The sequence below is a fragment of the Pezoporus flaviventris genome, unplaced genomic scaffold, assembly GCF_033815535.1.
Source record: "Pezoporus flaviventris isolate CSIRO_AGI_PZ_B2104156 unplaced genomic scaffold, CSIRO_AGI_Pfla_v1 ptg000002l, whole genome shotgun sequence".
NCBI lineage: Eukaryota > Metazoa > Chordata > Aves > Psittaciformes > Psittacidae > Pezoporus > Pezoporus flaviventris.
The window spans coordinates 35,480,000-35,624,178 of record NW_026892550.1 but is presented as its reverse complement, the minus strand read 5'-3'; the positions used below and the strand labels follow the sequence as shown (position 1 = coordinate 35,624,178).

General features: G+C 37.3%; 2 protein-coding genes and 2 long non-coding RNA genes across 13 annotated transcripts; 3 read left to right on the top strand and 1 right to left on the bottom strand.

Annotated features, from left to right (window-relative positions):
* Positions 1-44,635: 44,635 nt before the first annotated feature.
* LOC133280328 (uncharacterized) lies at positions 44,636-49,834 on the top strand. Of its 2 annotated transcripts, XR_009747124.1 has the most exons (3): positions 44,638-45,488; positions 46,681-46,889; positions 49,297-49,834. It is a non-coding gene; the product is annotated as an uncharacterized LOC133280328 (long non-coding RNA). The 2 variants fall into 2 exon arrangements; XR_009747123.1 differs by lacking the exon at positions 46,681-46,889 and having other exon boundaries at positions 44,636-45,488.
* A 7,197-nt stretch (positions 49,835-57,031) lies between these two features.
* Positions 57,032-77,745, bottom strand: FBXO8 (F-box protein 8). Of its 2 annotated transcripts, none has more exons than XM_061474943.1 (6): positions 77,478-77,745; positions 71,657-71,996; positions 69,294-69,420; positions 61,736-61,854; positions 59,997-60,193; positions 57,032-59,204 (listed from the first exon to the last, which is right to left on the bottom strand). In XM_061474943.1, exons 2-6 carry the CDS (start codon positions 71,983-71,985, stop codon positions 59,017-59,019), a joined length of 960 nt encoding a protein of 319 aa, XP_061330927.1. In that variant the 5' UTR covers positions 71,986-71,996; positions 77,478-77,745; the 3' UTR covers positions 57,032-59,016. The 2 variants fall into 2 exon arrangements, with proteins under 2 accessions (XP_061330927.1, XP_061330919.1); XM_061474935.1 differs by having other exon boundaries at positions 71,657-71,993.
* A 3,449-nt stretch (positions 77,746-81,194) lies between these two features.
* CEP44 (centrosomal protein 44) lies at positions 81,195-93,206 on the top strand. Of its 7 annotated transcripts, none has more exons than XR_009747116.1 (10): positions 81,195-81,329; positions 81,946-82,093; positions 83,068-83,214; positions 84,042-84,149; positions 85,566-85,697; positions 86,045-86,281; positions 89,703-89,772; positions 91,693-91,893; positions 92,171-92,208; positions 93,003-93,206. XR_009747116.1 is itself a non-coding variant. In XM_061474886.1 (10 exons), the coding sequence occupies exons 1-10, from the start codon at positions 81,241-81,243 to the stop codon at positions 93,058-93,060; spliced, it is 1,152 nt and encodes a 383-aa protein (XP_061330870.1). In that variant the 5' UTR covers positions 81,195-81,240; the 3' UTR covers positions 93,061-93,206. The 7 variants fall into 7 exon arrangements, 6 of the variants coding, with proteins under 6 accessions (XP_061330870.1, XP_061330876.1, XP_061330861.1 ...); XM_061474886.1 differs by having other exon boundaries at positions 85,569-85,697; positions 91,766-91,893; XM_061474892.1 differs by having other exon boundaries at positions 86,072-86,281; positions 91,766-91,893.
* A 15,459-nt stretch (positions 93,207-108,665) lies between these two features.
* On the top strand, positions 108,666-117,362 carry LOC133275346 (uncharacterized). Of its 2 annotated transcripts, none has more exons than XR_009745476.1 (3): positions 108,666-109,015; positions 116,204-116,377; positions 116,720-117,362. It is a non-coding gene; the product is annotated as an uncharacterized LOC133275346 (long non-coding RNA). The 2 variants fall into 2 exon arrangements; XR_009745474.1 differs by lacking the exon at positions 108,666-109,015 and adding an exon at positions 109,036-109,311.
* The last annotated feature ends 26,817 nt before the right edge of the window (positions 117,363-144,179 follow it).

The following is a 144,179-nucleotide window of genomic DNA, read 5'->3' as shown; positions in this document are numbered from 1 at the left end:
TATGTGTATAGGAAGACAAGTCTTGAAGTTAATACAGCTGGTTGAAAATTTCATATAAAATTTTTTTATGGAAAAATGGTTTATGATTCCAATTTTTCTTTCAAATGTCCCAAACAGAATGTTTTCAGCCAAAAACTTGTCTGGTTTGGGTATTCGGGAGGGAGGAGTTTGAGGAAGAATTAAAATTTTACAATATGGCTATATAAGCACTTTTCTACACTTGGTTATGTACATTTAAGACATATCTCCTTCCTAGCATGATTTGCCACACAATAATGGAGCAATGTTGAGAAATCCATGCTATTGCTCTCTACTTAAATTCCCAGAATTGTCAATCTGGCAGCTCTCACAGTACAACATTTACATAATTTTTAAATTACAGACAATTACACAAACCCCTTCTCCATCAAAGGATCAGATTCCTTCCCCACCCTCTCCCTGAAGTCAATAGCAAATCATCCTTTTTCAGCAGTGGAAATAAAAGTGTTTTGGTCATAGTTACAGAAGAGCACTGTATGCTTATAATCATATTTTTGCTTTTGCCAAATACTGTGGTATTTGAGAAAGTATGGTAGTAATGCAGATTCTATAAACAGTAGCTCTGAAGTCTTTGATGGCAAGCACTGTTCAGGGAGGGCATGCATGGTGACTATAGAATGCTAGAAATAAACAGGTAACGATGGATTTGGGGGTTTGTAAAACTGCAAACTCTGGTGACTTGAGATTAAAAGACGTTTACCAGGAAAATTATTGATTTTTTGTGTGTGTGTGTGAGGCAAAATCAGCATCTTCCTAAAATAATGTAAATTGTAGTTGTCAAACAAGGAAATGCAGTTTCCCTAGTGCCTCCTTTCTGTTGCCATCAACCCTTCAGCTATATGAGAATTACATTCTTTACAACTGTTAGTGTGAAACAACACAGAATTGTTCTTCTCTGTCACTGGTATTGTGGATTTTTTTAACTAAATCGTAGACAGATGGATAGACAGATGCAAATATGAATGACTTACCACTCATTTCATTTCAGACGGCTATGTAAGCAGATGTGTGTATGTGTATATAATACACAGTGTTTATGTGTAGGTCCACATACGCACACATGTATTGTGACTGGTGTTTGGCATATAGCTGTGAGACAAACAAGCAAGAGACACAACTTGATTGCTTTTTCTATGTTTTTATATAATGATTCACAAAAGTGTTTAGTTATAAAAGGCTAAACCCAAATACTTTTTCTTTTGTTAAAGCAGCTGTTCATACGAGAAATAAAAACAAACCCAGCAACTTTTCTTTGATTTTACTGCAGGATACATGCGCAGTTGCTCTTCTTGTGATGCCCACAGTGCCGTGTAGCAGTGGACCTTGCCCCTTTTTGTAGTTAACCAGAGAAAAAGGCTGTATCTGCTTATTCTCAGACATTAATACAGCTAAAGGAATAAGACATCACAGGCCTGCGAATGAGAAGGTCTTTTTAAATTTACAAAGCATTTGCTCCTGAATCCACCTCAGCCAGTTTGGGGAAAGGGCTTTTGGCACCAAGTCACCCTTCAGGGAAAGACTGATAATGATCACTAAAGACATACTATGAGCTCCTGCCTCACTCACTTCAAAGGCCTTCTCTCTTAATCAACATTAAATCATCATTTTGCCTTGGATAGGGACAGCTGTACACAATCTATTTGTTTTAAAACAGATTAGGTATGGGTTTTCTGCCAGAGTATAAGCTGCACGATAAATGTACTTTAAAGACGTAACTAGGAAAAACATTGCTCCCTTGTTAGCTAGATCCTGATACTAGCTGAGAACACACAACGTTGTCCCAGAACTGAATCCTTCTTCAGTCATCTGTTAATCCGCAAGAGCACTCAGGAACTCAGGAAATATGAAAGGTTAAGAAAATCAAATTAGTTGTGCATTCTGGTGAGCTGTCTGTAAACAGCAATAGTTATAGTAAACAGCATAAGGTCTTCTAGATCTTGCGCTTTCTTCTTCCCTTTTTTTTTTTTTTTTTTTTGAACCTTAGAGTTGCCCTATTTCATCTACTGACAGTCTCATAAGGTGACAACAAAGGCCTTTTATTACCCAATTAAAAGCTGATAGTTGAATAGTTGTTAAACAATTAAGTAAAGGCCTTAAATTATAGGGGGGAAAATCCCTCCCCTAGACCTATACAGGAGATATTTTTACACACTAAGAGTCTCTATAAGCTGGTTTTCTTACACAATATAAATATACTGACACACATAATTTAAAAGAAAAGTCTAGAAACACGGCATATTTCCAGAATACGACAGCAGGGATTGAAAAGCAGTGGTTCCAGAACAAGGTTTGGGAGTCAAATGAGTACCTAAATGAAATTAATTCCCAGTATAATTTTGTGATGAATGAGCTACTCAGTTTTTTGTATGTGTAGAGAGAACACTGAAAAGAGAAGCCTGTAATGACTTCTATTGTCCACTTTCTAAATAGAAATTGAAGACTTAAAATGGGCATATAAAAATATTACAAATAATATGTCTCACAATTAGAAACTTGGAATGTTCAATCTGTATTATTTAAAAAAAAAACTAAGAAAATATACAAGCAACTTGATTGTATGTTGTTTGTTGTCACTGCTTCCATGAAGAGAAAACAGTGTTGGTAATTCTTTACATACAAGAGAAATACAAAATCAGTTTAAGAGTCTGGAAGCCAAAGTGAGACAAATCCAAATAAAAGATGAGGTCTAGCTTTTAAGAGGGACCAGTAAAAAGATCATCTCTTATGGTCTTTAAGCCAAAACCAGCCAAACTTTTTGGGGTATATCTTAACCAAGACTAGCTGCTTTAATTCAAATTCCACTCCATTCAGAAGGAGCTTACTGAAGTGTATTGCTTTCAGTAAAAGTAATGTAACTAGATGGGGTGATCTAACAGCCCTCCTTGAGCTCAAGCATTCCTCTCATGTCCTTGGTTCAAGTACAGGTGCCACTGCACAGCCAGGGTTTTCATGTGGCTACCTTAATTGTGAACATAAACCACAGACCTGTGCATGTGAATTGATACGCCTATGGGCGTCATCAGTTACACTTATGGTATACATGCAAGAGATTAGGACTGTTGTGTCCACGCAGAATGACAATCATGCCCACCTGTTAAGAAGGTATTGTTCATCTCTAAAAATGAACTGTTATGAAGACCCTGCTCTAAATCCAAGAAAATAAATTACTAAAACAAAAAATTCAAATTTTTTCATGTTTTTATGATAAATCACATTTTTGCCTTAGGCACTTAATCTCTTAAATATTCACTTCAAAATTAAGAATGTCTGTTCTTGATGTTTTATGACAAAATTCAGACCATTCTGCTCTAAAAGAAGTCTGATTAATATTTATCTCTATTATATATATGACTGTGTTATTTTTTAAAAAGACAATAGGAGCCAGCTTGTCAAAAAAGTGGAGCCCATTGTAACAAGGCAGACACTACCACTGGCTTCAGTTCTCCTAGTGTGTTTATCACATTAAGGATAGGGAGTAAATCAGTAACACAGCTTAACTTCTTTTTGTAGGTGCTGTCATAAAGATAATTAGACTTTCAAGAAGTTACTGCCAGGCATGGGAATAACAGGGAGAAGAAAAGATGTCTAAATTATGTAGCAAGCACTACAAGGAAACACCTAAGAAGAGGGAGGTCAGAAGATAAATGGAGTAAAAACTGGGCAGTTTTTGAACAAAAAAAAATAGGAGTAAAGACTGACAGAAGAAAATCCTGGTACTATGGAACAGCAGAAACTGCATCACATGTGTAAAACTGCATCCTAGCTAGAAAAAGCCTTCACTTGCTAGTGCAGTGCAGAGGTATTATTTTGAGTGAAGGGAGGCCCATTCTTTGTCCTCCCAGAGAACTTATTTCTCAGTGGATGAGAATGCACCAGATGATCTAGCTAGCAAGCAGGATGAAAGGAAGGAAAAAGAATATAAAATGAATCGTATGCATTTGAAAAACAGCAGAATGCAAATCAAGGTAACATAAATTATAGAGAGAGGGAGTGAAAGTTACTCCAGGGGTTTTATCCCCCTCCCCCCACAGGATACAAGCTGTTTCCTTTGACTTTGCAATAGTAATTTCAAAATGCTACTTCTGGCTCTGTCTGAGCTGCATGTATTTTCAGCACTTGGCCAGAAGACATTTAGAAGATAGAGGTCGTTCCTTTACTTGGGAAAGGGAATTAGACTTCTTGCACTGTGACAATAAATAATGCATTTCTTCACTGAGGTCACCATTGCACAGACAACAGTAAATTTGGTATTTCCTAATTTTTAGCTCCTTGACTTTGCAACCTAAATATCTTTCTTCTCTTCACTGAGTAATTGTCCACATGGAGTCCATTTTTATTATACGCATGCTCATGGCTAGCTTCAGGCACAGGGAGCACGTACAGTCCAAGAATGGACTACATGTGGATAACACATTTCAAAGAAGTACAGTTCCTGAGAGGTAAATAACTCCTTGCTAATGTACAGTACTGAGAAAATTAAGATGGAGTTCCATTACCATTGACAATGCAAATTACTGATCTTTCACAATTTGCAGTCGATAGAGCCAGTTCTGATTTCTCAACAAATTTTCATTACTAAGTAATTCTACAAAGTAATTTGAGACAATTAATAATTTCATATGGATGAAGAATTGTGTCCTTTTTTGAAGTACATATAGCTGACTAAAGATTCAAAAATTAATTTCCAATAATGTACATCATCATATTATATTTCTAAGATAACTATATCCTGTGTTATATACGAATGTTGAACAGCATGACCAACAGTGATGGCAAGGGGAAAGGCTATGCCTTTAATTTATGAAAGCAGTTATAGGACATATGAATAGCCATACTGGATTAGATCAAAGCCCCAGTCCGTAACAGTGACCAGTAGCAGATGTTGTGGGAATATAAGATATGGCAGCCCCTCCTTTTCTGCGCAATCAGACACTAAGTTTATACCACCAGACTTTCCTACAGAGAGGCAGATATGCAGTAAGGTAACAACTGGCCTGTATCTTTACCTGTTTATTGACAGAATTCTCTGTTTTCCAAAATTCTGTTTCATGCTGTGACTGATTGCTCTGTCTTGACAGAAGACAAGAAGAGGTTTATATATTGCTGATATTCACTGAGCAAAGGATATCATCCACTTCAGAGGAGCTATGACATGCTGGATGCCAAGATCAAGAAAAAAACCCAAGTGTAAATCTGAGTTTATTCCTATTATATCTAATGAAACTGCTGAGATTGCTGGCTGCCTGCCATCTTTCAGTGTCAGTGTTTAAAATTCACAGACTCAGGTAGATAACTGACCCTTATTGAGCTAGCAAATTGTAACTTTGATTTTTAGCTTTATCTAGTATTAAAGGGAAAAAAGTAAAATGCAATTTAAGAAAAATAAAACACTTAAAATGTGTGCATTCTTTATCACTGAGTGTTCTTATTTCTTTTTTGTGGGAAGAGACACTTGTGATAGTTGTACTGGGACATAAGAAATATGATTTTAGCAGTTTGTGTATTTCAGGGCTTGCTATATCAGTAACTATTGTTTTGAAAAATTGGTAAACTTGAAAGAATTCAGACTGATAGTTCCATTTTCATGTGGTGGTCTATGGCTGCCAACATGCGTTTTCACAAAGCCTGGGAATTCAAATATGTACCTGTCAGATACAAAGAAGAAAAAGGGAGGAACTGAAATCATGCATAAACTGTACTTAGTTTGGATGTTGTTGGTCCTTTACAGATCTGATGAAGAGAGTCTGAATAGCAAGTTTGTCCATAGGAATCTATTCTGAAAATTATAATGGGAAGATCAGAGCTTTAAACCACAGTGGAGCTGGTTGAATTCGTCTGTGTATGTGGGAATATCAGGTATTGCATAAAAGTGAGTCAGTGTTCACGTCTCTCAATTTACATGCCTCCCTAGATGACAAAGGGTTAACCATGAGTTAGGGATGCATGTGAAAATATATGGGTAAAGTAGGAAAAAAAATTCTCTTCTAGCTTGAGCCACTCCATCTGTTCCCTTAATTCAGTGGCAGACCTTGACTGGACCCTGGGATCTGCTAGTCCCACACTTCATACAGCTTCTCTCTGTAAATTAAGCCTGTGTTGCTGAGGGTTTAGGAAGGTGAGTGATGACCTTGGTTTGAGTATGTTTGTATAGAAACATGTCACTGCAGGATGATGTCTTTCCTCCAGGGACATAGGGCCCAATACTAACCATTTGTTAAGAAAATACCAAAGCTAAACATATCCAGTGTATGAAAGGACCCAATGCTCTTGCCAAGTGTAACTTTCACTCATCTTTGAAACATCAATGTACACTATATTTTAAAGGTTATTTTTAGCACTTGTCTTTTAAACTGTTTCCAATATGATGTTAACATCTTGCAACTTTAAAACTAATATGAGTTATTTTTATTATTAAAATGGGAAATCTCTTTAATATACTGTAGTATGGCAATATGTTTAATATATGTTTTAAAACAAAGATCTAAAATAGTATTTATTCTGAAGAATGGGGACACATAATTCCAGAGAAGCCCCACAATGCTTTCAAGTTCTGTGTTTCTTTAAATAGCAGATATTAAAAGTAGAACTTTAAGGAGGATATAGTTCTCCTTTATTCCATCTTCCCGGCAGCGTTCTCCCAGCAGTCATTCACTTTCCTGACTTCTGGTGCATGTGTGTTGTTGTTTGGAGAATTGGTTGTGGTTGTTCAATTGTCTGAGAAAGTCTTATTGTTAAATGACAAAAATTCTCCTGCAGCATTAATTTTGAAACCAGATAAGGCATTCAGTCAGTTCAGTAGTTTTCCTTAGTTTGTGAAGTCCACAAGAAAACACGAAACAATAAATCTGGATTAGAACCATATTTTTCAAGCCAGGTAGTCTTAAAACTAAATTCTTAACTGTGGATTTAAATCTGAACTTAGGCATCTGAGTCTGAAAATTTTGCCCTTGTTTAATATCTCTATTCAGGATTGATTAATGTACAGTCAGGATGTTTTTCCATACAGCCAGCCTATAAATGTTACCTTTCAAAAGTTCAGCCCATACTTATTTGGTATATCTTTAAATAATTTATCTTCCTTCCCTAAACTTTTTAAATATCTCAGCCTATTTTAGGTTGTGAAACAGTTGTGAAATTGCTGATTCGGCGCTAGAGTTTCTCCCAAGTATGAGGGGTAGCTGCTGCAGGGGACAGCCTTTGTTTAAACAGGAAAGAATGAAATCTTAGCACCATCAGAGTCAACGGGGGCCTTGCCACCAGCTTCCATGTGGCCTGGATTTTACCCAGGGATCCACCTTTGGTCTTAAGTGATTTAAATCAAGCATGACTCACCAAAGACTGTAAGGATGCAAATTGCAAAACTCATATGTGAAGGGAAATCAGACCAAAACCAGTCCGCATGACCATGAAAAGCTGGTCAAAGGAAAGTATCTGTATTAGAGGAGGGTGTATTTTAATGATTTCTCTCCTGCAAAATTTTCTTTAAAAATGTGTTTCAGGAAAGACAGCCTACCATCATGTGGAACTATTCCTAATGGATATATTGCAGAAAGTAAACAAGAATGCTGTGTATGTGGTTTTTATTTCTCTCCCACAATGAATGACTAAAGAAATTACCTAAAATTGATCACAAAACATTTCTAAATGTCTTTTTTCCTTCACATGTAAAAAATCTTTTTGTCATACCTGAACTTTTATAAATTCTTAAGTCCTGCTCACTCCAGCTTATATAGAAAACCACCAACACATTTCACTTGTTACTGTCTTGCAACTGTGCCCTTCAATTTCATCTATTTAAAGAACTGTACTAGTTGGAAATGACTTAATGTGAGGAATGCACTCAAGATCTTTAGCTGGAAATAGTCTTTATTTACAACCAGTTTTGTATAATTTTTTGGAAGCTGTCATTACGTTGTTTTTCACATAAGTCAAAACAGAAAAGAAATGTATTTGAGTAGAAAAGAGGGAACTAAAGGTCATTTCATTCAAGAAAAAGCATAGCTTTATCTGGGCCAGCCCTGAATAACAGAATAAAAGATTGGACAAATATCTGGAGAAATGCTTCAAATGTTTTCTGGGTGAGAAAACACTTTTAATAAATTAAAAAACTGTTACATAAACAGAATAAAATGCCAACTGCATTGTTTTACACTGAGCATAAAGACAAGACTAACAAAGCCTTTTAACAGCAGCCAGGATGTTATTCCCAAAATAACTTCAAGAGATGCAAAGCCCTGCATGGTTAGAAGGCCACAGGTAGACATCCTTTAATGCAGGTAAAATGTTCAGTGGGAGCTGGGTGAGAATCCCCGTACCTGCCTTGTCCCAGAATACAACTGCACTTTGTGACAACTATCAGACCCTAATGGGAAGAAACCAAAACCTTTAAAAGCCTCTTAACGCCAGAGAGGTCTCAGAATTTGAGTTTTTCCTCCAGGAAAATAAGCACATATTAGGAGGTCATGTGAAATGCAGAGTGGTGCCAGCTAAGCTCTGGAGGTATGTATGTGCTGGGGCTGGTTTTCAGCTTGATTCTAGTCAATTAATGTGGTGGGCTGTGAGCTGCAGCAGCTGAAGAGCTGGACTATGCTCTAAGAAATGTTTCCTTCCAAGCAGAGAAGTGACTGGACGAGTGTGGTAGTCAACTCTGAAGCTGCCTCAGCTTGAGGAGTTAAAATTTTAGGAACTGGGGCTCTGCTTTTCTAACAGTCTTTCATTCTCTCTTGAGCTGATCAGAACTCAGTACCCCTCCCTACCCTACCTACTACTGTGGACTTCTCCTTTAGCAAAAGTTTTGGTTTTCTGCTTCAGATAGGAGACATACACAGAAACCTCCAAAAATTATAAAGCTCCTCACCCTTTGAGCTAGCATTGAATGCCATAACCTGACTAAAAATTGAAACCTGAAGATGCTGAAGACGTGCCAGATCTGCAAACACTTCAGACCTTTCCTGTGACAGAAACTCCTCATTTAGCAGGGATGAACTCTCCATGTACTTGATCACCATTCCTACCTACAGAGGAAAGATGGTTCACCATTTTAGATTACTCCAATTGCTACACAGGTGGAGCATCTTTCCATGGTAGCTGGGGAACAGGTGTTCCTTCTGCTTCTCTATTTCTTGCTCTGTTTTCTACCACTGCTTCTTGCTGCCTGGTCTGAGGAAGAATGAGGTATGAGACATGAATCATTACTTGAGCTTATTTCTCTTTATTCTTGTTTCTTCAAGAGCTCTGGTAAAGAAAAAAGTGGATGAAACAAATGGAATAAGAGGCTCCACAGAGAAGCATTTTGAAAAGAGGTGATGGTATAAAAGGCCAGCATTATCTTGCTCTTTTTCTTTCTGTGAGTTGTTTGACACAGGCATAATTCTATCAGATTTTTAGCAATGCATTATCTTACCTTAGTTTAAAACCAAAAAAAAAATCTTCCTTTCCTGAGGGCCTGTTACTGTGTGTTCCCAGACAGAGGAGAGGTGCATGGGCTAAAGAAAGCCTGTTTATATGTGACACTTTAAGTGAATTTACAAGCCTGCTTAAAGACTTAAATGAGCTCTTGTCTAAAAGAGCTCCCTGGGTGGCTTGTTGTCTACTTGTCAAATATGTGTACTTTTAAACTGCCTGATGTAAATCTGAGAACATATCAGTTTCATCTGCATCTTTGTACATCATAGGTTTTTGCTACTCTTGCTCCTGATAACCTAGCAGTAAAACAACACCTTTTAAATGTGATTTCTTTCTTATTACATTCATCACTCATATTGTAACCTTGCTGAATCATTTTTTTGCCTGGTTAGTACCAGTGCCCGTAAATGCTTTATAGTTCCATATCCACAAGGCCTGAACAACCAAGGAGACTAAACAAGAGAGCAGCAGCAGGAAGAATACCTTAAATATCTTCTTGCTGCATGTTTATAAATGTTGACTGTGGAGAAATTCTGGAAAAACAAATCACACCCTGAACACTTCAGATTTTATTTAAATGTTTGGGACCTGTGTTCATTGCAACCTTTTACCTTTTTTTTTTTTTTGCTGTTATTTAATTAGATTTATGCTACTATGTCACCTCCAAATCCTCACCATAATTAATTATGCTGCTAAAGAAGGAAAAGTGTGACTCTCTGCCACTTGCACTCAGAAAAATAATGTTTTCAAATTTTAAGCCAGATTTTTCCTAAGTGAATATTTAGCCACATTTTTGAAGGAACATCTGCAGATGTCAGTCAGTGTTTGCGTGCGTGCCTGTGACCATATTTCTATTTAATTAAGAGTTTTATATTGCTTTTCAATTTCAAAGCTGTAAGGAAAATGTACTCAAAGTATTTCAAAGCTGTAGGCAAAAATATTGCTGAAAAATATGTGTTCCTAAGGCAAGTACATAACATTGTAAACAGAAAATAGGCTGATGTTTCAAAATTCATATTTGGACTCTTTTTTTTTTTCAAAAGTTGATGACTTGCTCTGGTTTGCTGTCTTTTAGAGATGAAATTAATGTGTGAATTTTTGGCACAATGGTTGTTCAAATTTGTCACACCATTTTCCCAAAGTGGTGTGTTTGGATTTTTACTCTGATGGACTTGTTCTCTAACAAATTACAAGAATGTCTCCAGGCAGGCTGAGTTTTTCCACTGTACATTTATTTTTTTGTGATAATTTGCTCTATCTGTTAAGATCTATTTAAGAAAAGAAAGCAGTGGAGTACCTAAAGAACAGGTACTTCCTTGATCTTTTCCATTAAAAATTAATTCAGGTTCAGTTTTATTACATTTTCCCTTCCCTGTCTGGCAATCCCCTGGAGAAATGCTGTCATCTGGGAACATTAACATGGTAATGTAACCCCAAGTTCACATTGCTGTGAAGTAGAGGAAGGCAGGGCAGAGGGAATAAGTGAGACCTGAGGAAGAAGGTGTAGTGGAGGAGGAGAAAAGAGTAGGCTGGATTAGGCACACTGGTTGCCATTACCAAACTGAAAGCAGCCCTTGGTCCTGCCCATGCAGTCCTAGCACTCTGGGGTAAAAGTCTCATATGCTGAGTTGTTGGATAATGACAAGGAGGAGTTCAGTGCAGGAGGTTCTGGTGTCTGAATGAAAACAAACCACGGACATATTAATGTTAAAGTATTAAAATGATGCTGAAGTTGGACAAAACAGGATTCAAAAATAGAAGCACCAAATTTATGCACTTGTATCTTTATGCAATCTGAGCTCTACAATCTTAACTCTGTTATAATGTGGATGTGCTTTAGGCTGTGATTTTTACTTTTGCTAACACACAACCTACCTGTAAAAATGAGCAGTGTGAAATTTATAGCACAGTGGTGAGTTGCACAGATGAAAAGAACTTTCCAGCATAGAAACACTTGTGCTAAATTTGAAATGATGACCTCTTAATTTAATATATTTTTGGATATGTAACTTAAGATCTAATTTGAAGACTAATTTTCTTCTTAGGTCCTCTGCAAGAGTCACTGAGATTTTAGAACTTGAGAACCAAACGTCTAATGCAATCATGAACTATGACAGTAGTAGTTTGGTTTTAGTCTGTTAATATTTTCCAAACTCAGAAAAGTAATAATTTCAGCCATCTGACTTCTGTAGTGATGGCAAAATACTAAATTTATTAAGCACAACAGAAATTATCACAATACTTTTCTATAGTGCTGCAATAATAATTGAAAATACTTTCTCTACTATGGGGCACGTTAGATAATGATCTTGGGAGAAAATAAAAAGATAAGTAAGAGAAATTAATATAATGTTGCATCACTTGTTTCCTATTAATCTTAGAGAAAATTGCACTGAAAATTTAAGGGGTTTAATGATCAATAGGAAATTTTGTTTGCTTCCTTTCGATTCAACACTTTTAGTTGAAATTGATAGCTATTGAACAGCGTAGCGTGTGTTAACAGTAGTTTATTTAAGGGGTTTCTATTGCCACCTAGTGGCAACCCCCTATCTCCTTTCCTGTGCACTAGCTTGAGTTTCTCAAAAGATTTTCAAGTGTCTGGAACGAATGAGTTTCGTTACTGACTAGTGAAGGAGTGATGGAAATGATTTCATTTTTTAGACATAAAGAAGAAAGGCATGAAGTTAAGTTTCCTCATTATATGACTAAAATAAATTCTTTGAGTAACTAAGATTCCCCCCCAGCTGACATAAATTAAGACCCTTACAATACTTCAGTAGTGAATAGTACTTAGAAAAGGAGAAGTTGTACAAGTGTGCTTTTTTCTGTTTGTTTGTTTTGGTGGTGGTATTTGAAGGAGATTATATGGATTTGACATGATTCTTTCTTTCACGGATCTTAATCTGCATTTCTTCCTGATTTCCTCTGAATTGATCCGTTTTTGCCCCTGGTGCAAAATCTGCTTCTGCTCTTATAAATAGAGTGAGAAATTCATGTTGGTCATAGAATCATAGAATAGTTAGGGTTGGAAAGGACCTTAAGATCATCTAGTTCCAACCCCCCTGCCATTGGCAGGGATGCCTCACACTAAACCATATCTCGGCAAGGTACATTGAGATAAATTGTAAGAAATGTGAGGTCTTCAATTCTTGTGACTCTTGATTGATAATGGTAAATACAAAACAATTTTCTGAGCTTTTAACCTTGCACACTCACATCTGAGAGTTAAAAATAAGTGAGAGTCTTAATACCTCTTACTTATGCCAATGTCTAAGGGTTCACTGAAGCCAGTAGAAGTACTCATGTCTATGGAGGCTCTAAATAAAGTTAGAATCAAGCCCACAAACTTGAATAAAGTCCAGAAGTTTTTCTTTGTACCTGGTCTTCTGTGGATAATACAGTATTGTAATATAGATTATAATATGTAACACCCGCATGTGAGAGCTCCTTGTATCAGAGTTTCCTTTCTCCACAGAAGTGTTTAAAAATATACTTCCTTTTGAACTGAAAACTTTCCTCAATATAAAATTATGACTTCTTTTCTTTTCTTCAGAATAGGCTAAAATGAGATTTTATTTCTAGAAAGTTGTATTTTAATGACATGTAAAAACTGTAAACATTAATTTTGACTCCACTGCTTAAACAGAAATGGTGTGTTCTGAGTGATAACCACTCCTCCTTTTAAAATAAACCACACAGTTTTGTCTTGGCAGACATTCAGCTCTAGAAGACTTATCTGCTTGTGAAGTTTTCCTTTTCATACATGGTCTTTCAGTTTAAATACATTTTTAAAGTACAGAGCAAAATACAGAATGGAAAAAAGTGTGAAAGCTTTGATATATATTCTGTCTTTACTCTGTGTGTATGGAATTAACTCTTTCTTTTCTGGTAAGTCCCCTACACTTGGTACATCTTTTCAGAGTCACCAGAACTGCCTATCTGAAACTTAGGCTTCCTGCAATTGGAGGCTTTTCTGAGTATTTTAATGCACAATTTGAGTGGGAAAAGGTGAGCTTCTAAGAGCCTGACATGGGACTTTGAGACACGCATTAATTTTCCCATTCGGTCAGAGCCTTCCTGTGTAACCTTGGCCAGTTCAGTTAGGTTCAGATTTCAAATTTATTAAAATACTTTGATTGTTACTTTTTAAATACTCTTCTGCCTGTTTTCCGCCCATAAAATAACATGCTGCACAGTAGCACTTTTTTTTCTGTGTCCTGTACACATTTATGGAGAGTATTCAGGAAAAGCAAAACACTTACCTGGCTTTTGTCTGCAAATCCCTCTGAAAGAACTGCAAGTTCTTCAAGATTCAGTCTGTCTTCTCACAGGAGGATCTACCTCAGCTAGGATGAGGAGGCTCCATACTGGGTTTAGACTTTGTGTTGCTGCCATGTTTTTTCAAGCAGTAAAGTAAAACAGGAAACCAATGTGAATGGTCATTCTTCAAACTGAGTGTGGCTTATTCACACTGAAACTTCTAATTGCAGAATGAGCAATTACAATGATTGCACCCTGAAAAACGAACACAGCTGATGGAACAGACAATACACTACAGCGAGTGTATCAAGGCTATCTGCCAACTCTTCATCCATGCTGGCTTGACAACTCCAGGACAGGAGCTAAGTTGGTGTCCCAGGAAACAGCAGTATCTCAGTGATTCCTGATGGAAAGTAGATCCAGTAAGAACCAGCAGTGGCTTGCAATTCCAGTTTTTTTACTTAAATGCAAATTGATCTACCTACCAAAATATGTGTGCATATATGCACATATATATATATGCATAAATGAACACTTGAATCAGAAAAAGGCTGTCTGAATTCCTAGTTCTCTGTGCAAATTTTCAGTGTTGCCTTGCATTATTTCTTTAAGTGTTTCAAAGCTCATCATTCCTATAGGCTTTTGGAAGCAAAAAAATTTAAAACTAGATTTTTTTAACTACTTTTATTCTCTCTAGAGGCATTTTTCAACTGAATTCCCTGCCTATGCTAATGCAATAATCATCTCTGAATCACAATTTAAGTAGTTCATTTATACCATATTCCAGATTGCATATGGTGGTATTTTTTTCTGTGTGAATTAAAGTTTTTTTTTTTAAGTGCAAACACAGCTTCCAAATGCAAGGGTTGTTTCTCAAATAACACCAGAAAAAAACCCCACCCTATCAAGTTATATGTTTTAAACCTCTCTATTGAGTTTCAATATGATGAAAAGGACAAATGCCTTCATTTTAGGAGTGGTAGTAGCCATCTGCATAATTTACCTGGTTAAAGGCAGGAATTAATGAAAATTTCAAGTCATCTTTACAGATTAGTAATGTGTTAAGTTTCCCAAGTGCTCTGTGTTGCCAGGTTAAGCTGTGGTTTACAGGGTTAGGCACTTGTGCCAGGTACCTGGTATGCTGCTTCCACAGTGCAGTCGCACTCCAGCCAAATGTAAACTTTCCCATTTTGAGCAGTGGAATGGCCGTGTTTAAGCTCCATCAGCCTAAGAAAAAATTTCTGTAAGAACATAACATAGAAAAACTTGACAGCTAAATGATAGGGTGAGAAGGTCATAGGGAAATGCTGGTCACTTGGATGCCTGAGATTGTAAATATCTTTCTGAAATGTTATGGCGTTTGTATGGCTGCAGTGAGTGAGAGGGGGGAAAACAAAAGAGAATGAGGCATGTGGGAAAAGATTGAAATGGTCAAGGTACAGGGGAGTAAGTGCTTCTAGTTTCTCTCCAATGGGCTTAGTGATGAGTGATGGGGTTTTCTGAACCTTCAGGTTGCCAGGAATACAGATGCTCACCACAGCAGCCCTCTGCACAGCAAGACAAGTGGGTCCTGTTCAGATTCTCACCAGAACCCCCCTGATACTGTAACCAGTACCATACTTGGTGCTGCTAAGATTTTTCTTAATGTCTAAGATGTTTTGGAAAATGGGAAGTATTATTTTATTCAACAAAACCAGACATGATGCTGGAATTTTCCTTCTCTTGTATCATTCTGTTAGTGTAATAAAACTACAGCAGCTTCTAAGATTGTGTAACCAGCTGGCAGTATGCCATTTATCTTCTGGGTAACTCTGGGCAGCACAGTCTGACTGCGGCTCATTTGGTTTTGGCACATTTGTGAATACCTGGATAGATGGGTACCTCCTGGCCTGGGGGCATCTGCTCTGCATGGGATCTCCCCTGCTCTAACAATGTATCAAGAGGTAGATGAAGACGCGTTGCTTGCTCATCGTCCTTGCCATGACCTGGAGACACAACAAAGTGTGCTCAGGCTTCAGACTTCTACCTTCACATCTTCTCTCAGCACTAGAATAGTAGCACATAAACTCTTCCATTCAGCAAAAAGCGTAATTCAAGTGAATAGGCACATGAGTAATCCCTTTCCTCCTCAGTGAAGCAGTGTGCATTTAAATCCTATTAAAGCCTGTTGGACTTAAACACATAAAGTTTGGTGCAGTTGAAAGGCAGACATGGAAAATGAAATTGAAGAAACTCAATTCTGCCTGTTAGTTTAACAAAAGGTTGACTGCACACTCTCTTTAAGTGGATTCTAGCTGCAGTGTTTTACTTACTAAGATTTCCCAGTACAGACAGATAATATCTATTATGGAGGATTGCCATGCTTCCAGGTAGTTAGGATTTAACTAGGTCGTAATTATCTTCATTCCCCAGCAGATTTGCCAAAGTTAGATACTGAGCACTAGCATGTATTTTTTCCTCCCATAAATATTGGACCGAGTACAAATATTTGCGAGAGATATTTCAGTCCACTCTGGAGATAGTTTGCGTTTGGAACGGATATTTTCTGGAAACTCATTCTCCAGGTAAATGAACTTTCCATTAAAAAGCTCTTGTACACTAAGGAAAAAGGAAGTGCAATCCCAGGGTCAAGGAAAAAATGTTTTTTCTAAATAAATATTCTTAGTTTAAATTAAAAAAAAACCAAAAACCAAGAAACATGTACAAAAAAGCTCAGCATCCTCTCCCTCCCAACCGAAAAAAAACAAAACAAAACAAAGCACCCCCCCCAAAAAAAAACCAGAACAACAAATAAACTAAAGCAACAAATAAATAAATTAAAACAAAACACCAAAATGAAGAAAGGTACCAAAAAAGCCCCCCAAACCAACACCCATCACCACCTATTTTCCACTAGCTGATGATTCTGGAATCCCCTCTGGTAACAATTGCAAGACATGCTGCTGAGGTGAGGGAAGAAAAGCATCCATGCTATCAGGTGCTTGCGTACTGTACTGCTTTGCTCTCTGATGGCACACAGTTCATTCCTAACCTCTGGAGAGATGGCAGGGGAAAAAAAAAACCAACAACTCTTAATGCTAAGGAATGAATGTGAAGTTCAACTTGAAATATAGGGAAGACAGTCTTTCAGAAGTTGTAGCTGTATTTAGCATCAGAGTTCATGAGATCCACATGTCCCATCTTCTTTTTCTACAAATCCCAGAGGGGGGAAAAAATATTTATTATGATAGCCTGGAAGGAAAAAAAATGTCTGTTCATCAATTTCCCCTTTTTTAAGAGATAACCACTGACTCCAACCGTATGTTATCTTTATCCTGAGGCAGCAAATTTATCATAATTTATTCTGGTATATTCTAAATTTACCATGTTGATTACCACTGTATAAACAACGTCTGGCATTTGCCTCAGCCAAAGAATTGAGGCTGGCGCTGATTTGGAGTAGAGATCTGTGGAAGAGCTTCAATTTACTGAAGTGGCTGTAATATCAGTACAAACACCAGAGATAGATAGCTAAGGATACGGTGGTTTTAAAAGGAAAAAAAATAAGGATTCTTCTCCTATGTAATGCTAATGAGCCACTTACTGAAATGTATCTGTTTGGAAAGGGAAGTCCAAATGACATAAGGTTAAAAAACATTAGAAAGTGGTCTGCAAGTACAGCTGACTGGACTCTCTCATGGAAAAGCTGCTCTTAAGGCTTCTTAGGGATCAGTGGGTAAGGGTTAAGAAAATCTTTTTGTAATTACTGCATACAAATACAAGTAACATGAAAGCATTCTCATAAGGTTGGACTAAAACCAGTCCTAATCTTGGTGACTAAAAAGGGTTTAAAAGGAAGACCAAAAAAAAAGAGAGGGAGTGCCTTAACTGGAGATAAATTACAGGAAAAATGAGAATTGGCCAAGCTACCTATTTACTGAAAAATAACTGAGACCCCATACAAGCAAGCAGATGGAGAAATCTTGTATCTATTCCCTCATACAATTTCAAGGCGACTCCTTTCTTCACAGCTCTTCAACTGTAATTCTCATTCACAAAGCAAATTCTGAAATTAAAGTCTAAATCTATGAACAAAACTTTATAAATAACTTGATGAGTTCCTTTATAAAAGAGCATGTTCAGGATTTAACTTCTTTTCATCTTTCTTTATATCCTGTTTGTCTGTTGTCCTGTGCAGCATACTTATTACAGAACAGCATTTCTTCTGCATTAAGATTATGACCCATGCCTGACTTTGATGAGGCTGGAAAAGTCCGATTTACTTCCCTGGCCAGCATTTCCCTCTGGTCTTTTTTTTCTTTTGTGAGACATACCCAGACAAGGTACAATGTACTTATATTAATTTTGTCAATTAAATGTAAAAAATAGTAAGTAGAATATTCAATAGCTTATTCTGGCTTCAATTATGTTTTTTCTACTGAAAAGAAAAATAAATACAAATACATCATTTTGGTGCTCTAGCTTGTGCGTTAGCTGATTAAAATGAAAAATCAGCTTCTGCTGTGTGTGGGGTGTGCACTGTTTCAATCTATCTGATCATGAGCTTTTTTGGGCAAGAAGTGTGCACGTGTACAGCCTTAACAAATGCATCTTTGGAAGCACCTTGGAAGGTCTGTCTCTAATATTCCATGGTTTTGTTTGGATTTTTTGATCTTTGCTTAATAGTTAAGGTAATACAGACATGAACTACGTTTCTGATTGGTTTTGAGTTAAGCTGAATAGATAATTTCCATTTTTTCCCCTCCATCTTGACACTTTCAACTGACTATGCACTTCTACCCCTGCAGAGAATTCTTAAATTTAATATCAAAATATGATTAGCTATTAATCCTTCCTGTTAGTGAAGGGAACAGGGGAGGTTGTTTACATCAATAAATGTATTTTCCTGTTTTCAAAGACACAGGGTATCCTAAGGGGAGTGAGGATGTTAAATGCAGCTTCTCACAAGAGATGCAGTGTCAGAAAATTCTATTTGCCCTTAGAGTACAATTGCCCTGAAGCTCATGTATAACTTCAATTACTTGAATTACACCAGTCACTTCCTAAACTTATAATAATGGTTGCTTTGTGGATCAAACTGGACTGAACAAAATATTGCAGGACTAAGTATTAGTATTGTTCATGTCTTGGTACTTATTCAAATTGTTTTAGCCTCTGTTCAGCATCTTTGATTCATGCTGTGCACACAGATCAGCAATACAAGAACAATGCTGAATCACAATGCAAGAAGAATACTGTTCTTCTAAACAAGAACAGCAGGAAAACACAGGGAGCTATGTATAAATAAATAATTAAAAAAAAACCAAAAAAACAACCAAAATTCAGCACAAGTCCAAAACGCCTTTTGTGGGTGTCACTGTGTGATTAGCAAACTCACAGCTTGACCCAACTAAGTGTGGGAGCATGAACTGAACTTCATGTGTCACCTCACCTGCAACATTACAAGCTTGCAAATAAACACTGTTTTTCAACGTTTTACTTTGTTGGGGTGTATAAACTGTGGTAGCTTGCATATTTTAAATCCAAAGAAAGCAGTCAGTTTTGGTCTTTGCTCTTTACTGAGTTATATTTTGATAGAGCACTCTGCATTACACTGCAATTCTATGAAATCTGGCTTATTTTTTATTTTTCTAGTACCTGTCAACCAGTAAAGAAGATTATTATAAGAAAAGCTGAAATAGTATGATTTTTTGACTTTGATTTATTTTCTGGTGTGCTGAAAGAAAGCTATAAACCCCTATAATTGCAGGTCAAGTCAGCTTCCTGCCTCTATGCACACGCAAGGTAAGAAAGAAAGCAAGAATGTCAGGACTCTGCATTGGCATTGGGCAACTCCTTGGCCTCCCATAGCACAGATTTAAACATCTTTATGTGCTGCAGGACAGAAGACAGCCAAAGGCAGCCATGGGAGTTCAGTAATCAGTCTGTGCAACCTTCTGTGGCAGCTTTACCAAAGTCTCTGCAGCAACAGTACTGAAGGTAATCTTTAGCCTGTGTGTTTGAAGCACAGATTAAGATGAGGGTGCATCTCCACAAAAGGTATCTTCTCTATCAATCCAAATAAATATTTTTTGCTTAAAATGACAGTACCTTGGACTCAGCAGATGTTGCAATGTTTGATAACAATATACCGTGATTCTTTTGCCTTCCTTCTCCATTCCTGAATCTTAAACTCACTTTTCTGTAAAGTCAGCGGCCACTGTGAAGAATCCTCTGTAAGTTCTTTTCTGTGTTCTATTATGAGCGGTTTCTTTACACAGGCTCAAATATCCACTTCTTATAATGCTAAGAACATATTTATAGGAATTGATTTTGACGGAGCAATTTGAAATGTTACATTTCTCTTAATGTCATCAAAGTCATCTGGGACTTGAAGACAGAGACATTTGTTCCCACTCGATAGCTTCTGAATAATGCTGTCTTTGAATACTGTATTTTGGGTAACCAAGGAAAAATACAATACCCCCTTCTAAACAGTTTGGAGGACTTTTTTGGCTGGAAGACAGAGACTGAGCCTTTGCTAATGTGTTTTTTAAAGCCCAGTATTTTGAAATACAATATTTTATTGAAGAGTTCATAACAAACACACTCTGTCAGGAAAAAAAGCTGTGCTAATCCATTTGTGGTACAGCAGTTTCTCCTGTGGCTTTAGCAGCTAAGCCATGTTATTCATACATCAATTTGGAAAGCAGTTTCAGATCATTCAGAATGGTATGGTTAAAAATAATATGGTTAAAAAAATTTCAGGTATTTACATTCCATTTCATGTACTGCCATGTTTCTAGTAACGTCATTAAGAAAAGATTGAATTCTTTTCCAAAATACAATCTAACCTAAAAATATGTAACTTTGTCTTGTAATTTCTTAAGTATTATAAAAATGTGCTAGCCTTCATGCAAAAGAATATACTCTCTTGCCCAAAAGAAGTAGAGAAAATGGGTACACTATTAAATTCAAAACAGAAAATAGACCCACTGCTTTTGACAAGGCTATGTAATAACTTGTTAGAGACACAGAGACTACACAGGAGACTTGCTTGCCGCAGACCCACAAGGCATTGGGAGAGGTGCACTGCTGCAGGGTAGAGAGTGGCTTTTTGCAGTCTTGGTCATGCTGCTTTGTGTGCATTGGTTTTGGAGCTTGGAGGAGTTGCTTCGGCCCAGCTTCTCATGTGAGTTATGGTTACCTTTGAGGGATGGTACTGCCCATTCCCAGCAAGGCACCAGCCATCTGATAAGGGCTCAGGGAGAAGAATAATAAGACTGTGGAGTGATTGTGGGGGTTTTTGGTATTCCTTTAGGATTTATCCTAGAAAGGAGGGCAAGAATGAGGAGCTGGGTAAAACAGCAACTTGAGAATAAATAAAGCCACAGCTCAGTGAAAAGTACCAATGAATGTGTGCCAAACATGTTGAATGAAATGCACTGCAGAACATGACATTACATTAAGAACTCCTTAGCACACTGTTCAACCTGGGAGAAAAATAGATGTTCAAAGAATATGCTGCTTTCTGCATATAGAGTACAAGTCACCATGCTCTGATGCACTGTAGTGAAAATTGTGGCGATGGTAATATCAGCATTTGGGGGAAGGAATTGTTACTAGAAGTGGTGAACAACATCTTTGTTTGTAACTAGGCTTTTGAGATCAAGAGCTGAGAGAAATGTCACAGCTGTCTCCTAGGAGACTCCTTTACATTCTAAAAAGCTATGGAGTTGATTTGGGCATCCAAATACTACTCTGGGTACTTCTAGTAAAAATATGGAGGGGGCCTAAACCTGAGGATACTGTAAATAGAATTGGCAGTCAAACAGCCTATATTTCCTGTGAAAATTGCTCTTTATGCAAAAGCTGATGTTTCCCCACACCTGCTTTGCATTGCTGACTTCTTTTCTTGGAAGTTTTTCTTTAAATTTGGTTTCTGAAGTTTAAGCAGATGAACTTCTCAGCTGGCTTGCCAGGACATGGGCTCTTGAAGGTAAAAGTTAGGTTTCCCAGAATAATATCACTGTATCTGTTTAGTTTTACCCATATATTGCAAGCTGTTTCCACTACCATGAGTCTAAATATTAAAAAAATAAAAAATTGTCTCAGTCTGTTTATATTTTCAGCATTTAATTTAAACAAGATATTATGATGTCTTTGTATTTAGAGTAAACATTTGCTGCTTGACACTGCAAAATCAATGCTGTAAACTAACTGGATCTTTTCCAACTCTACCTTGTGTGCCTTGGTTGGCATAGAACCAGATTTTAACATTACTATTGGGACTACATTTTCAAAGTAATAAACAATTAAACAGTAGCAATATGGTGGTGAGGAAATTTTTTTGCTGTAAGACTTCAGCTGGCTCAGGTTTCTGTTTCCAGTGATTTTACAAGCAAACACTAAATTCCTTCTTTATTCTTTCCTCAGATGACTTACAATCAAAACAGGGCAGGAAAAGTTCACTATCATAATTTTATACAACAAATTAAATTTTATTAATGGTTAAAATTTGTGATTGTCAGTTACACAGAGCCAGACTTTTTGAATCAATGGTGGCTAAAGTGCTATTTTTGCTGTACTTTTTTGTTGAGGGAAATATAGGACCAAGGATACATACTATACAAAGTCTTGATAAACTTGCAAGTTGTTTTGGTTTGATTGCAGACAGCAGAGCCATGATCTGCAATGGTCATTGAGCAAATAATGTAGCAGTGAAGGAGGAGAAAGCTTCAAGAGACATTTTGTTAGGATTTCTGTTCAAGCGTGTTACAGCCTTTCAACTCAGATTTTGTCTCTCTTGGATCTCAAATGGAAAGCTATATGTTCTCCAATATATTAAAATGTCTATAGGAGGGTTCTGTGTTGGTGTCACATAGCATCAGTTCTCAAGAGGTAATATTTGGACTTCAGTCTTATGGTATGCTAAACTTAATGGTAACTTAATATACAGTCAGAATAATGGATGGACTTGTTAGTAAAGAGAATCTTCTAATTTACAACTCGTAGAGAACACACATAAGAACAAAAAGACAAAAAAAAACCCAAATGTCATTATATATGGAGGAAAAATGTTATCATTAAAAAGGTCTCATCCTATATTTTGGATGAGCTGCTTAGTTGCAGTGGAAATATTAGACAATATGGGACAGAATGCTGGAAATCCTGAGAAGTATTGGTTTTCCTTTGGACTGATAATTTCTCTGTGTTTCAGCAGCATGGGCCTGGAGAAGCGCATGGTGTACCAGCGATGCCCTCAAACCTGTGGTACAAAGACCACTGGCCTGAGCTGCAGAATGGGCTGAGACAGAGCGTCTGAAGGTGTCACAAACAGCTCCTTTAGGTGCCCTATCCTAGTTACAGCATTCATGTAAATATTACCCAAATTGCTTTATATCCTGCTCTAGCTCTTTCCTACACTTGATCCACGTGTGTTTTAGAATGTGTTTCAGAATGATCATTCTTGCACAGATGTGATAAAACAATGCATGTCCTTGTAAGCTAAGATCAAGACTGTCCCACAGGTAAAAATGGTTTGGGATAATCAAGGAGGCCACTTCCCTCCCCACTTCTAAGTAGGCTTTTTTTGTGCTCCTTTCCCAGACAATTTTCTGAAACATCGAGCTGTAGGGTCACAGTTTGAATCCTTGTGCAGTTGATGTTCTTTCCCCTGACTTTAAAGAGCTTTGGATCAGGCCTTAAGTAAATAATGGGAATTTCTTCCACCTCAATATATGTTTAATTTTCAAACTAAGCAATTACGTCTTTCATCTTTGTTTTTTTTTCATGACTCTGCTTGTTATTTTAAGGAAGCAGTAATATATGCAGCATCTATATACACAGAGCGCAATATATGTGTGTGTGTGTATATATATATATATATATGTGTATATATATATATATATATATATATGCTCCCTGAAGTCCAGTAGATTGTCTTGGTGAAGGGATGAACATGTGACTGCAAGCAACTATTCAGAGTTCATCCAGAATACATAGCTGCTCATCACATTGTATCCTTGGTTCAGTTAAAGGTGTATTTAATAGTAATTTAAGGTTTTCTTTTTTACCAAGGCAATAAATAGTTCAGAAAAGATGCACATTCAAGGAGAAAAAAAGCCCTCTGTTAATATCCAGCTTGCTGCTTAAGTCTGCAAAAATCAGGAAATGTTAATGCATGTTCAATAACAAATTCAAGAATAAAGCAAGTTATCTTGTCTACTGACCAAAGCAAAGTTGTTCCCAACTGTACATTTTCTTGTGTTCAGCCCCAAAACTAAGTGCGTTTAATTCCATTCCTGTGCATGTGTACATTTATGCAAGTGCCTTTCAGTACAAAATCATGTAACACTAGGGATATTGGCTTCTCCCTTCCAGTTTCCAAATTAATTGTTGTCTGTGAATGATATCATCACTGGCATGCTGTCTATAAGCTGTTTTTGCTATGACATGAAGGGCTTTGCATCATACTGTACCTTCTGTCACACACTAGCTTTCATTTTCATTTCTGAGTGGAAGGATGAATATTGCCTTTAGAAAGAGTGGCAGCAGAGGAAACAGCACACCATGCATCAGATTGCTGCAGCTGTCATGCCTTGACAAAGCACCCTGCAAGAAGCTGGCCTTGGTGCAACCCACCACCCTATAGGGATAGATTTGAAGTCCCTCATTTGAAGTAACCTTAGCTGAGATAATGTTAAATCACCCTAGTTATGTTAACTTTAAGCCTCAAAACCAAAAGGCATCTCCAGAGAGGAATCCGAATTCCAGGTGCTTCTCCACATTGATGGGAAAGAAGGTAACAGAGACCTCAGTGCCTGTGGTTAGGTGGTGTTTTGGCAAGTTGGGCTTAGCAGAATTTTATGATACTGACAGAGGAACAATAACAATTTCAGGGAAAGATTAATATCTAGCTATCATCTATGTAAATGTTTGTGGCCAATGCACACATAGGGGATAAATATGAGAAGAGGGATTGTTAAGGTGGTACATAAAATTTTAATTATACAGACCCATTGGCTGTAACTTATTGCTTTATTTCACTTCCGTACTAACCTTACTTTTGGAATAAATTAAGACAACTTTTCAGGCTTTCCCTTCTTTAAATGACAAGCTGAAGCGGTTTGTGATGCTGTGTTTCAGAATAAGGGTGGGGTTAAAATTGGGGGGGTTTAAAATGTATATTTTTATATGTATATAAATAACATTTTATTGAGAACCGCCACATGTGTTTTCCTAGCAAAACAAAGAAGGAGGACTGGTAAAGCTATAGGCCAGAAGACACATGGAGAAATGATGGTGGGAACATGCTCTTTAGATTTGGAATACGGGTCTTTGGGAAAGGAAGACCAGGGAATGCTGGCAGATGTACTGTCTCTCTAGGAAGTAGGAAGGACCAGAACACAAGAACATCTAATGCTGCAAATGTAATTGCAGCATTAATATTTATAAATATAAACCTTCAAATTGCTCCTGCAAATGTAAGAAACAGAGGGAAGGAGGCATGAGGGTTTATATTTCTCTTTACAATAGCTTTTAACAGAAGATCGGCAATGTCTGGTAGTATAATATCTTTTTCATACAGATCCTAAGAATTCAGATTTGGTGACTTGGGATTTTTTTTTTTAAGAAAGGAACAAAACAAGAAAAGCTCCTCCCAGGTTGTGAGGAAAGTGTTTAACTTTGAGCAAAGCCTAATGTGTTATTTGAAAAAAACAAACAGAGATACCCACCAGAACAAAAAACCTGCCTAGCTATCCTGAACAAACTGTATGCAGCAGCCTCTCCCATCACATGCCCCTGTGCAGAACCAGCCTGGGAACAAACTTCATTGTAATCTTTGGTCAGTTCCAGGTTGCAATCCAATTTCAAAATTAAACCAGATTAACAGACAACTCTGTTCAAGTGTCTGGTGTCTTAATGTTTCTGTTCAGATGTCACTGTGGTCTTTCTATGGATAGAATCATAGAACGGATTGGTTGGAAGGGACCTTAAAGATCATCCAGCTCAACCTCTCTGCCATGAGCCGGGACGCCTTCTACTAGACCAGGTTGCTCAAAACCCCATCTAACCTGGCCTTGAACACTGCCAGGGACAGGGCATCCACGTCTTCCCTGGGCAACCTAGAATCATAGAATCATAGAACAGTTAGGGTTAGAAAGGACCTTAAGATCACCTAGTTCCAACCCCCCTGCCATGAGCAGGGACACCTCCCACTAAACCATACAATGTCTCACAGCTTTTGTGTCCACTTAAAAATGGTAACAAGTTGATAGTTTCAGATAACTTCCCAGTTGACTGGGAAACACTGTGGCTTATATAGCAGCTACCTGTTCTCATGATCCTGTTGAAATACAGCCTTATTTATTCGCAACCCTTGTTGCAGGCCCAAAGCATGCTTTTGAAATAGTTCTCATTCTGTAGCTTAAATGAGTTGCAGTAGTTGTTCTTCTACTGAGAGGGCTCTACTTAAATATCTGGTAAAATCATCCAGTGAACATGCTGTCCACATCATGTTACGAAGTTCTGGCTTACTATAACTATACAAACAATTCTTTATGCAAAGTAATTGAAAATTAATATGGACAGTGACTTAGTGAGAATATCCAGGCATCAGGTTTGAACAGCAAAAGAATTTAGTTGATCTGTTTCAATGTAGAGTATTTATTAACCTACTTCTGTTGTTTCTGTTATAAGCCTAGAAGTTGCCACCTTCAGATTCAGTATGTGTATGTCCATTGCTGATTAGCAGGTGAAATTAACTACAGACACTGTAGAGTGATTATTTATTTAAGATCCTTCTATCTGAGAGCATAGCCTGTAACTTATTTGTTTAGACAATATAGACATAGATGTTTGAAATCATGCCCTACAATGTCCATTTCTTTTGCTAAGTATTAAAGATAACCTAGACAACAGATTTTGCTATGGATGTAGCTACGAGCATATGACAAGTATTTAAATCTGCTGTGACGATTTGCATGCTTTTAAGTCAAATTATGAAAATACAAGATACAAGCCACTTATGTGGTTGTAACAGAGAGTCTGGGGTTAGCAAAATAGCAAAGTCTAATTTGTCTTGCCCCAGGAAAAGACAACTTTGGATTTCTGGAAGATATGTCAGTAGTTGCACAAAATTAAGCTGGCCGATGGATGGGGCCACTACTTAAATGTTTCCTGTACTTTTATTTGAACTGCTGCTGAGCATGCAGGTAACTGCATGTAACTCAGGCATGGGCAAGTAAACAAGACCTGATAATTATTTTTTATTCTGTCTTGTGGAAAAATTCCTTTGCCCAAAATAATTTCTGAGATTGTATGTGAGAAGTTGAGCAACCAGAGAGAGCACGATGACGATGGCAAGGCCATTCTTACTCATGTACAGCCTCATAAAGCTGAGCGTTATGTACAGGTATACAGCTTTTCTGCACTTTGTACCAAAAATAAAATGTCATATGACTTCATTACTGTGAGAGACAATTTTTTAAGCTAAAACCCCATCCATGGGAATATCTTAACAAAAACCTGTAGATGTTTCCAAATTAGAACCTTGCTGCTCAGGTGCCTTTGCCCTAAAGCATGTCAGATTCTTCATATTAATTACAGTATCCCCAGTTTGACCAAGTCCAGAGACTGGACTTCGGCTTTACTTCTCTAAATATAAAATATTTATATTAGCACTTGGCTTTGATTCTCTAAATATAAAATATGTCTTAATTAGTTGTTGGTTTGGTGTTTTTTTTTAAGAAAGGATAAGGAGGATATGCTTCTTCACTTTTCTTTCAATGAAGTAAGAAAAGAAACCAGAGGAGGGTGATGAGAACTAAAGCCAAAGAGCTGGTTCAGTGATGCAGGGCAGTACTATGCTGTAGCCCTGCTCCAAGGTGGGCTAACCTGTTGTAGCTAAGGTGACTGTAGGAATTCTACAGTAGGGGGACCGGAAAAAATGGGCTCATAGTGAATGCTGACTTGAGATCTCCTTTTTTGGGTTTTTTACTCACACAGATGAAGGAAACAGTAAGTATGCAAAGTAAGAAAATAAGTAAGTGCTGGTGATCTCATTCAAATATTTGGTTTATATTCATATTACTTATGTTAACTAATTTGAAAGACCTGTGGCCAGTTTTTCAGGGGTACTAAGCCCTCATGACTACTGCTGAAATTGTTCAGTGCTGATCCTCAGTGTCTGTGCAGTGTAAGTCCAATTTTCACAGTCCTGTGTATGTTAAGATGGTCTCACAAGTTTACAGCTGTTCCAGATCTGAATTTTTGGTTTCTTTATAAGGATAAAAATACCAGTAATCTCATGGGTCTTCATACGAAGGTGGTGTGAAAATAAATCTGCAAAGCACTCCATTAAACTGAGTGTGAGGGAGAAAGGTGGAATTGGGTGTAAAAACATGCAGTTCATAGCTCTGTATTCAAAGCTGGACTTGGATAACATGCCTCTGTGTAATACTTAAACATACAATGAATGCAGAAGACATAAAAAAATCTTCTTTCAACAGGAGTCCTGTTGAAAATCTAATGCAGGATCATAGAATTAAAGCTGGACAAAAGTGCATTTCCACAAAGAAGCAACTGATGTGGGTAGATTGCATGAATTCAGGAAGTGTTATTCCGGCATTTCCAAACTTAATCCATCAGCCTTAATATTTGTTAAGTATCCTCTGGAATATACAAGTTGTAAAATGTTTCCCCATTTTGCTCGAAGTGTTGTGAAGAGCTAGTTTTCATTTTAAGTATAATAATTTGAATGTTTATATTCAGGAAATTTAGGGTACTTTCAAGCAGAAGCTGGTATACATGATAAGAACACCATCCTTGGCATCCTTTGGGTTAAAATGAGCCATTTTGAAGTTCTGTCACAGATTCTTTAACACATAAATGCACAAAATCCTTGTCAATGTTGAAATGTATGATAATATTATTAACAAATCTATAAACCTTTGAAATATTTGTAGTATGCCAGAAATTCAGAATATGTTGTTTGGATCCCTTCAATTCCACTTTTGGTAGATGCTGGATCTGGGAGATTTGATGTTAATAATAAATAAACAGCAAAATCTAAATCAGGAAAGTTTCTGAGTTTCTCTGGAAGTGAAATCCAACCACATCCTAACTTCATTTAGAAGAGGGATCCCCTCAGTCCCTCCTCCTTCTGTATCTATTTTCCTATGGACAGAAAACCTATACACAGAATCCAAATGAAAGCCACCTCATCTTCCTTCCAGTGTTCCATTTAGGATGAAGAGGGGTACCTTACCATCCTCATCTATGCACTAGTCTAGACAGCATAAATGTATCTATATCTGGTGTGGCTCTTGTGAATGGAAATTAAGGTATGTTTTGTTTGTTTTCTGTTCGCCAGAATGGACGACTGATATTCAGTGTGGACAGGGGAGGTGCATTGTTCTTTTTTTGTATTCCTGTAGTGCCCTAAAATTTTGAGTATCAGCCATGAGCTAAAGGTACTTGTTGGTCTACAGAGACTGTGAAAAAGAATACTGTGTAAAACTACAGCATTTGAGCAAGTCGGAAATTATCTGGGGTTGTTGAGGTTACATATTTGAGCGTGTTGTCTAAGCTCTCCACTACAGACTTTCTTTTGTCATTTTGTCATTTTAGAAGTACTATATCTGTATAGAGAAAAGATTGAAATACTCTGAAATGTGCATGGAGTGGTTTGGTGGCTGTGGTTTTGGCACATGATATGTGAAGTACAACACTATAGTTATCTTGATCCTGTGTCCTAGTGAAGTCAATATACAGCTTTTATAGATTGCAGTGCCTTGGGATGTGGATCAGAGTCCTCAAAATTTAGCTTCAGAAAATTAAACATAACTCTTACAAATGAGACTCAATAGTCTTACAAATAAAGCTTAAAGGACTGTGGATAGTAGCATCTGCATAAGTCCAGACTGTGTTTCATCTCTTTCAGTTTCATTTCCACATACAATGCACACAGCTTATACCTTGGTAGTCACACACGCAACGGCCTTTTAAATTTGCTGGTATCATTTGATTTTCTCATAAACACAAGTTTCCTTGTGAAAGCAAGTAATGAAAGTGAGATTACATTGCAGAATCCTAGCTGGTGAAGAGATAGGAAGAAAGCTGCAAGATAGATATATTAATATCATTCCCAGAGCAGAATGAAAATCTCAGCTTCAGCAATGTACACCAAAAAAAGTTTCTTTTCAGATTTAAAATGAGAAACTATGTTAAATTAAAACCTTCCAGTGCAGTGTCCTTCCATTTTTCGCATTTTTACTACCTAGAGATCAAACAGTTTGACACAGCAAAAATTCTGGTGAGTTAGGAAGAAATGCTGATTGGTTTGTTGGCTGGTGGCCGGGGGAATGTTATGACCAAGTAATTATGTGTTCTGGACAGATGTATTAACCAGGCTTCGAGCTGGAGCCACTGGATATTATTTTAGTCATAAGACTAGAGGAACTGAATCATTTACAAAGAGCTGGCTGGCGGACACTGCTTTAGTGATGCCTGTTCCAATGATTCTTTGGCAACAACTTCCAACGCTGCACTTATGACACAATAAACAAAAACTACATTAAAGGTTTGGTTTTTAATCATAAAGAAGTTGAACATTTCCACTGAGCTTTTTTGCTATTTATCAAGAAGCACTGAAGGCTATTGTAAAGCCTCTATCCTTGTTTCTCTTACCAAAGAAGGGGAGCTGTTTAGCAAAACTGTTTTAGATCTGGTGATAGCAAGACTACTTCAAAATTCAATGTTTTTGTCAACCCATTGACTTTTTAGCGGTAAACCTGCTGTGTCGTATTTGTTTATTCACTCACTTTGTGAGGTGAATAAGAATGGGGTTTTTTTTGGACTGACAAGTCCAAAGGGAGGTTTTCATTGTCAACGTCAAGTTAAAAGAGGGTGAGATTTCTCCTGTTCTGGTAAGTAATGACATTATTTTGCAAGATCCTGGAATATTATATTGATAGGTGCAGAAATAAATTGGAAGGGAAAAGAAATCTATATCAAGTGCAGTCTTCACTGAAAAAAATGAAAATTTTGCATATAAAAGGGTATAACGTGTGCATATATGTAATATTTAATCTGTTTTAAATGTGATACTTGAGATATTTCAGCAGGTTTTGTCACCTGATAACCAGGAATTAAAAAGGCCTTTGAGCTTTGAAGAAAAGTTGTTCTATTACTTTTTAAGTCATTTGATTCTTGCAATTAATTTGCAAATGCACATTGCCAAACTTGGGGTTTTTACTGGGGGGGAGTGGGGGTGGTGTTTTCTGTTTTTTGTAGTTCTAATCTAACTTCTTCACTGGTTCTTTCCTGAGGACACCATATAGAACAAGAGCAGCCCTTCAGAAAGAAGCAGGAAAGAGTCTGTTGTTTTGATTTCTTTCTGCAGTGATGGATTATGAATGTAAACTGTTATGTAAGGTCATTTTGAACATTGCCCTGGAGGCAGTATGTCAAGTGAAACATAGCAAACAAGTCAAAGTTTCTCTTTCTTGGATTCAAAATGGATTTAAATGGAGGAGGCTCTTTTCTGCCCTAAGATTCTAAGGGCACAGTATGTGACTGGAAAAATACAAATATGTACCTACAGCCTTGGCAGCTGGTTATAGGAGTCTTCAGAAGATGCTTTATTTTTAGGCCTCCTCCTTGCTTGTTTGACTATGATAAATGTCAGGCTCTCTGTGCTCCAGGTTCACCTTTTGTAAAACACAGGTGATAGTGTTGAGGCTGACAACAGCTACCACAGTGCTAAATGCCTGAGGCTAGATCTTTCTTTGGTTTGAGGATGGTACAGATAAATGAATAGAAAAATCCAATGGAAGAAAGAGCATGCTATGGCAAAATGCAAGAGTGATATCAAAATTCTTTCAGAATTGTGCAGGGGTAAATTCTCCTGCTCCTTGGTGATCCAATGTGTCTTCTGATGTTTCTGTGGATATTGGAGTGCCTTACAATTTGTAGACCCTGGCAAATTGCAAAGGAACAATTTGGGCTGTGTGTTTGTCTTTCACCCAGCTCCTGTTGGAAAAAGAAAGGTCTGCAAACTTCTGCCCCATCTAGCTGCCAAAACTTCAGAGTTAGCTAAGAAGAGAAAAGTGGGACCTTGATGCGTTCTCTTTCTTATCAGGGCAGGACAATGTTTCAGGAAAGCATGATGTTTCTCCCTGAAAGAGGAAAAGAAAGGGAATTGTTGAAGTGGAATAGTAATTAGGCACCTGTATAAATACTTATTTTATAATTGCTTTGCTTTCTTAATATTTTTTAAAAACTGTAACAATGCAACATTGAATATTGCAAATTTCTATGTGTTTCCTAGCTTCATGGAAAACTAACAAACAGCAGATAAATAGATGTTTCTCTAACAGGGAACCACTGAAGATACCTACATGCTTCTGTATCACTGTCAGTTCAGTAATGAACTTGGTCACTGCTCTGGTTTGAGTCTTTCAAAAATCTTGTCCAGAGAAGACTTGAAAGAAAGTAATTATTTCTTTCATTTTCAGAATCATGGAAGGGAATCAGAAAAGCATACATTTAATTTCCTAAGTAGGACTTCATGCTCTTCATCTTTGTCTGCATCCATGTATGTACATCTGTCTGTGTGTGCATAAATGATTCAGACTATAATCTGAGAGCCATTAGTGGAAGACTAATGGAAAAAAATTGAAGCCACAAGTGACACTTCTAAATTTCTTCCAAACTTTTCATTTGTCTAGGAGTCTGGCCAAGACAAGGTCTGAAAATGTCTGTAAGAGCTGCTTTCTTCACTGGGCCAAATCCAAAGTACCCCAAGTCGATAGGAGACTCTTCTTTTGCATTCTTCTGATTTGGAATGAGCCCGATGGAACCAACAGGTTGATGTGATGAGAAGTTAAGTGACTGCATATGCATAAAAGAAATCCTTCTGTCAAACATGTCTAAATTATGCTCATTTAAATCCCCAGAACACGTATGACTGCTCAACAGCCATTAATTCCTTATCCACCATAATGAGCTTAAATTGTGAGCTGAGAGCCCTGGAAGATTTAATGCAAGTTTATTCTTTCCCTTAATTGGGAAAATTTGGCTTCTTTTTTTTTTTTTTTTTTTGAGTAATAATAATAAAAATTAATCTTTTTAGTTTAGTTATGATTTCTTTTCTTGTACTTACATCCGATATGTTAACGCTGAAGCCCAGACACTGAAGTCTCACGAGGCAAATATGGTAATGGTTTACAGATTACAATAGCTATTATCCCATTTACTCTGGGAACAAGTTAAGAAATATAAAAAAATGAACAGTATAATGAATAAATCTACTGTAACCTAGACCAAAAGTTGTTTTCTGAAGATGAAAAGTGGAAGGTCATGCGACTTCAGGCTGGCACTGTTTTAATAGTGTGCTGACAATTGTATCAGGCAACTATAATCCTTAGACTGCAACTATACATTATCCTACAAATTGTTGTAAATGGAAATAAACAATGGTGCTCAGGGGGACTGGCTTAGTTTACAGAGAGCAAAATAACCCACTGAGAATATAAATGAAGACCATAACTTTTTCCCTTCAGTTAATTTCTTAAAAATGTGTATATACTACTAAATCTATGAAATCAAAATTGGAAATATATTCCACATTGGACATATGGGGGCACATACAGAAATGGGATGGATGATTTTTGTGAATTTGAATGATAAATAATAATTATGATTAATAATGATAATCCTACTAGCTGGGAACCAACAGCATATTTGAAGAGTGATCTCTGAGAACTGATATGTTGCTGTTTCTTTGGTGTTTGGAATTTAGCGGGAGGTAGGGACTGCTACCTTGAAAGAAATGAAATCCTGCTCATCCGCAGATTGGTTCCATCTTTCCCCCTTCAGTCAAAGCAGCTCTTGGATCCTGGCTGCCTTATAATCTTAGGGTATTTTTTAAAACAGATAAATACGGTATTCAATACTGTCCTTAAAAGCCAGAGCATTTTCATCTCATGAACAGTATGCAGATGAAGCAAAGTGCCACTTCTGCTTGCAATGCTGTGTGCGCTAGATGTAACACATAGGTTAGTTTGGAGCTTGGCTAGTGGGTTGCAATCAAGTGATTACATTAGGTGTGTGATTTAGAGGCTGATTTGCTTTGCTCTGCTGGTTTGGGATTGGGATCTTTTTATTTTATTTTTGTTCTGGATATAGATTTTGTTGTTTTTTGAGCACAAGAACAACCAGGAGGAGTCTGCTGCTTTTAAACACATAGCAGAGGCAGAGTCTGGTTTACAATTTTGGGAAGTATATACTAGAGCAAATCCATTATCAGTATGGTGCTGTGTGAGCACTACATTTATATTTAGAAAGCCACCTCTCAAGCACGTTTTTTTACAAACTAGATCACTTTTATACTGGCATGACTCCTGGTAGAAGTATGTTACAGATACAAAGGAAAGCAGATTATGAATGATGATATTTTGTTTTGTTTTCAAAATGAAGGAAAAAAAAGCAAATCCTGGTGCTAGTGGATTAGGGATGAGGAAGTTTACAGGATAATTTGAGTGGGGACTAAAACAAAAGGAATATTTTTGTCCTTTCTGATTAATAGATGTTTGTGCAGCACCATGAAGATGAGAAGCATGTTAAGTGTTATTAATTAATATTCTTTCAAGATATTCGTAAGTTATTTATAATATTTATGTATTTAGGACACCAAAAATGTTCCAATATAAAAGCAAATTATCCCAGAAAAAATGCCAGGCTTTTGATCTGCTTATGCATCACATCACTGCAAACCTTTTCCTTTCAACCTAGAGTTACATTCAAAAGCAGAAAGATATACAGCTGACGTTTCAAACTGAACGACACTACGATAAACTAGGGTTTCTCTAGAAGATAAAATACATCATAAATCGGTGTAACACTTACCTCATTTTAAATATTACTGTCTCCTTTTATCAGGTAACACTATATAACCTCCCTTTACCTCCTTTCTTCCCATATTTTATTTGGTATATTAATTCTGAACAATGATCACAACCAGAATTTTTTTTAATTAAAATCAAATATATGACTTTAGGGGCTGAGGTTATCTGATAAAAATATTTTAATTTAAAAATACCAACTCTTTCGATTCCCTGATGAATTGATAATAAATTGAAACATACAGTGTTAATTTTAATCTGCAGCTAGTTGTTTAAAGAAATAATTCTTACCCTTCTTCAAAGTCAAAAATAAATATATATAAAGAAATCCCTTAGGGGGAAGAGAAATCTGGCCCAATAGGCTTTTTTACTGCAGAATGTCAAAAAAATCACCAATTATTAAAAGAGCTTATTACATTTATTTAGAAAGTTATTAATTTTATTTTATTCTTTATTATTTTATTTTGGTTTTCTAAGGATAAAGAAATTCTTGTCTGACTATAGTAGCTGAGTTGCTTCTGCTTTCATGGCACTTTACCTTCACAGGAACTTAGTATCTCTTACAAAGGTACTTGCCTTACAAAATACTGTCGCTGTCTTGATCAACCAGGAAACAGATTTCACTATAGTGAGGTTTATGGCCCCCCACCAGCCCTCCAGGCCTTGCCCTAAGAAGTATGCATTTAATGGGAACAAATTTCAAACCAAGAAAACTATTTGTATGTCAGGAGCATGGCTGTTGTGAAGCAGTTCACCATTGCCCCCTTAGAGGAATGCTTTTAAGAAAAGGATAGAAATGCTTCAACATTTCTAACACTTCAATAACAAATCAAAGCATACAAAACTAGAAAAAAGAAAGTAAATGCTGATTTTTTAGTATTTTTAAAAATTTATTTATTAATACTGTAAACACATTATCAGAACAACTTCTTTTTCACGTATTCTAGTCAAATTTCTATTTGAAAATTGATTTCAGTACAACCTTTTAAAAATGGATCAGAAATTTATGAGTGGTTAATTATTTTTTTTAAAGAACACCCAGTGCAATATGAATTTGAAAATGGGGAGGGAAACAAAAGCATAGCTCCTGAGAGGCGGCTACTATATGACAGATTCTATATAAGAAAAGTTGGAAAACCAAGATATGTGTGCAAAAGTCACGAAGAAGTTGTTTTTTTTTTTCCTTTTGAGATTGTTGTACTTAATTAAATATTAATTCCAGGTGGGATGTCACCTGGAATCGTTTCATTTAGAATGATTGATTTTTAACATCTAATCTGTTTTTATAAATCACTGTATGAACATGACTGTTCAGAACAGTGATTTAATTCCATTGTGACTATTCTGACCTGAAATATTAAGCAAGCATGGATTACTCAATAAAAACTGTTATGGAATAACCAAAAAAATAGATCTACCCCCTTACAGAAATCTAAGATGTCTTTATTTTCCAAATTTTATGAGAATAAAAAAAAAAACCTCACTGCAAGCAAAATTAACTAAATTCTAATAATCTATCATGTTTTGCTTTAGGGGTTTTTACATGACAATTTAAGTTAATCTATGCATTCACTGTATCTAAGCTACTGGTAAAATTAAAAGCTTAGAAACAGAGAGGAGCTGTGTGTGCCATCAAGTACTTTGTAAGAGTGAAAACTGTTACTGTGCTACCCATGGGAAAAATAGCATTAACTATGTATGGTCACAGACCAAGTGCACTGTAAGCGTGTGTGCAGATGTCAGGATATGGATGGTTATTCCCTCCCTTTAAAATACCTTATGTCTAACCAAATATCTTATTTAGGCAGCTTAAGAAATATTGCAATTTTCAGAAGTGCAGGACACTTTCCACCAGTATTATTGGGAATTGTTGGTCAGACTTCATTAGCAAGCTAAATAAGATCCTGAGAGTCCAACTGTGGGCATATACTTATAATGTTTTTGTTCAACAGCCTTAACCTGTAAAATATCTTCATCTATGCGTAGTTGATTACTGTCACTCTTTCCAGATCTTGCAAATATTCCTGGAGTCAAGCTTATCCTTGTGAGTTCTGCAGATTGTACCTGAATATTTTCTCATGTACCAGTTTTCACTTTGTACATGTTGTTTTGCCTTGGTTGTGTACTAGGGGATGAGGTAGGATTTATTTATGCCTACTATTCATTATTTTATGTTATTTCTGTGAAAGTTTCATAAGTTCTGATAAGATTTGCCATTTTGAGTATTTCCTGAACATGTGTGTTTAAGGTTTGAGGGTGGTCAAAACTTGAACTGGTAAATCAATAAAATCAGAAAATAGAATTTTAGAAATAGGTAGGTAACAGTTTTTAATTCTTCGACATTAAATTAAAAAATGCTGGTGTGCTGGTGTCAGAAGTGGTGTCTTTTCTATTATTTTCTCATCGTTTAATGTTTGAACTTGACACATTTGACTCCCTTTTATCTACCTAATTACCATTAGGTAACTGTAATAACAGAATTAAAGAGGCATTCTGGACAGATGCTTTAAATCAATACTAATCTTTGGTGAGTAGTGTTCTCCCTTTAGGGTAAAATGAATTTGTTAACGACTCCTTAGGACATATTCAGTTGGTGCTTTTCAGTCTTACCCTGCAGTAGGAAAAAATAAGTGAATATCAGCATACAAAGCTTGCCTCCACCAGGTCAATAGAGTGTCTTAGGTTTCTGACAAACCAGGCATCTGATGGCTTTTGCTTGTCTTTCATCTCATGTCTATACTTTCTGCTCCATAAGATAACAGGAACAGCCAATATAAAGAAATTCAGGCTGCTTGAAAGTTGTATCAGCCTGTGCCTTTCTTGAGCATAGCTTAAAGCAGCATATTTCTTCTCTGTTCATGTCCCGTTCCCCGTCCCCCGTGTCCCCCCCCGCCTTTTAATGAATCAATCTTTTATTATCTCCCTTCACAGACGCGCAACATTTGTTTCTTTATTTTGTATATTATGTTACTACAATAGATAACAGGATATTGCAGTCTTTGTGATGATTTAGAACCAAGAAGGGGGTTCTTTCTTTTTCCTTTTCTTTTATGTGCTGTTTCTTTACCTCCTTTGCTTTTGGTTTTGCTCATGTTGGATTGACCTGCACATATGCTGTAGACAGTCTTCTGGCTTGCATGCATACACGCACATGTGGTACATATACCAACAGGATCCACCAAGAGAGTCTGCATGCATTCCTGCAAATAAAACTGCTCTCTTTAAAATGTGGCTTATTAGCATGTCTCACTACAAACAAACGAAAAACCCAGCCTCAAATTCAGCATATCCTGAGAAAGGAATGCTCAGAAGCCATGCTAGTATCTGGGAGAGAGGTCTGTGTTCGTGACTGCTTGTAGCTTCCCGTTTCTCTACAGGAGAAACCCTAGTACTGCGTGGGGTAGTCTTTCAGCTTTGAAAACACGCACACAGTGCAGTGACTGTGCCCTAAATACGTGCATAGTGCATATTTTGATGCTGAATCAATACGTGTTGTTAAGAGCATTTTTGGTTTTCTGATGATACAGGAACAGAAACAGGGAAAAAATATTTCTAAAAACTGACATATTCACCAGTTAAAATGTCAGTGGAACAGTCTGCTAAATGAGTACCTTAAATTGTTTATTCTTCATATTTTGTAAATCATTTTATTGTCTTGAAAAAAATATTCACAAATTTTCAGAAGAAAACCACATTAATTCCTTACATAACATTTATTATTATGGTTATATTTACAGCAAAACTGTGAACTCAGGAAGTTATGTCTGTTCAGAAATAAGTTGCATTAATGAAATAGTCCTTTTTTAAGGAGAAATAAAGGAAATAATTTTTAAACATCACAAGCATTGCCACAAAGCTTTGTATTTTGTAAGTCTCTATCATTCCTTAAATAACTTTATTCCCTCATCAGAGAAAAAAGATCCAATTTCTAACTGTGCTTTATACTAAAGCTATGAAAATTTGTTAAAAAGGAAGTGTAGGATCAATTTACTGTTAAATGTATCACAGAAGTGAAATGTTAAAACACTGCAATGGTATGTTGGAAGCATTTAATTTTGATAGGCATGATGTATAGCTAGGGAAGTAAGTGTACGCAAATAATTATGCTGTCTTTGAAAGACTAGGCAATTTAAAAGTAGATTATCCAATGAGACTGAAGTAGTAGTTGTCAAATTTTCAGGAAGTAATTAAACAAGCAGAGGGTCTCTCTTTTTTACTGGCCATTCCTGGGTTACATAGGGATTATGAAGAGAGACAAGAAAAATGACAGAGCAGGCTAAACAGCACATCAAACTCCCCTTGAAGAAAGCAAGCTTTTTTTTTTCTTCCCTTAGTGGCTTTCTGACTTACAAATAAGCCAGGTAATGTTTTGTGATATTTTTGGTATAGGTATCTGAGAAAATGTGCACTTTGGAAAAGCAACACACAGTATGGACATATTTTTGGGGTTTTTTTAAATGTTTCTCAGTAAAATCTGTGTTGACCCAAAAGACTCGTTCCCTTTCAGGGTTTGGGCTTTTTTTGGTTTGGTTTGGTTTTTTTTTCCTTTCTTTTTTTCCCCTTTTTTTTAGGGCTTTTGTTTAGACCTTGGCTCTTCTGGTCAGCTGCCATCTGGCACTCTGCCTTTTCTTTCCAAAAGTAGGGCCACGATTGATTCTCCAGCTGCTGTTGGTGCTGCCTGAGCCTTCACACAGCTCCACACCACTCAAAGGGTGCCTCAGTCCTCCTCCTGCGTACACAGCCCAGCTTCCTAACACTCTGTTTTTCTCAATTCAATATGTAACAGCTGCCTCTGGGTTTCTCGGCAAGATGGTCAGGTAATGAGCAGCTATTCACTTGCATCTTGGTTTGGCTATAGAATTTTGGTGCCTGCCCCTTGGAACAGAGAGCAACGGACCAGGGTGGGCATGCGGTTATATGACGAAAAAACACCCACTGGCCAGCAGGAACATGGAAGGCAGGGCTGTGTCCTTAACCCCACCTGTTTCCACTTGCCTTCCTTAGGGATGGACAAAATTGCTCCATTTTTAATGATCTGTAAGCCAAAATACTCCATGGAGCAGCAAGGTAACTCCATGTATCCTTTGACTTCTACTCCATTTCTTCAATTCCTTTTAAATACAGAATTGTGTATTCTCCTTGAAAAAGGAGAAATCACAAAAAAGAGAATCTTCCATTTCCTCAGTGTTTGACTAAGTTGAGCAACAATAGCAAAGCTGTGTGTTCTTTTTTTATAATTGCAGTTATATATATGTAATATATATAATTGCATTTGATAAGGAACTTGATTCAGCGATTACCAAGTAGTACTGTAAGATGTCTTTGAATAAGGCACCTCAGGGAACTTCTGTGGAGAAATGTATACTTTCTTGGTTCTAGGTGGGCTCAGGTTTCAGTTGTGGTTGTTCAGATTCAAATTCAAGGTACACAGGAAACTTTAGAATCAGAAAGTACACAATTATGGAATTTAAGTAATATGGACACAAACTGAAAGCAGAATTGAATCTATGAGTCCAAAAGTGTGATTCATAAATCTTAAAAATTTTATTGTGCTTAATCCATAATTGTGACTTTTAGGTTTTGTCGCCACAGGCAATTTTCAGTAATCATAAACAAATCACGCAAATTTAGTTGTTTTGTAAATTCTCATGTAACCACCTTAGCAATCAGCCCTTGAGAATTTGGGTTGAATGTGCTGTATCAAGTAAAGATGTTTTCTGGCTTCAGAAAGGTGAGAAAAATGTTAATTTATCACCTGTATGTGTTCTGGAGCATCTCTAATAACACAATGTACTCTGATATTGTTTTGCTGGAAAAGTTCAGTACTTTGTTCTTTCCTCACCTGCATGCCAATGTCCTCTGGTAGTCAGGGTAAAATGGCAAGGTCAAACTAACCCAGGAAAAAGAATAGCTGTCTTCAGGATAGCTGAAATATTTGAATACTGTGAACTATGGTTAAGTTTTCGATTCTTTAACAGACTAGAGAGCCATAAACAGTAAGTCTACTTCAAGGCAGGGCTTTGGCACATAGACTCTCATATCAATCTCGTATCAATCACTTTTAAGCAAAATAGAGTTGAAAAAAAACTGAGGCTTTTTAGAATATAGATTAACTTTTGCAGTGTTTATGAATTTGTAACAATGAAGTATCTAGTTTTTGGCAGTAGGGCTCTTTTCCTAAAAACAAACAAACAAACAAAAAGTCTACAACAGACACACAGAAAGAAACCCAGTTCTTTAAAGTTTAACTCTATTTCACCTGTGCCCTGTTTTGACCAAATGTCCTCTCATCATCAAAGATATATTCCTACATTTGTATACACTGAGCTGTTCCTCAGGGATGAAAATAAATAAAGTTCAGCATACAATTGTGCAATTTTGTATATGTGCTTCTCCTTTTCTTTCTATTCTTGACAGGCACATAGACTTTCTAAAAGCAGCTTAGCCGCAACTTGCAAGTTAGCCAAATAAGCCTTGCCTGAATACTACTTCCACCATAGGGCTCATGAGCTGTTTGTCAGGGTTGTTGGCTCGCACAAATGGAGACACACTGCTTCTGGATATCTGTGCTGACTGCAAAACCAACTAACATCACTCAGCACAATCTTCCCAGCTCTTCTTTGTTTAGTACCGGGACAGTTCTTCAGGAGCCCTGGCTCCTTACATGCTCCTTTGGGTAACACTCACCTTCCATCTCATGCCAACACCCAGAGAACATATTTCTGAAGTCTGTAAAAGCAAGAATGTAGGAATCTGATACAGGAATGTCCAGCCATGAAAATGGCTTTCATGCTTATTCAAAAATTTCCATCCCTATTTCTCTGTATATTCCAGTGGACCCAATGCAAGAGGAGAAATCATGGTTGTCCCATCCTAGAAAGTGAGGAAGCAGATCAGATCACTGCATCAGATTTCTCTGAGAAATGTCTCAGTAGAGGGTCACAGGCAGTAAACACCACTCCTGTCCTTGCATGAGCCTTTGGGAAACCTCCCAGAATGTCCTATTCAACATTGCACTGCACAAAGCAGTAAGCAACACCTGAGACCACTTGGGGGGACTCAAGGTCTGTCTGATTGGACTCTCAGAAAAATAGGAAGAGAACCAAAGTATTTTGAATAGCCAGACCAATACTATAATTGCCTACCAGTAGTCATTTCTCTCTTGACTTGTTCCTGAGGCATGACATTTCTCCTGTGAGCAAACTTCTGACCCTGCCACTTTCAGCTGCCTAAAGAGAGAATTCTCCCCCACACCAGCCAGAGCTCCATCCACACTCTCACCTGATGCTAGTACTATCGTGGAAAATTTCCATGCTGACAACAGAGCCAGAAAAGGCTCTTTTTGCCTTCTTTTCTACCCTTTCACACGATAGGCTAATGTAGGATTTCTCTCCAAGACATAAGGATTTATAGCTGTTTACCTTACTTGTTCACTGCTTTAAACTGCAGGACTCAGAATCCTGATTAATGCTGCTAACTACTGAGCAACTGCTGCTGCGCTCCATTAGGAGCACTGGAAGTCACCAATGGGATCTCTTGGAGCAAAATTTCCTTTTTAAAAGTCTGTAGTTGCCTGTGCAGCAAGTAATCCAAGAACATTTCCATAACTCAAGAACATTTCCATAACTAAACCTTAGAAGTGAACTTGTAAATGAAAAGTACACTTTCTTTTTAAAACTTAAGAAGATTTTAATTTTTTAGGCAATCAAAAGTTTTCACTTCTACACCTCATGAATGGCTACACCTTTTTAAGGAATAAATTAACCTTACTTCTTTTTCTGATCAGCTTTGTATTTCTACATAAAACTGCACTTTCAAAACACTGTTTCTGTTAGTTGGAAAATTGAGATAGTAGGAAATGAAAACAGTAAATGAAGATGATAGCTATTTTTTGTAAGTCTTTCTGCAGTCACATTTATGGTGCTGTGAATTAAGAGGCCATTGCTCTTCTGTAGTTGCACCATCTGATTAGGAGTGGATGCACAACACTAGATAGTGTTGATGATACTAAACAGGTCCCTTTCAACCTTTCTGTTCCTGGTAAACCCAGATATGCACCTGCATATCAAGAATATTATACACATATGGAATAACATTATATATGTTATTATATATATATGTCTGTCCTGGGTTCAGCAGTAGCAGTCATTTTTCTCCTTGGTAGCTGGTGCAGTGCAGTGTTTTGACTTTCAGCTCGGGAACAGAGCTGATAACAAGGATGTTTTGGTTTGGCCAAGGACTTTGTGAGCCTCATGCTCTGCCAGGGAGGAGGGGAAGCCGGGAGGAAGCAGAGACAGGACACCTGACCCAAGCTAGCCAAAGAGGTATTCCATACCACAGCACGTCACGCCCAGGATGTAACTGGGAGTTAGCCAGAAGGGCTGGGAGTCTGCAGGGTTGGAGGAGGTATCGGTCGGTGCTTGGTCAGGCTGGGGGGGGTGAGTTATCGGTCGGGTGGTGCTGAGGTGTTGTATTCTCTTCCCTTGTTATTTCCTTTATCATTATTATTATTGGTGGTAGCAGTAGTGATTTGTGTTATACCTTAGTTACTAAACTGCTCTTATCTCAATCCGTGGGAGTTGCATTCTTTTTGATTCTCCTCTCCGTCCCTCCGGTAGTAGGGGGAGGGAAAGAAGGGGGGGGAGTGAGCGAACGAGTTACCTGACTGGCTTTAAACCACGACAATGTCATATATAATAACATATTAGTTGCAAAGACACTGCTGACTGCATCCACAATATACAGGAGAGGTATCAGAAAAATTACTCGCATTGGTAGAAATATGCATATGTGCACATTAATTCAGTTTTAGGACAGGTCTGTTAACAGACTGATTTTCTTTTCTTAACTGAAACAGTTGAATGGAACTGGTTATATGGCCCTTGGAGTCACCAGCCTGCTGGTTTTAATGGAAAAGATTCTGGAATCAGTGTCGAAGGCAAGGCTGACTTGGGAAGGGGCAGAATTGTTGCAAACCGGTTCAAGACTGGTAGGGTAAGGCTCCCCTGGATACCCTGGAGAGAGACGCCTGGAATGTCACATTTGAGAAAGAAAACGTGTGAGAGTTGCTCTGCATATGGTAGTAACACTAAGATGTGCCAAGTGCAGATTATCAGTATATTTTCCTTTGGAGAACACCATGAGACACTAAACTGAAGCTGTTAATTGCAGTTGTTACTAATTACTGTGGGGCTTAGAGGAAGGAATAAGATTGATTTGCAGTCTGGAAGCGCGTGTTCAGAGTGTCCTTTGGTATTATGCATGCTTTCAAGCTGAAAAAGAAGAGACTGATTCTTCAAGCAAACATGGTGTGAATATCTTCACAGTGAAAGGGTTTGGTTGTGTGCGTCATCCCATACATTTGGGGATTTATTTGACATGATGATAAATGCAGAGAAAAAAACTTGTCAGTGTATAAGAGACACCAAAAAGCCTCCTCTAGAGATTCATTTACAGTCCTTTATCATATTAGCACAGAATTAGAAAGCTTTGGATTTTGCCCCAAATAATCAAGATATAACTGATTTTGGAGACTGTGTTTGATTCTTTGGCTTCTGTGCAGAGAAACATGAGTATATTTGCCAAAGCACTTAGTTAAAAAGAAAAGCAAAAAAAGCATTAAAAGCCTTTTTTTTACACAGATAAAAGGCCGTGTTGTTTCAGTAGTCCCACTGCACTCCTCGAGCAGCACAGGCGACTTACAGACAGATTAAAAGAAAATTAAAAAAAAAAAAAAAGTGGTATTTCCTTTCATTTGCTTTTATTTGCACCTTTTCAGCCTCACTTCAGGTTTCTCGATGGTGTTCCAGGCGCAGCCCACTCTCATGTCCAGCACTGTCACCGCAGCCCTTTCCAGCTTCTCAAGTAAATATCCCAGCTCCTCAGTGCCAGGTAAGCTTTCCGTGTGTGCCCCCCATCACTTCTTCCATGTTATTGGACTCCTCTTCCTCCCCCTCCTCGTATTATTGTTATTATTATCGTAACAAATTATTATTATTACTACTACTACTACTACTATTACTATTACTATTTCCTTGTTTCCTCCCTCGTGTGGGGGAAGCAGCGGGGCTGGATCTGAAGGCGGCGGCAGACCCCCGGCCGGCCCCAGCTCTCCCCCCGCGCCCCTGCTCTGGCTTTCCTCTCCCTGAAGCGCTGTGTACACAAAGGGCTAGCTTCTGCCTTTCAATTAAGTAACGGAAATTTATTTACTTTTGCTCTTTCTCCCGTCCCTACACGTATTTAGCGCCTGTAGCTCCTGTCAGCTTGGGGGTTTAATTTTTTTTCCCCTCCTCCAGAATAAGTTATTTATTTGTGCTTCTCCGGAGGCAGTTTTAAACCAAACGGCCGGACGAGGGAGGACTCCTGACAGCCTGACCCCGAGGATCGGCTTGCGAGTGGCGGAGCGGGGTTTAACGGGCCGTCGGGGCGGGAGAGGGCTCCGGCCGAGGGGCTGACCCCCGCCCCAGTGCCCGGGGAGGCCCCGATGAGTGGGCGGCTTTTTCCCAGCACGTCGGAGGGTCTGAACCTAAGAACATCCCCTCAGAAATAAAACCAAACCCACCGAAACCTCCAGGGTACTATTGTTGGAGAAGGAAGATTTCCTCGTGTAAGGCGGGGTGGGGTGGCCCGAAGCGGCGAGGACGATGCTCGGCACCGGCCGGTCCTCCAGGGCTTTCCCGGAGAGCCTTATATGGAGGGAGGGGTGGTGGTGTCTCCCCCCTCATGGGCACGGCTGTGAGGCGCCGTGCCCGGGCCTCGGGGCAGCTGCAGCGTGTTACCGCGCTGGTGTGTCATTCTAGGTGGCAGACGGAGCGGCTACCGGAGGGGACGGCGGACCTCTGAGGGGAGCCCGTCCAGACAGAAGGGAGAGTTATGGCATCCCTCGGGCCGCGAAAGGTAAACCTGATTTGGTCGCTGTAGGCTGGGCGGTTTTGTCGGTGGTGGTTTGAGGTTTGTTGGCTTGGTTCGGTTATTTCTTCCCCTCTTTCTCCTTTCCGCTCCTCTCGGCGTTTCCTCACGTTGGCTGCCCTGTTCCCGGCAGCTGCCTGCCCTACGCCGGGGGGCGGACACAGCCGGCTCCGCGCCGGCGGGCGTCGGGGGGGGACAGTCCGCAGCCCTAAAGCGTCTTGTCCAGTAGCCCCCTCGCCTCGCTTTACTCTCTCTCTTAGCGCCAGCCCCGCGGCCGCTGCGCGCCGGCGGAGATGCTGGCGTGAGAGGAGCGCTGTACAGCCAAGCGGACCCCTTGGTGCCGATGCCAGGGTAAAAGGCATTACGCCTCCGGCGCTCCTTGCGCTTCTTCCGCGAAGAAATGGAAGGGCTGGGGAGGTGGGAGTAAAGCCGAGGGTTTGCCTATTTTGCATTAAAGAGGAGAAAAATAAAAATTGCGCGGAGCGGCACCTGCTCCGCGCCCTGCCTCTCCCCTTCCCCTCATGCGGGAGCTTTTAGTGTCCATAAACTGCAAACCAGGTAATAAGATCAGGAAAGGGGGCATTAGAGAAAACCGCGCTCAGGCAGCGCCCGCGGAAAAGCAGGCTCTACAAAGACACTCTCAGAGCCCTTTTCGCGGCTGTAAAGACTTTATTGGTGATGGAGGAGCGGCTCGCGCCAGCGGGTTTGGTATTAATGACCCCTTCGGCGGGTAGAAATCACACTGCCTGGATTGTGGAGGAGACCCACGGGCAAGGGGCACTGCGCGGTAATGCCAAGTATTTATTAAAGGAATTACTGCCACATGAATGCCGGGATTTAGGCTTCGGTTTGCCGAATGAAGTTTTTAGTAACTATGAAAGCAGGGCAATAACTTTTATAGAGGAAAGAAAAATATTTAGAGTGAGAAACTCCTCTAGTAGCTGAAAATGAACTTCTGACGACAAACGGGATTTGTCCTCCTCGCTTCACCCTGAAGGATCTACTATTTTAAATAACAGAGATTTTTCAGCTTTAGAAGAAGCTTTTTAAGCCGACCAAGCCGAGGTGTGCCCGTGGGCAGCCGGCACGCCCAGAGACGCTGGGAGCCGAGCACCCACACCATTGCTGTCGGGGTTTTCGCATGTGCAGGGAGCACAGAAATGTTTTCTCCCCCCTGCAGATCCTGACGTTCTTCCTACGAGATTCTCTTTTTGATCTGCTTGTTGTCAAACGGAGTGATTAGTTTACGGAATTATCCGCTCTGGCGTTGTGCCTTCAGGTAGCAGAGGCATTACGGCTGTACACTTCGCATTTTCTGAATGTCTCCGGCTCATCTACCTCCTCCACTACCACCACTGGAGCTTTCGGGGGCGTAACCCTTGAGTTTAGGTCGGTGTCACTCAGTTGTGAAGCGGGGAGGGGAGGGCTGTGCTGCCGACTGTGCCCATTTCAGAGGTCAGAGACGGGTCTCGGTGACTCCGTGTCTGCGGGCAGCGGCAGAGCGGAGCCGGAGCGAAGCTGGAATGGGAGGCGGTGCCGGCGCGGTCGGTCCCACCGCCCCCAGCCCGCCCCGACAGCGGGGCGGGGACCCGGGAATGGGGGGCACCACTGGCGTGTGGTGGGGAGAATAATGGGCGCAGCTCCTGTAGTCTCTGGGGAGTCTTCATCCCTTTAAATCCACTGCGCGAATTTCTCCGGGTGGGCCCCTGTAGGTTCATACTCTCTTTAATGTTAACGTGACTTGGAAAGAAAAAGAAAGCGAAGGCGCTTGTGGCGTGGCTAATTAACGTTTAGAAATGTTACCTTTCCGTGGACAAGGTTCTAAGCTCTTTCGTTGGATCGGTGCAAACGAAAACAGCAAAAACTGAAATACGGGTTCATAAAGATATTTACGTGAACGCTTGGCTGTAGCGCGAGTGGGAGCGTATGGGTACAAGGGGGATTGCCGCTCGTTCAGAGCACTTTCCTTTGGAAAGGAAAAGAGACTGAAGAAAGGTTATCCCCATCATTAGATTAAAATCTGTCTGTTATTCTAAAATGTTTAAATCCTTTCGTCAGGATTATGGCTTTGTTCCAATGCTGAAATACAGGGATTTTGCTTGTCGTAGGAAAAAAAACAAACACAGCCCTCCCCCCTGCCAACCAAACAGCCCCCAAACCTTTTTCCCCACCTTTCCACTCCAGAACAACACAAACCCCACTCCAGAGCGTCTGAGAATTTTGGGATTTTGTTTTGCTTTCATTATTCAACGCTGAGACTTAACAAACGATTACAGGTTGGAAAATACTAGGGTCACGTTACGTACGACAGAGGTCTGGCCAGCATTAATATAGTGTTTGGAAAACAGTTGACAAGTGGCGAGGGTCCCCCCTCCCCTCCTTTCCTTCAAAAATAAACCCTTCTAAAAGGAGTCAGAAACCCTATCTCGGTTGCTCCAAGTAAAAGCCCGTCCCCCTTTCCGCTTGCAACCGTCATGAAAAGGTAAATGGAAAGATCATTTAATTGTTTTCTTTCTAATCGCTTTAATCCCCTTTATACTAGGAGCAAATGATGATAATGGGATCCACATGGAAAAGACCCCGGGAGCAGGGAGGTTTAAGGCAGGGGGATCCTCCCGGCCCTGGGCCCTGGCAGGTGGAGCAAAGCCCAGCCTGATGCTTTGAATTGGAGTAAACCTCGTAATCTGTGGACGGATTTATTTCTTTTCTATTTTTTTAAATTTTATTTTATATTCTATTATCTCCCAGTGGCGAGATCCGGTTGTCACCCTGTGATGACGGGGACGCCCCTGAAACAGACAGGAAACCCCAGGACCCCGCTGTCCCCAGAGCCGGGGCACAGACACGCTGATTAGTTTTCCCGGCTCGGCCCCTCAATCCCCGAGAGCCGTTTAGCTGTGCCGCGGCCGCGCAGATACCCTCGGCTGCGTGGGCTGCCCTAAAGATCAGGGAGGGGTGGGGGCGAAGGAAGAAGGGCAGCTCATTGGCAGTGTTAGTTATAAGCACCGCCAGAATAACGCTCCTATCTGAGGCTGCAGGAACGGAGCCAACAGGGAGCTCACCGGGTCCCTGCTTTTCTTCGGGCGTTCGCAGATCTGCAAAAATACGGGACTTGCAGGTTGTTATAAACATCTTTCGGGATGCAGTCAATCAATTATACTGGCAAGCAAGCAAACCAGGAGCCTAGGACATATACAAGGCATAAATACATACATATAAACCCTGTCAACTTTGTAGTATTGACACCTCTCCCCTACTTCCCTCTCCCTCCCCAAACCTTTCTAGGAGAAGCTGTATCTAGAAAGGTCCTGACGAAGTCATGAAATCACAGTGAAGAAGTAGGCAGTCTTGTTAGGAAGTTAGGTTATGTTGTATGTTTTAATACCAGCGAGGGAGATGTTAGAAGAGAGAAAGGAAAGAAAAAAGTGTCTAAGAAAGTTGAAGACTTTAAAAAAATTAAAAACCCTATTATACTAACAGTCAGGGACACAATTTCAAGAATATGTGGCTGAAAAACATGATGGTAATTTTAAAGTACAATGTAGTAGATATATCTGGAAAAGACATAAGTTTACCAGATTTTCTACTCGGCAAAGTATTCTTTATGCTGCAGCCATATCTAGTCTTTCTTTAATTTGAAACATATTTGTATCCAGGGATAGATCATGGCAAATGCACTGTATTTATTTATTTATTTATTTATTTATTTATTTAGTGCTCTTTTGATAATAAGAGCTCTACCCAGTGTGGAATTTGTGCCTTCTCTTTCTGACACTGAGTCTTTGGCTTGCAGGAGGAGATGTATGAACAAGCAATCCATACTGCAAGGAGCACAGCAGATCTGAAACATCCAAGTAATGCAGAGAAAATAGTTACATAGCAAGGTAGGAGAAAAGCAAGCTTCAGGACTTAAAAGAGAAGGGCATATTCTGAGCTGGTGTAAATTACGAGTTTCACTGAAACAGGGAAGTGGCTGGTGCTACAGAAATGGTGGGTTGTTGTTTTTACGTTGCTGTAATCTGAAACTGTGGCCCCTTCTTCTGGATAGTGAGTATGAAGTAAAGGCCTGGACTGCCTTGGCCTGGTGGGGGAATGATGCTGGGGAACAGCAGCTGTGCTTTGGGAGGGAGTACCAAAGGGAGCTTTTCCCAACTGGTGAAACCTGGCAAACAAGCTTGTAAAACTGGGGACTGGAGTGATGGTTTTGCTTTGGAAAGACCTTGTTGCTGCATTGCCTCTATGGAGCCATTATCATGCATGTTTTTCTTTTGCTGCAATTAACTGCATTTGTTCTGAAAGTTTTCCTATCACGAATAAACTCGGTATTAAACTCACTTTCCCTTCATGGTTGTCATCTGTTAAAACAAGTCATATAAGGAGCCTGAGACAAATACTACTCATATCAGGAGAGCAGCTTTTAGTGCTGCCCTTCCAAGATGGCTGGGTCTTACAGACATAAATAGTATGGGAAATCGGTTTCATTGGCTTCTCTGCAATTTAAAGGCACATATTCAAAGATGTGTAATCTCAGCAGAATAGGGATTGGGTTATTCATCTGTTTACATCTAAGACTTTCCCTGGGAGGACTTGTGTTTAAAATGGATTGGATCACTGGCTCACTTTTCATTTTCATACAACGATTTATATTTAACACCATTTAAGTGAGAGCTTCACTGGTCAAAGCTTTATTCTTGTGAACCTGATGTACTATTTTCCATACCAATGTATTATGGAAACCCTTCACAGAAACTTGGCTTGATCTGTAGTAGATAAGACTGACACAATGAGGGATAAAAGTATTAATTGACAGTTTCCAGTTAAAATTGTACATGAAATAAGTAACAATAAAAAAATAGATAAAAATTCTGTAAATATTTAATACCTTTGATGTGATATTTTTGTGAGCATGGTAACACTAGCTCCACATTTTAACTTTCTGATGTAGTAATTGTAATGCGACTCTTCCACTCTCAGGTATCAGTGGACCAGTTTGGGCTCACGTGAAGTTCACAATTTTTATTCACAAAGATTTTTGTTAACCACAGGAAGAATATTTTAATGTTACAGAAAAGCTCTGAAATTTCACGCCTTTTTTTTTTACCCCAAAGATTCACAGTCTTCCTTCCCTTCCCTGCCCCAACACTTCTCCTCCCCTCCAACCCCCCTCCACCCCTCCCTGATAAATGGTTGTTAAGAATTACATAAACAAGCCTTTTTGGAAATGAAGATAGTGAAGAAGGAGGAAAGGGGGTGAGAAGTACACAATACATACACCTGACTGATAGGATAAAAACTCCACCCAACCTGGCTTTCTTCAGCCTTTGAGCACACCTTCTAAATTGTGATATGGCAGGTGACACATCACTTCCTGGAAGATCTTTCTTCTACAAACACTGCTACTGACTCACCAAAGGCTATTTGTGAGAAGTGCCAGCCAGAGCAGACAGGTTACTATTCATCAGCCTATGAACACGCAAATTCTCCTTTGCTAGATTATGTGGTACACCCATAACCTGAGACCGGGCTACAAAGTAAGCAAAATCAAAAAGGCACTTTATTCTCTGCTTGAGAAAATTAGATCATAATTTACTGAAACTGACACACCTTTTCTTTTAGACCAATATTCTTCTATGCCTGTACAGGTGCAACTCTGTACTGTAAATAAAAATGTATTTTACAGATCTCCCATGCATCATGGACATATTTATTTACTTACTATTTCTTTTTTTTCTCTGAGGTTAAATGCTTTTTGACTTGTAGTAAGCATAAAGCCTCCAGAAATTCAACCTGCTTTTGTTTCTCTTCTGAGAACAGGTTATCAGAAAAGATTTGAGAATACTGCTATGTAGGAATTGATAACACAGTGCTACCAGCTTAAAGAGGGGGCTGTCACAGGGTGAGGCATTAAACGTACTCCTAATCTTTTGCTTGTTCCAAACCATGACATCCTGACCATTCTTCTTTGAATTACAGATTTGCTTTTGACAACAGTGGGGCCAGAATTTTACTAGGCTGTACCTTGTTAGGTGTGTTGTAAGGATAATGCAGACAAGTCTCTCCGAGTGTACTCTCTCTATGTAAAATTCTGCTTAGTTCAAGTATGTGGTGAACAGCTTCTAAAATAGACTAAAGATCATTAATCAACATTTGTGAAATTAATTTAAGGATAAGTTTGGAAAAATCATGAGATAGATTGAAGTTACTGACATAATGCTGTGTAATTTGCAACGTGGGCTTCCTTTTCTATTTCTTTTGTATAATAGAACCGACTGTACTTAAAAGATATCGGCACTCACTGAGAGTACATCCTAACTACTAATATATTTTGTTTCTGTTATTTAACCAGTGTTAAGAAATTACAGAGAACACTTTATATTTTAACAGTAACAAGATTACACACAGTCCATTTTCTAACTGGGGGGAAGAGAAGAGTAGGCATCAAAGGAAGACTGCTCAGCCTCACTGTGGACAGCTGTGTTGAGGAGCAGACTTGCTGGGCAGGGTAGGAAGGCTGTTACCGCTTTAGGAAAGAGGGAGGATAAGGTACAGATATGACTGGGACCAGGTATCTGCTTACAGAAACTGCTGATCTCACCTCTTCAAACCTTCTGTCTCAATCTGCATTGAAACTAAAAAAAATTTAGTTTTAATGAAAACTTTAATGAAAAGTCTTATCAAAGAAAATGTCTTCCTTTGGCTTTCTCCCTCTTTTACTAATTTGCGTCTTTATACCCAGACCATAAATTTTATTATTTTAATATTACCAAATTATTCAAAAGAATTCTCAAGACATTTCAGGGACTTTATGATTTTAAATAAATTCTACTTTATACAGGAATTCAGCACAATGTACCATTTAAATCTTTAAATTAGGCCTTCATGCTGTGATTTTCAGTATGTTATGCAGCACAATGTACATTGTGAACAATTAATATCAAGAAAAGGAAATGATATATGGATAGATTTACTTTCAATAAAGCTGAAAAAAGTTTTAACAAAAGCTGATTACTAATGTTACTTCTGTATTTTACTACATATCCAAACTTTATATACAGGGGAAAAAAGTTAAAGTATTTTTAAACCACATTTTTACTGTGCTAGCTGAACATTGTGTATCTACTGTAAATTTTGCTGTTATGCCAGGGGGAAAAAACCTCAAACCCAACAGACCAACAAGACTATCTTTTTCTAGTACAAATCAGAAAAGATACTGTCAGACTTTAGACAGAAAGGAACAGCAACAAATACATTTACTGATATAAATTTCTAAGTAGAAATAAGAAAAAAATGGAGGATCTTGATTGTCACCAAGCAGCACACTGAGAGATGCACTTCTCTGGCACTCCTAAAGCAGTTCTGTGATTTCTGCAGAAGGCAAGCAAGCTTAAGGTCTCCAGTTATAAAAATATTTCAATTCAATTGTGTTACATGTAATTATGGCAATTAGACTGAACTATGGAGTGAAGATGGGGAAACAGCAGTTGTGACAATACTTTTCACATATAAGAAATAGCTAAGATAACAGAAATCATGCAAAATCATACCTGTGGCATCATGCCCCATGAGGACTGGTTTGCATGGTGGAGCAAACCAGTACAAAGTCCTTTTCACCATGTATATCCCTGTGAAGCCTCACAGGATTCTCAGCCTGCTTAGTGGATAAAACTATGTGTAAACAGGTTTACAGGAGTGAAGGAAAGGTCAGTTTTTTGATACAGGGTTATGTGACTGCAGAAAGACCTGCACAGCCCAGGAAGATGTATGTTTCCCTGGAAGGGGAAGGCTGCTTTGGAAATGAAAGTCTTCATTTTTTGTATATTTCATGCGTCAGAAGAACACAATGCTCAAGCTGTAGCCCAACGGAACAAAATCCCACAAGGAAAGTGAAACAGACAAATCGTAAATAATTTTCAGTACCTACCGTACATTTCAAAAGAATTGCTCATTTTCTTGTTACTGTTACATATGAAAAGTATTGTGAACTTGTTGGGGATTGGCTATTAGCATATGTGTGCACACACGTGTTCACCTCGAGTCCAACAGAGCATTCCCTGCCACTTGGCAGCCTACCCATGGGTGTAGGGCTTGGATGATGAGATTCTCTTGATGGAATGCAGCCAAAAATGAGACAGGTTGCATAGGTGGTCTTTCTCCAGAAAAAGCTTACCTGGACAAGCTTTGCTATTCTTTTTCCTCTTAAAGAATTTCTCATCTGCATGTATGACAGCATTTTCCACAAGGCTAATAATAAAGGTTATGCCTGCTCTGAAAAGTTCATTTTATACTGGCATTCACTGTCAAAACCAGACTATTGAAATAATGAATGAGGTTCACTTCCTCAGAATGTGTAAATGTCTGAACTCAGAGTTAAACTTTCAACAGCTGAAAGACAATAGCATTGACATGTACCTGGCATTAGTTACTCAGGTTTATTTTTTCCTGGAAAGCTGTTTTGGGCGACAGAGTGGCGTCCGGGTTTCCCAGGTTGTTGTGCTGACAAACTGCAGTGGTGGTAAAGGCAGGGAGTCTGACAAAATCTCATTAATCATTTTAAATTAAATCCAACATTCCTCTCCAATGCTGCCAAGAAGAAAGCTAACTTTTACAAATTAGTATTCTCTCTGAAAAGAACTGGTATCCTGACCATGCTGCTTTCACATAAATATGCTTGATTTCTGTCATGTACACATATTCAATAAGTAGTATTTTTAAGCTTAAAAAATAATGCATTAGATTGCTAGGAATCTGAAAAGTGCTTTTTGCTTGTTTTCTGTACGAGGTGAACAACGTATGAAAATTAGAGCCTCTACTGTCTTTCAATGAACTGCATTTTTTTGCCTTTTAAAATTATAAAGCAAATACAGAAAGTTCATTTTTAACTCAAGAAAAAATCACGTAAGAAATGGAAGTATTCTGTGTAAGTATCTTCTAATCCATCTCTTTTCTAAGCTTGTTTATATGAGTAAGAAAGGAAAACTGCAAATTTACTAACATCATTGTCAGCAAAAGCACTGAACTGATGAAGGAGCAATGTGATCTCTCTGAAGCTTTTTACATACATGTTCATTTCTGTAACTAATCCTAGCTATCTGGTTATGATTTAATTACACACATTGTATGGTAAGTCTTAACTTTTAACATCTGATAAATAATATTAGAAGCTTACATAAAATTTTATCTTACTAAAATCACTATTATATGCAGATTATAAAAGTTTGTATATTATTTCTCTTTAAGGCAAAATGAAACCATAATGTGCCTATGGGAGACACAGGAAATCCTTTAAGTCTGTTCTTTGTTCATTTTAATAGTGCTTTTGAGATTAGAGTGGTAGATTTTACAATGGCAGAGAACAAGTCATCAGCCTTAATGTTTATTAGTTTTGATACTTACATGAAATACGTGAAAAGAAAAAAAAATCCCAATTCAATAGAATACAACTAAATCTGGCTTTTCTAAATACTTAATGCTGTTATTTTGACATTTTAACATGATCAAGTAGGTATATCTCAATTTTGCTTAAGTACTTAATTTAACAGTTGTTTTCTAAAATCCAAACTATAAAATATCAGACTACACAATGATAGCCTTACAGAGAAAACAAAACTTCAAAAAAGAGCAATTCCTGTTGATAAATTTATGTGAAGAACATCAATAAACTGATGTATACTGATGAGGAAATAGTAACATTTATTTGCCCAGCTAGACAGTTTATTTTCCTAAATCTGTATTTTGAAACTGTTTGTAATTTTTCTTTTTCCAATGTAGGGGGTGGGAGGGAAAGGTTTAAGAGAACAAACTGATTTATGTTTTTTTCCCAGAATGCAAATTTCTTGCCCACTTCAAAACTGACAAACGTGTCTCTGACATACAGTTGTTTGGGCTTTTGTATGTCGAAGCAGCTCTGATTTATTTTAAAAAGCCAAAGCTGAATAAATCTGCTGTTTAGAGTATGGAAAGTATTTAAGACAGAAAAAGTTTTGCGAAAACGGAGAGTATGAGACACTGTCTATAACTAAACCATGTGAATACATAATATATGCTGTATTCCTTGAATAAATTCAATGAGAACCTCAGAATTTATTACAGGCAAAAATGATCTGTAATATATGACACTGTACATGGACCCAGGTACACTCACTTCCCCTACATGAACAAAGAACTGTTGTCCTTCTGTCACCTCTGGATACACTAAAGTTAGCAAAATTTCAGAAACACTCATTCAGTGTACAATTTTGGTGTCTTTTAGGACCAGAATTAAGCAGCGTTTGCAGGGGGATGGGCTGCAGGCTCATTTCTTCCTTCAGTGCTGTGTACAACCAGCATGAAGGCAACATCTCACGGCCAAAGTTCAAAGGACAAACAGTGGTAGAATCACAGTAACTCAGGAATCACTTCACAGATATGAGTATGATCCTGCTCATGTAATTACGCTTGGGATACTTTATCCTAGGTCTTCTGAAGTGTTTTATTAAGTAGCTATTTCCACACCCCATAATCTAGTGACACCTGGATCAATGAAGTATCTGTTTTCTTTTAAATGTATGTGGAGGTACTAATAGTTCATTGAAGAAGACACAGCCCAAAACTTGGGTTGCTAGAGGGGTTTTAGAGGATGACTAAGAGAATTCAAACTTTCTCTTTCTCACTTTATGGGAGTATTGTTACACTTGCTTATTTTTATTTTTTTTTTTAAGACAAAAAATGGCCTAATGTCATGCAAAGTCTACATTCTTAAAATGAAAAAAACTGACTTCTCTGCCACAAGAAAGACTCAAATTTAAAAAGAAAAGATGACAGAAGACATGTCTTGTCATTTTTTTTTTTTGTTTCTTGGTTACCTCTAAGGGAATTTACACTTGGCATGTTGTGTTTACTGTTTTCTGTTCCATTCTGAGTTAGTAACATAATGTACACCATGAGTTGGGTGTTAACCATCTAACAGTTCAAAATCCTGTTGTGAAGATCAGATGCTGTTATCTGTATGTGATTAGGGTTTTGTTTTGTTTTTTTCTCTTCCCCTGGACTTGTGTCTTATGGAAACTTTAACCATATCATCCTGCTTCTAATTTATTTTCTTGGCTGTTACACTGGCCCTGAAGCTTTCTAAACCTTGTTAATAGATGTACTCAGATATTCCAGAAAAAACATGTTCTGTCTGCCTGGAGGCTTTGTTCTCTATCTGTTTGAGAATGAGAACAGAGGGTAACTGGAAATTAAGAGAAATGCAAATTAGCAATTCATACTCTTGTATCAATAGAAAAATCAAAACCAGTATCACTAATGTTAACATAAACATTAGTCAGAAGAGACTCTCACTCTGCATTTGTGGTTTGAGAAGAAAACATTTCCTGATAAGATAGTTGCAATTTCAAAATTCACTGAATTCTTCTTGTTAAGTGTGTAACTTTTGAGGAGTGTTTTCTAGAAAGCCATATTCTCCAGTTTCCGTAAGATCACATTAAGGAGCACAGAGATATTTATCCTTTATCATTGTTTTTACAGATAATGTTAAAAGTTTTTCAGCTTGTTTTGTTTTGGTTTTGTTTTTGTGTTTTAACAGGACCAGATAGTTGTGCGTTAAACAAAGCTCCCCACCATACCATATAATCTTTATTTGTGCTTGATACTAATCAACCACTGTGGAATGCATCCTTGGGCTTCCTGAAATATATGAAATGATACAGGATGAAGTTATCCTAAGAGAGGGGAGGAACACTGTAAAACCTGCCTCAAAAATAGCTGTGCTGCTGCTGGCTCCTGGCTTTGGCTGTGTATGCTACAAATACAAATGGCATTTTCTCTTGATTAAAAGTAGAGTAATAAAAACCCCACAGCTTTTTCTGGGTGCATTTTTGCATGTGGACCAGAGCTATAACCAAAACGTATTAAACACTTGAAATTGCAGCAGTAGCTACATTGTTTCCTCCCTGTCATTTATGTAGCCCTTTTGTGTGCTGTCATTGTCATTGTTCTTCTGGCATCCAAGACAAATGTAACACTCCCCAGGTGCCAAATGGAAAGCAGCAGTGTGGGCAAAGTGCATGCCTATGAGGAGGATGACTTGCATCCAATCCTTTGCTCTGCCATAGGCTTTCTACACACACACACACACACACAAAAATCAGACTAATCTGTAAAACAGAACTAAGAGTATCTTCCTACCTCACCTCATGGTGTGATAGGGAAAAAGGATAAATCTACTTGTTACCATGATGAATCCAGATGCTAGCAATAGCTGAATATTATGTAAACAAACATAATCAGGAACAGCTGATTTCAACTACACAGTATGACAATTTAAGAAAAGCACTGCTCTATGAGATATCTGAACAAAAACCAGGCAAATCCTTATTCAGTTCCTGCACATGCACAGCAGTTGCACTATTAATATTCTATGCACTTCAGAAAATGTGAAACACAACCTGACCAAGACCATATCTGAAGTATTTTCATAAATCCAGAACTATTTAAAACCTAGCTACATGTCAGACTTAGAAGGAGTATCCGAGTCCAAGCCACCTCTCCAGTCCTGCACAGTCACTGCTCTGATCTTGCACAGTCAGTTTTTAACAGCTTTAGCAACGAGTCATCTGGTATATATTTGCCTAGGCATTTCCATCATTGACACTTCTAGACTGAGGGAAGCAGTTGAAAGTAGCAATATGTTAGCTGCCCCTACCACTTTCCCTGTTGAGATTTTTCCTTTCTTACCATGCTGAATAGATAATTGTGGTTGTCCTATGTCCCCAATAACTAGCATCTGCAATATAGGTTAAGTAAACTGTCCAGGTAAACTGCATGATTTCCCTAGGCTGTCCCTGTATGACATCAGGATTCATCTAAACTAGCGGTTATAATCTTCTTTAAAACTGAGTGAATAGCAGGTTGGCAATATGCTAATTTAAGTTAGTCAATGCAGTATTAGATACCATCTTAGATATTTTACAAGTGTTCTGCTATCTCCTAGAGTAAACTTTATTGGAGTATTCAGACCAATATTTCTCTAAATTATGTATCTGAGGTAGTCAGCACTGTAAAAAAATTCAAAAGAAAGAAGTACAACATTTAAGAGATAAAAGAAGAAATTTTAGTTAAAATATTTTACAATAAAATAATTATGATTATAAATCTCTTTAGTTAAATATATACATATTACATGGTATTCTAAAAAGAATGAACTTCTTAAAGTTTCAAGCAGATCTAATGCACAAATCCACCACTTTGTCAGCTTAGATCGTAATGTCAGTTTAACATTTGTAAATGGCTGCTTCAGGCTGTGGTTTTGTGCAAAACTAAAAAACTTATGAAAAACAGATCTCCAAATCTTTCTATTCCCGTGGTAAATAGATAGAAAAGGTAGTTTACACACACACACACTTACACACACAAACTTTGATTGCATACAGAGGTTAGAATGACCAGCACTAAAATAACCCCCATCTCTACAAAATAATTTCTTGAATTGATGTAGCTTTTGAAAATCACAAATTTTAAGTGCTAGGAAATTGTGCTTTTAGGCAGCCACGTGGCCAATAAGGTAGATGTTGTCATAAAGGTGCCCTACAAAATCTTCACTGATATTCTGTGCAGCTCGCCGTGTATTTCGGATGAATTCCCTCTTTGACATTTTGTTCTTCACGTGAGGGCTTGTTAGGTCAATGGAAAGTAGAATCAAAGAGTAACACAGTACGTAAACTGCATCTAGACAAGAGAGAATAAATAAAAAAGAAGTTGAAAGGAAACTGTGATCATTAAAAATATTGCTCCCTGTCCACGTACCTTATAGTCTTCATCATCTGGGCTTATAATTATATATATATATATATACACACACACACGTATACACACACATATATAACACCTCAAAAGTTTATCCCAGTGAAATAAAATTTAATATAGCAATTTTCAAAGTAATAATGTCAGCACATTGCCAAATTAGCGTTTAGAAATCTGTCAACATTTCTATGTTATCCAAAAGTTACTAAGGGCTTTGTGCACATTCATTTAAAAAGATTCTTGAAGTTTTTGCAAACTAGGGTCAACATCCTGCTAAAGCTTATCTTTAAATATGTAAGCAGTCCCACTGCTGAAAACTGGCTACCCCCCAGCAATTATAAATACTTGTTAACTTCAGTGAGGCCCAAAATTCCTTCTCATTTCTGTGAGACTATCCACAAGGCAAAATGTTAAGTGTGTAAGACTGCAAGAGGGAACTTCAAGGTAGTACAGAGCTTGAGCACAGAAAAAACTGAAGGAAAGATAATGAGAGAATAAAACCCACTTATCAGCTAGTTCTAAGAAGAGCATCTGTGTGGGTGTTTTTCGGTCTTTTTTTATCTCAAGTGGGATGATGCCTGTATACTGAACCATCCCAAGCCATGTTTGTCCTTTCAGAAATACTTGTTTAGGTGCTGATTTTATAACTATCATAAACAGTAACAACATCCAGAAATACAAAGACTGATCCACTGAATCAAATCTTTTTTTGCTTACCAGGGCTAAGGCCAAGCTCTCTCATCAAATCAGGGTTACAAGCACAGAATCGGTGAGAAAACTTTGTTATGAGAGTCTCAAGGTACTCCCCACGCTCCTCAGGAGCATGAATGTGTCTGAAGAACTCTCTCAGTGCATTTGGCAAGAACTGATTTCTGAAGTTATGCAGCGTCACAAGGTCATCCAAAACATCTCGCCTGGTAGAATAAAATCCCACATAATTAGAGAAGTTTAACTGTTTAAATATGAAAACGTATGTTTAAAAAATAAAAATGAAAGCTTTAGAATAGCTAATGAGCTTTGGCTTTTGCAAACAAAACTATCACTAACAATTCAAGCTAATATAAACCCCTGTTTTTCAGACACAATAGTAAACAAATACTATAGAAATATATACTAATCAGAATTCCAAGTTACTTTATATGCATATTCAATTACAGTCTACATAGAGGCTTCACCTCCTTTAAACTGACAAAACCATTAAAAAAGAAAATAAAGGGAATAGATTCATGCGTGTCACACATTTTGGTGCCTAAGTAGAAGCCGTTACAGGACTATATTGTTAAAATCAGGCTTAAGTTAGATAAAATTTGCTCACAAAACCTCTTTAAGTCTAAGTCCATCAGGGTGCAATGGTCTCAAGCATTTTCCACTGAACGCAGAAACATCTAAGGGATTCAGACTAGCTTACGTGCACAGATGTGCAAAAGACATCTGAAGGAAATTTGGATGTAAATTTGAAGTGAACCAAAGGATATTCTCGTATGTTTATCCTTTCTGTTAAACATTTCAGTACGAGGAGGGGAGTTTCAACATTTAGAAACATAGTTTTATTTTTAGTGCCTGATTACACTCTGTTTATGAAGAGAAGATGAATGGCAGTAGGGGTTGCTAATATTAACTTGCAATCTCATCTGTTAAACGGGTTTGTATTTTTTCTATTGCCAACAAAAACTGATAATCTGAAGTTTTACAGCACAGGACTGTCAGTGGTGATACCACTACAGAATGACTCCTTTTACTCCTTTAGTGATTCAGGCTGAGGAGAATGAAAAGCAGAAGAGGATTCCTGCTGGAAGCACTGCTGCCCCTCTGCTCTTCCTGTTTACGTCCAGTTATTATTCTCCTCCTCTTTCAACTTTTCTTAAACATGTTGATGCTCCTGTCTCCTGACACTGCACTACCCCAACCTGAGGGTATCCTGGAGGGCAAGAGAAAGCATTGTGGAGGCAGAAGAGCATGCTACAGCAGGGAGAGTGTTCCCTACTGCAGTTCATGCTGTCTCCAAGAGGATGCTCTATTGGTGGGTGTTAACTTCCATTCAAGAAATACCAGACACCCCAATATTAGTCAGATGATTCAACATTAGTTAAAAAGCTACCATAGCTTGGTAAAGTGCAGCAAAATATCTATAAAATCTGAATGTCATACAGCACCAAGATTATCCTGTGCAGTTTACATGCCGACTATAACTTCAAAACAATTCATGTCCAGAACTGCAAAAATGCAGAAAAAGCACAGGATGTGATATTTACTTGTTATAGGTGGTATTTTCAGGGGTTCTTATAAAATGTTACAGTTAATAAATACTTGAACTGAGTAACTGTTCAGATTTAGCAGCAGCATTACTTAGTTGCATTTACACATCTATAAAATTATATCAACACAAGCAAAATATTGTTGAATGGTGCAGTACGTTGACAGTGAATAGGAAATGTCTCAAGAGAAATTCAGATTACCTTTCATCAAGGTAGATTCTCAGCTTCTTCCAATTTAGTGTTCTTGTGCAAAAGATAAACTTAGCTATTTCTTTTGGCGAATCATCTAGTATGCCCTTGGACATAAAGTAGTTGACTCCCTGAGATAAAATACATGCATGTATAAATACGCTTAATCTTCATAATGTGTTTAGGAACAAGTATTGTGCTTGGCAGTGTATGAACTTAATCCTACTAATTAGTTAATTTGTTTTTCAGAATGATTCTTCTTTCTCAAAATCACATTTCGACATGCACAATAAACTCTAAAATTATAAATCAAATGCAAAGAAACAATTTATTGTTATGGTTGAGATTTCACATATACTCACAATAAGAAATTTAAAATTATGAACCCTATAGCAAGCATGTCAGTTCTTTATTAATTTCTTTAGCGTAGACTAGTATTTTGGTTTTCATACTTTTGTAATCGTATATACAATGATGCAGGGTCCACAACTTTTAATTTCTTAACTTTTCTAAATAAGAAAATCTTAGCCATAATGTGTTCAGTCTTTAGTACCTTATATTAAAACATTAATGTTCTCACATGTATACAATGTATCACATTCAAATAGATGCATTAAATGCATTTGTTTAAATGTGCAATAATGCAAATAAACACAAGCACGCAGATTTCAAAGCATAGGTAAATATCAACATTTATAAATATGCGTACACAGAAAATAAGAACACTGTGTCTAACAAAAAAAAAGTTTAAAAAGATAGAACTCTGTATACTTTATATTGATATTATGATTTCCAGAATTTTCCACACTTTGCCAAGCACACATTTCTCACGGACTACACATGCCAAATCTAATTTAAAAATATTCCAGTGATATTCTGGATTCTTTCTGTTCATTGAAATATCCCAAAGCATAAAACTATTTTCCTTACGATCTCAGAAATCAACACCAGCTTAATGGACTTTTAACATGTTCACATTTTTTAACAACAAAAATCTAAACCTCAGAATAACTAACCAACTAGTTTCAATTCAATTTGGCAAGGGCTAGGAGAGGTTTTGAGCATTTGTTACAAAAAAGTGTTACAATACTTAACTACAGTATCTCCTGACTATACCACAGTGTTGAAATAATGCAAAATGTGTAGGCCAGAGAATTTCTGCATAGAATAATGTACCAAGGCCACAACCTAAATCACCTTTAAAATACTTCTAAGATATTTTTTCATAAATCTTCTGATATTAGGCTTCACAATATTTTGCAAGTCTGCCCTTTTAGTTTACATTACATCTATAAAAATGTAGGGGCAACCTGTCATTCAGTGTATAACTAACTTCCCAGTACTCTTCAATTTTGCTTAAAAAAGAAATAAAGGACTGAGTGCAGGTTTGGAAAGTTGTTTTATGAAATGGATTACTAAAGCAAAGTCTCAGTTTTATCAAGCAAAAAATAAATTAGAATACACGCTTAAGATACTGGTAACACAAGTGAAAAAACAACAAATACCTGTAACATTATCTGGTTTTACCGGTCCATAATTTTTGCTTATATATTTATAGAAAATAGAAGTTCATTAGCACTTTTTTTTTTTTTGTTTATTAAAAGAATGTTATAGAAAATAAATTAAAAGGTTTTATATAGGCAAAACCAAAAAAAGAAAAAATCCTAGCATTTTTAGGCCCAGATTTTAAGAAGAATCTCCATTTAGGACTGTAATGAAACATGTATTTCATTGCAAGCTTACATTTAAGTCCAAACTACATCATATTTAACTTTTTCCATAATATGGATGGTCAACATAAGGTAAAGCGCTTTCTTGAATTAGAGCTAAATAGTAAACTAAAATGGGAGATCAAAATGAACTATGCATTAATACCTCAAGTATTTTGGCAATTTATAAAAGACTAGCAGCAGAACATACATATATACCCTCTACATATATCCTCACTTAATGAGACGCATTTGCTTCAGTAATAAGTATTTGCTTAAGGTAATACAAACTGAAGCCTGGAAAGGGAGTCTCGGTAATATTCCTGCTACAATTATTTAACAAACACCTCAGCCACATACCCGGAAAATACCTGGCATATCATACGAGGCAGGATAAAAATAACACCTTCTTTAAGACATACAGTGAGTTGGTTTCACTGTGACAGTAAATGCCATAAGTAATTTATTTCATGCATTAGATTTCATCCCAAGGTACAATCTTCACCTGACAGTCTAACCACGTCTTTGCAAAGCACTTTTATTCCCTGTCTCTAATTCCCAATCTCTCCCCCCACCACACATAATGCTTAACAGTATCTTTCTCTGTGAATGCAGTCTCGTAATTTATTTTCCTCATCTCCTTCACAAATGAACAGGGCATAAATAAAAAATACTTCAGCACATGCCATCATTTTTAGGCACCTTTTATTTCTTTCTCAACAACAACAAACACTTTGCAACAATAGAAACCTGATTTCTCTTTAAAGTCCTTAAAGTTTGGCTCACAGGAAATGAAATTTATTTACAAGATTTACAGCATGTCATCAAATCAGCTTTTTGTAACACTGTAAACACTGCCTTGAATTCCTCTCAGAACCTTCACTTCAAATAAATCACTTCTGGTAGCCAAAATGATCGCTTGTGGCAGGTATGCTAGCTGAAATAACTAGTCCTACACATTATTAAAATAGATGCCAAGATTACCAGTCATCTGGTGATTCTCTTAGGATACATGTGACTGAAGTCAGGTTGGCAGATCTGTGCCACTACCTACCAGGTCTGAAGAGGTGGTTTTAACACCGAGGAATGAGCACACACATAGTATGTTCTTCTAATTCTGATGTAGTAGAAGAGTAATTAGGTGAACAGTGTAACAGCCAAGATTTCCAGCAGATCTGTGTCTGCCTAACTTATATGAGGAGCCTGCTTGTCACTGTAATGTTCTTAACATTAGAGAATTAGGAAAGATGCCTTAAGGATACCTTGCCTCTGTGGCAAGAATATTACCTCTGAATTTCAGACAGCTCTGGATAAAATTGCCATGTATTAAAGTGTTGATTTAAATTATCACATGCAAATAATAATCAATCATAACTATAGACTAATAGTAACCATTTGTTGTATTTCAATGTTATTTTTACAGTTACTCATTTTTTCCCAGTCACACAACGCTTGTTTTACCAATCTATTCTGCTACAGGACTGACACTCCTTGCTTACTTTCTACCTGTTCCTAAGAAGTTTTCCATTAATTTATATCCATACAGGATATGTAAACGAAAAGAGTTTTCTTTTTCATAATTGGTTTCACTTCTGCATTGGTTTTATTCTCTGCTAAGAGTACTTTCAGAATATTTTAATACAGCAGACAGTATTAAAATTTTTGTAGTTGCCTTTGCCATCTCTGTTTAGATATGTATACAAAACAAACCAGATATTTTAAATTATTCGCATAGAAATTTTGGAATCAGCATTTTTCTAGCCATATACATGATTTCTCTTTTTAATATTTAAATGGAATTGTTGCAAAGTTCGAGTTAGGAAACACTGAGGCTTTTTACACAATGCCTATTTAAAAGCAGTGCAAGAAAATATGACACATACATTTGTCTACAGCAACAAATTTCACATAAATGGTTGTACACATGCTCAATTTGCTTAGTTTAAAAAATTTTAACAGGTGACTAAGGAAATCACTAGAAAGTATATTAATATTGTTAGGCAATTTATAATTCTGCAAATTATATGCTTTTACATTTTGGTAGGATAACATATATCAACATAAAATGCTAATTTCTTTCTAGTCCCTACTGTATTAAAAAAAAAGACTATTTTGATCACCAACAAAATTAAAACATTATTAACTAAAAGCTCAGGGAACAGGAATTCAAATTTATATACTAGCTTAATTACTTAGATAAATTATTTAGGGCTAGTATGTATCTGGCATCGTAGGGCCTCAACTGCTAATTAGGGCTTCTAGGTGACACTAGCATTACTAGTAAATACTAATTAGACATGTATGGTATTACTACTCCCATTTTTCTAAGGAAATGCAATATCTTAATACATTTTATGGTGCATTTTCTGAAACAAAAGACGCAGTACTGATGTCATATTTTCCAACAGAAATTTTTGTGATTCTTAGCTCCCAAGTTACAAATCAAGTTGTTGACAAATGTGGACACCATACAGAACATCACATTACAGTGTCTCTTTCACTGTATGTCTTTAAAATACAGTCTCAGTGATACACAGTCATGATGGCAGAAATCATAAGTACAAATATTTCTCATGTTACATGGAATCCATAGTTAATAATTTACACGATTAAAGATCTCTGACTCTAATGTAGAGTTTTCAAAAGGTTTCAGCTTTCTGGTTCGTTCCACCTTTCCAGATAAATCACACAAAAGAACATCTTCCCTCTACGACATACACATACTTTTAATATTTGATAAATCAGTGCATATCAAAATTGGCTCGCTTAGTAGGTCCCTATGAAATAGGGTAAGTTTTCAAAAAATTGGGCTAGAAATATACAGTACAGTAAATATTCCATCATCTGCAGACTATAATTAAAAGTCAGGTAAGGTAGCTTTATGCATGTGGCTAACAATTCCTTTACAATCAAGAAGAGGTCAGAAAACTGACCTCCCTAACAAAAACTAAGGGTAGTTGGTAACAAATAAGACAATCGGAAGAGTGGAAAGCCAGGTTTAGCATAAGCACTGTCTTACTGTACTTTATTGTTATTATGGTACGTAAAGGAAATCCTGACCTCATTTAAGTCTGAGATTTCAGTACAGTCCAGATTCCAATAGATCCATAAAAACAAATGCTATTAAACAGCATCAGTTAGAATCATTATCACTATGTAAAACAAAACAAAACAAAAATCCAAACAAAAAATCTTTCCTGACCAATCTTTCCACCTTCAGTTCCAATTTTAACTACGTAACATAGCTCTATGTAATAAACTTGACAAAATATCTTGTAGGGAATTAGAAACATATACAAAACAGTGAGAAATAACTTCTGTTTGCTTACAAATTCAAAGTCATAAGCATGTGAGGTATGAAATGAGCACTGCATGAGAAACACTTCGCATACACCATACACTCTTTAGAATAAAATATAACAGAGACCACGTAGGCAGATTGAACAACATAATATTCATATTCAAGTGTTAATACTAACACTAAACCATCCCTCCTCCCCAGGAAACAAAAAACAAGCTCCAAAATCTTGGCTACAATGGTGCTGCCAATATGAAAAAACCAAACCAAACACTAAACAAAAAAAAAAAACAAAACAACCCACAAACCTAAAACCAAAACCAACCAACAAACAAAAAAAGAGAAACCAAACATGCACTGGAGTTTTTTAGCTTTTTTGTTTTAGATTACGTGTAATGTGATTAGGCACATCCTTTCAGCAGAATGTGAGCACCTGCTATGTATTATGCAAGCTCATGCACACGATCAGTACATTAAATTACAGCAGATACCACAACACCATGCACACAACAATGGCTAACCAGAGAATCCTACCACAAAGTGTGTAGATGCTCTTCCCTACCCCGTGAGCCACCGCTAGCTCTGGAGCTGTTGCTGTGGAGCCTGGTTACCCATTTTCATGACATGGGAGGTGTCCTTTGGAGAATCTTGCTCCTGTGGCTGTAAGTATTCCTATTTTTATAGTAATTTGATCAGGTCTGTTATCAAATGTAAAGCAGAGTTTGGCAGGAAATTCGGAGATGCAATTTGTAATAGTGGAATGTCATGTCATATCATATATTCCAGTCACAGTGTCCTTACAGTCATAATGCTGCCAATACCACAGTCGTGAACAATACAAGCAATAGTATTTGTGAATTCTCCTGAAACTCAGGCCCTGAATGATTCCTACCAGGCTATGGTGCTCCACAGGGAGAGAGGAACAGAAGCCCTTAGGAGGTATCCTGAGGTTCTTGTCTCTCATTAGGCCTGAAGTAGGCCATTTGTACTACTATTGTACAATATACCATAATGAAGCCAGAAAAAGTAAGTGTAGGATAATAAATTTAATAACTAATTTAGGTATACTACAAGGTAGCTCTAATTTGCAGAACTTGTAAAATAACGATTTTTTTATCCAGTGCCTTTTGTGAAGACTCCAAATGCTTTAAACCTGCCAAGATTACTTTAAATTAGATTGGAATACAACAGCATACTATAAATGAAGGTATAAGTGTAAAAAAAAAACAACAAACGTTAAAGCAAATTGAAAGACAAAGAGAAATTTGGGTAGACAAAGCTGTTACCAACTAAAACTTGATATATTCTTAAAAACATTTAAGTTACCTAAATATTGCGTTTCATTTAGAAAATTTTACATTTACTACTAAATTCACTAAAATCCTGCTGAAAATCAATGCTAATCACTCAAGTGGCACTTTGTATAACAGTTCAAGGCAGAGCTCTAACAGAGAAATTACAAAATATTGTAATTTGTGACTGATAAGAGTAGTTATTATCAAGCAGAATATGAGATAAAGCAAGAATTAAACAACATGACATTATTGTAACGATACAACTGGTTTATTTATTTCACCCTGCAGTTACATGTTTGTGTTTTGTGTATATCAGCAGAGTGAACTATTTGCTCCTAGAAGTGTACCTTTTCATGTCTCTTAATCCTCTTCCTACTTTGGATTTATTCAATTACCACTTCCTTCTGTATGTGCAAATACATTCAGGAAGTTAACACTACTTTTTGTTCTGTACTATGTACCACCTTTTCCTAGGAAACATGAAGCAGGAGTCTGGTTTCCTACACAAAAGGCTCTCTTTGTCACTTGGGCATTAATTGCATATCTCCCAGGCAAAAGCTGTCTACTTTCAAGCTCTTTTCTTCTTTGAAAGGTGACAGAGTGAAAGCAGAAACTGACTTTCCCAGTTAGTTTCATGCATTAATATATGGAAACCTTCTAGATTGACAGGGGGTATTTTTTGAAAATAACTATGTTGTTACATACTATAAAGAAAGATTATGCATAATAAACATCCACAGATATCAAATCAAACCGATCTTTAGAATAGTTCATAGTATTATTTTCATACTATTTCAAGATTTGCTCCTTGATAGTGGAAATACTTTAAAAAAATCTCTTATAAGAAACCATAAATTTCATAGAAGTAATTTGTGTTACTTTAACTACCCTGCTATAACTGATGTGGGATCAAACTAACTCTGCAGGCCTATTATCATTCATTTTAAATTCACCACTGTCTCCACAGTACAGGATACCTGTCTCATTCCTAAGTCAGTATGAGGTTATGAATTTCTGGAATTCATAGGTCAGACCACTGTACAGAGTGCTTAAGAAGCAAGCCATGTTAATGATGTGCACAGGTACCATCTGCAAAAATTATCAGGATAGGGCTGTAACTTACTATTAACCATTCCTATGTTAAAACAAAAAAAAAAAACCAAACCCAAACAACAACTATTAAAACTTAGCATTTAATACAGCTATGATTATAAAACAACAATCACAATTATTTAACTGTTTGCTACTATCAATAACAGTTCACTTACCTCATCAGGGTTGGCATTAAAGGTGAGACTGCCCTCATCTAGCTGCATATACAATTTTCTAAAAGAAAATCCTAGAGGTGGATTCTTATTGTATATAGAACAGTGACCCCAAGTGGATTTGCACAACCTGTGAAAATAGAATTAGTCTATTATCAAAATTCCTTTCTGTATTTCATGTATTTTACAGAAGCAAAATGTAATCAAGACTGCAAAGTCAAATACTCAAATTATAGGAAAAGTTAGAAATAGGTTGCTTGTTACACTTAGTTGTTAATCCTTTTATATGTGTGTTGCTGAAGTTTTCAGTTATATGATTATCATTTTCTTCTCACAGGTTTTGGTGTTCTTGAGTGCAATCTCAAAACATGTCCCAGTAGGTGGCATCATAACAACATCCACATAGCTGAGACTTCTGTCACTTCTAGTATTTGAACAGTGGGTAACTGTGACAAGTTGCTCTGCAGCAGTATGACAGATTAAAAAATTGTGCTTCTTTTCCTGTGCCCCAGTTGTACAGTGAGTGGGACACTACATCTGCACAAAATTATGCCATTAACTTATTGCTTTCCTTGACTGTCCTTTTCCACCCACCTGGCCTCTTTCCAGTCTTGACCAGTCCCAGTTCTTCAATCCAGCCCCATCCCTTTATATCTTCCATTACTTCTCAGTTTCTTTCCCTCTCATCACACCCTGACTCCATATCTCAGTTTCATCGGCTTATGTTCATCTCAGTCTCTTTGATGACACCATCTAAAATCGCCTTGAACTTCCACTTCCTGGGCAATCAATTTGTTATCTAGATTCCTTATTGAACTGGTAGTTCTGCTTCAACGCATCTGTTTTGCAAATAATTAGACACAATGTTTAGGACCCAGCAGGTAGCCACTGAGGACGTGGGAAGTGACTTTGTTTTCAGTTCAGGAACATGGGTTTAATTTGGACTGGATTCAGAACTGCAGTCACAGGGCTTGCCAAAGCCTAAAAATCAAACATATCCCAATGCATACGTAATGTTGAAAACTAAGACATCTATAGAGATTATTCAAATTGAAATCTTTATTAATTTGCTAAATCAGGACACATTTTCACTAACAACGTGTATACTCTGAACTGAGTACTATTTGGGAAAATTTTACTAAAAATGATTGAGCTATTTCCTAGGATGAACTCTGTGGAAAATATGTATTTTTTTTTCCCTTGTATGTTAAGAATATATACTATATACAATTAAGAATCTCTATTATCTTTGGTCCAGGGAATTTATTTGTATTTAGTGTGGTTTTTTTATACCAAGAACTGAGTAAAATACAATGGATACCAACATAAACTTAGAAGGTTAGCAGGATCTTCACTAGAATTCCTGTTTCCTACTAAGAAAATAGTCCCCAACAGTAGAACAATTGTGACTAAGAAGTTATAATTGCATTAACCCTATTGCTGAGTTCATAAAGCATGATAAGAAGGGAAGCTGCTTAACTCAAATGCAGAGAGGCAAAGAAATAGATGAAGGAAGAGACGTAGAACACAATGAAAGGGAATTAAACAGGACCTGAACAACAACCCAGCAGTAATACTTCTTACTGTCTGTTAAGTTAAAAGGTAAGAATATAATGTGAAAAAAGATACAAGTTCGGCTGACCATCTACTCTAAAAATAAGTATGATTTCATGAGTCTTTCCTAGTGTTGCAAAACATCAAATATCAAAGAAAATAGTTTTAATTAAATTTTTATCTTACACTATTTGGTAGAGCATTTCTTTGTTTCCTGGACATACAAACTCTCTGTATGTATATAAATGTTTTTCAACCGTTAGACTGCAGAAATTCCACCTGACACGTGCAGAACTGACCTTTTCTTCCCCCCTTTCATCACCATCTTCCAAAAAAACATATATACACTTCAGTTGCACTAAGACAAGTGTATTAGATGAGTTAGAATCCCTTTCTACCTGGATTTCCTGCTGAATAGGTCTGTTTGCTTAAGCCAGATATTTGTTTGAGGTTCAGAGAAGTAATAATACATACATTTGAGATGTGCTTTGAGCTAATACCAAAGTCAAGTCCTTATTTTTTCCCTCATGATATATCAAACAATGAGTGTGCAGTAATACACATGTATACTTGTGCCAAGCACACTTACGTATGTAGTAATCTGTTACTACCTGATTGTAATTAGAAATCCAGAATAACACATTTTTAAACTATATTCATATTTCCCCTGTGTCAAATCTCATTTAACTTAGCAAACCCTTTTCTAAGGTTACTGTGACAAAAATCATATATTGAGACAAATTTAAAATCTGATAATTATTTATATTTATGTCCAGGTGATTTTTTAAAATTTATTTACTTATTTTGCTTACCCTTGCCAAAGAAGCTCATCATTAGCAAGATCCTGCCAGACGCATGAAGCTAGACAGAGATCAGTTGCATTCAGGTATGACAAAATGGTAAAACTAAGCTCTGGTGGCAGCATTTCCAGGTTAATGAATCCTTCTTGTTCTTTAGTTTTTCTGGTCTTCAACAGGTGGTAGATATCAATGCCTCCTTGGGCTTGTTTTCGATGGCTTGTATTGGAAACACTGTTGGTAGCTATCCTCCTACCATGTTCTCTGGTAAAATAGCCTTGTCCACTGTATCCTTGGTGTTGCAGTTGCTGGCTCCTAGCAACTCTCCAGAGTCCCTGACCCATCTGTGAGCCTGCTGGACATAAAATCCAAATTAAATGTTGCCAGCTATTTATGAATATTTGCAAGACAGACTCAGCACACACTAGAAAAATAAAACTTTAGGACTGATCCGAGTAGAAAAAGGTGAGTTTTGTCAAAGTTATGCTGACAATATAATCTGTCTTCAGTGGAGCAACTGAATAAATACTGAAAAAAAAACCATAAAAATTGATATTTTTACAAAAGCTTTTGTGCTTGAAGAGTTATAAAATTAATACTAAGCTTCTGTGAATAGTAACAAACATTATCTATGTCCTATGCAAGTTAAGAAGCCTTAACCTTCAGAACATTTAGAATTATTATCTTCAAACTTCCTTTAAAATGTAATAAAAATATCTTATGTAGAGTCAGTGAAGTGCTATAAAATGTAAGAAGATATAACAATGTCCTGAATAGTGAGAAGCACACAAAATTAGGCTGTGCCTGACATTAATACAAAGTTTAAAAACTTTAATGATAATGCATAAAGGATTCATTGTTTCTTGTCAGTTTCTTGTTTCTGAGCAACTCTCCTGGGTTCAGCTGTAACAGCTATTTTTCTCCTTCTTAATAAGCGATGCACTGCTGTGTTTCCGACTTTAGTCTGAGAACAACACTGATAACACAATAAGGCTTTTAGTTGTTGCTAAGTCATGTTTATTCCGATCAAGGACTTTCCAGTCTCTCACGCTCTGCCAGTGAGAAGGGGCACGGGAAGCCAGGAGGAAGCAGAGACAGGACACCTTACCCAAACTAGCCAAAGGGGTATTCCATACCACAGCGCATCATGCCCAGTATGTAAATCAGGGGGAGTTACCCGGAAGGCCCAGATCGCTGCTCGGGTTTGGCTGGGTATTGGTTGGCGGGTGGTGAGCAATTGTGCATCACCTGTATTTATTGTTATCTTTTCCCCTTTTAGTTTTATATTCTCTCCCCTTGTTATTTCCCTTATCATTATTACTATTACTGGCGGTAGCAGTAGTGGTTTTGTGTTATACCTCAGTTACTGGACTGTTCTCATCTCAACCCGTGGGATTTACATTCTTTTGATTCTCTTCCCCATCCCTCTGGGAGTGGAGGGAGAAAGTGGGGGGGGGGGGGGAGTGAGTGAGCGGCTGCATGGTTCTGAGTTACCAGCTGGGTTTAAACCATGACAGCAACCAAAATACCAAAATATCTTTTCAAGGTTTCCTGCACAGTAGCATAAAAACTTCAGAATAAGACTTCCATATTTTACTTATCACTGTGGGGTTTTTATTTTTTGTCAAACTTCGCTGCAGATGAGAACAAAGAGAACAGATCCTGAATGACTTAGTTAGTTGTCAAGATTTCTGAATGCCATAACTTAAATTTCGGTAACCACCTATATTTATCAAGAGGGAAAAATAGTATGATAAATCTTAGTAATTCAGTATGATAATGTTATCGTAACCTTATCACAAGTAGTATATATATGGTGATCATTTTTCAACCTTTATTATGATGACAGATCACTAAAGTAATCATACCAGTAATCTGTAGGTTCCCAATGCTGATTTTCAAAAAAGAAACACTGATGGTCTGGTCTGCTAAGATCTCACGTGTATTTGAAATTATGCATATTCTATTAGCATGGGAAATGAAAAACAGGGTTTTAACACTATTTAAGGTTGGACATGAATGGAAACTGTTCTACATAAGCTGAAAGAAACAAGCCATGAATGCGATGAGTAATTATGGGAGAAAATGGAGAAATTAGATAAAGTACAGGAAAAAAACCCCACCACAATCAAGATGGAAGTCAACACAAGACAGGTTCATCTGGCTAGTGAAGCTGTTATCTACATAACCATCCATTCAGGGCAAGTTTAAGAATTTATTCCTAGATAAGGCCAAAGTTGTGAAGAAACTATAGTCATATGTATTATATTCAATTTAGTAATATGCAAGATTTTACATAAATTCATCATTATTATTATTATTCGTATTTCTTGTACAAACATTTGACTTATTTTTTTTTTTTTATTGTACAGAGACAGATTAAACCATGATCAACTTCTATAAATTACCAGGCAATTAAAAATAAGGCTTACTGAGTTGCAACCACAAGTAGGATATACCACTGGCTGCAAGAATGTATGCATAAAGAAGGTATTCTCATTTTCTTGAGAACAGCATAAAAATTTTTAAAAGTCCTTAGGGCTACGGTAAAGCTGTTTCATGAGTGGAAGCTATGCCACAATCTGCCATGTAAAAAGTGACAACTCAAGGATGATGAAAGTAGGTCTTGGTAATTAATGCTGGTGTTTGCAATTATGAAAGTTTCAGCTGTATATAAAACATATTTCTTCACAAGATGAAGAACTCTGCCTTTATTTTTCATTGCTAAGCTAGATTAAAATATAAGGTAGCAACTTTTAGAAAAGAGATGCGGTTGCTCAGTGCTACCTTTTTCTGGTTTTGAACAACTACATCTCTCCAAGGAGAAGGAAGTTACTAACTTTCATCCCAAAGGAGGATCACCAACCACTGTTAGAATAAAATCAAGAGCTATTAAATGAATCAGTGGCAGGCGTGCCAGAACTGGCATTCAGGACTACAAGCATAAGCTCATCAAGTCTGCTCCAACTCCAACTGTTGCTGCTATTGCCCCTGCTAAGCTGGCAGAGTATACAGTGATGAGCAGTGAAGAACGAAGCTAAACACCAACTTGTGTGGGTAGGCTGTAACACCCAAGGGCTCGATGGAGGTAACTTTCCCAATGGATAAAAAGAGCAGACAAGAAATACAATATTTCTGAGCATGTGCAACATTTCAGAAAGGGCTACTATCACTGTGCTAGAGGGTTCAATTAAGATAAAAAAAGCTCCTATTTTGCCAGTCATTGTATCTGAGCTTGCTAGTTACTCAAGTACTTGGTAAGCAGTACTGTATATCTAAAGGAATTTAAACATCTTGGGAGGCTTCAACCAATTCTTGATCTTAGCCCTGAGTAAACTGAACACCGCCAACAAGGCATTTTACTTTCAAATATGCAGATGTCAAATTTAGAGGCTGTTTCACTCTCAGAAGATATCAGATGATCTGAAGGACTGAATAATAATGACCTTTCGATTCAATTATGTAAGTTTCAAAAGAGGTAAATGTATACATACACATCTAGGTGTAACTCCAGTATAATCTGCACACTTTCTCAGTGCAGCTTTTCATGTAAAAACAAAATCTGCCTGAAAATATAGCACTGACTATAAATAATAAAATAGCTAAGACCAAAATACTAGTTTCAGGGACAGAGAGAACCAAGAGCAATGCTTTAATAATCCTTCTTTATTATTTCAAGTCCTTAAGACAATGGAAATCAGCAAGAAGAAATATGATGACACTGCAGTATTAAACCTTACATTTCACAAAAGATGAAATGAGAGAACCTATTCTATGCAAACAATATATGTCAGGTAGAGAGAAAGGAACACTCTGCTAAATGCATAAATCTGTCAGCTAACTTTTTGTAAAACAGATTAGAGAAATTATTTTGCTAGTAATTTTTTTCTACCTTTTTTCACATAATTTGATATCATTATAACAAAACCACATTTCTATACACATTTGTTATCTCCCAACTGTCAAAAATCTTCTGAAAATAATTATTTATCATAGTTTAAATAAAAGAAAAAAAAGTAGTAACAGGAAACTCAAGGCTCTGAAGATCATTTAAGAATTATATGGTGACAAGATTCATAATCATAATACACCAGGAAGACGAGAGAAGATGACCAGCAGCATTACCATAAACAGTCCACAGAAGGGCTGTGCCCAGTCAGTTATCAAGTGAATTTATGGTACCAGGTAAGCATCTGGCAATCTTATTATAGCTTTTAAACCTCTTCAAAGTCAGATTATCTTCATGCTCAGTACATAGTACTTGTAAAGAATTTGGTAGTGGTCACAAAGGACCAAAATCAAATATCCAAATATCCAAAACCAAAGTTGCTAGTGTAATACCTTTATTGAAATATTCAGCTAGAAGTTCCTGTTCACAAAATACTTTCCATTAAGGAATACTGAGCTAACAAAATTATCAACAGTTCCTGTCAGGGCTCACAGGGTTCTTCTCCCCACACAAAAGCTAACTGCTATAATCACCAACAACATAAGCACTTCCAAATTATCTGACACTAGAAATGGCTTCAAGACAGAAAAAAAAAAAACATTCTGTGTCATTCAATAAACTGGCCTTCTTAAAATGCACTCACATACTTATACAGAGGATATCACTGCAGAAATAATTTTAAAGGTATCTTTAATATTAAAAAATGATTAAAAAATGAAATTTCCTCTTCAAAGTACCAAATGAAGAAATTTCAGAGAAGAAACAAAATGAGACAATTTAAACCATTTGAGAACCAGCCACTGGAAATTCACAAGCTTTTGTATGTGTGTAGCTATATATGCCAGTTTATATGCCATTTGTTATATCACATCTTGTTTTCCCTATAAACTCTGTAGTAATCCAGGATTAATGCTTTGAGAAATCATTCATGAAACAAGATGTGTAAACTAACTGTTATTACAAAGACTTTTAAGTAAGGTGTCTAGAATTATAGTTTTAAATTATTTTGAACATACACTTTCCATCACCGTTCTCTCCACTCAAATGTACGTTTCTCAAATGTCTCAAAAATTCCAGTTATGTAACTTTATTTAACAGAGACCTTTTGACAGCTTGACTGTAATAACTGTCACAGTAAAAATAACAAGCTTGCTTATGGATTGCTGATATTCTCTGGCTCTGTCTGTTATCTGTCAAGAGTCTGCTTTCAATTTTAATTATGTCTTCTGCATGTCGCTTTGTTAGTGCACAATAAATTCTTCTGCAGTGTTGAAGGATACTAAAAGCTAAATGTATCCTACAATGCTGTATTGGTACTGGTTTCTGCTTTATGAAACAAAACCCGACATTCGATATAAACGCTCTCCACCTCATGGCAACTGAGTCCTACAGCTGCCGCTTGGCTACCGCGATTATCCGAACAGGGAAATGTTTCTTCCTCCGCGTTACCGAACCTGAAGCTTCGTTCGTCGCAGCTGTACTGGTTACCGAGGCCTGCGATACCTTGACGGAAGTGCCTTTCAAACCCAACTCAAGGCAACTACGCGGCGGCTCCAGGGGCACAGCAAGTCCCTCACGCTCAGGGCCGCCCCAGCTGACAGAAGCGCCCTAGGAACCCCCTCGCCGAGGGCCGCGGCTGCACTCCCGCCGCCCAAAGAACACCAAAACCGTCCCGCTCGCCACCTCCCACGAACAGGAACCGAGACCTCTGCTGCCGCAGGCCGGGACACGGCAGAACTCCAGCCACCGGGCACCGGCGATCCTAGCCCCGCGGGTGCCGCCCCCCGGAGCCATTGGGCCTCCCCAGTGGCCCCGGCTTTCGATTGGATGCGCGACTCGCCCATCCGCAGTCACCGGTTCCCCAAGGGAAAGCCGCAGGGTCCGTACCTGTGCGAGTTCGGGTCCCAACCGCCGCCGCGACGAGCCCGGCCCGAGTCCGTGCGTGAGCCTCGCCGGGCAGGAGGTGGCTGAGCAGCCCCCGGCGGTGCGAGAGGCGGTGAGAGCAGCAGAAACCCCTCAGCAAGCAGAGAGACCGCCAGCACCCTGTCCCCTTGCCTGGCAGGTTTGACGTTTGCTGTTTTTGCTGGAAGTGACGTCACCTCGCGGGACGCGCAGGAAGCGGAAGCAGCTGTTGGGTGTTGCGGCGGTAGATTCGGTCTGTACCCGCCGGCGGTTGCAGCCGCAGCAGTCTTGAGGAGAGGTAGCGGGGCAGCCGCTTTTCGGAGTAGGTGGGGGTCCGGCAGCAGGGGCGGCAGTGGGCGCGGGTGAGCGTCGGTATCCCTTTCGGGGCAGGGGCTGGCTCCGAGCCCAGAGCACTCCCTCTCCTCCTGGACTGAATCGCGGGGCGGAGCGGGGGAGGCCTGGCCTCCGCGGGTCTGGGGTTGAGCAGTGGCAGCTGGGGAGCCCGTCCCGCTCTTGCGAGTTCGGCTCGGTGCGCTGGCGCGGCTCCGGGACAGCGGTCGACGTTGCCTACGGCTGGGACACGATTTTTTTTTTTTTTTTTTCCGCCGGTGTTTTGATGGCGCCCAGGACAACCGGCCTGTGACATGCAGCTCCTTGTGCGGTTCACTCGTTTGCAAACATGGTGTGTGTCCTGAGTGTGTCTGCGGCAGCCGGCACGGTAGCGAAGTCCACTGTTTGATGATTTTGCGTCTGGGTATAAGGGTGTTCCCCTCCATCTCCCCATCCCATGTAACAGAAGAGTCACAAAATCGTAGTAAACTAGGTTGGAAGGGACCTTAAGGATCATATGAATAACGAAAACAAGTCTTTTTCGTTAGGCATTTCAGTGTTTACAACTCTAAAATATTTGGTAACTTGCATGTTTGTGGGTTTTTTTTGTGGGGGTTGGGTGGGGTTTTTTGTGTGTTAGTTGTTTTTTGTTTTTTTTTTTGACATTCATTGCCTCTTTGAATACCGTAAGCAGTTTTGAGAGTTGTTCTTTATAAACTATATGTGGTTCTATATTAAAACTTTGTTATACCTGATTTTACTCTGGGTAGCCAATGTTCTGTAACTGTTCTGTCACGAATTCTTACAGGCAAAACTTATATGCCACTTTTTAGTGTACACCTTCCCAAAGTATTATTTTTCTACCTACTTAACTGTTATTTGTATGCTCTCCCAAGCTGTATAGTTTGTACTAATGGCAGTTGCCAGTTTTTACATCCAGAGGCATGGTATAGAAAGGATTGTTGATGATTTTGGGAAACAGCCTGTATGGTTAGATGAATTCCTGTGAGAGTGTCTTCTGTGAGTATTTGTGTTGCAGATTAGTGCTTCAGTTTTACAGCAGACTCTTTGAGATTTGTCTTGAGATCTGGTTAGGTTGGCAAAACCATAGGGTGGATCACTTTGTAAGGTGAGGTGGGAAAAACAGCTGCCTCAGTTTCCAAATGCTTGAGGTTGAATTGTCCCTAGCTTTTAACAAAGAGTATTGTATAGTTCTGTCACGACCCTAATGATTAAAGAGCAAGAACCTGATAATTAAATAGGAAGAAAATACTTTAAAAAGGGCAGAACACGTGTTAAGATCTTCCTTCATCTTGATGATTGTTGATTTGAGCATCATAGAGACACAAGAAGAGGGGCGGGGGAGGGAAAGGCACCCCCCGTCAAAATAAACCCATACCATTGGGAGTGCAAGCTTTAACTGTTGGGTGGTGTTGTGGGTTTTGTTGGCATTATTTTCTTTGTTTGGGGTTGTTTGGTTGGTTTGGTTTGCTTTTCCGCCCCCCCCCCCCCCCCAATAGATGTGTGTGGTCGAAAATCCTTTCAGGAAGACCTATTGCTAAAGTGAATACGACCAAATAACAAGGCTGCAAACTGGAGTACCTGTCAAGAGTTATGATAATGTCTTTGGAGTGTTTGGTCTGAATGTCAGGTGTCAGCAAGAAAAAATATATAAAATGCTGTATCTCAAGGATATCTCTTCCATGCTTTCTGGTAATGCCTCTTTACTGCTTGGATTGGTAGGCTTAAAGTATGTTTTGTGTCAAGAAAAGCAATTCAGTGTAGACAGTGGCAGGCAATTATCTCCCAGGTTCTAAGCAGAAAATAGAGCATTAAATTTCTATTCGAAGGCTTTATAGATGAAATCATTACTGAGGCTTTTGGGGGAAGTAAAGTAGTGGATTAAGCCAGTCACAAGCAGATCTCAAGGTTGTGATGAAGGAGAGCTGTTTTTGTGAAGTGTCAGTCTGTACTTCTGTACTTTCACTAATGTTCTCTCTCCCTCCCCCACCCTTGTTTTTTTCTCTAAACCATTGAAAAAACAGTTTGGCAGTTTGCTAATAGACTTTCTAAAGTCCTGTCAGCCTGTCCAGATTACTATAATGCAAGGTCTTGGTTTTCAGTTGTGACCTCAGACTGGGTGACTGCCCAGCTCTTTGCTTTTAAAGCCTTGTATTGGAGAAGAGCTAATTAATACTGGCTGCTTACAAACAAATGGTTGCAAGGTAGATTACATAGGACTCATAGGCTGTCTCTAAATATAAGTGTATTTTGAAGCAATGGAGTGAGGACAGGGTTCTTTAAGGTAATTATTAGTACTGATATTTGAAGGTACTGCTGCAGGTGTTTAATTTTACTGCCAGCCAGCCAGCCAGGTGGAGTTGCCAGTATTCCCCAGCCACCTCTTCCATTTGAGAATTTACTAATCAGTTTTGTTTGGTATAACGTGTTAAAAGTAGGAGCTTCCTGTACTTATGTGTTCCTTTGATAGATGTAAAATTTGGTTTGGATGATGGTGATTTTATGCTTTGCTGATTCTTTTGTTGTCGCTTTGCCCCCTTTTTTCTCCCTCCCCCCACACCCCTTTCTTGAAGTCTTCAGTTTCTTTGAAGGATAGTTCTGCAGGGAGAAAGGCACCTTCTGTAGTTTGCACCAAGTCCTTAGATGTCCTTAGAAGTCCTCTGTCCAAGTCCTTAGAAGTCCTCTTTCTTCTGCAAAGTAAAGTAAATAGAAAGTGGGTTCTCAACTCGTGTTACAATGTAGAAGCTAAACAGGGACCTTTTGATTATCATATCAATAAACTTGTACCTATTTTGAAATATTTAGGCAGTCTGCTACCCTCTTCCCCATGAACAATTTTAGATGTATTTAATGGATCATCTAGATACAAAAGCGTTGTCTGTGGTGAGTTGTTAGCCTGCGTTCCCATGTTTACTCATCCAAACATTGCTCTCTTGGCCAGTGAGCTTGGGGCCAGGTGAACAAAGAATAAGCAGCATTCAAAACTGAAAAATGCAAAAGCCTTTCACTGCTTGTGGGCTTTCTGCTCCATTAAAACAGAGAAGAAACTTGTTTTCACTCAGTTTTAGTGGATTTAACTGGCACTAAATTCTTTAAATGCTTCCAGATAGCTTTAAAGATTTTTTGATAGTTGATCGGGTTGAGGATTAGTAATTGGTCCTATTTAGAATTAATGATGATGACTGATAATTAGTTGGTATTGAGCTGTAGCTCTGTGCTGTACTGTAGCACTTTGGAAATGGTCATGTCTAGAAAAGAGGAGCAAAACCCTTTGAATTTCAGTGATGACTATATTGCATTTTATAATTTTTGTGTTTGTTGTTTTGTGTTTTGTTTTTTTTTTAAGGGGGAGAATTGCATTTCTTTCATAATCTAGAGAAGGATAGTATTTGGAATAATGGCAACAGGAGACCTAAAAGGAAGTATAAGAAAAATAGAGCAAGGACTTCGCTTGATAAATTATCCAAGAGATGTGGATTATACAGTGTAAGTGGTAGTGTAAATAAATTTATTCTAATATATGATGACAGCAAGATGTGTAAACAAAATATGTATAAACATTGGCATTGTACCCAGTGATGAATAAGCCAAGCATATGTCTGTGGGAAGCTGGGGGTTTGCTACATGCGAACTGGAAGATAAAAGGATGTAGTTTTGCTGTTCTGAGAATCCTTGTAATAATCATGAAGTGTATCTTCGGTGTACACTGAAGTATATTGCTATCTTGCTCATTTTTTCTTCTCTGTTTTCCTCATTTCTTTGATTAATCTCTCACCTTTATAATTTTCTCTGTAGTTGCTAGTGAATTTCATCTTGCAAGTATTGAAGAAAAAAAGTGTTGAATGTCAAGATGACAGTGCTGATGGGCTTTAGACTGGACAATGTTAAAATCACGAGAGTCACAAAAATGTTGATTTGAGCGTTTGCAGATAACAGTAAAAATTGCTGAATGAGAGATGCCTGGGGAAAAAAAAAAAGAAATTGAGGAGATACTTGGACATAACATACTGTCTATATTAAAACACCTTTCAAACTGTTTGAATTCGCATAATGAAATGCTTTGTTGTCTTCTGCTGTGTAAAGTACTTTTGTTTCTCAATAGGCTAGTAAAAGGTGATCCAGCTGCATTTTTACCTATCATCAGCTATTCTTTTACATCTTTTTCAACTTACATAGCAGAGCTTTTGGTAAAGTGCGATGTGGAACTCACAGCAAAGAGTGACTTGCGTTTTATTGAAGCTATTTACAAGGTATCTGTCTTTATATTCTTCATAGAAGAAACATAGTTTAGGGTATGCCATTGTAAAAATTAAACATCTAGGATAAATTTTACTAGAAAATAAAAGGTTTTTTTTGCAATGAATGTACATAGTAATTCTGTTAGGTTTTAAGATGTGTAGTAAGTCACTGTGTGGTAAGTCTTTATATAAATTTTTATGAAAATAAAGATGGATGTTGTTAGCCAAATCTCAGTGTTGAGACAATGGCAGAAACAGTAACACTATTTGTGTATGTTTAGTTGTGAATAATACTGAAATGTTTAATACACAATAAGTTTTATAGAAGTTTTCTTAGAAGAAATAATCAGCAAAAAAAATCACATCAAACTTCAATGATCATAATGAAAGCCATGTTAAAAAATACAGGTAATGCTGTGTTAATATATAAAGTCCAATATTTAACAGCTTAAAAATTGGGATAAAATTCATAACTGAATGAGTATAATATTTTAACTCTTCAAAATATCCATAAGCGCATTTTTATAAAAGGTGGCTTCGTGTGTTAACGAATATTAGCTTATTCAGATTAGTTTGTGCCCTGCGGAGGACAGAGACTGCTTTACAAAGAAGCTCTGTTAGAGCCTTACTTAGCCCTCTGATGTATTTGCTGAGATTAATACAACTTCTTATCATGCATTCACTTTGAGAAGTTTTGCCTTGACTTTTAAATATAAATGTCTAAAATAATTTATTTCACGAATCTTAAGAATGTGAATTAATCTTTACAAGAGTGTTGTGAACGAAGTGTTTTGGAGGAGATATGTTTAAAGTCTAGTTAGAAGGAACGGCTGAGAATATATAAATAACCAAATGTTAAAAGGTTTAACTGCTGAAGTGCAGGATGAAAGAAAAGAATGTAGAAAAAATAAGAACCTGAGCATGCCATTTCTGCAACAGATTGCATAGTGATTTTGAAAGTGAAGCAGACTCTTATTTTGTTGCAGCTTCTTCGAGATCAATTTCAATATAAACCAATTTTAACAAAACAGCAGTTTCTTCAGTTTGGCTTTGTGGAAAGAAAAATGCAGATTGTTTGTGACATTATCAACTGTGTGGTAAAAAAACATAAGGAATTAAGTAACTCGAATAAGGTATTGATTAAATGGTAATTGTATTATAAGTTTTTTTTGACATGCTTGATGCTGCAGATAGAAGCTGAACACTTTTTAGATGCAGCTTTGCTGATGGTTAAAATAGGGGGGAAAATTAGTATGAAGTTCTGTTGTCAGACGCTTGAGCCCTATGGAGTATATGAAAGACACGAAGCTGGTAATGCATTGTAGTATAAACAAACAAAAAAAAAGAATAAAAATAAATTCAGTACTTTTTAATAGAAGTGATTATATTTTATTTTATTCTTCTTGACATAGTGAATGTGTAATTAGACTTTGCTAGTTCATTTAAAAACAAAGCAAAGCCATCAGATACGCTAAAGTTCTGGTAATATTTCATTTAAACATGACACTTGTATACCACTGAAACACAAATACATCTCAAACCTGATTATTTTCTTCATATTTGTTTTGCATTATTAAGTCATTTTTATCTGTGTCTTCTTTAATAAAAGAAATTTTGTGTCCTCATATTTTATCATTTGAGCTTGTAACAGTCTTCAGGACTGTTACTTAGACTTGCTGTATACTTAATTTGTCGCTTTTTGGGGCATAACTACCTTTTTTGTATTTGCTTGTTTTTCAACTTTGGGGCAAATTGTTTTCTGTTTATGACCAGCTTTGATGTAACCTCATATAGACATTGAGTGTATGAATGCAGCATTCACTTCCAGATCCATTTTCTCTGTAAATTTGAGTGTTGTCATGGGTTGTGTCCATGTGTCTGTATTGCCTCCCCACACTCCAGAAAATATTTCTGTGTTTCTGTGTTAGAAGCATATTATTTTCTTCTCTTCACTTTGAAGGTTAAATCCCAAGCAAGGAAAAAACCCAGATTGTTTAAATCTGAAATAAGGTCAAACTGTGATAATGTCATTACTGATATTAGTGACCGTGCTCTGAACTCCAAACAGGTATGAAAATAATTTTTATGTTGTATATCTAAAGGTTAATCTCGTTTGTAGCAAGTCAGACCAGTTGGGTCTTTTTGTTTGTTTGTTTTTTTGTTTGTTTCTTTTATTGGTTGTATTTGGTGTTCTTTGTTTGCTTGTTTTTTTCCTTTTCCTGAAGAAGTGTGCTTGACTGAAATTATAGCTGAAATACAGAAGGTATTGCTTCTCTTGTACTGACTAGTTGATCTTAAGGTCTTGGTGGTAATGATGTAGGACTATTGTTTGCTGTTTAAATCAAATGGAGGGACAGGAATGAAAATGCAATTGGAAAAAAAAATACCCTGTTTGGTAATTAAAGTGTGTTTTATCTAACACTGCAGTGTTTTCAATGCAGCTGTCAAAATGCTTTTTGCTCTTTTGTCTGAATCTTTTAAGCAAAGATTTCTTAATGTAATCTTCCGCTTGGTTTTGGTTTTACAAGAGTAATGCTTGATCTTATGTGTTATGGTACTCTTGGCCTGTGGAGGAGACCACTTTCCTAGTCTTTAATGCTAAAAGGGTGCAAAGGAAAATTGTACAAAACTTTTTGGAATCTGCCCATTTAACTGTAGATGATTTCTATTTAGAAGGAAAATGCTGCTTTCAGGCATGAGGAAAACTTAACAAAGGGAATATTTGGAATGATTTATTTTCTGGTTGTTGAATGGTGGAACTGAATGGGGGTATATGTGAGTGTATTAAGAGTTCCCTAGAAGAGGAGAGTTTCAGTTTCACTAAAACATCTAGGAATCTAAGTCTTAATATGTTGTACAAAACTAGTAAATGTGAGTTTGTAATCATTAGGTAATTGTTTTGTTTTGTGGCAGATAGCAATCATGTGACTTGATCTACCTGGAAAGAAAGCAGAATTTGTCTCTTATTTTTCTTTCTCTAAGGGAAGCATTCAAAGCAAACGAAATGTGGTTAGTAGTGTTATTTTGCTGACAGTTGTCAGGGAAAAGAGAAGAGTTCTAATCTTAAACTACTTAAACTTTTCTGGTTTTGAATGTTTGAGTGGCAATGTTGATGTTTGACCTGTCTATACATATGTTAATATATAAGGTAAGATTCATACCTCTCAGTCCACACTTGGAAATCTAACAGCTCTTACAATAGGTGAGGACTTTAATGCTTTAATTACTGTTTATGGAAGAAAACCAAGGTACACAGTGCATATGGTAAAGTGCATGTGTATTTGTTTTACAGTTTTTCATGTCTATATGATTTTTTAAAATGAAAATCTCTGCTGTTGCTGTCTGTTTTGCAACCAGTTGGGATAAGATTTTCAGATTCAAATAAATATGAAAATGATTGGCCTTTTAGGGTTGTTCAGTTGCTTGGCGATGAGTTGAATTTTTTTTGTGTGTTTTTTTTTTTTTTTATTTCCATGTTCAAAAGAAGCCTTTAGTGGAACGGCACTCAGGAAATGAAATTAGTGGTGACCTTCATCCATTACCCCTTCCAGCACAAGGAGGTAATGAAGAAGAATTGTGCCTAGATCATGATGTTGTCAAAGTTAATTGTGAACAAGTAAGAATTTCTATTTTAAGATGCTGTCAGCATGTATTCTTAACTTTTCTTGCAGGACTTTTATAAAGGGATAAAGTTTTTAACATGGTAGCTGGATCCTCCTTAAATGTAACTATAGATATATAATAAATATATTGAAAAAGTTGAAAAATGTCAATTAAATTGTACTGGCCTTTCAAGAACCAGTTCTGTCAACAGTTTCTTTTAAAAGCTGAGCTCCATAGGAACATTATGGCAATTGTGAAAGAAATAATTTTCTAATGTAGCAGAATCTGATTACTGAACTTGAGGAAGGTTCCACTTGATTTCATTGATTAATTGATGAATTATGTCTGTTTTGAAATCAGAGGACATGCTCTTGTCCATATTTTCAGATCATAGAAGATAATTCTCAGATTGAGGCCCTGAAGAGTCAGCTTGCTGATTGCCAGGAAAAGCTTCATAAACTGGATTGGATGGAAGATAAACTGCATGTTTTAGAAGAGAAACTGGAAGGAAAGGTGATCATAGATGAGAAGGACTGGAATAACTTGTTGAGTCGAGTTTTGCTTCTTGAAACAGAACTGTTGTTGCAATCCAAAAAGGTGTGTTAACTTCTATTTCTATAGCAAAAATGGCCCCCAGACACGATGTTGGCCTGTTTCTGTTCTTGCTGCCTCCTATATTTACTTTTCTTGCTATTTTTAAAAGCATGATCTGAATGGAAGTGCTGTTTATGGAGTTGGTGGTATTTTTTTTTAATTGTTAAGTTTTGCTGTTTTCTTATGCTTTGTGAAGCAAAGCTCTCCATTGGAAATTGTTTCCTTGCAGGAACAGCAGGTGTAGTGAAGTCTATTTTCAATAGTAATGACCCTGTGTGTTTTATCTCCTTGTGAACTTATAGAAGGAAGCTTTTGAAAAGACTTATGCTGCCTTTGAAAGCTTAATATTTCTGTAGAGAGTTTTGTCATGCTAGTGATACATTTAAGGTTTCCCTTGTTCTGGTATGCATATTTCTCAATTTCTTATACTGTACTGCAAATGTTGCTGTTGAATATAATTTTATTTTTTTTTAATTCTCCAAACTAATCAGATACAGATACTCTCTTTGGAAGATTAAGTCTTCATTCTGTATAACTAATGTTGACAAAAATAGATGGCATGCTTAATGGAAAATACAAGGTTAATGGAAAAGTTCTTATTTTAGTCCTCTTCTTAGTTTGTGGCTCTTTTGTAGCCCAAACCTGATGGTTTTTCTCTTTTTCTTTCACCCTCCTCTTTCTCCTCTTCCTATTCCTTGTCATGATATTCGTTGCATTTTTAAACATGTGAAAGTGCTACAGTTGTAATGTGGCTACATTGGGCATATTTGTAAAAGCAAATCAAGTATTTTGTTGCATTAAGGCTTTGTTGTTTTTCATGCTATTGAAAGATCCCTGTAGAATTGTAGAATCAACTAGTTTGGAAAACACCTATAAGCTCTAGAGGCTGGACTTGATTATCTTAGATTTTTTTTTTTTTTTACAACCTAATTGGTTCTATCTGTGAGTCTGTCACCATGTCCTGCCTTTACCTCAGAACTGCCAAGTCCACCACTAAACCGTGTCACTGAGGACGTCTACACAGATTTTGAACACTTCCAGGGACAGAGTTTCTACCACCTCCCTGGGAAGACCATTCCAATACCTGGCCCTTCACCCTTTCACAATATCCAATCTAAACTTACCCTGGTGCAGCTTAAGGCCGTTACCTCTTGTCCTATCACTTATTACTTAGGATTAGAGACCAGTCACCTCCTCACTTCATCCTCCTTTCAGGTAGTTGTAGACAGTGATAATGTAGTTGTATGTGCATTACATAATTTTACGTATGTGCACATGTAGGTATTCTGAAATGCAGTGAACCAGAGCATCAATTTTGTGATCACATGCTTAGTTTCAAAGTGTATTTGCTTAAGTATCTCATGTATATCCTTTAGATGCTGTCAGTTGCATTCCAGAAGTTGAAAACCCTTGTGGAAAATACTTGATCAGTATTGCATTTGTCTCTGTAATTGTAAAAATTGTTGAATTTACTTGTAATTAGAAGCTCTGTGTGTGTTGCTGGCCCTGCAGATTTCAGTGTTGCTAATATATGTATGCAAGACATGTTTTTTTTTCCTGTGTTCCTTGCAAGTGTGCTAGTTATGTAAAGTCTCAAAATGAAGAAGTGTTCAGGCTGGTCACTAGGTTATTTCTAAAGGCTGTACTCATATGATAAGGATTGACATTCTCAATCACTTATGTTTTAAACACAGTTTGTTGGTAACAGCTAAAGTGATTTACAATTTAAAATGAATTTTGTATGGATATTGTAATTTAATTATCAATGGTTATAAGTCCAAATAACACCACCAGTTATAATACTTTTGTCTGTCAGCAGTCTCAAAAGGCCTTCAGCTGAATAGACATAGTTTTGCTCTTGGGTGGAAGTGTGTTCTCCAAGAGATACTTGTTGCTTTTATGAGGTAGGAGCACAGGAAAGTCTGTTTCAGACTAGGCTTGTTATTTTCTGTAAATTTGGTTTATTATTACTTCAGTAGCAGTTTATTTCAGTTGTTCAGAGGTTTGGAATAGCATTTGGAAAATATTTAGAAAATACTTAACTTTAATACCACTTTAAAAATTCCAATAAGATAATTGTATTTCTGTACTGCATGTTACTGAAAGAAGTCACTGCTGACAGAATTTTGAATGTAATTTGTGTAGCATTGTTGCTTGTCCTTTTTTTCAAAGCAAAATAAGCTGGCTTTTATATGTTAAAAAAAAAAAAAGTCTTCAAAACCTAACTTTTTTTGCAATAGGCATTTGAAAACTGCCAAGAAATAATCCTTTGGCCCAGGGAATTGCTGCTTCTTTGTTTCATGAAATTCCATCCAAGTTGTGTTTCACATATAGAGAAACAATTCAGAATTACTCTTCTTCTTACTCTTGCATTTTTTTTAGTTTTTATTTTTTCAGGGAATTTTTGGCACCTAGCCAGCATAGCAGGAACACTAAGATCTGTCTTGCATTGCTGCCAAAGTAGCTGCAGCTGTGCATTTGGCTCTGGGAAGGTCTGAAAGACCAAATCGATTTTGATGGAAAGAATTGAGCAGAAGTAGTCAGTGCAGATCTCTCAAATGTATCCATTATTACAATCTTTTTCCGGGCTTCTTCTCATACAATAGCTACTATTTCAACCTCATTCGCTTATTTGGGTGTAATATTCCCCTGTTAGCTAATGTAGTTACTGCAGGATATAAAGTGATATACGTTACTAAAGGCTGAGATTTCAAATCATAATGATAACTCACTGGTGAAAAAAAATCCAGATGTTGTGTGAGTGTTGGATTTTTTTTTTTATTTGAAATTAGAAAATTGCACTGCAGAACATTTATTGTTAGTACGATTTTGTTTCCTTCAACAACCTTTTCTAAGCTAGATTGAGTTAAATTTGGCACCTTTCTTAAAAGAGCCCTCTCTCATTTAGGAGCCTGGGAGACTAGCCTAAAATATACTTTTGAGTTCTAAACGCTTACGTGGCATGAATTTCAGTTCATGTATAGGCTAATCTTTCTAGGACTGAGGAGCTGCATTCCTGAATATCAACTGAAAGTAGAAAGTAAACTTATTTTGTTAAGGTAACAGCAGACAATGTCAAGATGTAATTGTTAGCACAGACCAAGAATGGTCTGATTGTTCATTTTGCTAATAACTAAGCTATCTAACTATATTTGGACTTGGTTTTGAACTGTTTATAAACAGCAATAGTCTACTTTTCAAATGCAATGTGTGTATGCAAATGTTGTTTTTTTTTCAGTCCTGTAAAGACAGCTGTGCAGTCCCAGCATATCTGGATGGTGTAGCAAATGCATACATTAGTACTTAAATTACTTAATTTTAGTACTTCAGTACTGAATTACGAAGTACTTAAATATACCTTTGTTTGGTCAAAAGGTGATTTAAATAAAGTGTATGGCTAAAATGTAGTAAATTTTTATTTCAGAGAGAGTTACCTACAGAGTTAAGCAATATAAATCAAGAAGGTTCTTCTAGTAGGATTCCAGTTTCCCCTGGTGAGTATTAATGATTATATTTTTAATTAACATCATATGCTAAACTTTTTGCTGACCTTAACTAAAAAAGTGTTTTTTTAAGTAGACAATTGCAATTTAGTGACCTCTGAATTTAAATGGATGCTGCAAACTGAAAGTTAACCTATCAGTCGTTTTGTGTTTGTAATTTATTCTTTAGCAGCTGTACTTACTGAAATAGTTTTTAAAGCATTATTGAAAACATACAGTAATTAATGGTTACAAATAACTATTAAAAATCATAAAGATGCGAATTTAATTAAGGTGCTATAGTTAAAGCTGTGAAAAACCATGTTATCTGCACTTTGAAGGAGTTATAATGTTTTTAAGATAAGCTGTTCATAAACATGAATGATATTTGCTGCCAGAGCTTTGTTATCATCATAAATGTGACACCATTTTGATTGTTTTTTGCTTTTATAATGGCTCGGGACAAATCAGGGCCATTTCATTTACAGTCTGTGGTGATTTCCAACTCACTGCTGAATATTCTCTATAGTTTCATCCCATTTGAAAGAGTTAGCTATCCAAGTAGTATTTTTGTTGAACTCTTATTGTGAAGATCAAGACAAAATCTTTTCTTCCTTTCTAACTTTTTGCTAATGTACAAGTAGAAAATGAAACAGCCTGAAGCAATAAAGAAATTACTTATGGCCTAGGGAATGTTTGTAATTCTTCTGTCTGCCTCAGTGGTAGCTCTTTAGCCCTTACTCTGCATCATTCTCTATTAATTTGTCCTGTTTCCTTCATGGCAGCTGTTATGCCTACAAACAGTAGTAAGGAAGATACTGTTTCCCATTCTCACTTGTTAGGTGTTTTTGTCAAGTGGTGGGTTGTTGCACTGAAACTGAAAGGGAATCTCAGTAATTCAGTTTTCATGGAAATTAGGAAGGCAGTTTCTTGGTTATGGCAAAATTAATTTTAATTTTCAAGTCTCAGGAATGGGACCTTTTTACAGACCTTGGAAAGTTGCAATATCTTTACTTCCTTTCCTAAGTTTAGTGGTATGTTACTGACAGTTGAGGTCTTTGTAATGAGCAAGCAGGCTGATGGTGTTTAAAAAAGAATTTTGTATTTTCATACTTCTGGAATTCTCTGAATTCCTATTATTCCTGCTTTTCTAAAATATGATTCAGGAAATTTTAGGCATACAGGTTACATGGCCAGTCTTAAGTCTTCTGAGATGTACAATACTTGAAATGCTTTCATGTTCTTTTTGGTTGTAGTGTTCTTCAGTAATAACAGTTGTACCGAAGAAACAGTTTTTAATTTTAATAAATTAGAAGTAATATAATATTATTTTAAATACAGGATAATATAGCTAGAAAAGTTCTAAAGGTATGATCCATAGATGGTGGCTCTACTAGAAGAAGAGCAAGGGATCACTTTTTTCTTCCAAATGCTAAATTCTGTTCTCCAGCAATAGTATTCTAAAATTGCAGAGTATCAGAGCCTTCCCAATGTAAAAAGAGAAGTCTCTTTCTGCTAAATGGATGCTAAACTTATCCCAGCCGGAAGAGAGCTAGGGAAACAGCCAGACCTTCATCCAGCTTTTAAGCAGGAAGGTGATATTATCTTTTTATTTCTGCTGCTTATAAGACAGCTTACTTAGAACAAATTATGACATGTTTGAACAGGCAGTTTACAATAAAAAGAACATAAACTATTTTAAGTTACTATTAAATGTTTGACCTAGTAATTACACTTTAAGTGTTGATTTTATTGTATCAGGATAAAGGTAGCATTCCTAGTAATCTTCTTGGAATTTGCCTTATGTGTGTTATACATACTATACAGCATTTATCTTTATTTTAAGCAAATGAAAAACCTATTTTAGTCTCTCACCACTAGCTTTTCTTTATCCATCTCTAAACAATGTAAATCTCTAAACTGTAAATCAAGATTATTTGATAGCTGACCTTGCAATAAGAGAGCAAAAGGCAAAGGTGACCCAAAACCAACTGTTTCTACATAGATACAGAGAGGAAGGAAGAGATGCCAGAGTGTCTTCATCAGTTGTCTGGATACAGTTCACTATTATCCACAGACCCATCTCCCAAAGCTGTGACCATTAATTCTCATGATCTGACAGACATTTCGAAGGTAAGTAAAACTGTCAAATGCTTAGTTGATTTCTTTTCCGAGATCAAGAGAACAAGTAAGCATTAGTTTTAGTTGTATATACTATTAGTGATAAACAGGGAAGCTGCAAAACTATATCTAGTTCTGTCTCATAAAAATCTTTTTGATACGTTTTCTAATGTTTCTTTAGCAAGCAGGGCTTAAAATCACATTTTCTCTATGAATTTTTAGGTTGAAAGTCCATCTGAAGAATGTTAGCTTTGAAGAGTTCACTAACTTTGTTGCTTTTAAATTGCAGGAGACAACAAGACAAAGAATGGAAAGGATAAGTAAAATGTAAGTAATAGGAAAGGGCAGCAGGATTTCATTTCCCAGGAGGGAGTTGTACTGGACTGAGGCATATAGAGAATGTACATGTGTTCCAAACCTCAAAGGTCTCTACATCAGGTGTGGCATTTCCTTATGACTCCACTGGATAATAAATCCACTTACAGTTCTGTATTTGTGGGATGAGTCACTGTTTTGGTTTCTAAAAAGCAGTAGAAAACATTCTTAATAGTATTAACTAGAGATTAAAGAGATTAAAGGGTGTTTAGAATCTGGTTGACAAGGAATTGAAATATTATTTATCTTCTGATAGGAAATCCCAGGTACTCGCAACTTTTCTTCCATTACCTTAACTCTGTCTTTGTTGTTTCAAGTAAAGTAAAACCAGTTTCAGCTTAAGCATTGTAATAACTCTAAGGTGTATTTGATACTAGTCCTGAGATCTGTAATGAATTTCTTTTTGTAAGAAATATTTTCATTATACTTGCAGAGAAATGCATTGCTTGTAATGTTTCTTTAGCAAGAGATTTTCTATTCTATAAGGGCCTGGTCTCAAAAACGCTGTAGCCTTTTTTGTGATTTAATTTTATTGTGTAGCTTACTTTATGTATAGTTAAGGTTTATAGATATGTGGTAGGCATTTAAAATACAAACCAATTGCAGAGGAAAAGTGGGGATGAGTGGCAACAAGGTTTCATTATGCTTGTTAATATTTTGGGGACATTAGAAAGTTAAAGGCAAGTTGGTTATTTCTTACCATATTTTAATAAGTGTTTGTGTGTGTAAACAAAATTTATTTTCAGAATTGAAGAAACCTCAGAATTGTTGAAAACATCAAGCAGCACCTCTGGGAAGACCTGAAAGCACAGGTCTACAGACCTGGTCTCTGTGGACTTACAGATATCAGACTTAATATGTATGTTTATACAGCATTGAATTTTTAATATATCAAATTTGTAATGATCACCAGTGGTTTTATTCCTTTGAATAAATATTTGTCTAATGCATCTGTGTATTGATTTCCCTTCCTCCAGCCTCAATTTTTGTTTTTTAAAAACTCTTCAAATATCTACCCATCCCTCCCTTGTAAAGTTAAGTCATTACAGCAGTGTATTTTTGTGTTGTCATTTGTTAGCCGTGTGCTAAGTAATATGTTTTTTAAAGTGCAGGCTTGAGGACCGTGGTTTACATCCTGTTGGAAACGTTCCAGCTGGGACTTGCGTATTACACCCAAGAGGCATTCTTGCATACCATCTTACAGTCTGTACTGCTGAATAAGTCTTAATGAAAACCTAAATACACAATTTCAAATCTGTACTTTTTTTGCTGTTGTTTGTGGGGTTTTTTTGTTTGGTTGTTTATTTTAAATATAAATTTTCATGCAGAGCTTGATAGTACCAGCACATTATGGCTTCCATTAACACTGACAAGGCGAGGGTCAGTTTGATCCTAAACACTAAAATATGCAAGTAAGTCCACAGACTTTGACTGCAGAGAGATGTGTTGAGTGTTTTAGTGCTCTTACCCAACACATTTTAAGACCAGCAGCACAGATGGAGACCATCCAGTGTACAAAGATACAAAACATTTTTATTATTTGGAGCTGTTTTAGAATTTGTTTTCAGAGATATAAGGAGATATAAGACTTGCCTAAACATTATATAATCATACCAAAGGTGTGCGAGGTTTGGTAAGATTTATTTATATATGTATTAGTCTTTGTAAATTGGTAGCCTACCATATCGAGGTTTTTTTGTGCTATAATGCTCACTTCACTTAGAAGGATTTTTGGACTTTGATATCACAAAACCAGTGGATTTTTTTTCTTTGGCAGTTTGCAGATAAAGGCAAAAGCAGTTGTTTGGCATTATGCTGTAAAAAGTGATTTATATGTTTTAACAATAATTATGATTTTTTTTATATAACATATGGAATATAAATTGGCTTTATTATGCATACAAACAGAAGAACATATGGTGATCCATTATGTTGTATAAACTTTAGTTGAGAGTTTTGGGACTTTAGCAATAGAACTTTCCCTGTTGTTTAAAAAAAAATAATTTGGAAAGTTACAGAGTAAGAGCATATTATGCTCCTTAATTGAAAATAGACCTTGCAAATTGCTGTTCATCATCCTAACTATGCAATGAGTTCTTTTTCTAAGTGTTAGGCTAATTCATTGGAAATATGTGATATTTTCGAAAGTAGGACTGTAGCACCATCTTGTGGAAATATTCATACAGAGTAATTGACAAAGGAGGAAAAAAGTGTATTCCTATATGTTTTTTTTTTTAAGTTATTGCTTTAAACCAGTAATGATCAAATATTTTAAAATATTACCTGCCTTTATTTTTACCTCTTTTCCTTGGAAGCAAAGAGGATTTTATGTTAAGCAAGGTAATTATATTGTATTATATTTGATAATGAACCAGAGAATAATTCTGTTGTTTGTCAACGTTATGGCAAAGATGTGAAGTGTTAGTCGATCCAGATGATTCAGGTTAAAGGGATTTAACATTGAATGCATACGGGTGATGCAGAAAAAAATAGTCTTTCTGTAAGTGTGCAATTTAATACAATCTCTCTTTAGTACTGCAAAATTGAATATTTGAAGTTATTCAACTATTTTATTCCTCCAGAAGCTTAAATGTAGTACCCCACAATGGGATTTAGCCTTTGTAATGAATGGTTTTGCTTCTGTTTTCAAGACCAAACAGGAGCTCACTTTGATCCAACTGAAGCCAAGGGTTTCTTACTGTTAGGGCAATTGCTGTTTTTCTAAATGTTATTCCCTGACATTTGCTTTCTTTTTTTAAATTAAATTTGGTTGTGGAAGGTAGTACCATCTTTTGAAGAAGAAATATAATGCATTCAAACCTTCTTTGTATGTTTGAGTTATATATATAAATATTTAATTATTCAGTTTTATCATTGGAAACAGTTAGTACTTGTAATGGTATATGTCACAGTAAAACTTCAAAGTTGGGAAATACATGGCAAGACTGAAAATAGCAACAGTATTTTAATAACCACTTATGCAGTGCTACTTTGAGCATTGTCGCAACAGTTGAAAGAGTTGACATTCTATATGTGCATGGGTGGGTCTGGCTGAATGACAGGCAGATGTTAGATACCTTCAGAAACACAAATTACATAAATGCAGAGAATATTCCTCACTACAGTTTCTATCATGTCTAGCTTTCTCCAGTGACTTGGAAAAATTCCTGTTGTTCAAGATGTATGTTCTATGATTTTAAATCATTAATTGAATTACCATGGTTTCTTGAAGTTACTGAATTTAGTTATTAGTTTAAAAATCTCTAATTTTGTAGTGAAAAATTGTTTAGACAACTTTCATTTAACATCAATAGGATAATTACACTTTATATTAAGGAAAGTATTTCTGTATTATGTGGATTAAAGTAGAATGCTAAAACTGAAGCTTCTATGACTATATACTTACTTTTTTATAGCAAGATTCTAAATCTAATAAAACTTACAGGATTCTCATACAGATATCTTTTTCCTTCTGCTTTATGTAATGTCAGTATGTACTTTAATTTGTTTACTGGAATTACAACATGCTGTAGAAAGCATAAGAATCTTCTCACCCCAAATCTGTAGCATTGAAAAGCAGTCTGATAACCTCTTTCAGTTACGTTTTCAGTTTGTGTATATACTGCCACGTGTTGTGGAATTCTAGTGCTCAATCATAAATATTAAGAAAATTATTGCAATTATAAATAAGAATATATTCTTTATGATGTTACTTTTGGTGTTTTCAGATCTGATACTTAAATTGTATTGTAGATCACTCAAGTCTTGTTTTACCTAAATACGAGACAGTCTAAGTTCAGTTATGTCCTGGTGTTTATGCCTAACTTGGAATTTGTTGGCATCAGAAGCGTAACCAAAGCTCAAAGCCTTAATTACTAAGTGTGTTTTATTTCCTTATAATTATATCTGATTTTCTTATGCTTATTCTTATTCTTGGAGTTCTTTTATGTGTTTCTACCCTGCTTTAGCCTCGTATCTCATGTCAGGCTGAATTCAGTTTCTAGTTCAATAACAATGGTGCAGAAGAAACCTGGCCTGAAAATGTTTTACTTTCTTTTAAATTTGCCTGATACAGAGTACTTGTTGTCTTGAAATCAGGTCCTCTTATGGAATTTGCAGAACTGACATCTAGACTCCGTGGAGAGGGAGGTTACTTGTTTTTCCTTCACTGTCAGTCTGTCAGTGATTAGTAGAACCAACTTGTTTGAACTGTAATATAAAAATAATTTTGTTGCCCTTTTTTTTCCTGGTGATGTGATACATTTATTATAGAGTTTCAAAGAAATATACCTATGTGAAAAATGTTGCATCTGTGTTATTTTTTTTTTTTTGTTAGCTTTAGCTGCTGGTAGCATGTGGTGTTGTGACTTCAGTTTATATATACCCGAGGAGGCAGTTTTCTTTTCTCCCTGTGGAAGATCAAGTAGGTGATACTTCTTTCAAATGAGCTATATTTTATAATTCCTTAAACTAGAGTATGATTTGGGCTGTGGAGATAGGTGTCTGGTGCCCATATGACTTCACAGCAAATTTTATGTGTTGCTGAAGTTGCTATTATAACCTGTGGTTAGAATCAGCCTATAAACCTACTGCTCATACTAAGCCAAATTTTTTTCCTAATGGCTGTTTTGCTGTTCTCCCTTCCTTTGCTCACTGGCTTTTTTGTTTGATCTATTGTATCTATTTTTATTTTGTTATAGTAGTGAAGAGCTAACATTAAGGATGGACACACTGGAGTTTGAGAAGTTCATTCTTGTCTCGTATAAGTTAGCTTTTCTGGAAAAAGAGAAAAGTAAGCTTATCAAAATATATGAGAAACTGCTAATATTTGTGGAATTTACTTAGTTACTCTTTTTTGGAAATGCTTAGCATTCTTTAATAATCATTGGTGAACAGGGATTAAAACAGATTTTTCTGTCAGCTGCTTGTTTTGACATTGCAGTTAGCCATCAGTTTGAACAGTTGTAGTTGTAACATATTCTACCTTAAAATTATTTATTTGGCATTACATTTATCTTTCCAAGCACTTTATACTACCTATAATTCCTCTTTGATTTCTTTCCAGGATCTTTTATTTTTTTTTTTTTTTTAACTCTCTGTGGTGACAAGTCTCAGTTGTTCACTTGTAATCCTCAGGCAGCAAAAAATTCTTCTTCAGGAAACGTATTAAGTCTGCAAGAATTATTTCATGATAGTATGTTGCTTTTGTGTTATTTAGGCAGATTTCTGTGTGATAGAGGTCTGTGTTGTGTTCTGTGTAGGATACTTACAATGATGCAGTCCATCAGCTATGTTATTTGAGTAGTTGATACAAGGATAGTGGTTAAAACACTTCTGACTTAAGATCCAAATGTGGGGAAGTCATCACACTAAAATAGCGATATTCCTTCCCTCAAGCATCTTGCAGTTTATTTCATGAGGTGTAGTAAGCTTAGTAGCTCTGTTTATGCAGTGTGACTTACAAAACTCATCCTGCATAGACTCTCTTCAGAGCTGATTTGGAAGTAGTAGCACTTTATACTATCTGGGAGAAAACTGCTCTACTTATAGGTGCATAACAGGAAGCAGTAGTGTGGAGCACTGGTGTTCAGTACAGCTATGTGTGTTGGTTTTCCTTACCCTTTATCTTTCCAGTTATTGTAAAGGAAGCTTCATATGACATAAAGCAAAGTAATTTCTGATGACAGCAGCAGATACTTCATTTTGCCAATGTTAGATTTATAGTTACTCGTTTTTAGCATAAGCTATATCAAAGAATATTATGCCTCAGGGTATTTTAATCAAAGATACTACTATATTTCAAAAACATACTGCAAGGTCTTCATAAGCTTTCACACTTCTATGTCAGTTCTCATCTTATCTGGTGTTGCTGCATTTCATTCAGTGCAAGTTGAAATATGAACTGGGATTAAGAGAACTGCAGTTAGAGAGCCTTGAATACATTCCATGTATGCTGAGAATAGTTTCACAATGCTGAAGTTTTTGGCAGTTTTAAGGGATTTCCTCCTGCTGCTCCTCATTCCCATCTGATTATGCTATGAACTGCATTTTGTAACTGCTTAAGTTACCTAAGTATACTCTTATGAAAATATTGGTTGTGTTTTGGGGGTATTTGGTTTTTGTTGTGGGGTGGGGTTTTTGATTTTTTTTTCCTTTTGTGTGTTTTTTATCCGTGCATGTTCATTTGTTTTATAGGTGATCAAGTTGAATGCTTTTCCTGTCATCCTGACTTATGATCTGGGATTACACAGAGTTTTTATCCCTGAATCATTGCACAAGTAATTTATAGTAACTTCTTTGTCTGCTTCCTCCAACTATAAAATTAGGTGATTACTCTTGTTTTCCTCCTGAGAGTATTATGTGGCTTGTTTCGTTGTGTATGCCCACTTTAAGAATTACAGGGGGAAAAGCTAATGCAAAAAACTGTATTCAGGTAGTAAGAGTTCTCTTAATTGAAACCATTCCAACCATTTGAACCAAAGGATCACCTAAAGGGTGAGTTCATGAGCTTACCTGAGCTTATGTATTAGTAGTAACTTAAGCTCCAGCTTCTTGTAGTTTTAAAAATAGTTGACAGCTGTGGTAATTTCAGATAAAGTAGTTGTGCTTTGTGTGAACTACAGAAAAAGAGGTGCTGATTTGGTGGAAGATTGCTGGCCTAAATACTTTATCAAATTCCTTTTTAAGCTGTGACACAACAACTTAAGACCATTTACTCAAGTTTTCTGTAAGGTCTTTTACCCATGACTGTTGCAACATTTCTGTATTCTTTATATTACCTACAGCCTTTTTCATGAGGATGTACCAGCAAACGTTTATAGCGCTAAGTATTTTGTGATTGAATGTCAACTTGAAGCTGACTTCTACTTGTATAATACTGTTTTGATGCACTTGTCATAAATTGTCTTCAGTGTAAAATACCCTCTTACCTCTATAGAGGGGGCAGAATCGTTTTATTATTTAAGCATGAAAAAAAAACAAACAACCAGCAATTGTTCTAGTGACTGTGAGGGCACTGAAAGAGATTTGATCTGTTTAGTTACTGCATTGTTGATTTCACAGCTTTAGCCTTGAGTGAAAGTATTTTTGTTACAGGCATGGCTTTGATATACTTTGGATTTTTGATTTAGTGAGTTTTGTGATGGCCTTGACCCCAACTTAAAAGATTGACATAAATATGTACTAATACTGATCTAGAATTACAAGAAGCTGCAATGATCTATAGGTGTTCTAGTAAGATATGTGAGCTTTGCTGTACAGGTAAGTTTTACCTTGTTAACAAATGAGATAAATCATCGTGACCCATGAATTATAGAATCAGAATAGTTAGAGCTGGAAAGGACCTTAAGATCATCTGGTTCCACCCCCCCTGTCATGGGTAGGGACATCTCACACTAAACCATGTTACCCAAGGCTCTGTTCAACCTGGCCTTGAACACCTCCAGGGATGGAGCATCCACAACTTCCCTGGGCAACCCATTCCAGTGCCTCACCACCCTTAGAGCAGAGAACTTTCTTATATCCAATCTAAACTTCCCCTGTTTAAGTTTCAACCTGTTATCCCTTGTCTTACCACTACAGTCCCTAATGAAGAGTCCCTCCCCAGCATCCTTACAGGCCCCCTTCAGATACTGGAAGGCTGCTGTGAGGTATCCACGCAGCTTTCTCTTCTCCAAGCTGAATAGCCCCAACTTCCTCAGCCCGTCTTCATATGGGAGGTGCAGCAGTCCCTGATCATGCTCGTGGCCCTTCTCTGGACTTGTTCCAACAGTTCCATGTCCTTTTTATGTTGAGGACACCAGAACTGTACATAATACTCCAAGTGAGGTCTCAGAAGAGCAGAGGGGCAGGATCACCTCCTTCGACATGCTGGTCACACTCCTTTTCATAGAATCATAGAACTGTTAGGTTTGGAAAGGACCTTAAGATCATCAAGTTCCAACCCCCCTGCCGTGGGCAGGGACACCTTACGCTAAATCATATCACCCAAGGCCTCATCCAACCTGGTCTTGAACACTGCCAGGGATGGAGCATTCACAATGTCCCTGGGCAACCTATTCCAGTGCCTCACCACCCTAACAGGATAGAATTTCCTTCTTACATCCAAGCTAAACTTCCCCTGTTTAAGTTTTAACCCGTTACCCCTTGTCCTGTCACTACAGTCTCTAATGAAGAGTCCCTCTCCAGCATCCCTATAGGCCCCCTTCAGATACTGGAAGGCTGCTATGAGGTCTCCATGCAGCCTTCTCTTCTCCAGGCTGAACAGCCCCAACTTCCTCAGCCCATCTTCATACGGGAGGTGCTCCAGTCCCCTGATCATGCTCGTGGCCCTTCTCTGGACTTGTTCCAACAGTTCCATGTCCTTTTTATGTTGAGGACACCAGAACTGCACACAATACTCCAGGTGAGTTCTCACAAGAGCAGAGTAGAGGGGCAGGATCACCTCCTTCGACCTGCTGGTCACGCTCCTTTTGATGCAGCCCAGGATACGGTTGGCTTTCTGGGCTGCAGGCGCACACTGAAGCCGGCCCATGTTCGTTTTCTCATCAACCACCACACCCAAGTCCTTCTCTGCAGGGCTGCTCTGAATCTCTTCTCTGCCCAACCTGTAGCTGTGCCTGGAATTGCTTTGACCCAGGTGTAGGACCTTGCACTTGGCATGGTTAAACTTCATGAGGTTGGCATCACCCACCTCACAAGCGTGTAGAGGTCCTTCTGGATGGCATTCCTTCCCTTCAGGGTATCAACCGAACCACACAGCTTGGTGTCATGTGCAAACTTGCTGAGGGCACACTCAATCCCACTGTCCATGTCAGCAACAAAGATGTTAAACAAGACCGGTCCCAACACCGATCCCTGAGGGACACCACTTGTTACTGGTCTTCAGCTGGACATTGAGCCATTGACCACAACTCTTTGTGTGCAGCCATCCAGCCAGTTCTTTATCCACCGAGTGGTCCATCCATCAAATTGATGTCTCTCTAATTTAGAGACAAGGATATCATGTGGGACAGTGTTGAACGCTTTGCACAAGTCCAGGTAGATGACATCAACTGCTCTACCCCTGTCCATTGGTTCTGTAGCCCCATCATAGAAGGCCACCAAATTGGTCAGGCAGGATTTCCCCTTAGTGAAGCCATGCTGGCTGTCACCAAGCACCTTGTTGTTTTTCATGTGCCTTAGCATGCCTTCCAGGAGAATCCGCTCCAAGATTTTACCAGGCACAGAGGTGAGACTGACTGGTCTGTAATTCCCCGGGTCATCCATCTTCCCCTTCTTGAAAATGGGGGTTATATTTCCCTTTTTCCAGTCATCGGGAACTTCACCTGACTGCCATGATTTCTCAAATATGATGGCCAGCGGCTTCGCAACTTCATTTGCCAGCTCTTTCAGGACCTGCGGATGGATTTCGTTAGGTCTCATGGAGTTGTGTACATTCAAGTTCTTAAGATGGTCTCGAACCAGTTCCTCTCCTACAGTGGGTGCAAGGTTTTCATTCTCACAGTCCCTGCGTCTGCCTTCCAAGACTTGGGTGGTGTGGTCAGAGCATTTGTCAGTGAAGACTGAGGCAAAGAAGTCGTTAAGGACCTCAGCCTTTTCCAAATCCAGGGTAGGCAGTTCTGCTGATAGTTTCCGGAGAGGGTGCATGTCTTTTATTTGCAATGTTGCAATGTATCTAAAGAATCCTTTCCTGTTATTTTTCACGTCCCTAGCCAAGTTTAATTCTAACTGGGCCTGAGCTTTCCTATCCTGGTCTCTAGCTTCCAGGATGACATCCCTGTATTCTTCCCAGGCCTCCTGTCCTTGCTTTCACCTTTTACAAGTTTCTTCCCCCCCCCCCCCCGAAGTTTCCTCAGCAGCTCCTTATCCATCCAAGGAAGTCTCCTAGCCGTGCTGCTGCCCTTGCTTCTAGTTGGGATTGTAGCTTGTAGCAGGTGATCCCGAGCTTGTAGCAGGTGATCCTTGAATATCAACCAACAGTCTTGGGCCCTCCTGCTCTCTAGGGCTATATCCCATGAAACCTTACTAAGCAGGTTCCTGAAGAGGCCAAGGTTTGCTCTCTTGAAGTCCAGGGCAGTGAGTTTGCTGCAAGCTCTTCTCTCAGATAAAAATGGAACTGTAAGTGAAACAGGAAAAGAGCTCTGGATGAACTAAAAGTGGGTGCCAGCAGGACGTATTTTTTTAAATAATGTGTAAAAAGTTAGGTTCATAATGTAATGTGTCTGACAAGCAACCTGAAATACAGTAATAATACTGAGCACCATCCGAAAGTAAAATCGCGCAAATGAGTAGGCCAAATGCACTATAGTGAGATGGCCATACTGATAATACAATGGAACATATCTTTCCATGACCAAGGCAACATGAGAATTACAATATAGTCTTCAAAGGTGATGTATGGAAAGAGAGAAGAAAGTTCAGACTCCTAGACTCTTCAGAAGATCAGCAAGCTTTCCACCTAGGAACACCTCTGAAGCTGGGAGAGTGGTGAGCAATGGTGTAAAAATGAAAATGTTTGACATAATTCTGTTTTGTGTCTGAGGAACAAAAAAAAAAAAAATGAGGCTGCATCCCTTTGGTGAGAGGTGATTGGACTTGGAATCTGAACTAGTGTTTCTGTTCAAAGCTTTTATCTCTTGTTCTGCTTCCAGGATTTTAGTAATCCCCTCTGCATTCTCCATGTTCTCATCAGAACACTTAACCTTCTGTTAAAACAAAAATATCAAAACCTCATGCTTTAGAACATAGTCTTCAAGGTCAAGGAAGAGTTTGTGTCCAGTTCATGCGTGATTGGTAAAGTGTATTGACGGTTTTTGTGGGATGGAATGGGGTTTTTGTTTGCTTAAAAAATATATGGTCCAGTATTCATACCATGAATTAGCATTAGCAAATATCTGAATACAAATTTCATGGAAATTTTTAGTGCAGTTTTTTTCTTGGCATGTATTTCCTCCTTTGCTGACAGCCATATGGACAGCTGTTCAGGGTCCCCTCTGACTTACAGATGGAGTGTCAAAGATCTTGAATATATTTTACTTTCTCTGCTTCATGAAGTTGATTTTTGCTTTCTAGCTTTTTTGGGGCATATCTCTGCTAATTGGTGCTGAGACACTGAACAGGTTTCCCAGAGAAGCTGTGGCTGCCCAGTCCCTGGCAGTGTTCAAGGCCAGGTTGGATAGGGGCTTGATCAGCCCGTTCTAGTGGAATGTGTCCCGTGCCCACGGCAGGGGGGTTGGAATAGGTGAACTTCAAGGTCCTTTCCAATCCCAACCATTCTATTATTCCATTATCGTTTTATATATCAGGAAACTGCACATGGAACAGTGTGAACTGAGTCAGTTCATTGCTGGAGAGAGAAAGAGATTTCGGCAAACTGAATTGGCTAGGCACAAAGAGCAACACCAGAGCAAGAAGGCAGGAGTAAGCAGTTGGGGGGCACTCCAATCAAGCTTGGGGTGTGTACCCTCATTGGCAGTAACAAACTGTGATATTGTTGCATTACTATATTTATTACACATCATACTCAGTTTCCTAGGGATTAAAAATCCCTTTACTACTACTTCTTATTACTAGATTGCTTGCACAGGTTAAATTGCCTTTTTTATGACTTATGAGGTGAGTGAATATTCTGGTACTTTGGTCTCCTCTTAGAGTACCTCCTCAGGGAGGCTCTTCTCAGCCTTCTTTTGGTCTGATGTGATTTTTGAGTGGTGTAGCATTTTAGGATCTAAAATGCTACAGGTCAGGTATAGTGTCACAGATATCACAGTCACCTTGAATACAGTGAAAACTAAAGCATCGTTCTTGGGTTTTAGGTGCTTTTTTTTAGGTGTTGCTAGACAGCTGGAGTTGTGTGTCGTGTTATATGTCTATATTCTTCCTGTCTCAAAATGACAGCCATGGCTACATAGCTGTGTAACAATGAAACACTGCAGTAGTAAGCATAATAATAAATATGGTCATTATTCCTAGCTCTATAAAACACACAAAACACTCTCCTTTGATCAGTGAATTAGTAATATTCACTTAACTTTGATTAATTTTTAAATACCTTCCAGTGCTTTTTAAACTACTTCATTTTGTAATGGGCTGGAAAAGGAGAAATAAATTGTTAAGGTAAACCAAACACTAGCACAGTAAGAAGCTCAATGCTAAAATAGTGATTAGTACACAAAATGAATTAGCTTCAAGCCTCTGAAATACAGCAAAATGAATTCCAGCTACCCATTATGTAGGTGCTTGTAGTTGAGCTAATGTAACAGATGCATACTCCTTAAAGATCCTAGTCCTTTTCCCACAGTTGACTGCAAGGTTTCACTCACTCTCTAAGCCTTTTCTCACCTCGAGAACTGTTCCAGAGTTCCATGTTTTGTCATTGAAATAGGTGCTTTGTCCCTGCAGGAAACCATTACAGCTGAGCACCTATGCAAGGATGGCAGGAGTTCCCTGAGAAAAGCAGCAGGACCTGGACCAGATTGGCTTACCAGATAGTCAGACTACATCACTGCATCTTCTCAGGGAACCTGTTGTGTGTCTTCTGATTATCTGGTATTGTTGGTTGTATGCTTTATTCTACACCAACATTACCTACTGTGCAAGTCTGTTCCTGTATTTTCTTGCAGGCTTTTAAAGTGCTACAAGTTATGTAACACATACTGTCTCAGTAGTAGGACAGTAATACTGCTTCAGCAAATGATTTCATAGACTTTTAGTCCATGTGAGGATTGAATGTGACAGTTGATAATCTTGAATGTTGCACACGTCACAGACGTGTGAATGAGAGGAGACAAGTTAATTTGGCAGGTCATTTAAAATTGCACAGATGTCAGAGAGCGTTTTTGCACTTTGGATAATAGACCTTTCAGACCTGTGTTGACCCTCAGCAGCACACTTTAGCACATAGCTAACTTAAAAGAAATCCACCTCAGTTAAGTTGTCTTGATTACTCATTTCACTCTTTCTTCGATTGCAGTGTCTTCTGCATTTATCTCACAGTATGAGTCCATCAGGTATGCTAGTGTCAGAGAGAGCGACTGGAATCAAGAGAACGACTCAATATGAGTTATGCTTCTTGTTCATTTTATACAAATCCTTAACCCCTTATATACTATTTCTTACGTGCACTTACAGTGATTTGGCATATTATGATTGGATACATGTCCTGAAGACCCTTAGTGACTAACATATAATTGGTTAAACACAGGTGTGAGAACTCGACCTCGAAAGCTTGCCAACAGTTCACAGTTCTCATTAACTCGGTGAATTCCAGCCCCTTATCTTGCTTGCTTAAGCTTCTTTGGGCCTCTCATGGCCTTGCTGTATCTTTCAGGATTATTCAGAGTTTATGTACCAGCTATGCATTCTCCCGTGAGAACACTGTCTCCACATGCTAGCAGTATTTCTGTTATGCATTTAATACTGAGCAGGGGAGGAGAATGTTGGGGCAGGGGAGTTTGTTGTCTGCCTGTTAGTTTAATGTGGACACTTAAACCCCAAGTGTACTCAGCAAGCAACATTAAGCTGGCCTAGGTATTCTTTTCACTCTTAAGTCCATTTAAATAAAACTGTAACTGTAGCATATGTAAGCATACCTAAGTTATCAGTAAATTAAGGAGCTCAGGTCCTGACTTGTTGCCATTACTGACTTGTAACGTTGAGGTCATCACAGCCCGCGAGACCCAGGAAGTCTGTTGGCCAGAGCATGCTAATCTCTGTTGCTGTAACTGTGCTCTTGATGATAACCTGGCTAGTTTGACAACTCCAGTCTTAACAACTGGGGCAGAAGCATATATATACCATTAACTGAATGGGGGATCTGAAGTTAAATGATATTCTCAGTAGTTCATGTTATGCAGTTGTAATATCCCATGCATCCCACAATGATTGTTATATGCATATTTGTGTTTCACTATGGGAACTAAAGGGAAAAGTACATTTTAAAATATGAATAAAAGGATCAAAAACCTAACTTAGTTAATATTAGGTTTTTCTAGAAATTACAAAATCAGGTAAGAAATAATCCTTTGAGCTTTTTCATAACACCTTAAAACTAATGAGTTTTTTCCAAGCCTGAACTTACCTGAACTCAAGATTTCTATTTTTAAATGGGCTCAGTGCTATCCTGTTGAAAATTGAAGTTGTATTTGGAGTGATTTAAGGAATAATATGTTGTTCCATGTAAAGTAAGCCCACTAATAATGCACAAATAATACTTTTTAATCTGAACATTGTCAGATAATTTGCTAAAGGATTGTTATTTTTTTGTTGCTCTGTTGTTAGTCATTATACAAAATTAAAAGTTGACTCTTACTGCAAATATAACCAATAGCATGTTCATCTAAATAAATCACAAGTTATGATACATGTTTTCTATTTCAGTGTAGTTTATTGGCAAAGGTAGACAGACTTGTCTACGATAATATGAATAGTTTGGTCTTGAAGCTACATTTTCTTTATAAAAGATCAGCATTTGCTGCTTTTTCCAAACAACAGCAGCCAAGGTTGTCTTATCAGGAAAACAATTAGCTGCAGTTCTCCAAGTCATAGAGAAGGTAAGAGGAGCTTTGAAAAATGAAACAATGGTGTGAGCTTGCAGCAAGTTTACTGTGTTTGGGAAGATTAAAAACTAAAGAACTTGCCAACAAGCTGACAAAATCGGCCCCTTTTTACATGTAAAAATCCTCAGAAGCTTAGAAATATCACCTTCAGATAAACACGTTAAGTTATACAAGTTATTGTAAAAAGCTTAAGCTTAAACTGTCTGCAATATAGAGAATATTTCAAAATTGTGGAGTTTTTTTCAGGTAAATTTTATGTTCACTCTTTACTGTTTATGTGGGCCCTTATTTATAACACTGACCCTGAGTTGCAGATATTAAATATCTTTTAACTTTTAAGAGAAGATGCCCAAGAGTGTTTTCTTAAAAATCTCTGTAGGAATTGCTGGTTTATTTCTTGCATTTCTAAATGCCTTTCTAATCCCTCAATATTTTCCTGGTGGCAAAGACAAATTATTGCACATAGTGGTGGATAGGCCCAGTTAGTTCTAGCTCTCTTACTGTTGTTATTAGCAATTATGTTACATAGTCCTTATGATAAGTTCAGTTAGAATTATTTTTGTAGCTGAAACAGAGTCTTACTCCCCTCTGTTCTCCTTTACTTTTCCCATACTCAGCCTGCTAATGTTTTCCTTCTTTACAAGTTGAAACTGTGCTTTTCTGTTTCCAGAAACTGCTTCTTGCATTTAATGCCTGGAATACATATCTGGGAGAAGAGAGAAAAAAGAATTCTTTGCTTTTGCTACCAGTACTAAAGCTGATTCTCTTTTCTAGTTTTATCTTTATATTTCCTGTTGTTGAAAATGAAAAAAGGAAAAGATCAACACTGCCTATATTTTAGGATAAACAGAATTTACTCTATGATTATTTGAAAGAAAAAGGATCCAAACCCAGGATCTTTAAGAAATGTTAAAAATACTGTTTCCAGCTGTATTATTCTAATATGGTTTTGAGCATACCTGTTACTTTAACTTTTCTGAATAACACTGTACTTAAGCAGATCCCTTTTTCTCTCCTTCAGTAAGCAAGAGGTAAATTATTAATGGTGTTTACCACAGTACCAGGTGAATATGTATTTTGCTTGTCAATACTTTCATTTATGCCTTGCATTTCAGAAAATCTTTGTCCTGACAGCTTGCTTCACCTTTTTGTTGTCTGACCCTTAACAAAGTGTCACTCTAGAAATTTCAGATAATTGTCTGAAAGAAAATTCAGGAATGTCTATTCAGAACTTTTTCCAAATTACAGCCTTGTAGATCCCTATATTTCTGTTTCTCTACCTGTTCCCTTGGTTTACCCAGGTGAAACAGTTTTACCTATTCACTTCCTTTTTACATTTCTTAGGACAAACATTGGGTTCTTTTAGCATGTTAGCTCTGTATGAACTGTGAGGCTTAATGGGGAACAATGAAAGTGTAATTTCTCAATTCCAGAAATATCTCTTTAAAATTAAGATGCTTTAAAAGGCTTCTGCTTCTCCTTTTCAGACCCTTGAGGATATTGCATACCTAATGTTTATAGGACTTAAAGTTAGACATTTGTCACAGAAAAGTGCAAAAAGACAATATAGATAAACTTGGTGGATTCTAATGAATGAGCGTTCCTCTCACATAATTGCGGAAACCACAACTCTAAACTGAGTGCAGCACCCTTCAAAGGGAACTTAATTTCATACTGTGAGTGGTGTAACATAGCTTGCTGTTTGGTACTTAATAACAATTTCAATTTAGGGGTAATGGTTTTACATTTAAAGTCCCATTAAAAAGATAAACACCTTTAAACTGACCACTCAGATCACTTAACAGTGGTGTCTGATCAGTAGAAAGACTATGCATTTTATCCCCTTTCTTTTGGTTTTTTGAGGCCCTCTGTCTGGTAGTAAGCTTTAACAAATTGTCTGTGTGAGACCTTAAGGCTACTCATGAAATTCAGGAAGACTCAGAGTACTTACTTATATAGATAAAATTGCATCAGATGACCTGCGAGAAACAGGTACCATTGCAAATTCAAGTTACTGTTAAGATTCCTGTCAGCAATTTCAGCCCTTTCTTGCAAAAGCAACCAAATAAAGTATTACTCAAACATCTGTCAACAGAGACTTGAGGGTCTAACCTTCAGCTAAACTAGAAATCCGTAATGAAGGACAGCTGGTCCAAACTGCTTCTGCTTACATGAGGCTTCAGCACTTCTTTGATGTATAGGTAGGTCATGTTTGTGACAATATAATTTCCTAGAAGTAATCTGTCTAACATAATTTATGCAGTCTGCTTAACTTCTTTTCGTTAGACAGCTTTGTTATTTATCTTCAGATTCTTAACATACTCTGTATCCAAATGTGTCATGTCTTTAAAACTGCTAAAAATTGCTGTGCTAGTTTTTATACTTGTAAAGCAATGAGGTATTTCATAATTTCCAAGCTAAGCAGAAGCCTTCTGATCTCCTTTCCATATCCCTGTCCTGTAGCAAGGCAGTAGAGCCCACTTCCTTCTCTAAAATGGTAAGCATTCCCCTATTTATCCATAATACTCCCTGTGGCTTCTTCCTCTGCTTTATTTTAATGTGTGTACATGCTATTACACCCCCTTATCAAAGAGCTGGGTTTTTTTCCTTTAGATTCCCCTTCTTTCCAGGTTACTTGGATGCTTCCAGAGGTTTTTCAAAGCTCAGGGTGGTCTAAAAGTTGAGAGCTAAGAAAAACTGAGATTTTACATTGCATTTCCAAACGAGTTAAAAGGGGGAAAGTGAAAGGCTGTTCTTGACAGAACAGTGGATAATTATTGTCATTTCAGTAGACAGTTTAACTGACAAGAGATGGGATAGTTAATTTACTTGGAAAAAACATAGGAAGACCATTAACAATTGTTTACAGTGCATGACAGCATCTTATAATTACTACTGTTCTACTAGTAGTAACTTGAACCTCACTGTTGTCTTGGATCCACATCCCCCAGAAAACAGTGTCTTTGGGATCTTTTGGGTCTCTCACACACCCCACCACCCCCACTTTTAAATTAAATTACCTTTTAGAAGCTTAAATATAAGTACCTAATGGTTGAAGGTGTTGCTGAACCTGAAGATTTTTTTTTTTTTTTACATTGCTGTTCATTTTACTGTTCAAATTTGACTTTTACAGATTTCTTACATTGCAAACCTCCTGTGTTTTCTCTTTTGTGGCTTTCCTGTTAGGATCCCTGATTCTTTGTTTCAAATGCCATGTAGAAACTGTTGAACAGGATATTTTTTGGTAAGTGAATATATACAACCAGGGTCCTTAGTGTCTCAACCTTGTATTTAGAAACCCTAATGGAACTAGAATCAGGGTTAGCTGTCTTATATAAAACTGTCACCTTCCTCAAGAAAGTATAGAAACTTTTTGTAGGTGGAGAGTGGTTCCTTGGTGTGAAAAATCTTGTATAACGCTGAGTAATACCTGACTATTTCAGGAATTCTTTAATGTGTATCCACACTAAAATGTTACTTCCATGTTTGAGGGTGAGTTGGCTACAGCAGGCCCACGTTCTTGCTTCTGAGACCATGATGGAGAGGTGACCCTAAGAGCTGCTGATTTACTGTGTGTAGGTAAATGAATTTATTTTTTTATTTTATTCCAGTGTCTCTACCCCTACATTAATTTTTTCTTTTTTTCGTATCTCCGGGCATTGTTTTAGGTTACCTTGTTCCTTCTTAACATGTGTGAGTATGACTCTGGTAAAAGCCTGAAGCACACAGATATATCTGAGGTGGTTTGTTTGGGTGGTTCTTTTTTTTTGGTTTTGTTTTGTTGTTTGTTTATTTGTTTGTGTGGTTTTGTTTTTTGGTTTTTGTTTTCTAACAAACCCTGAATGATTCAAAAGCCTCTGTGGATTTTATACAGACTTTGGCTTCTTTGTGATTTTAATTAGGTTTTCTGTATAGCTTTCATGCTTGAAAGCTACATGAGATTTAAAGTGCATATATGAATTGCACTTCTGTGTGTGGAAGGGCTTTGCAGTGTTCTGCTGTCGATGAAGTAGCTTGAACTATGCCAACCCTTACTTTAACAGTGACCTTTTCAAAATTTCCTAGTGTTTACTGACTTACAGTAGCTTTTATATCATTAGAAAATAAGTCTTCCTTATATTTAGAAGAGAAAGTAGTTCATAATTGTGACATGTCCCGCGAACTTCTTTGAATGACTGTTCCTGTAGATGCTGCAGGTGTATCTTTGCTGATGCAAAATAACCAAGTTCAGTAACATGTAAGCTTTGTCATTTTTCTCACACATGCTAATAAAGTTATATTTTAATCAATAGAAAAATGTTACTTCACAACATAAAGTATTTTTCTCACTGAAAATGTTCCACTTTTGGAAATTGCCAAGGGGAGTGTAAATCCATTTCTAAATGCGCAACAGATCGAAGACCCCAAACTGGCTGTGATAAACATGTTCATGTAATTTTGTTACCTATTCTAAGGTACAATCTAAATAAAAAAACTCAACAAGAAACATACCCACAAAATTCTGTCATTTCTCCTCCTTGTTTTTCTCTTCGTAAAAATAACCAGGCTTGTAATAGCCAGACAAATTACTGATGCACAGTACTCCAGCGTGTTTTCTCCTTTTAATATTTAGTACTACTCTCTTTGTGTTCTTGAGAGTATATTTTATGTATTTACCATAGATTTGGAAGACATTCACATTGTGGTACACACCTGTGATTGAATTATGTGAATAACAGGTGTCAAGCATAGAGCAGATCTCAATCTTGCTGACTAATTTTCAGAACTGTGAATGAAGAGGAAACTCTAGGAAGTACTGCCTGTTCATGTATGTATATGTGTACCAGTCCATTTTCTAAAGCCAGAAAACCTGAACTGATATAAAAATCTGAAATACCATAAGAAAATTTGGATGATTAAATTATTTGAACTCTACACTTGGAACTCAGTAAGCTAAATACAACGCAGAACTAGTGGTAACTGACAGAAACGCATTGGCAGATAAAATGTTAACAATATTCCATATAATTTAAGGAAAAAAAAGTCCAAACTATTGGGGCTTTTTTTCCAAATACATTAAGAAAAAAAAAAAAGGAAAATTTGAAGAATTATTAGTTTTACTAAAGCAAATGTTATTAAGTGCCTATTGAGACTAAATCGGAATGGTCAGAAAATAATCATTCTAAAAGTAACTGGGCCATTTCCATTCAATGAGTTACCTAATAGCGGATATTTTACTGGTTCCTAATGTTAAACTCTCAGCATTTCTAGTGGAAATCTCCATTACCCATCTATTGTTCTGAAGTAAATATAAAGAGAAATATATGTGTTTATAAATTTATAGAGAAAACAATCTCTGGTCAAGGAACTTCTTGGCTGGCGTGAACAGTGTATGAGCATTATTCAGGCAGTCTACCTCAGCATGGTGTCTATAGAGCATTTAAGTTAATTTTTCTTCTAGTTAAGTAAACTTGAAGTGTATCACTGAACCTTTATCTTCCTGGAATTGAAACATAGGACGTAATATGACTGACTGAGTTGCTTGCTAATCAAAGCTATCTGTCAAGATAATGAGGGAGGATTTTCCAGTGTGGGATGGGATGGGAGGATAGGGGAAAACCTCATTGAAAGTAGAAACATGATTAGTGGGTACAGGCTTGGGAGCATTTGCATTAGGGTTGGCAGAGAAGTTGTTTTGCACTTTACGCTCAGGACTGATGTTTGAAAGTTGTTTATATTTGTTATGCTGAGCTGTTTTATACACTCTCTAGGCATGTTTTGCTGATACATAGTAACCACGGGATAGCTATTGACTTAAATTTGAAGAAAACTGCAAGCTGTAGTTTAAACTGAATTGTTACTTCAGGGTGAAAATTTCACTTGCTTACTGTAATACTTACAACTAAGTATGAGATTTGGGTGGTGTTTAACCCTCATTTATCACTTTTACATACCCCCTTTTACAGCTGGATTTTGAAATCTGGTTTTAAAGTTCATTTAACATGCCTTCCAGAAAGTAAATATGTCACTAAGTTTTGGTTTATTTTACGTACTCATTCTTTAAAGTAGTTTAACTTGGTACAAACCGATGCTGCATTCAAACTTCATTCAGAATTGGTCAAGACTAGTTTATTTCATGTTATGGAAAGTGATTCAGAAACACCTGGAGCCAAGATTTATATCCTTACCTAAATTCTGAAAGCGCTGTGTTTTTATAGCTCTTCAGAGGAAAGGCAGGAACTGCATTAACACCTGTTAGAGCAGCAGTTAATGCAATGCTGACTAGAACTTCAAAACCCCAATATTAATGTTAAAATGTGAAGGGGGGCAAAAAAGAATGTTTTATTTCTAATGAAGGAAATTATTTTTCTCCTTTTTCAAAAAAAAAAAAAAGATCGGTAAAGTCTGAAGGCATTTGAGGGACATTATATTAATGCAGACAGGCTTGCTTCTTTATTTTCTGTTGTATTGAAAATGAAGACCTGGGGCACTTCTCAAAGTGATTATATTGGAATAATTATATGCAGATTTTAAATCCTCACAGATTACGTACCCCATTTGGAGGCTTGGAAACTGTTTTATTTCTTAAACAATTGAAATATCTCTTTCTTACTGAAAGTTACCTTGTGCTTTGCTTTTTATTGTAGCAGAGATTCATGTCCAATATGTCAGAAATCTAGGTTGCAAGGATTTTAAAATATCTGACTTTGAGTGCTTTTTTTATAGTAATGCTATATCAATTGGAAAAAAAAAGTGTCTGTAAACCTGTACTGGAGTTTAAATTCTTCTTCAGAGATGGTGAAAATTACACTGTGTGTAGCCTCAGGCTCCATAATCTACACTGTGCAATTCCCTTGCTTGAAGTAGATAGTGGAAAGCTGCTAGTTATAGAAATTTGGTCAGGTTTCGGCACTCCAGGTGGCTTTTTCAATGTTTAAGATAGTGCAATGATGCCATCTTTTACTTTCTTCAGTAAATTTCAGTCATCCGGAATTGTCGTTCATCACTGACAGCACTCCATTCAGTATCGTTTCACTTGAGTTAGGGTTATAAATCATACTGTGCAATTTCTCTGAAGAGTATAAAACGATTCCAACACTACATCTGTTAAGAATATAATGCTAGTCTTTCCATGCAGCAAAATGTTGAAGATTTAATCATAACAGCACCATTTAGAGGTGTCCATTCATGTATTTGGATACTTTAACTAAGAAAGATGGGTTGCTTCCTGAATGAGAAGCAAATACGTAGTGGGGCAATCTCTTCTATCCAAGCTATTTTCTTTATGAAATGGAATTTTGAGGTATAGCTTTTTAAAATACCTTCAGGAGCTTGAAAGCAGTAAGTGTTTCCAGTATTTCTACAGCTGTGTGAAATGGTTTGCATATAAAAATGAAGGTGATAAATTATGGTTTCAAAAAAGGCACAAGCGAATTCTGTTAATACTTTCAGCAAAAGTTGTTTTTGTAACTTTCTTGAAGAGCGTAAAACTCAGGTAAAAATTACTACAAAATACATGAAAATTATGTATTGGATTTTTAAGTTATTTTTGTAATAACATTGCATTATTTTTGTCTGCCTCCCTAAATATATTCTGGAGAAAAAGAAATTTCTTCAGGTATTGGAGTGAACAGACATGAGTTGACAAATATGTCTCTAAATAGACCATACTCTCTTTTCTACTGCCTAAATTCCCAAGACTAATTTATACTTTCTGTTGTCTCCCCTTCCTGTATCCTTATCTCCACTTAGTCTAGTTTGTACTATGAACAGGTAGCTTTTGTAGCCAGTGTGATATTAGCTATCTTTAAGGAACTGATACATATTTTAAGTCTTCTTTACTGGAGAAATATTCTTTACATGCCTTTTGTAATATGTAAGTCTTTGGGTACTATTATATTTAAAAAAAAAACTGCCCAAAACCCTCAGTGCTCATTCATACCCCCTTTAGAGCATTGATTCAAAACCTACTGAAAAGCTTTATTTGGTCCCAATTCAGTGAAGTGGGTTTTCTTTGTTGTTGCTTTTGTTGGTTTTGGTTGGCGTTTTGTTTGCGGTTTTTGTACGTTGTGTGGTGTTTTCTTTTTTCCCCCACTAAGCCTTTTTCTGTTCTTTTCCGAATGTGCAACTATCACATTTGAATATTATGTTGTAATGCTTATGGATGATTTCACACTTTTTAAAAAAATATAAATATTGAATACTGGATTGCAGAATAATTAATTTTGTGCTAAATGTAAGTCTTTTATAATGCTTTTTTACCTGGTCATTTGGCCTAGAATTGGAACATGTAAGATTATAATAGATGTACTGGGCAGGGCAGTTGTCAAGAAGTTAAAGGAGAATAGCTTTCAGAAAGTATGTTACAGCAAGAAGTAAAGTCTTGTGATTAGGGGAGAGGTAATTTTAGTAAGGTTAAGTCTATCTTGGTAAGCATTGCAGTAAGACTAGATCTGTGGGCTGAAATAGTTGGTAATATGGTCCCATAGACTGAATGCCTATCAGTAGTTTGAATTTTTTAGCTGCCCCTCAACAGTTGGCAAACTGTTGCTTTTGTTAAATCTGACCAATTTAACAGTCCAAAGATATATGAAAATTTGTCAAATATATGACAAGAAATGAAACCAAATCTAGTACTTCTTCTGAGGTTAGCATGCAGTTAGTGGCAAATTAATTTCATATATATCCTGTCATTTTGTCATGGTTTGTACTTTTAATTTTACACTGTAACTGTAGTTTGAACAAAATGATGATCATTGGCCTAATTTGCAGGATTGCAGACATCCAGAAAATATTTTCAGAGAGAAAACATTTCCTGCTGTTTGCCTTGCTCTTCTTGGCATATATGTTTATTATTCATGTATCTTTCAAGAACTGAATTGTTTTAACTGATTAAATTAAGTCATGAAATGTTCTCTTCCCTGGGGTCAGGGAGGAAAGGCATGGGAACATCTTAAACTGGCTTTGCTGACTGAAGACAAGACAATATGTCATGTAACTATACCTTAATACAGATGTATGGATTCTTTTGTATTCCTTTGAGGGAGAAGCCGATCAAGTGCTTAAGCAGTTCTGCAGCACCACTAAACTTTTTAGACGTAAAATTATAATTCATTGGACTGTGGAACACAGTTCCTGTCAGAATTAAGTACTCTCAACAGTGCAAAGGAAATTAATTGTTATAAATTATTTTAATACTTTTGTACAGAGCCCCAAACAAGGCTGCATATTGTCCTAAACAGCAATTAAGGTATTAAAATAAGGTTGTATGTAAAAAGCAAAAATAACAACCCAAACAAGCCCTTTACATGTCACCCAAAAGGTATGAAGTAATTTGGCAAGATAAGCAATACTTTGAAGACAAGGCTGCATGTTACTTTTTTCTTTTTTTCTTTTCTCTCCATGAACAGCTTGGAAACAAAAGCATAGATTCATCACCCTTGGCCAAAGAATTCCTGTTCAGGAAAGGCATTTTATGGGGAATTAACTTGTCTCCTGGCCACTATGCACTTGGATCTCAAGTGCATACCAGGTGCTTTCCTGACTTGGGACCTCTATCAACAGATAAATACAGAGGAAAACAGGTAAGATTATAAAGTGAGTTTCAAATAATAGCTTAAAGTAGAAGGATGGAAGATGGGGGGAAAGCTGCTTAAGGAAGATCATTGTATGATAGATACTTGCATGCAGTATGTGTGTGTATTTGCTGTTATCCATCTTAGGCAGCCTTTGCCAAGAGAGAGTATTTGCATCAAAGTGCTTTCTCCTGGTTTACTTTAAATTAAATTGGTTTATTCATTTTGTCTCCCTTCAAATGGGATAAACCCAATTAAAATGTGGATGCCTTTATTTTCAGACAGCATGTTTGCTTCATCTACTTTTCTCTGAATCATTTCGTGTATTCTTTTTAACTTCTCTTTTTTTAGTTGTCTTTTGAACATATGCTCACCTGCTTCAATGGATCCAAAGCTAGTAATAAAAGCACCCCTAAATATATAACAGATGCAGAAGTGAATATAAGTGGAAACAGTTGAATAAGGGAAGCAGACCCAGAGCTGTCATCAAGGTCTTCACAGTCACTAGATTTTTTTTTCACCTGCTCATGCAGTTCTTGCTCAAGATCTGTTGGCAGTGACTATGTATTTCATATCTCACCATTTTTTTTTTTTTTCTCCTCAACCTCACAGGGTTTTCCTGAGAGTTTGTGGCTATATTAGGTTCATATTTAAATCCTACTAAATGTGCTAAACAGCGTAAAATGGTTGCCATTAAAAAGGCAAATTTTTATGCTGCCAATACTAATCTAGGGCCTCCTTCTAAAGTTTGTTCCTGGAGGCTCTCTGGAAATCTTCCAGCTTGTGAGAATCTGGTGTGAAAGGGTGCATGTCAGCTTGGTGTATGGAGAACTGAAGAACTAGGAGTTCATGGGTTTGTTTTCCTATATAAACAAAATGCATTTTGTAAAGAAAGGTGGAAATACCAGTTGGCAAACGTATTTTATGCAGTGCTTTGAATCTGAGGTGTGGTACATACAGAATCAATTAAAAATATCATGACCCTGTGTCATTGTGGCTTAAGAGCAAAAGAAAAGAAATCACATTTGTCTTTCTTCACAAATGTGTTTAAAAGCAATTGATGCTTGCTCTTCTCTGACTCATTCCGCATAGGAGAGTTGTGTTTACAGAGATTTTTCTAGATGTGTGAGGAAACTTCTGGGCAAGATGGCTTTAAGCAGGGTGCAGAGAAATTTTGATTTTGTTACAAAAATAAGGATTCCAGATATTATGATATCTGGATTATTATTTTATATGCATTCCTTTCCTTTCAGAAGTGTTCTTAGATCCCGCTAAATACACCAGGCCTTGTTGCCTTTTGTACTTTGTGAATACAAAAAAGAATACAGATGTATCAACACAAGCTTAACAATCTCTGATTTGAGATAATAAAAACAATTATATGCTTTATTATGATCTTTATCTCCATTTCTTGGTTGTAATAACATAGCTGGACAGCAAACTCATCGTAAAAGGATCATCTCAGTGGCACACCAGCATGATTCTATTAAGTTAAAAAAGAACACTTAAATGAAACCAAATTGACAAATTGCTTTTAAGTTCTGCCTACATAGACATAAGGATCTTTTTAGAAGCTTTCTCAGGGACACGTGATTGGACTATCTCCATCAGCAGCATAGAGTTCCCTGTTCTCTAACACAGAGTACAAACAGAAAAAACACTTTGGTCACCTTCTCTTTCTCTGTCCCCTTACCCCTATTCACATGAAGTGAAATGCAGCATTCCAGCAAATAGTCACAGGGGACTTTTTCAGCCAAATTAAACAATAGCATTCTGGTGCATGTTCAAAGGCATTTTATAGTTTGTGGTGCTGATTGAACTGGTCTATCTATGTTCAATATGACTGCTTCATTTTCCTTCCAGATCTGAGCTACAGTGTCCTCTGCTTTCTATTCCATAGACCTCTTGAAACCATATTTCTTTCTTTGTTGTGCACTGTAGTGATCACTTGTCTGTACAGAGACAGAGCAGGACAGTAGTGAAAGTCAGTTTGGTGGGGGCTTGTGAAACTGCTGCTCTTGTTACACTGTGTACTTCCTTTCCCCCTGCTGAATATATGCCTTTAAATATAAAGTTCAAACCAGCTTTGCCGTAGAGACCTATTTCTCTGTCTGTGAGCAGGTGCTTTGCCCACTGGGCATACAGGCAATTTATAAGTAGAACTTTCCTTTGTTTGCAGCCTCATTAGTTCTATATGGTTCCAAAGCTCTAAATATGCATAGAAATAACTGTGCACTAAAACATATGGATCCAAGTGCTGACCTTGGTTACATCGCTATAAATCTAGACAGTAACTGTTATCATTTGGATTTATGCTAGTGCTATTAAAATGAGTGATTTATTAGTGATGAACAGAGTTTTTATGGCCGTGTCATTCTTGCACAAGTTTATAAGGTTGTTTAAGTACCAATAGTCACAAGTTTAACTCTTTCTTTTATTATGTGTAAAGAAGTCTTTGGCAGGTCATTCATTGTGCAGTAAGTGAATGGTATCTAGAGCATATTAATTAAAAGTCCCCTTATTTGAGGAAATGGCTTATTGGATTTTCTTTAGAGTCTCTCACAGAGTCCTTAATGTAATTTTGTGGGTTTTTTTTTGTTTTTTTTTTTTAGTTTAGTTTTAGTTTTTTAGTCTTTGTTTGATACATGTATCACTATTGCATGAGAATATCTTTGGCTCAAAGGAAGAGCATTAGCAAGACAGTGAGCATGTTTATAATTTCTTTCAGGGATACAGATGTGCAGGTGTTCCCTGTGGTACATTTTTTGACTGCTTGCAGAAATTATAACCAATATTCATTAGAAAGAGCAGAGGGGGCCACAGGGAAAGCTTGTTTCAGGGGTGTTGATTGTGATTTAGAATAAATTCTGCTAAGTCTATTGTCCTTCCATTCACAGCTCTTTGTGTTGTTTCAAGCTGCACTGAAAAGGAGATATATAAATAGGTTTGCATATGTAGAAAGAGTAATATAGGAAAATGATAAGCTGTAAAAACTTTTATCTTTGATAAACACTTTAAATATGTGTTGAGCATAAAATGCTGTGATTTTATGTCTTTTAAATAGTCTCTAAATAAATTAGTATCTTAGGATATACTTAATTACTACATTAATGAATGCTTTGAACGTTGTAAACATTCTGTAATGTGCAGAAATGAGGCTCTTGTGAGAAAACTGACAGTAAAATAATATGAATTTAGAGGTCACAGAGAAGGCAGTAATGACTTCTCTTGTAAGACCTGATACAGCACCATTTAAGCCTGTGGCAATGCTGTCTTGTGCAGTAATCGCTGACTCTCTGAATAAACCATACAATTTCTTTTTAAATGAGCACCACTGTCAATTCAGATTTAGGAGAATTTGAAGGCTGAAGTTGTATTTATGGACCTGAGCACCACAAAATCATAACTTTCAGGAAGAATGCTTTAAAAATAAATCTTTTAAAGAAGGTTCCTGATCTCTGCATCCTGAAGAACTGTTCAGTGTCTAAGAGTATAGCACAGAAAGAATTATGTACCATTGTGTCATTAATATAAGCAACATGTAGAAAGTAGGAATTTTTCTGAGATACTTATATGAATATCTGTGAAGGCCCTAAGCAGGCCAGAAATACTTAGCCCTCATGATGTCCACAGCTTTTCAGAATAGATCCTACTTTTACTGAAAAAAAACCAACAAAACTGTAAGCAGCTATTCTCATCTTGATACACATGCATAAAAGCTCAATGAGTTCCCAAGAATCTGTGAGAAATTATGAAAGTATACTGCGGGGAAAAGGGGCACAAAATCCCCTAAAGGTAGATGTTTAAATGATACAGAGAAATTGTGAACTAATATAAAATCCTTATTGAGGATGCAAAAGAAAGCATGGAGCTGTAGTCTTTCAGACACACTGAATCAATAGATCAAAAATGCTGAAGTGATTTCTGATGTCCAGCTCTAAGGCAATAAAAGTAGATCTTCAGATTTTTATGTATGAAAACCGGGCTTATAGAATAATAATGGCCATCAGGAGGATGCTGCACATTTGCAGACCTGCCATTCTCAGTGTTGATATGCTACCCATATGTTTCTGTCTGCAATTTTGAGGCCACTGAGGTTGCATAAAAAAAGCTTTTGTTCATCCAGCCTCTGAGTAGCCTCCCTCTGTTCTGAGTACAAGCAAGGTAGTTTGAACTTTGTTGTGTGGGATTGCTTTGCAGTCAGCTGTTACTGTTTGCTCAGCACAGCAATTTAATTCTGTTCTGAATTGAAGGAAAGCATTAAAGATGTCCTGAAGTAGTTTTAGAAGTAGGAAAAAGGAAGACTTATCATAACTCGTAGCATTATTCTTGGATATTCGTTCCTGATTTAAATGTCTTTGGAAGAAGGGCAATGTAGTAAAATAGATAGAATTGGTAATTTTTAGAATATTTGTTTAAGAGTAGATTGCTTCCATGGAAAACCCACCATGTTGTTATCCTGCATGAATGAATGAGGAATAAAAAAAATTGCACAAGGGTAGAGAAGCAGTCTTCGAATTGGAAGTGGTTTAGTCAAAATCTTGGAGGGTACCATTTGGTTTTACTTTCTGGCTTGTTGGGTTTTTTCTTGTTTTCCTTCTAAAACCTCTAGGAACAGGAAGACTTTAGAAGGACAGTCTTCACCTTGCAGTCATTACAGAATCTCAACATTCCAATTTATAGTTTGAAAAAATTATTTGAAAATTAAAGTAGGAACATGAAACTTTTCAGCTACTTTTTAACATTAAATACATTTTTGCAGGCAACTACAGAAAAGTGCATTCTCTGAAAAAAAAAAAAAAAAAATTGTTATTCTCCAAAGCCAAGCAAGCTTTGGTAGACTTGAAGAGAGTCTCAGAGCATAGCAGAGTCCTTAGAGATGTTCTACAAATGATTCATTGTTTAGGACCCAGATATCTTCCGATTCATGCAGCATGTTACCTGAGTAGAAAGTATTATAGAACCAAGAGAGTTAATTACTTGTTGCAAAATATTTCTTTGGTTCTAATTCTCCACAGTCAAACTGACATAAAGTCAACAAATCTAAGTTGAAGCCAGAAAGTATGGTACCTGCTATGCAATGCGTTGCCATTAATTTGATATTTGAACACTCAAAAACTATTGGAATGGGCAGTGGAGTCAATTTTGGTGAATGTCGTGGTTTAAACCCAGTCAGGCAATTCGTTCACTCACTCCCAGTGAGTGGTGCCGAGCTGACAACAGTCGAGGTCCGTGTCCGTCTCCGCCCCCCCCCCCCCCCTGCACCGGGGCTCTCCCCTTCCCCGCTCCCGGAGGAACGGGGAGGAGGATCGAGAGAGTGCAACTCCTACGGGTTGAGACAAGAACAGTCCAGCAACAAATCACCACCGCTACTATCAGCTAAAACAATGATAAGGGAAAATAACAAGGGAAGAGAATACAATACCACCGGCCAAGAAAACGAGTTCCACCCGGAAGCCCCTGTCCTTCCAGGTAACTCCCAGTTACCCCCCACCCCGGGCATGACGTGCTGTGGTATGGAATACCTCCCCGGCTAGCCCGGGTCAGGCGCCCCGTCTCTGCTTCCTCACAGCTTCCCCTCCTCCCTGGCAGAGCATGAGCCTCACAGAGTCCTTGGTCAGGGTAAACATCACTTAGCAACAACCGAAAACATCGGCTTCACCAACACTGTTCTCAAACTAGAAGTCAAAACACAGCACTGCACCAGTTAACACAAAGGAAAAACATGACTGCTACTGCTGAACCCAGGACAGTGAATTTGTCCTGTTGCTTTAGTTTTTGAGCCTGAGAGCTCCAAATCAAAACCTCTAAGATGTTTGGCATTAGTATGTATAGAACAATTTTACCTATATGCTCTATAAAGTAAGAGGCAAGTCTACTCATATCAGCAAATGAGTGATGAGGTAGTAGATTGCACTAAACAGAATGAAGTACTTGTACCTGCAGTTAAATAGGTAATTTAACATTTAAGAAATGCAGTCGTATTTATATGTAATATATAGTCATCTACAGATCAGATTATCTTTTTCCTAATAAATTCTGGTGATTTGTGTTAAATTAGTCTGTCTCCTTGTGTGATACTTGCATACTGGTTTCTGCAGTATTCTGTAGAATTATGCATACTCACCGAGATAAGGAGATCTAATACTAAAACCGATTATTGGACTGGACAAAACGGGTATTAATTAATTTCATTATCCTGTCTTCATTTAAAATGAGTTTTTAAGAGAAGTGATTTAAGTATAGCTGTCAAGGACTTCACCTGTAATTAGATGTGTAGAAATGTTTTCTCACTGTGTTCTGCTGTATTGTGATTTTTAACTGCAGGATCTGCAGAATTTGCATGATAACAGAGCACTGTGGTTTGGTGGAGTTTCTGGTTTTGTGTGGTTTTTGTTTTGTGCGTTTGTGGTTATTTTTTTTTTTTTTTTTTTGTTAGGCATGTGAAGTACCCCTGATATTTCATTCATGGATTTAAGCTTATGTCTGTGCCTAAGCTTTAAAAGATTCCAGTCATATTCTTCCTAAGTAATATATTAAGAAGCACCGTATGTATTTATACATACAGCATATGATGAATTCTGAAGGTCTTCCAACTTGTCTGAGCTAAATTCAAGGTAGAATTTCTCTGAGTTTAACTGAATTCTGCAAACAGGTTTCATTTTAATTTGAGTTCTTTTCATTGCAACACATTTCACAGTAGCATTACATAGTTCTAATTTACTTTCAGCCCAGTTAGTGAGGTACAGTTGATATTTGGTCTGCTCTCAGGATAAGCCAGCAGGATAAGGTCATTTGTCCTTGGATTTCACCTGAGAGAATTTAATCCAGACGTTCCTCCTGTGGTAGGTACTGATTTTTCTAAAAATACTGTGACAAAACATTAGCATAATGCTTTATGATTTCATTATTCCAATCTCTGGAACAGACAATTTTTATTTTTGATAACACAGTGAGAAAATACCACATATGACAACATGTATTTATAGAATTTATGGCATAGGAATAAAATTAACTCATGACAGCATTTTGCATGAGTATCCTTACAGGCATGTTGTGCTTGCTAGTTGTTTTATGGGCAAGTATCCAATATATATTATATCACATCCAGGAAATAGCAGCTTTTTGCCAGCCTTACTTCTGCCAAGTTCTGTGTTTGAAGTGGAAATTATTTGCTGAAGTCTTATTTGTGTAGGCTATTAAAGCATGTTATACATTGGCAAAGACAGATACCCAGGTAGCTGATCTTATACTTGAAGGATAAAAATACAGCATATTTTTGATAGAATGGCACTTCTTGTTAATGCAGGCTCCAGCTCAGCCCAGGAGCAGTGAAAGAAATGAACGCATTGAAGTTCCCTATCCATCTAGCCACTTGCGGATGGAGAACTACTTGGGGTTTGAGGGGGGGGAGGGGGGATGGGGGAGTTTGTTTTTCTTTTTTAAATACATGACTGCAATGAAAAAACAGCTGGGTTTTGTGATTGGGAATTGAAGCCCTGTCCAAGCATGTGGTCCTATGTCCTCCAAGGATGGAGCTTTTACAAGTTCTTTGGGCAACCTGTTCCAGTGCCTTACCACCCTTTCTGATAATACCTCTATAAATGTATTTTGTAAAATACTGTATCATGGAAGTTAATTGTTATGATACATACTTGAATTATCAGATTACCAACATCTACTTTCTCTTTGCTCTTCCAGTAGTAACTGGTATTTATGGTCTGAACTGGGCATAGTAGTGGTCTCTCAGTAGTCCCATCATAACTGAGGTGGGCCTCTTTGTTTGTTGCAGTTTTCACTCAAGTAAAACGTGTTTCATTCTACTGTTGGTCTCCTCACCCCCTTTGCCCAGTAATCTCCTCTGCACCATACATGATGGACAAAGGTTGGCTTGTTTGTGTTTTGGGGGCAGACAATCCCCAAATAGCCTCTCTTGTGACATTCAGGATCTTGGAATTCAGTAGTCTTTCTGATGGGGAAAATAAAGTAATAGCGTATTAAGAAAATGCTGTAGAATCTTCATCACCTTAAGAATGCCAAAGTATTTTCTTAGAGCTATTTGGGGGATGTAGTGTAAGAGAAAAGAATTAGGGACATTAACTTGAAGATAGAGTAGGTCGAGGTGAAAGTGTGGAAGACTTCACAGGTTTGTTAAATATATCAAACTGACAGCTCAGAAGGGGCATCAGAGCATATTTACAAAACTTTGGGCTTGATCCCAACTGTAGTTTTGCTGCAGTTACAGTTCATGCTGCAAAGTTATGTCCCTGTGTTGTGATAGTTTGCTTTTTTAACTTCTATGGGTGGTTCCTTCAACATTATCAATCTTGGTATCATGAAACTCTGATAAACAGAGAATTACACAAGGTCTTCTCCTTTTGATGCCTTCCTGATATAACCCTAATTGTAAATGAATAATTGTTACTTATAAGACCTGAGTGAAAAATACATATGTTGTGGTTCTTACAAGCTGCAGGTGGGAGGAAGCGTGTTTTAAACTGTGACGGGTGATGGAGAACTTCTTATACAGGTGCTTCCTTCATATTCACAGCAAAAGCTGGTCCCAGTATGGCCATGAATTCTGCTCAGTGATACTAGCCTTTTTAAACAACTTTTACATGTCTAATAAGTAAGAGCAGCGTACTAAAAGAAAAGGAAATTTCCTTTTGATATGGTGCTTGTTCCAGCATAGTTCAGTCAGTGCAGATCTATACCACGAGATGGCGGTGTAGGTGCACAGTTTAGCTTTTCTAAGCTAAACCAAACTGTCCTGCAAAAAACCAAAATCGTGTTGGGATAATCTAGCCATGTAAAAATCTAGGAATTCCAAAACAGGGCTTTTATAATGCAGATAAGTATGTTTTAAATAGAGCCGAGAGGCATCCAAATACCTTATTTTTCAGAACCATGTGCCGGTTTTGATAAGATGTTCATCAAGGATTGTAGCGATAGGACAAGGGTGAATGGGTTTAAACTTAAACAGGGGAAGTTCAGGTTAGGTATAAGGAAGAAGTTCTTTACTGTTAGGGTGGTGAGGCACTGGAACAGGTTGCCCAAAGAACTGGTAAAAGTTCCATCCTTGGCAGTGTTCAAGGCCAGGTTAGACAGAGCCTTGGGTGACGTGGTTTACTGCAGGGTGTCCCTGCCCATAGCAGGAGGGGTTGGAATTAGATTATCTTAAGGTCCTCTCTAACCCAAACCATTCTACGATTCTATGTTAATGTATGTTCTGCCAGATTTTTTTTTTTTTTTTTTAGACTGTCCAGTAGGAAAAATAAGGAGTAACCATGTTTTCTTGTGGCCAGTGGATGATAGTTTTTTTGTGCTTGTTACTTTGTTCATGATATTTGAGTGTTTTAATTTGTACAAAACCAGTGCAAAAGTTCAAAAGAAAATGATGGACTCTGAAAACATTTGTATTTAGGATATTTTGCAATATCATCTTTAAGCACTGGAAAGAAATTTTCTAGCTTACTTTCTGCATCATAAAGTAATAAATTACTGTAATACAATGTGTACTTGATACTAATAATATGGTTATTTATTTTAGAGTGGAGAAGAAAAATTATTTTTCCAGTCAAAAGGACAATTTATGAGAATATAAGGCTTCAAATTAAATGTGGTTGCATTATCTCAGTTCTTTGGAAAATGTTAAGGGAAATTCTACTAATCATAAGCAGTCAGCAACTGTGTTGTCATGACTTACAAATGTAGAAAATGGGCAATATATTTTGAAAATATCACTGTTGGACTGATAAAATAGATTTTTTTCAATCGGGATAGTTAATGCTACTTTTTGTCTGAAGTGGACTCACTAAATATTTGAAAACAGACTTCTGTGCATTATTATACAGTCAGGATTTCTATGTTTATACACCTGTGGTCCTTTCTTTAGATACCTGTTAATCTGTGCAGTTCTTAGAGGCCTGATAATGCATTCAATCTGGTTATTTGCTACTGTCTGTGTTACAGGTTTAGAAGCAAGGCAGGATTATGCTCTTAAATAATAGAAACTGTAATATACAAATATTCCTTGCATGTTGTTCGAGTTTTTTACTATGCTTGTGGAATTGAGTTGTTTCTGCCTATACTAATGGTGATATGGTAAGAGTTAGAAGTGAAAGCACTTTAAAACAAGGAAGGTGGAGAGGCAGAGAGACTGGAGGTTAAATGTTTGTCAAGCAATAAATGTGACTGTAGAGTGTGTTTTGGAAATTGAACTATAAATGCTCTTCTGTACATGTCAGTGATCAATAAATGGCAGGAAAAGTTTCTAAAGTTAAACTAGATTTCCTGATTTATTTTTTTGCCTTTCTCTCAAAAAGGAGAAAAACTCCATTACCTTACATTAATCTTACATAAAATAGTCTTACTTAAACCTTCTGACATCTAAGAATTTCTGCATACCACATTCAGTGGTATGTCTCTCTAATCAGTATAAATAATCTAATCATTATAATAAAAATTGTCCAATAATATGTGCTCCAGCTGGCTTTTGCACACAGTGTTTGAAACTTTTCAGTTAAATGAGCTCAGTTGTAATATATGAGTTATTTAATTTTCTTGACTTGGATTAAAATGTGCTCTCCCACCTGTGTTCCCAAGTACCTGAAAAGGCAAACATACAGCTACAAAAGAATAAAGGTCAAACCATGGTCAGTGTGCCTTGCCTAAATAGGTCATTAAGAGCATATTGAATCTCTAGTGTATTATTTCTCTTGATTTCAATTATTTCTCTTGATTTCAATTATTTCTCTTGATTTCAATTGGTAGAATTGTCATTGAAGAAGAAGTGATAGTTTCTTGGGGTTTGGTTTGGTTGGTTTTGGTTGCTTGTTTGTTTGTTTTTTTTTTTTATGAATGGATGGGAACGAGATGATTGCTACAGAATACAATTTGACAGTGTAACAAATGAAACTGGGCTTTTAAATCCCATTAGTTCATTGGTAATCCATTTTGCTCTAAATTTAGTGTAGCAGTAATGAAAAGCCAGAATGTGAAAATGTTTCCTACAACTTGATTTGACTGCAGCCATGGGAAAGTGGGGAAAAAATAAGGGGGAGCTTCAGTAAGAAGGAGCTACCTCATCACCATTTAAAATGTAATGCTGTTTATCTGTGTCAAATACCTTGCTGTGTTGTAGCAGAGCACAATACTTGTGCTATAGTCTTGGAGGATTAACCAGTTAAGCTTTGTTCTTTTGGCCTATTTATTATCTGGTTGGCAGAGCCAAATCTGTATGGTTTTCAGGGAAATGTTGAGGCTTTTAGTGCTTTACACAGGTAAGTTACTGATTAATGTTGCAGCTGTTGTGTGTGTTATGTCTCCATAAGTGTATTGAGATACGATGGAAAGAACATCCTGCTGGTATATGGAAGATAGCTAACAAAGAATGCTTGATTAATCCCAACAACCAGGATTTGGTGCAAATATATTTACTATTTTGGTGCCCAGTAGGATCTGTGTTATGTTACCCAGGTTATTGAACAGCTTCAATATCGTGCTTAAATTTATGTCGGCTTCTGAAGCTGATAGGATGTTCAGGAACTTCCCTAGTTGGCTGGCAATTATTGTAGTGAAAAGTGTTTGGCAATCAGTGAAGTCATGGAAACTTACCGTTCAAGTTAACTACTGATGTTTGTTTAGCAGATTTCAGTACCTTGTTGAGGTCTCAGTCACTGCCCTGAGGAATTTACAATCAAAGATACTTAGAGATAACAAACCCACATTGTGTTTAATTGGTTGAAAATTGTTAGCCAAGCCAAGCATGACACATCAGGTATGGCAGATATCATATACCTTGCATTCCAGTGTTAGTAAGCCAGTGAAAACAATTTGCCTATTTAAATTAAATACAGGAGAAATTAAATTGGAATTGGGACTGGAGGAATACAGTGGAAAATGAGCTAACTCACAGTGCTCAGTAAAAACTTTTAAAAGGGGTAGATTTTTATATTCAAAAAGCAGATGGAAGTTGGAGATAAGATTATTTTATTCTTCAGAGCAAACTGTTTACACAGAAAAGTGGCCCAGAGAAGTTTGACCTTCATTATTGTATATAAAAATTAATCCTGGAAGATTTTCAATTATTCCTCAGCATTTTGAAGATGAAAAAAATAGGTATCAGCTTTGTGTGGGAAATGACTTATCTGGCTGCCTTCAGAATAGATTTTTTTTTTTTTCTTTAAAGCAGTTTGCCTCATTTGGTTTATTGGGTCAATGACAGCCCAGACTTGAAGCTGAGTCACAAAGTGTGTCAATTACTTGGCGACCTCAATGCAAGCCTGCTCTGTGCTCAGTTTGCTCTGCTTAACACGCTACTTCATCACATTGATATCAGTACTTCATGGAGCGTTCAAGTACAAGTCCTGCATAGTTGTGTGCTAAAATAGGCTATGGTATTTTAATCGAATTTAAAGCTGTCCTTTCTTATCTAACAGTGATAGTGATGTGTTTTGTCACAAGAGAGTCACATAAAGTGAATGTCTTGTCAGTAAAACCATAACTATCTATATAACACAATTGTTACAGATCCACCATCAAGGTCACCCAATTCTTGCTTGGTTTTACTCAACAGATTTATTTTGGCTTAGTACAGTTAGATGGAAAAAGTAAAAGATGAAAAATAGTTTTTCTTTAATATTAAATTTGAAGGTTGGTAATATAGGTGAAGTAAATACTGATTTGCTTTATTCAAATTCTGCATGGTCTGCAAGAAGAGTTGGAGGGAGGATCTAAGGAGCTACAGGCCTGTCAACTTGTCCTCGATGACAGGAAAGGTTATAGAGCAGATCAGCTTGAGTGTCATTATGTGACATGTACAGGACTACCAGGTGATCAGGCCCAGTCAACATGAGTTTAGGAAAGACAGGTCCTGCTTGACTAACCTGATCTCCTTCTATGACTAGGTGACCTGTTTAGTGGATGAAGGAAAGGCTGTGGATGTTTTTTACATAAAGTTTAGTAAAGCCTTTGACAGTATTTCCAACAGCATTCTCTCAGAGAAACTGGCTGCTCATGGCTTGGATGTGTATACCCTTCCCTGGGTAAAGATCTGGCTGGATGGCCAAGCCCAAAGAGTGGTGGTGAATGGAGTTAAATCCAGTTGGTGGCCAGTCACAAGCGGTGTTCCCCAGGACTCAGTACTGGGGCCAGTTCTGTTTAATATCTTTATCAATGATCTGGATGAGGGGATCAAGTGCACCTTCAGTAAGTTTGCAGATGACACTGAGTTGGTTGGGAGTGTTGATCTGTTGAGGGTAGGACGGCTCTGCAGAGGGATCTGGACATGCTGAGACCAACTGTAACTCAGCAAGGCTCAGTGCCAGGTCCTGCACTTGGGTCACAACACCCCATGCAATGCTACAGGTTTGGGGAACAGTGGCTGGAAAGTTGCCCAGTGGAAAAGGACCCAGGTGTGTTGGTCAACAGTCAGCTGAATGTGAGCCAGCTTGTGCCCAGATGGCAAAGAAGGCCAATGGCATCCTGGGTTGTGTCAGAAATAGCGTGGCCATCGGGACTAAGGAAGTGATCATTCCCCTGTACTTGGCACTGGTGAGGCTGCACCTCAAATACTGTGTTCAGTTCTGGGTCCTTCACTACAAGAAAGACATGGAGGTGTGGAGCAAGTCCAAAGACGGGCAGAGAAGCTGGTGAAGGGTCTGGAGCACAAGTCTTATGAGGAATGGCTGAGGGAACTGGGGTTGTTTAGCCTGGAGAAAAGGAGGCTTAGGGGGGGCCTTGCTACTCTTTAGAACTACTTGAAAGGAGGTTGTAGTGAGGTGGGTGTTGGTCTCTCTTCCCAAGTAACAGGTGATACGACATGAGGTAAAGGCCTGAAGTTTTGCCAGGAGAGGTCTACATTGGATCTTAGGAAATTTATTTTTTTTCACCAAAATGGTTCTTAAATATTGAAAGAGACTGCCCAGGGAAGTGGTTGAGTCACCATCTGTTGAGGTATTTAAAGGATGTGTACTTGACATGGTTTTGTGGTAGACTTGGCAGTGCTAGGTTAACAGCTGGATTCGATGACCTTAAGGGAACATGCCATCAGACTCGGTGAAGGTCATTTCTTAGAATAAAATAAAGTAAAATTAAGTCTGGATTTGACTGTGAAGGAAGAAAGCTGATTACTAGTAATTAGGTTTATCCTCTATGGTAACTACGTTTGTGAATATTGGGTGTAATGATGTAGGTGAACCATTCTCTCTGGTAATCACACTTTATGTTAAATTCAGTAAGCAACTTTTTTTGATATTTCATTTACTAAAGGGAAATATGAGAAGAAGGAAAAAGTATATTTTTATAACAAGGAGTAGTTATTTCTTCTGTCTTATCCTTCTCAACTCCATGTACAATAAAAATAGAATGGGATTTTTTTTTAATTTTGTTGCTTTTTACATTCAGATTATTCAATTAGAACGCTCCCAAGGGGTCTGTACATTACAGTCTAAGCAAGCTCAGGAGTATGCTTACTTAAGATTACCTCCCCATCTTGTGTATTGATGTACCTGTGGATTATTCTTCTGTTCAGTTTTCTAGTGGCAAAAGGTAACGGGAAGACCAGGAAAGGGAAACATTACTTGAAAGACAAACAAAAAAAATCTGCTCCACAGGAGTGGGAGGCTGATTTAGTGCAGAGGCAGTGACCATATAGTTGATTTGCTATAGAGCTTGGTAGGAGTTGCGGCTGTATTACCTCTGAGCTGGATACAGACTTTGTACTGATGGGAGTTACAGCAGGATTATTTGTAACCTGAAGCTAAATAGTCCATTAAGGAATCATGCTACTGCATTGTGACTTCTACTGTCTCCAAAATCCTTAGCAAAGGGTATTTAACAAATAGGTCTGAGGAATAGCACCTTTTATTTTACATGTTTCTAGTAAGGTAGTTCTGGGGTTGTTAAAGGCATTGGAGCCCTGACAATCCTGACTTGCTCTGGATCTTACTGTAAGCACCTATCATATGTAATTGGTAGGCTTATAGCAACACCCTTTAGTGGAGAGTTTACCAGGTATACACACATTTATAATAGGTTCTTCAAGATTCTGGAGAAACCTGAATGAAAATGGTCCCTAGGAGTCAGAGCGCACTTCCCCCTTTTTTTTTTTCTTGAGGCAAGAGCACAAATGGGGAAGCTTACAGTCGATGATGCCCTTCCTGCAAGTGAATGATTTCCTTCTCTATTTCCTTGAGACTTTGTAGGGCTCTTTCACTTTCTAATTCAATCTGCATCACTCGAGCAGCAGTGTATTGCTGAGAGCTGTCAATTGCCTTGTCTAGTTGCTAATCCTTGAACAAAAACATTTCAGATTTCTGATTTTATTTTTCCATTGTCCCATACATCCTGGGGTCACACTGTGCTCGTTGGCAATATGCTGTTTGGGATGAATCAGATATGTGTTATGGCACTAGTAATATGGACTGGAGTATCTCACTGGAGTCCCCATAATAATAATAATAATAATAGTGACTATGAGTCAGCTCAGGAGTGGCTAAGATTAACTCAGAGTTTTGAAGAGCCAAGAGGTGATTCATCCTTTGAAATAAAGAGAAGCTGCTAATAAACATTAATAGACATTTTCAGAGTTGTTTGCAGTGTATCAGTACTTGCTGTAGTTAATGGGGAAGTAACACAAGGAACTGAGAATGTCATACCAGCAGCAGCTCAGTAAGCAATGACTTAGTGGATGCACACTGAGTTGTCACTGCTGTTGGTAATAGCACTCTCTAGTACCAAGATGCAGCAACAGACTTTACTGGTTTTGCTACTGCAGCAGCTGACTTTTTTCCCCAGTCCTTAGTACTGGTTTTTTACACTTGAGATTTGCTGGGTGTTTCCTTGAATTACTGTATGTTAGGTGCATTTTGTCAATAGAATATATGTTTAATTTTATACAATCATAGAATGGTGAGGGTTGGAAAGGACCTGAAGTTCCAACCCCCCTGCCATGGGCAGGGACACATTGCACTAAACCATGTCACTCAAGACTCTGTCCAACCTGGCCTAGAACACTGCCAGGGATGGAGCATTTACCACCTATTTAGGCAACCCATTCCGGTGCCTCAGCACCCTCACAGTAAAGAACTTCTTCCTTATATCTAACCTAAACTTCTGTTTGAGACCCATTATCCCTTTTCTTGTGCTACAGTCCCTAGTGAAGAGTCCCTCCCCACCATCCCTATAGGCCCCCTTCAGATACTGGAAGGCTGCTATGAGGTCTCCACGCAGCCTTCTCATCTCTAGGCTGAACAGCCCCAACTTTTTCAGCCCGTCTTCATAGGGGAAGTGCTCCAGCGCCCTGGTCATCCTTGTGGCCCTCCTCTGGACTTGTTCCAACAGTTCCATGTCCTTTTTATGGTAAGGACACCAGAACTGCACACAATACTCCAAGTGAGGTCTCACGAGAGCAGAGTAGAGGGGCGGGGTCACCTCCTTCGACCTGCATGCCTTCCAGGAGAACCTGCTCCAACATTTTGCCAGGCACAGAGGTGAGACTGATTGGTCTGTACTTCTCTGTGTCTCCCATTTTCCTCTTCTTGAAAATGGGGGTTATATTTCCCTTTTTCTAGTCAACAGGAACTTCACCTGACTGCCATGTTTTTCAAATATGATGGTCAGTGGCTTAACAACTTCATTTGCCAGCTCTTTCCAGACCCACAGATGGATTTCATCAGGTCCCATGGACTTGTGCACATTTTATGCATAATTTATAGTGTTTAAAGTGGAAAATGACTCAGATAACAGGAAAGAAACTTTGAAGTAGATTCACTGATCAGGAGAACGAACTTACTCTCCATAGAGTAGATGTGCTTGTTCCTCCAAATCGCAGTAGTTTTTGCATATCTGCCAAATCATTTTAACTGGGATCTCATGCTACTCTGCCTGCTGTGACAGTCATTCTGAACCCCTACTACCTCAAGCCATCTTCACAATTGAATACTGAACTGTACCTGGCTGTTTTCCTATGTGCTTCCAGGTCACAAACTCGTTTACTTTAGATGAACAATGGTGTCCCACTTATTTTCTCCAGCTATCAGACAATGTTTTGGACTTCCTTGCTGGTGTGTCCACCTGTAAGAGAGCTTTTGTACTTTCTATTTGTTGTAGATTTTTGCATTTTATCTGGTCAATGGAAAGAGAGAGATCAGACCAGACTCGAGAGTATCATGATACACTCCAATTGGTATCCAGTGTGATACATCTGCCCGCAGGTATTTTGTGCCTCCCTGCATGTTGCTCAAAGTAGAAGCTAGCTTGATGTGTCATAAACTGTCATTCTTTTCCTGGTATATTTAATGCACATACAACTGCTACTTTTGTTGTCTGTGCAGTGCCTCAGACTGTGGTGGCCAATGCTCTTCCTTTGTCCAGACAAAATAGATTAATTGTATAAACTAATAACTTATGTTACTTTTAGAGGCAGAGACAGGACAGAAAGCACCAAGGATGCTTTTACTGGCTGCGTTTGTGTCCTTGATTTTTTAAATTATGTATTCATTTTCTTTTCTGGTATCGGGTGTTAAGTGAGCCAAGACCTACTTCACAAACATTTCCAGAAAAAAAGTTGTCAGGCACTTTTCTTAACACCCACACACTCCTCCTATCGATGTTACTGTAAAATTGATGGATTTGAGACATGCTTTTAAGATGTGTTTTTCATTCTTTTTTTAATCAAGAAAAAATTATGTACTTTTCATTGCAATTCGTCTTCTGCATTAAAGGCTTTTCACTGACTGTGTAAGTGTTTTGAGGCCATCATTCACACAAACAACTGTCAAACATTTTACTCAGCTTTCCTATTTGTTTTTTTTTTGAACAGAATTCTCCTATACCATGGGGAAAACACCTTTGTCTCTGTAAACTCAGGAGTACTTTTGCAGTTTGTCATCTCTTTCAATGCTCAGCTATCTCAAATTCAGTATGTGCACTGTTGAATGTTTACTAAATTCCTCCTTTTTGAGAAATGATTGGCTTAAAACCTTAGTTGGCTTAAAACCAAACAGGTGTTGTTTGGTTTGTGTCTGTATAGCCCTGCTTTCACAGGAAAAATTCCTTTCAAAAGAAAGACTGTTAAGTACACATCTGCTTGTAGCATTTTATAATGTTTTACTTTAAAGGGAAAATGTGGAGTAGCTAGTGTTTTCAGAGGGACTTCCTCCACCCTTCCTTTTAAAGTTTTTTCTCTTCTCATGGTCTCTAACAGGCTGGTTTATAAATTGGGCTGAGCTGACTCTGATTACATATTTGATCTATATCTTGTTAAAATATTTTGTTTGTTCTGATTACTTTTGTGTGTGTGAGCATACTGGGGTTGGCTGGGATAGAGTTAATTTTCCTCACACTAGTTTATATGGTGCTACATTTTGTACCTGTGACCAAAACCAGTTTTGATGCAGGGGTGTTTTTATTGTTGCTGAGCAGTGCTTACACAGTGTCAAGGCCTTTTCTATTTTTCTTACTGCCCTGCCAGGTCACAAAAATGGCTGGGACAGCTGACCCTAACTGACCAAAGGGATATTCCACACCATATGAAGCTTGTGCTGAGCAATAAAAGCTGGGGGAAGGAAGAGGAAGAGGGGACATTTGGAGTGATGGCATTTACCTTCTTAAGTAATCATTACACATGATGGAGCCCTGCTTTCTGGGAGATGGCTGAATACCTGCCTGCCAACAGGAAATAATGAATAAATCCCTTATTTTTCTTTGCTTGTGCTTGCAGCTTTCATTTTATCTATTGAACTGTCTTTATGTCAACCTAGGAGTTTTCACACTTTTACCCTACTGATTCTGTCCCCTAATCCACTGTAGAGGGAGTGAGCGAGAGGCTGGGTGCAGCTTGGCTGCCTGCAAGGGGTAACGCGTGACAGTAAGTTGCCTTGCTCCAAAATTTTATCAACTCTCTCTTAATGAGCTCAGGAGTACTGTGCTGCATGTGAAGAATTTATTGATCCATCCTTCTGACATATTCAAAAGTGGATTGTCCTTGGCTTCAAGTGAGGAATCTGCTTGCAAGGAAAACATTCAGGTGACACTGTATGGGTAGCTACCACACAAGATTGCACAATGGAATTGTCTGAAAAAGAGATAGAGTTAAGAACATGTAAACATTATTTTGTTTCACAAAAATGTAAAACATACTTCTGTGATCAGTGAAGTGATTACTGTATTTTTTTAATGCTTTTGTGTTGCAGGTTTTGTTAAATCAGTAAGGCACCTGACTAGTTATGTCCTATCTGGCAACACTTCTCTAAAAGAGATTTGTATTATTGTAATAATGTATGTAATCTTAGTGAATTTCTGTCCACCACAGGCACTAGGGATCTTTCTACCTTGGAAACTGAATTACTTCGTACAAATATTTTGTGTTTTTTTTATTCTCACACTACTCATTTAGTACACGCTACTGCTGCAGCATTCAGGTAGATTAACTTTCCTTTCACATTTGAGTTTATACACATATTTTTCCCTTTCCCTGGTAGAACTGGTAAGCATTATATAAATTACATACTTCCTAAAACTCAGTGTTACTTAAGAAAACTATGCAAGTTTTCCCAAGTTGAGACATCTTTCTCCATACCTTCTTACAAAAGTTGTGTCAACTTTATTTAATTAGCATTGACGTGATATCAACGAACGACTGTACAGGCTGTTCAGACACTTTTGTGTTGCAATGTGGTGTTCCTTTTCGTTGGGGGATGACTAGATTGCTCTGCAGTACTGGCTTCCCTCATAAGACATTAAAATTTAACCCATTCATGTTCTGGAAATAACAGGGTTTGCAAATAGCATTATACTAATGTGCAATAGTAGAAACCTTACTTTGTGGAAAGGTTGCAGCTTGAATAATTTAGTGCGAAAAAATGTAATTAGTTTAGGATTCCTGAATATATCTTAGACAACAGTTAGCAATACACACATGCACAAAGCAGTCCATATTGTGAACATGGAGTGAGAAGAGAAGGGAAAGAAGAACAGAAGAAAAAGATGGAAAGTTGTCTTTATGCTGAAGCTATTTGAAGTTCTTAGTAAGGCAGAGAAATAATCAAAAAGCTACAGGACAGTTTAGTATTGAGCTCTCAAGCAGGTGGAGTCTATTGCATTTTTGTTCTGCTCTAAACAGTTGATTAATTCCTTCAAATTAAATGCATGTTTTGAAGTGGGAACATTCCTGTGTCCTTGTGAAAGCCACCAAACTCAAGGTGATTCATAGTAAGACTCTGCTTTGCGGGGATCCTGAATTAATCAAAATAATGCAGATATCCAACATCCAGAAAGACTGAGCAGTTTTGTTCAATTTCTTTTGATATGGTCTATTTTTATTAATCTAACTCTGCATGCACACTGGACATAAAATGGTATTGCTACATGAAAAGAATGTAAACATACTTCCCCTCTTTCTGTTGTGTAGTAAGTCTTCACGTTTTTTATTTGGAAATTTAAAGTAGATTAGTCAGTTACTAATTATTTATTAAACAGAATAGTTGGCAGTGCAACCTATTTTGGAAGTTTGCATCTCTGTGCTGGCTCCCAGTGTATTTCATAATAACTGTGAGCTATTTCTCTTTACTCTGTGAGCACTTGGTGGCCTCTGTCTTCACTGTCCCTCTGCTTTCACACTCAGCTGCGACAAAGCCTTCGTTTCTGTCCTGATATTGATTATTAGGTCAGAAAGGTGAAAGAAAAACAACAGATAAAAAAGAAAGCAAACATCAGCTTGTACTTGCTTATGTTTTTCATGTGCAGATACAAAGGATAAGAGGAATTATTTAGTATAGTCCACTGAACTAGTAGCCAATACAACATGATGAAATCTATAAAATAAAATTAGGAATTGAACATGTGAAAACTTCTTAAGAGTGAAACTATGACAAAAGAGACATTTGGTAGAAACTATGGAAGTTCCAGCATGGTGGATGTTATAGAACAAACTACATCAAGTCTTTTCTGTAAAGAGCAGCCTGTACTGAGGTATGCTGGATGATCTAATCCAGCAGGTCTGTCTAGGTGTTTTGAGTTTTTTTGAATGACATAGAAGGACTGGATGCCAAAGATAAAGAAAAAAAGGTTAACTTTGAAATCCTAAACTAGTGCTCTAATTATCTGATGTGATAATACCTGGCAGCAAGAGGAACAGAAGGTGGTATTAAGGTGAACTGCAACATGAAAAGTCACTCCCAAGTTTCATCTAAATCCTCCTACTAGGTCACTTAATTCCTACTCAATACAAAACCGTATTTTCATTGTAACTTTTCATTATCTTTAGAAGCTATGTATTTTTTCACAAGAAATTTTTTTTTTGTGACCTCAGTTGTCAGAGAACAACATTTTTGAAGCTTTTGATGGAGAAATTTAAATGAGTTTACAAAGGATGATATTATTATAAAGCTTCTTTAAATTTATTTTATGCTGAATTTTCTTTGCAGTTTGCCCAGTGGGAACATTCAACATTCATATTGAAAAAGGTCCTTTTTCCATCTTGTTTTTCAGTTCACATTTGAAATTACTTTGAAGGTGTGACTTCTTAAAGGTAAGGAGACTATCAGAGCTGTGGAAAAAAAAAACAGTCTTTAGACTGGTTTCACAGGATGCCTTAAAAATTAGAGGCATTTTAGGAAGGTCAGAATGACTTTACCAAATTATGATGTCGTCCTGAGAAGCAGGACTAGGTTCGCTGAAGTCCTGTAGGCAGTTACTGTTAAAGTAGATAATATAAGGGAAACTACTCTGATATTGCTAATGCATTTCTGTAGAAAGTTGTGTAATACTTTATCCTGAATTTTAATGATGACCGAACACACTGCATAATTCAAACCTCATTGACAGAGCTTGAGGGTGGTTGTAGAGTGGAAACCTTGTACAGTTTGTTTCTGTTTGCTACCACTGGCAGTCTTGCATTAGAAGTGTGTGTGTCTTGGCTGGGAAAAAGAACGGTCTTCTATCATTAGGCAATAGAATTGAGCAAGAGATGGGATCTTGGGCTGTGATGGAGAAATTAGATGTTTTTTTGGAAATACACCAAAAGGTCAAGAATTTTTATGTAGCATCAAAGCCAAAGGAGGAAAGAACAGGCTGATCCTTTGTAGAGGTAGCAAGATTATTCTTGGTTTTTACAGTTATTTTCAGGATAGGTCGCTTCTAGGCAGGGATGAGTGTCAGATAGTGGGAACAGCTTTCCAGGATAGGGATATCTTGTTACTGCTGCCTGCTTTCTTCTGACAGTGATAGGGACTGCTATCAGTTTGATAGTTTCTGTGTACTTTGTAATACATTAACTGTTTGCACAAAGCAGAGGGAAATATTTTCACTCTACATTGCTTTTATTTTAAATGGAGAAAAGGAACCCCAAAAGACTAAATGAAAAGTCTGTGTGCCAGAGAAGTACTTTGTAAAACATGCAAGAGAAGCTGTGTGCCTTTCAGATATGAACTTTTTAACTGAGTTTTCTTTTCTTACCCTGTAGGTAGAAGGAGCAAAAAAGACTGTGCTGTCCCAGTTGTTGGGATTTCATAACAGTTTTGATCCTTTCCTCCTGTATAAAAAAACCCTCAAAGACTGTAACCAGCTACAGAATGTTCCCACGTATGTCATCTGCCTGACTGTAGTCAGTTCTGGGGTTCAGGATCTGCCCTGTTTACAGTGACTGAAATTAATAGATTTTCCTAGTTTATTTCATTTGCTTCTCACAGAGTAAATTAATTAATCTTACTCTTTTTCTTTTTTTCCAATGTGGAAGCAAAAAAAGAACAAAATTAGAATAATTATTATACAAAGTGTTCCCAGAAAGCACAGCAAACAAAAGAAAGCCAAGATTGCGACAGATAAAATATGTCATTAGGAACATAGCTCAGAGCTATTGTGACTTGTGGCCATAAACGCAGGAAGTAATTTTCCTCCTGGATCCTTTTTAACTATAGGAACAAAAAAAAAAGGAAGTCTGGTGATTGCAGGTATGGTGTGTGGGAGATACTGATAGGCCATATACATGTCTGAGCAAAAGGATGGAGGTACCCCTGTGTTTGGGCACAGCAAAAGCTTTTGAAAGGATGAATGACTTGTTTGTATATGAATTAATAACTCTTAATTGTTAAATTTTTTTTTTAGGATGCTACCACTAATAGACCAGCATCTGAGATGGAATTACTTAACTTCTTAACAGAACTTCCTTTCTTAACAGTCAAATAACATGGTATGCTGTTCTTAAGCCCTGAACAATATGTTCACAGAATTGCTTAGAAAAACTCTGTTTCCATTATGTCAACATCCAGAAGTACATGCACAAGCTGTAGGCATTTTAATAATGAACTGTCTAGACTGATTAAAAACCAGAGACAAACACCATGTATATGAAACAAATTAACCCTGCTGAGATAATAAAACAATTTAATCTCCAGAACTTTACCTTCTTCTTCAATACAGATCAAATAGTGTATATGTTTATCTCTATATGTATAGTGTATGTGTTTATCTCTACATGTGTTATTTTCTATGATTAATAGGTAATTTTCAGCTTTTATTTAGAGTTCAACAAACAGAACTTTCACTGCTTTCTCAGGAGACTTTATTAACATTTATGTTTGTATATTATATACATGCTCTTTAATCCTTCTGTAAATATATTCCTTATAACAACTGATTTTTTGGTGCTAAAATTTAGCTAAGTATCTTGCTAGTGGTTTTTTGACTCAACTCCATGTTTTTCATGTTGTATTTCACAGTTAATTTGATCATATTCAAACTGGCATAATGTTCAGCAAAAAAATACATATTTATCACTTGCTGGCCATCTCACTTTCCAGTTGCATCTTTCCTGCAGTTCACTGATTTTTCCTGAAATGTTTTGAAAAAACTAAATTTTATCTGCAAATATTCTCTCATTACTATTTATTCTGCATTTAAATTAACTCTTCTCCAAATCTTTCTTTGTACTACACCCTGAGGGAAAACCAATTGCTTTCATTTTAGATTCATACAAGCAGCTTCCGGAACAAACAGAAATGAAGTTTTGGTGAGATAAGCAGAGTTTGCACATTACAGGCACTCTTTCAATCTAGAAATCAAAGCTCCTAGGATATGAAATTACCACACTTTGAGTGAAATAATTGTCTGTGTGGTATCTGGGAAAGGTGTTGGGGTTGGTGGTAGTCTTGCAGGTTGTTTATTTTTTTTAGTATTTCCCAGAGAAAAGGTTGTTTTTCTTCCCAACACTAATTAAATGCTTGCTAGATGCAAAGCGAAGCACTGTTTTCTTTAAAAAGGACAGGTGGTTAAAGAGCTACCCAGAAGTTTATTTCACACCCCATGGATATCAAGAGCCCATATGAATCTTGCCATACAAAATATCTCCATTCAAGAAAATAGTAAAAGCTCATAGACTTCTTGAAGGTAGGACTCTCCCTGTTTCAGGTCCTCCCCTATATATTGCAATCATTTTTGATGGCACAATCTGGCATATAAAATAAGGAATATGCTTCAGTAATGTGAGGATGGTAATTGTAGTAAAACATAAGTTAGCAGTGCAGAATGTGATGATTGCAAGAGTGAGCTTTCTATAATTTATTCAATTTTACTTATTTATCTCTTTCTGGATCCCCAGCAGGGTTATGGATAGTGCAAAGAAAACGTCTGAAGTAATCAGCGTTCCAGAAATCATACAGTGGACTCTAGAGGAAAGCATGCAAGCAAATTAAATAATGCATGTTTAATTTCATTAGTGGTTAGACATTATGTTGATCAGAATATAAAAAAAAGTTGGCAAATTTCGTCTCAAGGGAAACAATACTGAAGCTGAAGCATTTAAATTAAAAACAATATACTTGGACTTGTTTAAAGGAAAAGTTTTAAAACTTATATTTGTGATATTTCATGTCATTTTTTTCATAATTATAAATAGTTTTTCAAAGAAAAAAGTGGCAAATTTTATGCATATTTTTCATTAATTTTTAGTGACTATATTGGAACTTTAACCCTATCAGGTTCTATGGGGAAAATGTAATTGAGGTCTTGATGTTAAAAGAAGATAAAGTAGCTTACAACACAGCCTTAAGTCAAGATTGACTATTACTAGCTCTTATAATGTAAATTTAAAGTTAAGATATTGAAGGTCTTGTTGGAAGCAGTGGGGAGTCTTCTAAACTAGCCCAAGATGCTACCTTTGAGAAACTTGCCAAAGGAGTATAAAATCATCACTGCAAGTTTCATCATGATTCTTGTGAAAAACCTTGTTTTTTTCCTTTAGGCTGCTTTTCCTAGAAAAGGCTCATCTACGTAACCCCTATTCAGCAAAAGCTGTATTTTTGAGGGAGAGGTTCTTGGTAAGTGTTTTGAGAAAGATTTTTGGTTTTGCTGCAGTATTAGTCATGTAAATGTTTAGGGGCTATGTCCAAACAAGAGCTGAGTAAGAGATGAAAACAGAAAACATTGTGTAATATTTTGATTGTATTTTTTTCTGTTATTTGGAATTTCAGGTTTGTTTCTTGAGATCTTCATTATTCAGTCTTTGTTTTCTGGTTTGATTTCTAAATCCCTTTGCTAATCCCAGCCAGAAGCTGCTGAGTACTGTTAGCTTTTGAGAGTTCCTTTTCTTCAGTGTAGGCAGTTTGAGAAAAAGATTTAGGATCAAGGTCAGTGGTTTGGTAGACCAAGGACAGAGTAAAGGACTCCAACAAACTTCTGAATGAAAGATGCACTTGCGTGTGGTCTAGCAAAGACGAGGAGAAGGTGTGGGATTCAAAATTACCTGCCCCATTTTTCATGTTTTTGTTTTTGTCTCTTGCTGAGAAGAGTTTGCTGGGAGAAAACAAAAGAAAGGGCAGTCTGCGTCTGCCTATCAGCCACTTAATACTTCATCCCTACCTTTAAACACATACACACACACAGGCTCTAGGAAGGCAGTGCCTGCAAACCTTGCAGCAGGAAGTCAGATCTTGTAATGAATGTATTTTTTCTGCATCAAACTTTTTTACTTAAATTAAGGCTACTGATTTTATGCTGTACTATTTCTGCTGGGAATAAATTTCACATGGAAATGCCTCAGGAAGTAGGAATTTCACAAGACATTTTACTTGCAATGTTTTTCTCTTGGTGTTTGGTCCACAGACCTTTCATATTCTTCTGTAGCATTGGCTGGTGCAAGGTTTCTAGTGAGAGACAGGATGGTCACATTTATTAAAAAATGGTTTCATAGCATGCCAGAAATCACAAATTGTTTGGAAACCAAGGATACATGGAATCCTGTGATTCAAAGCATACAAGTGCAGAGAAATTGAATATTTTTTTATAACAAACTAGCGGCAGACAGCTAAGTCAGAGGAAAAACCTGAAGGCAAATAGAGAAAACTATAAATGTACCATTTAATTCCCCCCAAATTCCAGCAGCTCTACATTGGCAAGCACCCTTTGTGGTTTGGAAATTAAATATTATTAAAAGTTAATCCAGTAAGCTTTTCTTCTCAGGCCAAGTGTAAGAAAGAAAAGCCGAACATACAAGCCTAGTCATATATGTCTAAATATCTTCCTGCGTGGTCAGGATGTGGGCTCCTTGTGCCTCCATGATCCCGTTCTAGTGCTGATGCTAGTGTTCCCTAGTTGTATGAACTGGCTCAGCCTTCTGAAAGCTGAGTCACACATATTGTGAGGTACAAAAGACTGTGGAGAAGCTCTTGGATTATTTGTACCACTGTCAGCAGCTGGCTTGTTTGCAGGAACAGCTCATTGAGAAAGCCTGTAATGTGACCATGATGAACATCTGGCAGTGAAGGAACAGGGACAATATGGTTATAGTCAGGTTCTTGATTCACTTTTCCCTTTTTACCTGCCATCCTAAATTTCAGCCCTATCTGTGCATTTAACCATGACCACCAAAGCTGTAGCTTTTCAGTAACCTTACTTGTGTTACTCCTGTTTTACACAAGAAACAGAAGGCAGAATACATCTGTTCCATTTTTTTTCATGGATCCCGTTTAGTTAAAAGTTATTAGATGTAAGCTGGAAAGAAGAAAACCCAAACCAATAAACAAACACATCGAGCTATATAAAGAATGTTTCTTTTTTTCAAAAACTTATGAATTACACAATCTGTGGTACAGGTCACATGGTTCTTACTATGTATTTGCACATATGATAGCAGAAACATTGCAATTCAGCCTTTTTTCTGAATAATAATACAATGTCACCTTCAAAAACCTGCCTGGCTACTTTAAGTGTTTAAAAGAGAGTAAGGAAGATAAGGTGTGCTCTGTTACATAGCTGTTTTTAAATATTAATAGAATGAAATATTTTTCGACTCTTTCCCTGACCTTCTTTCCTTCTAAAATGTATTTTCTTTCCTTCTAAAATATGTTGTACCTTGAAGCCTAATTTGTTTGCAATGCAGTATGATAAATGTATGACAGCTAGTGTTCATGAGAAAACAGAAATCGTATTTGAGTATCAGTTAAAAAATAGAATTGCTACACCTACACAATAGGGTAGTCACAGCACTTAGTTATGCAGGTCAAAGTGAGTTTCAGTTCCAAACAGGTCACGGATTCTTAAGAATAAATGATATGAGCTGAGGCAAGTAATGCTGGAAATGCTGTAACAGCACAAATTATCTCTGAAATAGAAGTGCTTTTCCTTGAGCTTCCCTGCCTGCCAAGAAAAATAATGTAAGTGCTTCTAGGTACCCCTAGTCTCAAATAGACAAAAAAAAAAAACAAACAACCAAATCAGGATTGTGTTTATCACTGAAAATAAAATTCCATATATGAAGCATTTTTTATCTTTTGGATAAAATGGAACTCCTACTTTTCCCTTTAATGCTTGAAAA

Coding starts and splice junctions, on each gene's coding strand:
- CEP44 (XM_061474877.1), top strand. CDS start 81,241: ATGGCAACAGGAGACCTAAAAGGAAGTATAAGAAAAATAGAGCAAGGA. Junction 85,698..86,044: donor TCAAAGTTAATTGTGAACAA/GTAAGAATTTCT, acceptor TTTTGAAATCAG/AGGACATGCTCTTGTCCATA. Junction 92,209..93,002: donor ATGGAAAGGATAAGTAAAAT/GTAAGTAATAGG, acceptor ATTTATTTTCAG/AATTGAAGAAACCTCAGAAT.
- FBXO8 (XM_061474943.1), bottom strand. CDS start 71,985: ATGGGTCAGGGACTCTGGAGAGTTGCTAGGAGCCAGCAACTGCAACAC. Junction 61,855..69,293: donor TTAATGCCAACCCTGATGAG/GTAAGTGAACTG, acceptor ATTTTATCTCAG/GGAGTCAACTACTTTATGTC. Junction 60,194..61,735: donor AGAATCTACCTTGATGAAAG/GTAATCTGAATT, acceptor TTATTCTACCAG/GCGAGATGTTTTGGATGACC.